At 44.3% G+C, this 144,179-nt stretch overlaps 3 long non-coding RNA genes and 7 gene segments (V, D, J or C); 1 reads left to right on the forward strand and 9 right to left on the reverse strand.

Moving 5' to 3' along the window:
- Positions 1-7,701: 7,701 nt before the first annotated feature.
- LOC309516124 lies at positions 7,702-22,435 on the forward strand. Its single transcript, XR_014212782.1, has 3 exons — positions 7,702-8,241; positions 16,320-16,408; positions 21,969-22,435. It is a non-coding gene; the product is annotated as an uncharacterized lncRNA (long non-coding RNA).
- LOC309516121 (immunoglobulin heavy constant gamma 4-like) lies at positions 15,225-18,729 on the reverse strand. The segment is given in 3 exons: positions 17,640-18,729; positions 16,782-16,918; positions 15,225-15,642 (listed from the first exon to the last, which is right to left on the reverse strand).
- LOC309516114 (Ig gamma chain C region-like) lies at positions 19,889-33,174 on the reverse strand. The segment is given in 5 exons: positions 33,084-33,174; positions 24,223-24,522; positions 22,442-22,774; positions 21,368-21,691; positions 19,889-20,372 (listed from the first exon to the last, which is right to left on the reverse strand).
- A 3,036-nt stretch (positions 33,175-36,210) lies between these two features.
- Positions 36,211-40,074, reverse strand: LOC309516919 (immunoglobulin heavy constant gamma 2B-like). The segment is given in 3 exons: positions 39,947-40,074; positions 38,135-38,271; positions 36,211-37,040 (listed from the first exon to the last, which is right to left on the reverse strand).
- A 3,585-nt stretch (positions 40,075-43,659) lies between these two features.
- LOC309517554 (Ig gamma-2C chain C region-like) lies at positions 43,660-55,707 on the reverse strand. The segment is given in 6 exons: positions 55,671-55,707; positions 54,990-55,052; positions 47,667-47,969; positions 45,790-46,122; positions 45,140-45,463; positions 43,660-44,115 (listed from the first exon to the last, which is right to left on the reverse strand).
- An 8,619-nt stretch (positions 55,708-64,326) lies between these two features.
- On the reverse strand, positions 64,327-71,427 carry LOC309517555 (Ig gamma chain C region-like). The segment is given in 5 exons: positions 71,393-71,427; positions 70,073-70,413; positions 68,402-68,728; positions 66,743-67,066; positions 64,327-64,806 (listed from the first exon to the last, which is right to left on the reverse strand).
- Positions 71,428-84,998: 13,571 nt separating this feature from the next.
- Positions 84,999-89,175, reverse strand: LOC309516961. Its single transcript, XR_014213095.1, has 2 exons — positions 88,401-89,175; positions 84,999-86,491 (listed from the first exon to the last, which is right to left on the reverse strand). It is a non-coding gene; the product is annotated as an uncharacterized lncRNA (long non-coding RNA).
- A 2,429-nt stretch (positions 89,176-91,604) lies between these two features.
- On the reverse strand, positions 91,605-95,109 carry LOC309517556 (immunoglobulin heavy constant epsilon-like). The segment is given in 4 exons: positions 95,064-95,109; positions 94,240-94,572; positions 93,067-93,330; positions 91,605-91,945 (listed from the first exon to the last, which is right to left on the reverse strand).
- Positions 95,110-107,263: 12,154 nt separating this feature from the next.
- Positions 107,264-109,879, reverse strand: LOC309516933. Its single transcript, XR_014213076.1, has 2 exons — positions 109,653-109,879; positions 107,264-108,918 (listed from the first exon to the last, which is right to left on the reverse strand). It is a non-coding gene; the product is annotated as an uncharacterized lncRNA (long non-coding RNA).
- A 2,387-nt stretch (positions 109,880-112,266) lies between these two features.
- LOC309516856 (Ig mu chain C region-like) overlaps positions 112,267-144,179 on the reverse strand; it is an 80,629-nt gene continuing 48,716 nt past the window's right edge. The window contains exons 2-7 of the C gene segment in view: positions 137,847-138,152; positions 135,991-136,314; positions 134,888-135,223; positions 115,950-116,282; positions 113,997-114,332; positions 112,267-112,877 (exon numbers count right to left, since the gene is read on the reverse strand).

Below are 144,179 nucleotides of genomic sequence, written 5' to 3' on the forward strand. Positions count from 1 at the left end.
GACGTATACTAAGCAGAAACACCAAAACAACTCTCATAAGTTACATAATTTATAACGCCATGATGAAAATGGCCACATTACTGTATTAAATAATAAGAAGTTGAAAAGGTGGACAATAGGATCCATTGGAGGGGAAAGTGAGTAGTCCAGAGATTTGGGGGGATGTCTAAATGTGAATATGTAACTTGTACTGTTATAATCAATGCTTTTTTTGGGGGGGGGGAATGCAGGGGTATGCCTACCCCTAAACGTTTTGTGAATCTTTGTACTTTTGTCCATTTACCGTACAGTATTTATTTCCCCCGATTTGAACTATCAAATGGTGCCTTTCTTGAGTCAAAATGAGAGTACCTCTAAACATTTTTTTAAAAAGAAAAAAACACTGGTTATAATTCTGCCTTGGTTTACGTACTTAATCCGTTCTTAAACCAAAACCCTTCTTAAACCGAGGCGTGCTTTCCCTAATGATGCCTCCCGCCACCGGTGCCCTTCCACTGTTCTTAGTCCGTTCTTGGACCGAGGTAAATTTGCAAACCAGGACACTACTTCCGGTTTTGCAGAGTTCGTAAACCGAATCGTTTGTAAACAGGGCTGCTCTTAAACCGAGGTCCCACTGTATTTGTAAAACCAAATAAAAATTATTTCAAAAAAGAGCATGATAAAAATGGCCACATGATGGCAGCAGAGAACTATGAAAGGTGCTGTGGTTTTCAGATCTGCAAGGAGGGACAGGCAATTTATGAGAAATTAATGTGAAGAGAACTTCTTCTTTTTTCTATGGATGTAAACACCCAGTTAGTATGCAGTAAAGTGGGAAGTAGATTGAGCATCCTTGATCAGTGGCTTATAGGAATTTCAGGTGATTTAATCTCAGCGGTCCAGCAAGGAACTGGGGGTGAATACATCTCACAACTTTCCCGCCTGACTTTTGAAATATATTCTTGAACTATACAGACACTACCTGCAGGCAGGCCACAATTTTGCATTTAATTTTTTTATGTTTGCAATTTACCCCAAACGCTCTTGGATGAAGCTGGTTATGTGGGCACATTTCAATCTGTGCCCTTCACACCTGGTTTGGGGCTTGATCACCTTGCTTGATGACCTTTGCTGGGAGAGGTGCAGATCTCTCAGTGACATGCAGTGCCACCAGCCATACAAATCTTTTGAACTTAGGCCAGGAGGTCTGGCATTGTGATGGCTCTGGCCTCACCTGTGGGATAAGTTCAGAAAGTCTTAGTGCTCAGGATTCATCCCTGCCTCTCGTTCTCTTAAACAACCACAGAGGGTAGCGGCGATGCAGTATGCAGAAAAGCAAGAAAACAGGTTGCAGAAGTTGCTAGCAATGTGGAAATAACTAAAGAATTGAGGTCTCCAACCACTGGGGTTATGCATTGCACATTAATTTGGTTACAGGTAGGTAGCCGTGTTGGTCTGCCATAGTCGAAACAAAATTAAAAAATTCCTTCCAGTAGCACATGAGAGACCAAACAAACTTAGTTGGTCTCTCATGTACTACTGGAAGGAATTTTTAAATTTTGTTTTGACATTAATTTGGGTTACCTTGAAGTAAAATTCTTGAGTTCTGAATATGTCCACATGAGGGCAGCAGAGGATTGGGTATTTGCAGAAAGTTAATAAGGTGCCAGGCAAAACTATTCCTCTTCTACCTGGCCTTTGGTTAATTAAACAATCTATGGCCTTTTAAACTGTGTGTGTGTGTGTGTGTGTGTATGTGTAGCATTATTTTTGTTTGTTAATATGCCATACATTTCTGTGTTTTTATATTGTAAAGTGCCCCTTAATCTTCGGAGGAAGGGCAGTATAGAAATTTAATTAATAATAATGAAGTGAATATAAAATGCTCCTGTTTGTTATCCTAGGTGCAAGAAAGGGGGAAGTGAAAGGAATCAATGGCATTGGATTCTAAATGATAGAACTTTGCCTCTGTGTGCTGCCAACTAATTAGTATTGACTTTAAGAGGGTGCAGTACTCAATATGCCCACATGGCTGCAGCAGTGGATTAGAAAAATTCAAGCTTAGCGGGGAGGGAATTTCTTGAAGGGAAATTAATAGAAAAGGACAAATTGTTTTAAGCTTCAGTAAGCTAGTTAATGGAATTTTAGTTACAGATAGGTAGCCGTGTTGGTCTGCCATAGTCAAAAAAAAAATAAATAATAAAAAAATAAAAAAATTAAAAAAATTAAAAATAAAAACAATTCTGAAGAAGTGTGCATGCACACGAAAGCTCATACCAAGAACTAACTTAGTTGGTCTTTAAGGTGCTACTGGAAGGAATTTTTTTATTTTGACAAATGGAATTTTGTTACTGTATTTTAAAGTATATTATGCTGTAAGTCAATCTGACTAGAATGTTCAAGAGTGAGATATACATTATAAAATATTATCATTTCCACTCCCACTAGTGATTATAGATGTGATTCCCCCCCCACCTCCTTATGCAGAAAGGCAAGTAACGGAAGGAAATAGAGGTTTTCCGCTGTGCTGTGTTCTTGACTTCAAGAGGTTGCAGTACTCAATATGTCCACATGAGTGCAGCAGAGGGTTTGGGAAAAAACCCTGTTGTTGTTTAGTCGTTTAGTCGTTTCATAGAATCATAGAAGAAGAAGAGTTTGGATTTGATATCCCGCCTTTCACTCCCTTTAAGGAGTCTCAAGGCGGCTAACATTCTCCTTTCCCTTCCTCCCCCACAACAAACACTCTGTGAGGTGAGTGGGGCTGAGAGACTTCAGAGAAGTGTGACTAGCCCAAGGTCACCCAGCAGCTGCATGTGGAGGAGCGGGGAAGCGAACCCGGTTCCCCAGATTACATGACTACCGCTCTTAACCACTACACCACACTGGCTCTAGAATTTAGTTTCATAGAATCATAGAATTTAGTCGTGTCCGACTCTTCGTGACCCCATGGACCAGAGCACACCAGGCACTTCTGTCTTCCACTGCCTCCCGCAGTTTGATCAAACACATGCTGGTAGCTTCAAGATGCATGGGGTGTGGAAATTGCTGCTTTAAACTTAAATTATTCTATTGACAGTAGTTTATGACTGCATTTTATGTGTTTTATTTACATTATGCTGTAAGTCACTCTGAGTATGAATGTAGAAGAGATATAAGTAATAAGTATAATAAATTCTACTTGTGAACATAACTGGGCCCCCAGCACCTCCCTATGCAGAAAGGCCTCTTGCAACGGATCCACTTAAAAACGACAACAACTGGACTTTTTGCCATTTAGAAAGTAATGGGCAAATGCATTGAAAAGTGTGGGATGAACTAATGAACAAGTGATTAATGGAAAGGGGTGCATTAGCACTGCGCCGGCAAATCTCATTGTCATACAACTGCCACAGAAACAAATCTTATGCATATTATGCTGTAAGCCACTCTTGAGTAGAAATTTAGTAGAGTGAGATGTAAATGATAAATTATTATCATTTACGCTTCTAGTTCTGTGACCCCTGCCCTACACCCTTATGCAGTGCTAGCACACTTGCAAAGCTAAGCAGGGTCCAGTATTGTTTCAAATTGAGTGAGTGATCATGTGCTGATTCCTGAATTGCAGGGTGATCCCTTCCAATTCAACGATTCTATGAAATCGAAGTTTGTGTGTTGCACATTAAATTTTGACTTTAAGAGGGTGCAGTACTGAATATGTCCACATGGGTGCAGCAGAGGATTAGGAGAAAACCCCTAGCAAGTTCCACGTTTAGTGGGGAGAGGCAGGAACTGTGAAGACAAACACATGGGGGGGGGATGGAAATCACTGTTTTAAGCCTAAATTATTCTGTTAACAGTGTCTTATTGCATTTTTAGTGTATTATTGATATACATCCATATATACATCCATTTGTCATGGATGCTTTGTAGAGGGTTGTACTAGACCCTTTTGGATCTCTTACAACTTTACAATTGTATGATTCTATGATTATGCTGTCAGCCACTCTGAGTATGAATGTGGAAGAAGGAGATAAAAGAAATAAAGGATTCTGATTTTGACTTCTGTTTGTGAGTGCAGGTGTGACTCTCTACTGCAGCAAACCCCACATATATAATTAAACCACCTGGACCTTTCACAGTTTTTTAAGCAAATGCGTTGAAAAGTGATTAATGGGAAGACGTCCCAAGCACCCCACAAGCAAATAAGGATGGATGCTGAATAAACGGGTCATCTGTTTGCATTCCATCTGATATATTAACGAATAATTGATTTTAAGGTACTGTCACTCAACATGTCCAGGAGAGGGAAGCAGAGTATTAGGAAAGAGTCTAGCTAGAAGGTTCTGGTTTTGTGGGGAGGGGCAGAGAACTTGCAGAGAAATGAAGGGAATAAAACTTTTGACATAGAATTGCAGAGTGGGAAGTGCCCGCAAGGATCATCTACAACAACGCCCTGAAATGCAGGAATCTTACACCCAATGTGGGGTTCAAACTCATGATGCTGAGATTAAGAGCTATCCCTCAGATATCCTACTGCTATTTCATTTATTAAATGTATTCTCCTTAAATGTATTCTCCCCTCCTTCCTCCCAACACACTGGTGATAAAGCAATGCGAGAAAGAAGAATGTATTTAGAAACAATTAAAGATGCTTAGAAACAATTTAGCAGGTAAAAACAATTGGAACAATAACACCTAAAACATGTTTTGTGAATGCCTTGTAATACACAGGAATGGTGGAAGTGAACCGAGCATTTAGGAACTGGGAACGTATGTTTAAACCATTTCTGCTGCATTCCTGGTAGTGACCTGCAGGTGGCATAAGGGAGGTGGAAGTTTTGGGGTGTATCTTCGTATTCACACATCAAGCCTTTTGAGTTCACAGATCCATGGCTGTGTCCCCTTGGACTGGGGTTGCAAACTGGGCACAGTTGTGCCTCCCTTGCCACATGTCACTTTCCTTGGTGGTTGCTCCCCTAAACCTTTTTAAGGAACAGGGTTCCAAGCTCTATTCCAACCGGCAAATATTTCATCCATTGCTGCTGCTCTCAATCTGTTGACCAGCAGGTGGCGTTACAAGGGCCAGGACCATCTCATGCCCATAGGGCCTTCCAGACACGCTCTAAAAGCCCTTGGTCTGATACATATAATATAAATTATTATATTAGAAGTGACCAGATTTATGGAGTAAACATACAACTGCAAAATAAAAATCAGCCCAAATTCCCCTGTGAAAGAACAGACGTTTGCGTCGGCTAACCCCTTGCCAATGTCCCCTCAGGAATGGTGGCAAAGGCTTTCACTGGAATCATATGGAGATGCTCATTAATCAAAATACTGTATTAAAACCGAATTTTCTAAAATGGATTCTGAGGTTGTGCCTGTGTCAGTATAGCAGGACAGGGGTGCCCATGTGCTGCTTCAGGATGCCAGTGTGCCCACCACTATGTCCCATGGTCCCTTAAAAAGTCCTCAGTAAATGTCCCCTCAAAACTCCAGGACGCATGTGGTCAGAGGGCCTACCCCCACCATTTTTTGTTCTTGTGTTATGCCACACCCCTGCAGCTGCCATTTTGTGTCATCCAGATACCTATGGCAGCCATTTTGTCTTGTGCCACATACAAAACAGCAGCCATTTTATATTGTGCCACATGTCGGAATCTCGATAAGGCCTCATCTTCCTCCGAGCTTAGCCTTTGAAATCGCCTCCGACGTGTTTAATGACCTGAGCCTTTGATAAGGCTTCAAGCACATTCTATCCAGCAGGGTTCCCAGCACAGGGAAGAGATGAGAGGTTTGGCTACATTGTAAAGAGTTTTATTTCTAAACTACACAGAACAGAAAAGACATCCTCCCTCTATGAAAGCAGAGAGCAACTGAACAAAGGAACAAAGGAAACCACTAACGTCACATCCCATCTCCCTTTCCCGTGAGACTGCAAGGTCTCTGGAATGTAAACAGAGTCCTGTGACTCCACGCAGCTGCTCAGTGAGAAACAGAAACTAACACCACACACACAAAGAGCAGCCATTTTGTCTTGTGCCCCCTCCAAACAAACACCACGGCAACCATTTTTTCTTGAGCCACACATACACCACAGCAGCCATTTTGTATTGTGCCCCCTCACACCACGGCAGCCATTTTATATTGTGCCACACACACACACACACACACACAGCAGACATTTTATTTTGTGGCACACCCCCCCCCCCAGCAAGCATTTTGTCTTGAGCCACACATACACCACAGCAACCATTTTGTGACTGGCACCCTTGGCACTTTCTCAAAACCCCAAATGTGCCCTGTGTGGTAGAGGAATCAGACGCTAACTGACCCTACTAACTGTGACGACCAGTCAGGCCTTGGGAAGGTGATAGTGACATTTAGGCACCGGAGGTTTTAAAAAACTGTCATTTCAATAGTTGCTTTTGGATACAATAACCTTGAAAGAGATTTCTTGTTGCCCATTTCCCTCGACATGCTCTGGGGAGGAATATGCATTTGATACAGAAATAGAAACAGCTAACTCTGTAGGCTCAAAAGCATAGCTGTCAACTTTTCCCTTTTCTTGCGGGGAATCTTATTCGGAATAAGGGAATTTCCCTTAAAAAAAGGGAAACGTTAACAGCTATGCTCAGAAGGGTTTTTGGGCTGAGGCCTCATTTGAACTATACATTTAAAGTGCTATGATATCTCTTTATACACTCATGACTTCCCCCAAAGAATCCTTGGGACTGTAGTTTGCTAAGGGTGCTGAGAGTTGTTAGGAGACCCCTATTTCCCTCACAGTTAGGGGGTGGGTGTGGCAGGGGTTCATCTGGGGTGCTGAGCTGAGCTCAGTGGCTGGGCTTCCCCCCATGTACTGTCTGCAGGGAGCTAAGGCGGAAAAAGCAAATGCCTGCACTGAGCTGAGGAGGGAGACAAGTTGCATTTTTTGAGTTACAGATCGATAGCCGTGTTGGTCTGCCATAGTCAAAATAAAAAAAATTCCTTCCAGTAGCACCTTAAAGACCAACTAAGTTAGTTCTTGGTATGAGCTTTCGTGTGCATCTGAAGAAGTGTGTATCTGAAGAAGTGTGCATGCACGCGAAAGCTCATACCAAGAACTAACTTAGTTGGTCTTTAAGGTGCTACTGGAAGGAATTTTTTTATTTTGCATTTTTTGAGTTTGTTCTCAGAAGTTCCCACATAGCTCAGTCAGTAGAGCATGATATTCTTAATCTCAAGGTTGTGCATTGGGCAAAAAAGATTTGGAACACTTGTAAAAAAAAGAAAGTGGGGGGGGGGGAGAGGAAAGCAGCAAGGGTAGAAGACTGAAGAGGATGCTACAGCTTGGGAGGCTAGTATATACCGGAAGAATAAGAAATCACGATAAGAAACTTTTAATGAAATAATGGAAATGGTTCATTGAATATTTACAGATAAATCACAAACAGATTAAAAACATTGGCAGGGTTTTAGTAATAACCTGCAGTTTCATAAGAGTATATATTTAAAGTGGATAAATAAATGAGTAAATTAAATGAATTGGGATATGCAGAAGATGTTAAAAAAAAAATTAAGGAACCGCAGAAAGAGGGGGAAGGAAGTCAAACTTTGAAATGTTAAAATGATTGTAAAATTAATGAAATGTGCAAACTTGAAAAGTATAAATAAAAACTTTTTAAAAAGTATATAGTGGTCATTTTATTTGAATGCCGCTTTTCCATAGTTCCAAGCTGTGCCCAAGGCGGCTTATAACATGGAAAAAGTTACACAATTACAAACAGAATAAAAGTCATCATAACAATAAATAAAACAAAGTACACAACCGAACTGAAACAATTTCCACATAAATCACAAGATCTAAAATAAAGATGCGAAACATGAATATCTGTAACAGCAACAACCCCATAACGAAAATAAACCTAAAAAGTCCCCCAGCCTGAGAGTCTGTCCCTTTAATGCTAGTGATACACAAGACTACTTATTCCTGTGTGATATTAAAGTACAGGTTCTTGTTTAAATAAATAAAAAGATTTCTATATACTGCACATAAACGGAAGACTAGTTATAGCACTCCAAGAGAGGGCTTACTTGTTGCAAATGAGTAAGGGAGTGTTGGAGCTCAGAGAGGAGAACTTGCAGGAGGCGCCATTTTGTGTGTGTGCAGAACATAATAAAGCACATTGGCCTGTGACTCCATGAGAGTAATCCTTTGAGAGCCACCCCACAAAATGAAAGCTTCTCTGGGGATCCTGAAACTCGAGGAATGCACTGAAAGCAGAACAGTGCAAAGAAGAGGTAGCTCAGTTTGTGGAGACCTTCTCATAGACCAGGCATCCCCAAACTCGGCCCTCCAGCTGTTTTGGGACTACAACTCCCATCATCCGTGACCACTGGTCCTGTTAGCTAAGGATGATGGGAGTTGTAGTCCCAAAACAGCTGGAGGGCCGAGTTTGGGGATGCCTGTCATAGACGCTGCGGGGGGGGGGGAGCCTGGGAGAAGCAGGCTTGTTTTGCAATCCTGCACAAGCTACACAACTTGGTGACACTGCAAAGCTGCAGACCTGATTGGAGGGGGCAATTTGGGGGCCTGTACAAACCAAGGGGTTCCTTGGTTCCTGCACATACCATTGGCCACCAATGGTGAGTCAGCACCTAAGATTTCCAGGCAAGTTGCCACTGGAGAGTAATTTTTCTGTGGCCACAGAAAAAGGCGCATTATTGGTGTGAGGCCAGGCCTTCCTTCTTGAGAAGACCACAGCCGGCAAGACCTATGAGGCTTAGCCCTATTGTGGCAGAAAGAAGCTCTGCCACAATAGGGTTGGGATTTGGAGGAGGTACTCAGGGCGAGGAGCAGCCACAGAATTTGAAAATTTGTCGTCCGTGAATGCAGTAATTATTGCACGTGGGCCCAAGCTTTTGTGCACGCATGCATGGGCCCTTGTAGGGGTGGCAGCAGAAGGCCCCCAAATACCACACCTGCTCCAGGCGCCATAAACCCTTTGGAAAGCTGACCACAGTAGGAGTCACCCCTTGCCCAGGGTGCTGTTTCTCCAGGCCTAGCTTTGTTTACAAGTCCCCAAGTGGTTTGACAATCGATCTCCAGGGAAATCTGGGAATTGTAGTTCTGTGAGGAGCATAGGGGTCTCCTAACAAGTCTCAGTGCCCTGAGCAGACTGCAGTTTGAATGAATCATTCGGGGGAGCTATGACTGTTCAGTGTTGTACCACAATGCTTTAATGGTAATTTTGGCCTACAGTCTCAGTCATTTTGGACTCATTGGCCAGAGGACCTGGGTTTGTGTTCACTGTATTAAGGGAATGGTTAACAGGGTGGTTTTGTGATGAAGTAGTTGCAACAAACAGCAGTGCTCTGCTGGAGTCCTCTCAGCCATGCAAACTCTACCCACTTCCACCATTGTTCAGGGATCATCTGCAAACTCCCACCCTAATCCCTCTTGTAAAGCGATGTCTGCAAATCATTACAATCACTCCAGGCAGAATGTTGTTTGCAGATTTCCCTCCTTATATATCTAAAAGAAAAAGGACTAGAGGTTGATCCTGTGTACACACCATACACTTCAAGACACCCCCCCTGCAATAATCATGGGAACTGTAGTTCACCCTTTCATAGATTCCCAACACCCTTAAACTATAACATATTCTGAAAGAAGCAGGCTGCTGAGTATCAGTAATGATTAGTATAAACCCAAAGTGTTCTTTTGCAGGGGTGCTTTTCTGGCAAACACAAGCAGGGAAGTGAAACTGAGGACAGGAGTCATTTCGAGAGTTTACAGTGCTTGTAAGGAGTTTGCACATGGGGAGCTAAAGTTTGTTGTTGCACGCTTGAAGCTGATTCCTGTGCAGGATTACTTGGAAATAAACCCCTCTGCATTTGGAGCGGAGTAGGGCTCACTCCCTGTTCCATGTAAGTGTGCGTGGTGCTAAGAAGCCATAGACTGCAAGCTCTCATGTAAATAACAGCAGCCCACTAAACTTTAGGGGTAGCTAACATATTGTCCAGTATGGCCCTTACTTCCAAGCAAGCATGCGTAAGATTGATCTATTCGGGTAATGATTCCTGAACTGTGGACTGTAGACCGCCAGTGGTCTGCGAGCTTCATTCAGATGGTCCATGGCGTGTCTTCAAAAATACAGTTTCAAATCACACAGCATCTAGCCCAGTGTATTTCAACTGATACAACAGGCAGAAAAACCATTAAGAAGTCCACCAAGACTGTCTGCAATTTTCAAGTGGTTCATTGAGTGTGTGTATGCCTAGAGGGGCGGGGGGAGTTTGGGAACCATTGTGCTAGAGTTCATCCGCACCAACTGTGTAGATCGCCCTCGTACTACTCTGACTGTCATGGCTTTCCCCATAGAATCCTGGGAACTGTAGTTTGTTAAGGCGACTGGGGATTCTCCTAACAGCACCCTTAAAAACTACAGTTCCCAGGGTTCTTTGGGGGATGGGGGTAAGCCATGACTGTCAGTGGTGGAAGAGTGCTTTAAAAGGTATGGCTGTGAGCTTTGTCTCCTAGAAAGTAAGGTTTGGAGCAGCAAATCTTACACCCATTCTGAGGTGACTGTGGGTGGCTGTGGAAAACCTGCTCTTTTGGGGGCTTTCCCCATGTTCATTTCTCTTCACATGATCTGCGAATGCCGTTATATATTTGTGCCTTGCTTTTCTTCCCAGGATCTCAAGTCTGCGTCCATCGCCATCTCCTTCCACCCTTTTATCTTCACTTGACAGATTAAACTGAGTTAGTACATGTACCCAGGCATAGATTGTCTTTCCCACAGATGGCCTGTTGGGATGGTGGGGAGAAAGCACACACCCCCCCCCCCAGTACACATACAGTGCAACTGGCCGGAGAAATCCTCTTAGCAGGATTGTGCGGTGCAAAGTGTGGTGTGCGTGGTACAAAGACCTGCAATTCACACCACTCTTTCGAAACACATTTTCCCCTCTCAAGGAATTCTGGGCACTGTACTGCGTTAAATTGGACGATGTGGGAGAGAGGGAGTTAGGGCAGTGCCTCTCCTGTACAGCCAGGCATCCCCGAGTTTAGCTTGTTGTTTACTTGGTTTATAACAAAGTAAGCAGGCACTATTTTCTAATTGCATGCTAGATGTGCTGTCTGCCCTTTATTCGCTTACTGTAGATTGGGTGGGGGTGCAAGGTCAGAGCTCAGGAGCAGAGCATCTACTTTGCCTGCAGAAAGTCCCTGGTTCAATCCAGGTCTCTGGCAGACCACCAGGCCTCCTCTCCTTCAACTGGAGGCAGCCATTCCACCAGACTGCCTCAGTAGGGGAGATACGGGAAGCAGAGCTTGTTCCACCAGTTTTGCCGAAAACACCAGCTCCATCAGGCACTTTTTACCCCTGAACTGTGCCAGCTGGTTGCAGAGCAGGTCCCTGAGTTTGACTTCCCCCCTCTTCTCTTCCTGTCCCTTTCTCCTTGTGTGCCTTTTGTTTCAGACTGTAGGCCTGCAGGCAGGGACTGTCTTGTTTCTGCAGGGCAAACAGAAAATACAGTGGTACCTCTGGTTAAGTACTTAATTCGTTCCGGAGGTCCATTCTTAACCTGAAACTGTTCTTTTTTTTTTTTTAAAAAAAAATATTTATTAATAATTTCAAAATTACAGAAAAGAAAGAAAAAAATTAAAAACAACACTACAATACATAGGAAAAAAAGAGAAAAAAATCAAGACATAAAAACCAATGCAACAATACAGCAAAAAGATAAAAAAGAAGGAAAAAAAGACACAAATCCCATATTGCATATCTTTAACTTCCATTTGCTTGTTTCATTGACCTCCTCACACCTCCCTTTTTGTATGCTAGTTTGATTGATTATTTCAGCAAATTCTTTCCATCTTTCTCAATTTTTACTAAATAATTTATCTTGACAATTTAACCTATTAATTAACTCAACAAATCCTTTCCATCCTTTCCCCATATTCTGTTTTCAAATTACCTTAAGTTATTTAACCTTATCTTACCAAAAAATACTTTAGAGCTTAACACTTAATACTCGATTATACATAACTCCTGATATCTTTTCTACTAGAGTCATATAGTTTCATTCCAACATTTTCCCTAATGTTCATTAATTTTAGGCTAATTCCCTAAAATGAAACTGTTCTTAACCTGAAGCACCACTTTAGCTAATGGGGCCTCCTGCTGCCACCACGCTGCCGGAGCACAATTTCTGTTCTCATCCTGAAGCAAAGTTCTTAACCTGAAGCGCTATTTCTGGGTTAGTGGAGTCTGTAACCTGAAGCGTATGTAACCGGAAGCGTATGTAACCTGAGGTACCAGTGTACACACCACAATTGCCTCATTGCGTAAATCATGTTCAGAATACCACAACACACACGTAACTGGCTGTAAAGTAACATAACATTAACATTATATATAAAGTTTTATATATAATAGAACTGTAATCTAATAATCATATCAAAAATTATATGATGATTAGATTATAGTTTTATTATATATAATGTTATGTTACTTTACAGCCAGTTACGTGTGTGTTGGGGCAAACCGAAAATGGCTTGGACCCTTTGCCTAAAGAGCATGAAACAAGTGGAAAACCTCTTGGACTCATGTTTTGTAGACACAGGACAAGCGAATTGTGGATGAGCCCATGGTATAAGCCAGCTTCCTCTGTTCACACCACCTATGCTGACACAGTCCTTGGGATGAAGAGCTCTTCTTCAATTACCATTCATTCAGTTTAAAACATATGCAGAAGACCCTGTGACTGGAAGCTAGGACAGTGTTGAATGTGATGATATTAGCTGCTTTGAAACCCATCCTGACCAGCCTGAGACTTCCATTTCTCCTCTGCGTTCACTCCTCTGGGCCCTCTGATACATAGAATCATAGAATCATAGAGTTGGAAGAGACCACAAGGGCCATCGAGTCCAACCCCCTGCCAAGCAGGAAACACCATCAGAGCACTCCTGACATATGGTTGTCAAGCCTCTGCTTAAAGACCTCCAAAGAAGGAGACTCCACCACACTCCTTGGCAGCAAATTCCACTGTTGAACAGCTCTTACTGTCAGGAAGTTCTTCCTAATGTTTAGGTGGAATCTCCTAGCTTGGGTTGGTTATGGGGGAGCATGCAAACCTCTCAGTTGCTGTGATATAAGGGATAAAAGACTACACACATTTTTTATGAATCAGTATTGGGCAAAACAAAACTTTTTCTCCCATCCAGTATCTGTGACAGGCATTTTTTTTTTTGGGGGGGGTGCCTCATGGATTGTCACATTTGTTGAAATAGTTCTTTTTCAGTCATGCCACTGTGAGCTTTTTAGCTGAGAGCAGTACTCAGAATCCTTTGCTGGTGCTGCCACTTGCTCCTCACTGCATGGCCGCTTCTGTGATGCAAATGTCGTTCTCTCATGTGCTTAGATGTTTACCGTACACCCGGCCCAGCTGGATCCCACCCAGCCCCCAAGGCCCTGCTCCTCCCCTCACGGTTTCACACTGCGGGGTAATTATAGCCTCGTGCTGGTGAGTTTTGAAACTGAGAGGCGCTAAGAATAGCAACAGAAAAACGTCCTGCAAGATGGCGTTTCCTGAAGCTGCAGTTTCTTGTATCTCACCTCTAACCCTCTCCTTTTTCCATTGTAAAGGTCTGTTCTTTCCAGCCTCCTCTGCTTGGTCAGAGTCATTCCATTCACATGAGCTTCCTATTATGGGCCTGGTCCGTACACATGGGTGTAGTCAAGGGGGGGCAGGGAGGGGACCTGCCCCCCCAGTCAATGAAAATGCATAGGAAACTGAGGTTCTGCCCCTCACACAAGGGCTGCCCCCCATGTCTGCACATGTAGTATTATGGGGTGGGAGGATACTGAAAGTGGTTGCATGGACTTCCCTGGGGTACCCAATATGGTGCCCTCCATATCTTGTGGGCTGCAGCTCCTGGTCATAGATCAGGGATGCTGGGAGTTCACAGCATCTAGAGAGACCACATTAGCTACTTTTGGACTACCCATCAGATTATAGGTGGTGGATGCCATTTTTAAACACTTTGCTTTGTCCAACCAACCAACCAACCAACCAACCAACCAACCAACCTGTAAGTCAAAAGCTAGCACAACAGGTTGGACCTCGAACCTTTCTTTCCAATTGTGCTAGCAGAGAGTCCCCTCCTTCCATCTCTTGTAAGAGAACAATGAAAATGTTATCTTCCACCTCATTCCGACCTCATTCTGCTACAGGTGTAGGCCCAGACTTCCTCCTTGGAAGCATCATATTGCGACTTTCCCTCCAGGTCTCTGATGGTTCTATTTCATTGGAATAAGGTCCCAGGAGGCTTGTGCCAGTTTTGTGATGTATGGTTTATTTACATGCATATACAGGGATTGGAAGGTTCACATCATTAGCACTTCAGCAGTTCTTGCGTATAGTTTCTGGGATGCTTGTGCACTAAAAACAGTAATGATCACAAAACCTGCATCAACTGGAAAGGCCCTCAAAGGATATCCAGCCCAACCCCCTAATGGTGCAGAAATCTATTGCTATACAATCCCAGATAGGTAGCTATTCTCTGCTTAACAACCTCCAATAAATGAGTATGCAATAGATTAAGGGGTTGGTAGTCACTGGTAGTTTGAAGACCATAGACTGTATCCTGTGCTAGTCTTACTCAGAGTAGACCAGTTGAAGTTATTGGCATGCCTATCTTAGTTTAAGTTGGTCTGCTCTGAGTAGGACTTGGCTGACTACAATCCCGTGGCAGTAAGGAAATGGTGTGTAAGAGATGGGTAAAAGAGCTGGTTTATTTAAGCATATTGCATGCACATAGATAGATAAGGACATTTATTTCATATGGTTAAAGAGGCCTGGCAAAGATACTGGAAAGTGGAGTTTCACATCTCTGGGTGAGATTAGAAGCCAGATAGTGTCAGGCACGTTGGGGCTAGAGACACCAGACATTCATTTGTTTAAAAAAGTAAAAGCTGCCAGGATGGTATGCATCTCAAACATGAAGACTAGATTCAAAATAATGAAATATTTAAAAGCACACAATTAGATACACACACACACACACAAAATCTAAAATAGTATTTTTTTTAAAAAACCCCACAAACTAAGAGCAGTAAAAGCAACAATAAGAGTAAAACCACCACTGCTTAAAAGCCTGAGAGTAGAATGTATTATTCACCTGTTAGTATTTATTCACCTGTGCCAGCAGAACATCTCTAGGGAGACCATTCCACAACAGAGGCACCACCATTGAAAAGGCATATTTTTGTGGGGGGGGGGGTGACTGTCCTTTGGTACTTTACTGGGTGGGAGAAGCAGATGTTTCTGGCTCTTGGTGGAAGCCAGTTAAGATATCGGGCCCCATAAAAGTGTTTCCTCTTGAAGGCACTGTCCCAACACATGCCATTCATGAAAATTGCCTCCCCCTAAGACAATCACTGTGCTGAAAGGGCCTCATCACTTGCCAGGAGAGAAGTAGGAGCTGAATGAGATAGGAAATGAGAGAAGGCCCGGGATGTTGACACTGGAGATGAAGCTGCGGCTCCAGGCAGTGGCTTCCTCTTTGCCCCTTTGAAGATGGAGGATGAGATTCCCAGGAAAATGCTCCTAGAATGTCTGTGGGATGACATTCTTGTATTCAGGGCCTACAGGCTGCTTCTTCAGGTCTGCCACAGTGGAGAACATCCATTTTACCTGTTGGGATGGAGGGTGAAGAGTGGGGGAGAGAGGAGAGGGGTGAGTGTTGAACAGGGCTGGGGAACCTTTTTTGGCTGGTGGACCAGATCCTTACCTGCCCACCCCAGAGGGCATAATTTAACAGGTGGATGGGGTCTCCCACGTGTCAGTCACCTGATGTCTTAGGTACATCAGGTGATGCTGCATTTTGAAACACTGACTGTTGGGACTTCAAATAAACAGATAGATACATACATAGAAAAGAATAGTACAGGGCTTTTTGAAAGCCCTTTTGCAAACAGGTATCTAAAGAAGTGAGCCTGCACACGAAAGCTTATACCCAGAACATACTTAGTTGGTCTCTAAGGTACTACTGGACATTTTATTTATTTATTTCGACTGCGTTGGACCAACATGGCTACCTACTTGAATCTAGTCCTGTGCTGTTCTTTGAACCTTCAAAAATGTCGTATCTTGCCTACATTAGCAAGAGGTTATTTAGAAGCAAAACTCTTTCTGGCTGAAGGAATGTTCAAACGCAGTCAGTGTAAAAAGGACTTTTACCGAATTTATCTTGAATGTACTGTTACTACACTTTTGCCATTTTAAGATATTTCTTTTCTTCCACTTTGAAATGCCACATAAAGAACATTTTCCTCAAACAAATGCAGTGTTTTTGGTTTTTTTAATTACAGCCCTGTGCCTTGAGCCTTTCAGACTCCACTTATGACCCAGAGTGGTAGCAGATCCTTGGAAGTTTCCACACGTTCTGGACCCTATAGAGGTTTGTTAAAGAGGAAGGAGAGCAGGTTAGGAGCTTAAAGAAATAGGCTGCTTACACACCATACATTTAAAGCACATGGCTTCCCCCAAAGAATCATGGGAACTGTGGTTTGCTAAGGCTGCTGGGAGATAAATAAATGTGAGGAATAAATGACAGTTCCCAGGATTCTCTGGGGGAAGCCAAGGGCTTTAAATGTCTGGTGTGTGTGCAACCTATATTCTACGCCCCTCTCTCCTCCCCAGCAAGCAGCGAATGAAACATATATTCTAAACACTTATCTCTTGGGTTTTAGTTGTTGCTTTCTTCCTCCTTTGGGCTCTCTCACTGCCAAATGCAAATGCTGATATGTGTTTTCCCCTTCCTTTCCCCTCACCTTGAAGAGTGTCATTGTGGTGCTGTAACATACACTGATGAGGAAGAGAATGAAGAAAACCAAGATGGTGGTCCATAATTTTTCCAGTTCCTCTTCGACCTCGTCGCTGAGATCAACTTCTGTCGATATTATTATCACTGTGGGGAAGAAAGAGACGCCATTCTCAGTGTTCATAAATATAAAATTCCCCAATATGAATAGTCCATCTATCTATTGACCCACAAGTATATCCATCTACTTCTGAATCCCATCATTCTGCATAAATATGGAGCCTGCCTTCCCCTAGAATATGATTGTACAGTGGTACCTTGGTTTAAGAACTTAATCCGTTCCAGAAGTCCATTCTTAAACCAAGGTGTGCTTTCCCATAGCAGCGGGGGACTCAATTTACGAATGGAACACACTCAACAAGAAGCGGAACATGTTCTGCTTCCAAGGCAAAGTTCACAAACCAAAACACTATTTCCGGGTTTGCAGTGTTATTAATCCAAGTTGTTCATAAACTAAGCTGTTCTTAAACCAAGGTACCACTGTACTTAACTCTTATGGAGGGTTATGCAAATGTCTGTTCCCATCTAGTCTTATCTTTAATGTTATACAGGTGTCAGATAATCCTTTTCATCCACACTTCATTCACAGTCATGCTGCATCATTGATATAGTATTATTATTTTAGTCTGATGGCAACTATGAAGCCTGTGATGCACTGTGAGTATGAATGAAATGCACAAGTATTGGTTTGTCTCCAAATTCTACATAACACAAACTGTGATCATCTAAATTTTGTACTGGTGGTTTGGGGAACACATCTGTTCACGCCATGTGACATTTAGGCCAAGGCATACAAATACAGGTTCACCCATTTCTTCTGGGTTTATTTCTCATGTCTCTAGGGCACTACTTGTGATGCCCTTTTGGCCATGTTACTGAGCATCTGAGTATTACAAATCTGCAGAGGCGATGAAAACAGTTGCTAGACATGTTTGCCACATGAGAAAGCGGATCCTATCCTTGATGGCGACGACGAGGCATTGGGAATGACAGGATGAAATAATCCTGTGGAAAATTTGTGATATTTGGAGACAGCGGGGATATCTTAATTCGGCCTTAGTAAGCTTATTTTATGAGAGAGGGAGTTGTTTTAGAAAGGCCACACAGTGAGCTTCATGGTTGAGCAGGGATTTGAATCTGGAGGCCTAGCTACCAAACCCAACACCAACAAGGACACTAAACATGGCAGTGGTTAACCTTGGTGTAGAAGTATCCAAGCATTTGGTGGGGACAGTGTAGAAAAAAGAAGTTTGTGAGTTTCTGTATGTTAAGTCTGTTGGAAATGCATTCAGTGCATGACTTGAAGGCGTTGGTTCTGCTATTAGTCTTGGTGACAGCAGACTCTGGAGATTCCTGTCATTTGGGACTTAGCTGTCCATGAGAAAGGCAGCTGAGATTTGACAGCTGGAGGAGAGGTAGAGATGTGTGGTTCTGAAGGATTCCCCCCATTAGCTGCATAGATCTGACCTAAAAGAGACAAATCCCCCTGTTTTATTTCATAAACTGGTTTTGCCCTGTTTACCTCAGTACAGTATTGTCTGTCTCCTCTCTCTCTGAATTCTCTCTGCTTTATTCCAATCACTTTGCTAAGAAAGTCAAGAGGCCACATATAAGGCACAGATATCCTATGACTGGCTTAACATCTGTCATGCAAGAAACACACCTCTTACAACTGCGGCTTCTAAAGAGCTGACTCAAATAAGGGCTGGCCACTTTCTTTCCACATGAGGAGGGCATAATGAATTTTGTGTGCACATGTTCATTTATCCATGCTCTTCTCTGTGGGCATGTGGATATTTTAGGCTGGTTTTGTGCCCCCCATCTCTTTGTTTGCTCTGTTGGCCCTAAATAGTTTTCTCTTATGCATTCAAATGCAAAAAAAATTTGCCAAAATCCCTAGGTACCAGTGTCAAGCTGTTATGTCTCTTACAATGTTTCTAGCCTTGTAAGCACCTCTTGTGCTTGAGGTCTTGTGTCTATTCCTGAGTCATTTTTTTAAGGCAGAGTTCACAAGCCCCTTAAGTCATAGGAAATGTTACTTTCAATTCTTTCACTCCGCAGTGTGTGAGCACTCCATTAATCTGGCCTGAATGCTTTGTGAATTTGGATTTACTTGCTTCCTACAAGAGGCGCCTCCAGATTGACACTGTCTTGCTAGGGGCGGGGTGGGGGGGGTCAGGGGATGAAGATGCCCCACTTTCCCTGTAAGACCCCTTACACACACATACACCCATTTCCAAATTCTACTACTTCTAACCTTTACCGCCACCAATGTTTCACAAAGGAAACGTTATCCAATTATTTTTTGGCCAACCTCTGATGCCATCATATGCTTTGTATCTGTTTGATGGGGGAAGTGGGATGGGGAGGAGAGATTATATCAGAAAACATAATTTTCTGTTGCCCTCCCTCTCTCTTTAAATAGATGCAAAGAAAGTGAATATACTGACCAAAGCTTGCCTTTAATTTTTTTTTAGAATATGAAAGGAAATTGTAAAACATATCTGTTTCTCTGCCATTTCCCCCCTTATTTTTTAGTGTTTCTTTTATATAAAAAAATCCTGTGGTGTGCATGTGTGTCTGTGTGTTCCTTTTAAGACCACACCATGTATCTTTATATGTCCTTGCAGTATGACCAACTGAAACACTTTTTGCTCTCCCAAATGGAAAATGAGAGTGTGCCCTTCTGAGCATGTGCAGAGGGTAGGCAGTGTGGAGCAGTGAGCAGAGTGTTGGGACTCGGTGCGGGGAGATGTGTGTGAGGCTTGGAGAGTCAAGTCACCACTTGGTAATGAAGATTCACTGGGTGGCCTGGGAGAAAGCATGCTTCCTCAAGGCTGTTGTGAGGCTAGCTTGGCATTACCTGATATTTGAAGGCCTGGGCTCCTTGTTGGAAATAGGATACAACTGTGACAGTGACAAACACATTTTTCCTCTGCTGCCAACCTTAAACATTTGGCATTTGTTTTCGAGAGATTAATCCCATTTCCCCATTAATCCCCCCACAAGTCACCTTCTCTCCTGGAAGAGCCACAATAATAGATATCTATGACAGTCTTTGGATGAGTTCTTTTTTTATTCAGCCCTTGGGTACATTTTTGCATGGGGATATTTTAACACAGGGTTGGTCTAACAATCTCGAGAGAGAGAAAACCCCTGGGGCCATAGGGCGAGGGGATCGCAATGCTGGCTGGGGGCCGTTTTCATTTTTTACCCCGGGATTTCTCAATGGTCTTCTGAATGAACTTGAGGGTCAGACCTTCATGGACAACCATGCAGGTACAGGCATCACCTCTGTTCCAGTCTGCTTTGGGGACTTTCAGCTTGCTGAACAAGAAATATAAACCATCGCCATCACTGTAGACTGGGGTGCTGAGATAGTCAGCTTCAGGCAGAGGGTTCCCATTCTTGAGCCATTTCAGGGAGATGTCGCTGGGCTTGAACCCTCTCACCAGGGCAGTGATGGAGACATAACGGCCATTAGACCTGAGCTCATCATCGTGGGGGCGGAAGAGATACACACCTGGAGCTTCTTTGGTTTCTGGTTATGCATAGGGAAACAGAAAGAGAAAAAGAAAATGACTATTCAGTTTAGGTCCAATTAGTGGAAACCATGTGGGGAGCTGGGGAACGGAGGAGATACAAAGGGTTCTGTGCCAGGTATGGGCAACCTGTAGCCTCCCAGATACTGCTGAACTACAACTCCCATAATCCCTGGCCATTTGTTGATGGGAGCAGGGGTCCAACTACATCTGGAGAACCACAAGTTTCCCATCCTTGGCTTAGGGAAGCATGGTTTGGGCTACATGTCTTGAATGGTTCAGAAAACCCCCTGACATGTTTGCTGGGCTTCTCTGTGGTGAATGAACAAAACACACCACTAATGTGCCATTTAGAGAACATTCACATCACCCCTTTTCTCAGGTGTATACAGAAATTTCGTGGTGCACAAGGACCCCCCCAAACCGCCCTGAGACAGAATCAGGAGGTTGGTTCTCTGACGCTGCCTCTCCAGAGCTGCCTGTGGGGCAGATTAAAGGTGTGAAATGAGCCTTGGTTACAATGATGTTCATAACTGCTTTGTACATAATAGCAACAATAGTCCATCTACGTCAGGACACGTTGCACAACTATTATTATTAGTCAGATGGAAAGTTATCACACGGAATAGAGACTTCATTTTTATGAGGGTGGAAGACAGTATGCTAGAGGCATCATTTCCTATGTGGTACAACTTCCCTTGGCACAAGTGTCAAAACATGCTGTACAGGTTTTTTTAAGCACTGCATGTGGGTTGTGATGGTGGGACGGTTGTGGGGACCACAAGCAACTATGCCCCCCTCAAACTACATGCAACATGTTGAATTTTTTTTTGTGTGTGTTGCCAGATCTCACTGTCTACGTTCGTATATTGTGTTTGTTCTAAATGGTGCTACATTGATATGCCTTTTCAGTAATCTCTTTCCTGCTCAGGAGGTTGCTGGGAAATTAGGGACACCGTTTGCAGGGTGGAGAGCAGGCCTGCTTCCCGCTTACCTTCCTTCTTGCTAATCTCTCTTGTTTTCGGTTGAGGCAGGGATGGGTGTTGCACTGTGCAGATAAAAGTCTCCCCTGACAACCAGTCGCTTGCGGAAATGATCACAGAGCTGGACGCGGTGAAGGTGTTATTAACCTCCTCTCTCCATGCAAGTGGCTCAGGGCTTAGACTTCCTGCTGTCTGCCGTGACCAGGTCACTTCCAGTTCTTCCTCTTCGCTTTCTAAGTTGACCACCACGCAGTTGAGTTTTGGTTGCTTATCCATGTAAAGGTCGTTGGGGCTTGGGGGTAGGATGAAAACTTTGAGGGGAGTTCCTGAGGAGTCTGGGAATGCAAAAACCCATGTCAAGTCCCAAGTCTCCTCCCACCATTTCCCTCCCAGCCTGCTCACAGAATCTTATCCTGCTCTGCTTGCTTCTCTTTCAGAGTAGCTCTACAGCTAAGTCAGTCCAGGCTCCCCATTTGGCTCACCTGAGAGTTCCTCAGTCCCTTCCCTTCCCTTGAACAACTCCAGCACCTTCTACCATTGCTGAATAATCCCAGTTCTCTGTTGTTTTTGGAACTTGCACCCCTTTAACTAGTGCGTTTGCCCATTCCCCAGATTCCCCGATGGATCACTTTCAACACCAGTGTGCCACAGAGAGATTTACAGCTGGCGGCACAAGTAATCAAGCCAAACTGCCCTCTGCAGAAGAAGAGAAATGTGTTTCCTCAACTCCCTGACAAACATTTAATCTAAACTGGAGAAATCTGAGTGTGCGAAAAAGCTACCTATCAAGATTTTTCAAAGGAAAACTGGCTTGTTGCCCTCCTCTATGACACAGAGTCCTGCCTCCAGTTGGTTCAGTCTCTCAAGTTCCAGATAAATGGAGTAAAACCTCAGATATGCCAGTAGGGCAAAAGGTTGGAGAAAGCCATTCCAAATCCCAAAGGACCATGATGGATGTATTTCTGGGTCATTGGGAAACCCACCATAAAATGGAAGTAGGCCCTTGCTCTTGGCCTTTCTGTTTTTCAGTCCATGCCCACTTCATCCGAACCTAACCAAGTCAGAACTGAGTCAAGAGTTCTTACCTTCACAGATCTTGGCTTTGCTTCTCACAGAAGTTTGGGTTGCTGTGTGGGACACCTGGCAGACGTAGACATTCCCATCTTCCCAGTCTGCTTGGCTAATGTTGACTGTGCTGATAGTACTGAAGGTGTACCCACGGGTGTCTTTCCAGGGCTGCTCAGTGAAAGAGGGTTGCGACATAGGTTTCTCACTCACCAGCCAATTTACCGTCACATTGTTGGGGTAGAAGTTGGAGATAACGCACATCAACTCAATGGTGGCCTCTCTGGAGCTGGCCTTGCAGGAGGAATGGAGCAAGCGGACCTTTGGGGCTACGGGATCTTTCTTTTCACAGGCTGGAAGAATAGGAAGTATAGGGAGTCTCATGAATACCTGTATTTTAATTATGTACGGTGCACCTAACCACCTGTCTCATTTCCCCAAACTTAAATTCAGTTCTCCGCATGTCTACATTATTTAGTTGAGAATTAGCCAGGATTTTAGTACAAACTGTGCTTAATATTCATGTCTTGTATGCAGTTTTGCTGAATAAATACACAATCTGGAAACAATTTTCCTGAACATAATACATTTGTGTGCACTGTTTTTTGGTGAATATATGTATTTTTTGTATATTTTTGCACACTTTTTGGGCAGGGGAACTGCATCACAAAATTCAGAGAACCACGAATTTAGGAGAATGGGCTTTCTGTTTGTGCATTATTCCAGGTAGTGTGAATTAGTTTGTATTGAAATGCAAACTGAACTGAATCCCCCCCAATTCCCTAAATGTGAGTGGCTTCTAATTCACCTGCCATTAGTTCCTTTGGATCCTGTATTCATTTCCCTCTCTCCTTATGCTAGCCTTTCCCAGAGAAGGTAGAACAGCCTCACTCTCTGTGAATCAAGCTTATTCCTCTTTCTCCTCTGAATCTCTGCACTAAACCCACTTCTTTTCTTAAACATCAAATTTCACTTTGCTGCGCCCAGTGCCAAGGAGGACAGTGGAGGGCAGTTCCCTCTTCTGTTTCATTGTCGGTTCTAAGTAGGCCTAAGGACCACTAAGAGGGCTGGTAAACTATGTATAAACAGTTGAAATGAGATCACATATGTTAATTGCACCGTTCCCTTTGTTGTTGTTTTTTAAAAGACTAATTTAAGAAAGTCTCTCTGTGTGTGTATGTGTGTGTGCAGAGCATCCTGTGTTGCTAATATTCTCATAAGAAAAATGAAGAGGGTGTTTTTGCTGAATTTTGACACCTGTTGCTACAATCTGTCATGGTGCAACCTGACTTTCCCTAAATTTGAATCACTATTAACTGGATAATTCTAAATCCTTTCTTCCCACTGCTGTCTTGTCTATCACAGGCACATGTGGGGAACCTTTGGCTCTCCAGATGTTGCTGAAATAGAACTCTCATAAGTAAGAATGGTCAATTGGGAGTCTTAGTTCAGCAAATCTGGAGGGCCAAGGATTCCCTACATCTGATCTCGCTGGGTTGTATCCATTGATAGTCATACCCACTGAAATTAATGGGCATGGCCGATTTAGGTTCCTTAATTTCAATGTGTGGGTCTACTCTTGATTAGAATTTGGTTGGTTACAACCCACAATATTTGTGAGTGTTCTCTGTAGTGCTCAATGTGCTTCTGAGGGTACAAAAGTCAGATGGTAGGACCAAAAATATTGCAATCATTATCCATCCCTTCACCCACACAATCCATATTTCATTTCTTTCTGCTCCACCCAACAAACACTGAAGGAGGAAGAAAGCAGATAGCACAAAGGCTCAACCAGACTCACGTCCAATCTCTTTGTTGATTGTGGAGCTGGTAGCTGTATGTGCAATATGGCATTGAAGCTTCTCTGATTCCCAAGTGCTGGTTGGGATGGTGAGCTGGCTGCTGAGGGTGTAGTGGCCACTGGATGAATCCAATAGAGCAGGGAAGGTCCGGATGTCAGACGAGGATCCTGAATTCCACTGTACTTTGACAGGTTCGGGAAAGTAGCCAGAGACCAGACAGCCCATGCTAACCTGGGAGGCAGTGGCGAGGTCTTGGCAACAGGGGGACAATGGGAAGACGACTGGGGCTGTGGGAGATGCTGCAAATGAAGAAAAAGATGTGATGACAATCTGTTCCTTGGGCAAGCATTTGTGTCTCCTTGCCAAGAGCGGGAAACAAGATACAGTGGTGCCTCGGGTTATATACGCTTCAGGTTACATACGCTTCAGGTTACAGACTCCGCAACCTAGACATAGTACCTCAGGTTAAGAACTTTGCTTCAGGATGAGAACAGAAATCGCGTGGCAGCAGTGCGGCAGCAGTGGCAGGCCTCATTAGCTAAAGAGGTGCTTCAGGTTAAGAACGGACTTCCGGAACAAATCAAGTACGTAACCAGAGGTACCACTATATTGTTGACTTCCATGACAAGTGAATCTGGTGTTCAGCCCTGGTCAAAAGCTGTGAAGGCTACCTGGAATTATTGCATAATTTGACTTGCGGTTTCTTGTTATCCTAGGGACAAGGAAACTGCTGAGAAGCATATTCAGCACCCTTATGCCATCTTCCAAGATTTGTTCCCAGGCACTGCCCAACCACCTTCAAGCTTATTTTCACAGTTGTGAGGTTTGAAAACCTTACAGTGCTGAGTTCTATGGAGAAAACACTCAGACCTGATTAACAACCTTTGACAAATTTATCTGTCTCGGAGGACAAACCTATGCTGGACTAGACGAGCCATTGGCCTCATCCAACATAACTCTCCCTATGTTCTAAACTAATCCATTAAAAAGCCACTCATATACTCTCACACATGTAGAATACATGACCCAACCTTGAACAACCACTAACTCTTAAGGCCGCACACAGTTTCCAAAGGATCCTGTACACACTTCCCAAAGGAATAATCCTCAGTGAACACAGTGGGTATTACTTCTGAGGAAACATGCATGGGATTCTACTATAATTTGATTTGACATCCATTTACAGTGCAATCCTACGAAGGCTCACTGTGAAGTATACCCCACAGAGTTAATTAGTTGACGCCAAGTGATTGTGCATAGCTTTTTGACAAGGTAATATTTCTCCCCTTAAGCTAACATATGAAATTAAATATGGGAGACATTTTATTTTGTATTTCATGGGTGCCCAAGTGGGTGGGGTCCTGTCTGTGAGAAAAGGACATGCTTCTGTGGCAATGCGGAGGGATCAGTGGAACATTAGTGGGGGACAGGGGGGACTCAGAAGGGTGGGTTACAGGAAAGGGATGTGTTTCTGTGACCACTAGATCAGAAGGTGACTTTAATTCTGAAGAAGAACCTTGCATGGCTCAATAGCTTCTAAATTATAAACAGCTAGAGCCATCACACGAACAAAAATATAAAATTTTTACTTACAGCCCCACACCTTTTTAAAAACTGATCCTGTTCCAATGCCAAATACTAGGAAATTTAGCAGACGGAATTAAAATTGTGGCAAAAACATTAGCTGCTGCTGCTGCTCTGTGTGTGTGTGTGAGAGAGACAGAGAGAGAGAGAGAGAGAGAAAGAGAGAGAGCGCACACACGTGCTAGCTTTTGAAAGTTTTACTGGGTGCATTTTGATTTTTATTGTAATTGTTGCTCCTTTTAAAAAGTTTTTAATGGAATTATATTTATTAATATTTCACAAACAATAAAAACAAAACCCAACATTTAAACGTTTAAACATTTAAACTACAAAAACAAGACAAATAAAAATACACAGTAGAAAAACAGTTGATAGAAGATAGAAAGAAAAAAAAGTAAAAAATGGAGAGTAAAAAGAAGAGAAAAAGCCACAAAACAAAGCTAAAAATGGATTAATATTTTCAAATCTTATATTTTCTTCACTAGTTTCTTGACCTCCTCACACCTCCCATTTTGTATTCCAGTTCAAATATTAAATTCAGCAAATCCTTACCCTCTAGCATTTTATCCTTACTCCATATATTAACCTATTATTATAAATATCCATTTCCAATTATCATTCCCTATTTACATTTTTATTTTTTTAAATAAAATGATATTTATTAATATTTCACAAACAATAAAAACAAAATCCAACATTTTTAAAAAATAAAAAGTTGTTAATGGAATTTTATTGTTTACTGCTAGACTCCAACACCATACATTTAGGGGACATGATTTCTCCCAAAGTATCCTGAGAATAAGTTTGTTAAGGGTGCCTGGAATTGTAGTTCTGTGAGGCCAAAGTTCCCAGAATTCTTTGGGTTAAGAGTGTGCTTTAAATGCATGGTGTGTATATACTCTCACTGAAGTCTTTTGAGGAGATAAAAGTAGTTTAATATTTTTAATTAGTGTGCAGAAGGAGAAGAGCAGACACATACTTCAGTCACCATGCTTGGTTTCAAAAGCACATTTCCTAGGATCATTTGGGCCTATAAATAAACTTCAGATGAAGATCCAGATATTTGTCCTAGGTAGCATTTTTACTACCATCAACCAGGTCTCAACACTCATGGCCTGTTTTAGCTCTGTTTTCTGTTTCACTTCCTCTTATTTCAGCACCATCTGTATCTGCCCAGATGTCCTGCATCCTGTTTACCACCCCCTTGTATTCAGTAAAAGGTAGAGCAAAGAGAAGCATTTAGAAGAAAAATGGAAAAACTGTTCAGCAGAACTTTTTAAGAAGAAAAATGGAAAAAACAACAACAAGCAACTGGTGGTAGAGAACATTTGAACTGCACCAGCTGATGGCGATACTAAATACTATTACTAATACCAATAATAAATTGTGCAATCAATTTCAATCTGTTCCATATTATGCTCAATATTTTGAAGATTCCATGCAAGTTATCAGCAACTGGAGTTTTACGGGCCCAAAATATCCCAGAAATAATGGTCTTTTGGGCAGCCCAGGGACCAGGGCTTTCCAGATGTCGCCGGGCTCCAACTCCCATCAGCCCCAGCCAGCATCGCCAAAGGGCAGGGGTGATGGGAGATGTAATCATCATTATCTGTAGGGCCACAGGTGCCCCATTCTTGGCCTAGCATTTTCCTTCTAGTGCTGTCTTAAGCCAGCCAAGTTCCCGCCAAAAGTTTTGGACAACAACTTCCATCAGCAGGGCATAAATTCAGCAGGTGAAGTTTTCCCCACAGCATGCAGATGCAGCAATGATGTAGCTGCACTAATGAAAGGAGCTTCGTATTTTCTCTTACTGTTTGCCATTTTGGTCATATCCAAGCTATACATTTAAAGCATACGACTTCCCCCAAAGAATCCCGGGAACTTGGATTCAGTTCATTGCAGGTCTGTGAACCACCTGATAACTCCCCACTTGAATTGTTAGGCTCAGGGCCCTGTAAAAAAAGTTGTGTGTTGACCATAGTGTTCCGGCTGACTCATACCTGCCACCCCATAATACTCACACATGCCTCCTTCAGTTCATTGCGACTCTCATTCCCTGTTCTGGTCCCTTTGACCTATCAGGCTCCCCACTTGACCTATCAGGGTCAGCTGAGTTTTGTACAAAAGAGTTCGATTAAGTCTGCTTAAAAAGGAAAGCTGAGGTGTGTGTGTGTGTGTGTGTGTGTGTGTGTGTGTGTGTGTGTGGAGGATAACAAGCCAGGGGCCTGTCTTCATAACAATCAGTCAATCTGCAGGCATTACTGATTTTCTGCCAATTAAGTGGCTGTTAAACAACAGCAAACCAAGCCCCCCCCCATTGGTTGGAAACCCCCTCCTTGTTAGTATTAACTTTATATTCTTATTAGCCTTATATTATCAACTCACATAATCTAAAGTTAGAAATGAACTTCTCAATAGGGTAAAGCATTGGCTTAAACTAAATATTGGGTTTTTTCCTCCCCACATTTCAATGTACAGAAACTGCAGAGCAACGACAGCAGGTCTTTTCTGCCCCCCCCCTTGCACTGATTGTGTTCCACAGTTGAAAACCACCTTTCCTTTCTCCCTGGGGTTGGCACATTTTATTTTATTTTTGTCTCTAAAGCCTGTCACACACAAAGCACAATTTAGCAGGAGGAAATTTTGATGCCAGGATACACTTTCATTGCAGAATTTCTGTGCCTCTCAGACTACTGTTACAGGTACAGAAGTAGAGTCAGAAAAGCAGGCGGCAACCCTAATCCCCACCAGTCCTTTGCCCTCCTGCCGGCCAGATCCTCACTCCCTGGTAGCATTGCCCCTGCCAGGTCTCATTGCCAACGGAAATCCCCCATGCTGAAATCCCCTTTTCTAGGCAATCATAAACAGTGCAAGAGCCCTGACTCTTTTGCACCTGACCACTTGAGGATTGATTGATTGATTGATTGCATTTCTATCCCACCTTTCCTCCAGCAAGCTCACGGTGGCGTACATAGTTCTGATCCCCATTTTATCCTCTCAACAACCCTGTGAAATAGGTTAGGCTGAGAGTGAGTGACTGGCCCAAGGTCACCCAATGAACTTCATGGCTGAGTGGAGATTTGAACCCTGGTCACCCAGGTCCTAGCAAGACACCCTAACCGCTACACAACACTGCCTCTCACTGAGGGAGTCTCATCAACCCACATCCCTCTCAACTCCATTTTCAGACTCTGGCTTCTCAGTGTGGCTTTCAGAGCTGGCCCTAGAACCCAGAAATCCTGGTTCCCAGCTCACTTGGCAATAACTCATTGGAGCAGAGGCCAGACAGTCTGGCTTGCCTGTGTCCAGCCAGCTGATCTGCTGTCCTCCACTTTATCTCTTCTCTACCAGTTTGCATTAGGACCCTGGGGTCTTGGCTTGCACATCCTCCCTCAACCCTCCAGCTCTCAGCCATCTTTTAAACTCAGGAACGCTTATGAGAACTCTCTGCTCTCACCTGCCAGCAATACCCCATACCCCTCATGCAAGCTGGGGGCTTCTTGTGTGTGGATCAGCCTAGCAGCCTCTTCCCAAGGCAAACCTACTCTGTTGGCTAACGTTCCCTGCAAATGTTGCAGACAGAAAGCAGGAACCCAAGCAAACTTTGTACTGTACTCCATTTCCCTTGAAGGTGTGTTTTTGAGGTTTGAAAGGGACTCCTCTCTAAGCTGTAGCATCCCCACTTTCTGTGCAATGGTGGGCTGAGTCCTTAGGAGCACTCTAAGCCATTAAATTCCCTCTTCCTACTAAGATGTGCTCTGAACATCTGAGCCATCTGCTTAAACAGAGCTGCCAAAAGCTTTGCTATAACCCATTAGGCAACGCTGGTGCTTTGTAACCCATTGCAACCTAGCTGGTTCAGGGAATCTCTACTTACAACCGGGAAAGAAACCATGGAGAATGACTGCCAGTCGGTTTAGATAGCCCTGGACTAGGTGGACCAATGACCTGACTCAGTATAAGGCAGCTTCCTATGTTCACATAAGAGCTTAGGCGGAGTCCCAATTCCCTGCACAAACAAAACACGCTCCTTACAAAGCTTGGGCTTCCTTTTATTCTAGACTGCCATAGCTAACTTTCCTTCTGACATACAACCCACAGCTGCTGGGTCTCAACACCCCACTGCTATGGCTTTCTAGGGCCCTTCAAACACGACATAGGAAGCATACTTCCGGACTGGGCCAATGGTCCATCTAGTGCATCATCCCATTCTCACAGCGGGCAACAAGATGCTCATGGAAATCCCACAGACAGGACCTAAGTGCAACAGTGCTCTCCCCACTTGTGATTGCCCAGCAACTGGCATTCAGAGCCACGCTGCCTCTTGACAAGCTACAGATAAGCCTTCTGGAAATGTCCTCTTCCTGCTTTATAACTCAGGAAACCTGACTTAGATAGGGATGGAACTTGAACATTTTGGGTCAAAACAAAGTCCTTCCTACCCTCGCCCAGAGCTGAGAACAGAACCCAGGAGCCCTGGCTCTCACCTGCTCCAGCTTACCTTTCCTTTCCAAAGCTGGGGCTTCAGATTTGTTGCTCCACACCCCTCCATGGGGACAGGAGCCAATCCTACCCCTTTTTAAATGCATCCCAGTCCTGCTGTTGCTCTAAACCACTTGGCAACACTACCCTCCCCCCAAGCTAAAACAAGATTGTTTCCCCTACCTGTTTTCCTGGGAGTAGGAATAAGTCAGCTATGGAGAGTTTAGGCTTTCAGAAGTGCCCTAAGTTGCTCTGTCCTACTCCTCAGTTCACTCCAGCCAGGATCCAGGGCTCCTGCCTGCCTCAGCTCTGACAATGCCTGGGAAGGGGTCTTTCTCCTCCAAAGAGCATTCCTCCCCCCGACTTTTGGAGCAGAGAGCAGGACCCAGGAGTCTCGGCTCCTCAGAGCCCTCCTTCTTCAACCTTCTGGTTCCTTGTTCGTGCTTGCTGTTTTGGAGTTAGCCCAGAGCTGCTTCCAAAGACTTGGAAAACATTGCTCCCTGGTGACTCCCCTGAAGTCAGATGCTCCTGCTGGGGGACAAGCAATTGCCCAGCTGAGCACCAGGCTAGCTAAGGTAGAGAGCCTTTTTCTCCAAACCAGATTCCCCGAAGCCTACAGCTGAGCCACGTGAATCTTTCATTTTAAAATCATTCTTCCAGATATTCCTCCCGGTTTCCCCTCCAGGAAGCAACTTTGAAGCATACTGCAAAGGTGGGGGGCCAGGATTCTCACAGCTGAGTATCAGGCTCCAGGCAAGCTTTCAGGTAGCCTCCTCACTGCCTTCCCACTTCATTGAAGCCTGGGACTCTCCTGGGAGGTCAGAAATCTTTCGGCTGAGCATCATGGTTGCAAAAGACTTTCTGGTATCCCCCTGGCTTGCTGACAGCTTTGTGAAGCCAGTTGCTCACCTGGGAGGGCAGGAATGTCTCAGCTGAGCTTGGGCACCTAACCTGCCCCAGGTCAGGTTTCTCAAAGCTGAAAATCCCAACTAAGCACCAGGCTTAGGGCAGCTTATTGTGTAGCTCAGCGAAGCCTGCTGTGCTCATATAGGAGGTCAGGCAAGCCCCTTCTACTCTGGCAGCTTCTTGGAAACCTAACACTTACCGGGGGAGCTCAGCGATCTCCTAGCTGAATGTTAGGCTTGGGGCTGACTTTCAGATATCTCCTGTGCTCCCTGTCAGCTTCCTTGAAAACTGGTACTCATCTGGGAGGATGAGGTGGCAACAGTGCACCTGAATACTCAACTCCAAGAAGACATCCAGGGTCCATTTGCTCATCAGCAGATTCTTACATGCACCCTGCTCAGCTAGGAGGGGAAGAATTTTCTTTATAATTGTCAGCCTTCCGGAGAGGTTGCTACCTTTCTCTCCGATGGCTACACGGAACATTATGCTCACACAGGAAGTGAAAAACCTCCCAAATGGGAGGATAAGTCTGGGGAAAGCTTTCAAAGTAGCCCACTTTTTCTGTCTCAGGTTCATTGAAGCTCACCTACTCCACACTATTAAAAAATTCCTTCCAGTAGCACCTTAGAAATCAACTAAGTTTGTTATTGGTATGAGCTTTCATGTGCAAGGTATCTGAAGAAGTGTGCAGGCACATGAAAACTCATACCAATAACAAACTTAGTTGGTCTCTAAGGTGCTACTGGAAGGATTATTTTTTTTTGACTTTGGCAGACCAACACGGCTACCTACCTGTAACTACTCCACACTAACTTCGTTGAAGCAAGCTGGTGTTTTGCCAGGGAATCGGAGATCTCTTGACTGGGATAGCTTGGTTGGTTAGAGCGTGGTGCTGATAACACCAAGGTTGCAGGTTTGATCCTCGTATGGGACAGCTGCATATTTCAACATGATCTTCAGGGTCCCTTCCAACTCTACTGTTCTATGATTCTATGAACCAGGCTTGGTCCAGGCTTTCAGGTGAAGCTCTTTCCACCCCACAAGAGCTTCCATAAGCTTAAATATGTAATGGAGAGGAGGGCAACACTTAGGGTAGGGCAAGATGGCAAATAACTCCATCTGAGAAGGCCTCTTGCTCTGCAGGGAGCTTCCCTCAGTACTTGAATCAGGTTCATGTGCATCTGCTCTCACTGAAGCATTCACATGCCAAATTTCTGGTAAGTAAACCAGACACTCCTTGCTTATCTCCAGGGAAGCTGATGGGGTGGATCTAGGCTACCCTTTCCGCCTGCTCCAACTGACTGACATTAAGCTGGTGCCTGATTTGGAGATGCCCAGCTGAAGGGTGGAGGCAAGCAAGCCTTACAGTTCAGTCTCAGCTGGCAGGCCTGAATATCAATACAAGACACCTAAAACACAAATATTTATTTATCACGTTTATACCTTACATTTTATCCGAGGTTGGAAATGCTAGTCCACGTTCCTAGGCTTGTTTTCAGTCACCCTGTGCCTGGAGACAGGGATTGATTTCGGAAATTCCCTTCCTCTGGCTTATCTATATTTCGATCTTTCCAGAGCCCCAGAGTATTATTTATTGAGTTATAATGCTACTTACCTGCCCTTCACCTTAAGGTCCCAATGCGGGTGAAAACAAAAAGATACACACTTCTAAAACAGATAAAACCATTACGATGATAAAACAGGTAAGGCAAAAACATCAAGCAAAATGGAACAATATGAATCCCACAAAAAGGTGAGTCATAGAACCATAGAATTGTAGAGTTGTAGAGTTGGGTCCCTCAAAACAAAATACTTTAAGTGTAAAGATGCTGGATGTATTTCTGTGCGGAGCGAGTTCCAAAATACACATAATCAAACCTTTTCTTACCCAACCAAAGTCTGGAGTTGATTGAAGCAAGTGGTCCTTTGCCACTGACCTGCCACCTGTGCCCTTTGGATGTCATTTCTGTTCTAATGGGGGCTTCAGAGATTTTTCCCCTAATCATGCTCTCAGAAAAGAAGCCAAAAAAAGAAATTACAGTTATGACGTCCTTGGAGCTGAAATAAGTTCTGAAATAATTTTTTTAGCATGGTTGAGTGAGGCCTAGGGGCTATAATTGGGATCCAAAACTGGTCATATGAAACATTCATCCGCACACAACTTCCCCTCCCCACCCCCGGTTGTTTGTGTTGACTTGTTGACTTGTTTTCAAAATCCAGGCATTTATTTCCTGAGATACATAAGGCTGCGAAATAGCAAAAATTGTTGCAGTTAACCTTGCCAAGGAAAAACTCCAGCCATTTGTTTTCACTTACTTACCTAATTCTTAATTAATTAAGGATCTATTAATTATCAGTTAATTAAACTTAATCATGTTTCTCTCTATGCTGCAATGAGCTAGGCCATGGTTTGGCTTAATCTTACGTGCGAACCACCTTGATTTATAAGATATAAAGATATTAAACAATGAAACTTTTGCCTACACACAACTTCCCTTTCTTCCCGCTCTTATTTGTTTGTGTTGACTTGTTTTCTTGTTTTCAAAATCCAGACTTTCAGTTGCTATGAAGTAGCAAAATTTGGAGTTAACCTGGCCAAGGAAAAGAATTCCAACCATTTGTTTCTACTTGCTAACATGCTTCTTAATTAAACCAATCATTTATTAGTTACCAGTTAATTAAATTTACCACCTTTCTCACAGGGCACTGATTGTGCCTCTTTCTCAGTAGCTGTCACTGAGAACCGCTGCTGCACAGGCTTGCGGCATTATAACAAAGCAAGGCCTACAACTCTGCCACAGAGGTTGTTTAACATTTCTTCATTATAAACATATATGCAGAGCTTTGTCACTGAGTCAAAAGTATCCCCCATTATTGCTTTGCAACCAATGGGAGTTGCATGTGTTTTAAATGCTTTGTGGTGTTCTGTGGTAGCAGTCTTCTGCCTTCCAGATGTTGCCGGATTGTAGCTCCTATCACTCTTCTCATGCTGTTTTGGGATGATGGAAAATGCCAGTCAGTAAGGAGAGGGCTGTGGGGTTTTATTTGGAAGTCTCTGATGGGATTAAAAAAACCCACACGTTTTAAAACCATCCAGTTGGTTTTGGCACCTGTGGAAAATATGGAAACTTCCTGGTAGTTGTGAATATAAGGAATGATATCCCTTAAATAGTAACTAATTGGCACTTGGCAGAATACAATCTTCCTTTGGGGCATTTTTGAGGGCTCAAAGGACAGTGATTCCCACCACTGCATTGGTGGGACTAGAAACTGAGAAGTGCAAAGAGTGATAGCAGAGAAATGCTCAAGCTAAGTTTGCTTCCTGAAGCTGAATACAGTGGTACCTCGGGTTAAGGACTTAATTTGTTCCGGAGGGCAGTTCTTAACCTGAAACTGTTCTTAACCTGAAGCACCACTTTAGCTAATGGGGCCTCCTCCTGCTGCCGCGCCGCCAGAGCACGATTTCTGTTCTCATCCTAAAGCAAAGTTCTTAACCCGAGGTACTATTTCTGGGTTAGCGGAGTCTGTAACTTGAAGCGTATGTAACCTGAAGCGTATGTAACCTGAGGTACCACTGTATCATAGTTTTACTCCCTTTGCATTGTCCCAAATGATCACCAAGTGTTCTGCAGGTGAGGGCCGCCTGCAGAGACAATTTTATTTGGAGATTCCTTCCATACGATATAAAAATGGGCCATTTGTGAGGTCGTATCTACCCTTTGGACTTTCTTTCCATTACATATTATGATAGGGCACCCAAGGGCTTTCTTCTTTCAATATGCCTTTTAAGTAGAAAGGTTTATCCAAGGCTTCATGTGTGTTGGAAATGTCCCATCAGGCGAAACAAATTGTGGATTTGTTTTCTTTTTGTACCACAACAGGAGCCTGTCAAGGCTTCATCCCAGTAGTAAAGGTGGCATAAATTTACAAAACAAGAGTGAAGGCTTTTAAAAACATCTTTCTCTCCTCTAGTATCTGGCTTCCTCTGAGTCATGGATGAGCCTGAAGGGCCAAAGGGGTTTAGGGAAAAGGTGAGCTTTGAGAAAGCCTTTGAAGGAACAGATAGAAGTGGCTCTGTGTAAGAGTCTAGGCAATCCAAGATGTAAGTAAAGGGGGAGGATGTCATTGAAATTCTACTCAATATGATCCAGAGCAGAACTCTGATGTATAGTTAGCAGAGCAAAACCTTAAACATGCTGCAGGATTCCCAACAAAATAGACCAGAGACGATGAATATTTCATCCAGCAGAGCTTTACTACTACTGAAGGCAAATGAGCGTAATGGTCGCAAATCCAATACATTCAGACTTGGCACTGACCATAAGAAATCCAGTAGCAGCAGACTTGACTTAAACTTACAATAACTTGTAATAAGTCTAAGCCTTAACACTAAACACATGTACAGAACCCCATACTGTCCTAGGAGGAAAAGAGATAGAAAGTGAAAGTGAAACCTAGGGTCCTTCTGGTCTATTTTTATAGTCAGCATAACCCTGACAGAAAGAGATAAGAGAACCAGTTTAAGCCAGCTATACTGAGCCCGGCTTTGGCCGGGGAGGGCGGGATATAAATAAATTATTATTGTTATTATTGTTATTATTATTATCTGAAGGTATAACCCAAACATTATGAACCTTCCACTTGCTTCTTTCACACAGAGAAGCTTCCAGAACCCTCTTGAATTAATTAGAATAGGAAAGATCTCTACACATCAGATCAATACTTTCTGCACTAAGAAATGCAAACTGGCAGAGGAAACTATGATCCTCCAGAGGTTGTTAGACTACAAAACCCATCATCCTCGACCATTTGTTATTTTGGCTGCTACTGCTAGGTCCAACGACACCTGGAGTCTTCAGGTTCCTCTGCCACTGATTTTATGGGAATGAAGGACAACAGGCAGAATTTTCAAAAGAGGATGAAATTCCTTCCTGAAAGTATGTGAAGGAGGAACAAAAACAAACAAAAACCTTCAGAAGACGATTTTCTTTATTTGTGTTTTTATTATTGTCTAGTAAATATATTTATGACCACAAAACATGCACTACAGTATATGAAAATAGCAGAAATGTCCTCAGTGCTAGTCGTGGGTCTCATGAAGAACACAGTAGTGGTAGGTGGGTCACAAAATTGGTTTGTTTAAGTATATGGAAAGAGTTATAGGATGTACATAAGTGGATCTGACTATAATAGAACAGGTCAGAGACTCTCATGGCTTCCTGAGGCTGGAAGCCTGCTAGTGAAGCAGGGACACTGGATGAACAGGCACAGAATAGGATTTCACATGGGGTGGAGAGGAGGCCTGAAGCTCTGAAATGGGGATGTTGCAATGGAAGTAAGGACTGAAGGTGCTCAGTGTAGCTCAAGACGCTAAGGCTGAAGCCCTATGCACACTGAGTTCATCCCATTGAATTCAGTAGGATTTACTTCTAAGTCGACATGCCAAAGGACCTTTCTCAAGGCCTGTGTCTGCCTCCATGCTTTACAATCGCAGGTTGGGTGGGAGAACTGGTTCCGCTCTCCTTGGCTGTGGAAATCAGATATCTAGGGAGTGCAGTGCTCTAGGCTTTAGCAAAATTGCCTCTCTCACATGACAAATCCCTGAGTGGACAGGCCTTCATATCTACTTGCCAGGGAAGAACTTGGGCTGTTAGAGAGAAACGTAAGGTGTTTATACTGGAGATGGAGTCCTGTCTCCAGCCAGTGACTTCTTCTTTGCACCTCCCAAGGTTTAGGGCAAGCTCCCAGGAAGATGCTTCTAGGCCACTCGTTGGATCACATTCTTATAATCAGGGCCTGGTGGCTGCTTCTTCAGCTGCAGCATCCTAGAGAAGAGCCATTTTACCTGTGGGAAGGAGTGGGAGTGGGGATAAAGAAAGACGTAGAACAGACATGAGCATGGAAGAATAATAATATGCAAATTCTATTTGTTATTAGTGACCAATCAGATGCCCCCGGTGGAAGCCTCAAAGCAGGACTTGAAGGTGCTATACTCACAAGTTGTTCTAGGAGGCATGCTGCCTTCAACAATGGAAGTAAAACATTGTCTTTGCGGGTATTAGTCAGTCTTAACCTTATCCATTAATTTGTCTAACCCTCTTTTAAAGCTTTCCAAGTTGAATGGCCAACATTGCCTCTTGGGGGAGCAAATTCCACTGTTTAACTATGAAGAAGTACGTCCTTTTGGCAATGTATAATAAAATCTTTCCTTGTCATCTTTTCCCCATCCTCCTATTCCTCAACTTGTCTTGCCAACCAACAAGTCAAATCTTTTTCTTCATCCATTCTTCTGATTTTAATGGGCTGTTTGACACAGTGTAAAGGTATATGCTAAGTCCTCCACAGAACCATTCACTAATTTACGATAAGCAGTACTAATATTTCAGCCTTATCCTAGGACCCTCGTACCTACGGGACCGCCTCTCCTAGTATGCCCCGGGGAGGACCTTAAGGTCCACAAATAACAACACTTTGGAGGTCCCGAGCCGCAAGGTGGTTAGATTGGTCTCAACTAGGGCCAGGGCCTTTTCAGTACTGGCCCCGACTTGGTGGAACGCTTTGTCACAAGAGACCAGGGCCCTGCGGGATTTGACATCTTTCTGCAGGGCCTACAAGATGGAGCTGTTCCACCTGGCCTTTGGTTTGGACTCAGTCTGACCCTTATGTTTCCCTCCCCTTATGGTTTTGATTTATGGGCTACTACTAAAATGAGACTGCATTTTAAATTGTATTTTAACCCGTAATTTAATTAACTTTTTTTCCCTATTACATTTTATTGTAATTTTATTGGTGTTAGCCGCCCTGAGCCTGATTCTGGCCAGGGAGGGCGGGGTATAAATAATTTTTTTATTTTTTATTATTTTGTCTCTCCCCCCCATCTCTGCAGTGTTTATGTAAGATGCAAGTGTGGATATGTAGTATTGCTTCTCCTCTACTCACTTTGAACAGTGTCACGGTGGCACTATAGCAAACACTGAGGATGAAGAGAAGGAAGAAAACAAAGATGGTCACCCACAAGTTATCCAGTTCCTCCTTTTTCTCATCACTATAATCAACATCTGCTGACACAGTCGTCTCTGTGAGGGAAGAAAGAGATGTCATTTCCAGTGTTTAATATAAAATAACTTCAGCCGTTCCTTCACCCACCACTCATATTTCTACACTTTGTCATCAACCCATGGTGCAAGAATCCAAAGGCATCTGTTCCTAAATTTGACTGTCATTGTAGTAATTGCAGATGCAGGCAGGGATGTAGGAAGCCCACATGGTAGGAATTCTGTCACGGTGCAATTCCACTATGACAATTCCTTACTTAAAGCCAGGCTATGGGTTGCCATTTAAAAATTCACATTGCCCAGTGGATTCTATCTGCTACCATTTGTCCTGCCCTTAATGATATAAATGATAGAATTATGTTGAATCATGGGTTCTGTGCTACTGTTAAAAGGTAAAGGGACCCCTGACCATTAGGTCCAGTTGTGGCCGACTCTGGGGTTGTGGCGCTCATCTCGCTTTATTAGCCGAGGGAGCTGGCAAACAGCTTCCGGGTCACGTGGCCAGCATGACTAAGCCACTTCTTGCGAACCAGAGCAGCGCACGGAAATGCTGTATACCTTCCCACTAGAGCGGTACCTATTTATCTACTTGCACTTTGATGTGCTTTCGAACTGCTAGGTTGGCAGGAGCAGGGACTGAGCAATGGGAGCTCACCCCATCATGGGGATTCGAACCCCCGACTTTCTGATCAGCAAGTCCTAGGCTCTGTGGTTTAACCCACAGTGCCACCCACGTACTTCCATTACTATTATTCCTCCTTTTTCTTCCAGTCTAACATAGACTACAAAATCCATTATACACAAACTTCACACCTGCAAGATCATCTATGGCTTCTGTAACAATTAATATTATCTAAATTTTGGATTAGTGGCTTGGTGTAGGATCTTTGGGAACCCTCTCTGTTCTCCCCATGTAATGTTTGTGCCTAGTCCTACAGAGTAACTTCACTCTGTTGGGAGAGCTCTCCTTCTCCCTTTTCCGGCACTCTGCCTAAAGGACCAGTTCATCCAATTCTTATCAGCTTGTTTCTGATAAACTTGTTGTGGAAAGTGGTTTAGAAAGGCCACACAGTGAGCTTCATGGTTGAGGAGTGATTTGAATCTGGAGTTCTAAGCACCAAACCGAATGCTAACGAGTGCACTAAGCAGACCACCTGCTAACATTGAAGCAAGGAGTAACCAGGGAGTAGGTGTGGGAAGGACGTTGTAGATGGCTGAGGCCGCACCCTGGCAGCCCATGGGGTGTCTTCTAAATATGGGGTCTCTTCTAATTCTGATGAGAGAGGTAGGACATTCTGTAATGTCTTCTGTTACTCTCTTCCTTTGTTTCACTGGACGCAAACACTTTTATCTAATACTGGGTTAACTTGCCAGTACCAGAGTTTTAGATCCACCATCTTCAAAAACTGTCAAGAAGTGCCAGTATGTCAAATATTTGTTGGCTCTGATGTTGGCTCTAGCCATTTATATGAATGTGCATATAAATTTGCATTTTTCTTTGCATGAGGGCTTGTGTTTGTCTCTACAGTGGTACCTTGGTTCTTGAATGTAATCTGTTCCGGAAGTCCATTTGACTTCCAAAATGTTCGAAAACCAAGGCGCAGCTTCCGATTGGTGCAGGTGCCCCAGAAACAATAGCTGACAGCTGCACTGGATGTTCGGCTTCCGAAGAACGTTCCAAAACTGGAACACTTACTTCTGGGTTTTCGATGTTTGGGAGCTGATTTGTTCATCAACTAAGCCGTTTGAGAACCAGTATTCCACTGTACATTCATTGCTGTCCTTTGCTTATGGCAGTGATTTCTTCCCTCTATTCTATTGAACTCCTGCCTGCTCACGTCTCCATCCTTCCAGTGTTATCAGCAGGGAAATTCTTACACAAGCCGAGAGAAAAATCGGAGTCTTGCAGCATAACTAGAGCAGGAGCAGTTGAGTGGAGACCTGGGCACTTGTAGTTTCCAAAAGCATGGATGTCTGGACTCGAGTGTGCTTGGACAGTTGAGTTTCTTCTGTCATTGATTTTCAAGATCATCATCCAAAATGTGAAACTTTGAGTCAGCTCATCATTTTTTGTGTTTGATTGGGTAGTTATGAGGGGATCTCTTTGGAGAACATATCCCCACTCTGCAACTTTGGGCACTGCCATGCACACCATGCAAACTCCTTCCCTAACGTATCTCTCTCATATCCCTATCTGACAAAAGTACAGTGGTACCTTGGTTGTCGGAGCTTTCTGCCGTCAATCGGGAGCCATGGAAGTCACGTCAGATGTTCGGCTTTCAAAAAACGTTCGCAAACCGGAACACTCACTTCCGGGTTTGCAGCGTTCGGGAGCTGATTTGTTTGGGAGCCAAGCCGTTCGACAACCAAGGTACCACTGTATGACTAATCCATTCATGTGGCCTGGATATTTTGTGAATCTTTCATGGCTCCTCATCCATCTGACCTATGAACCCATCTATCCAGTCTTGGCTCAGTTTGCTCGCCCATCTCAGTCATATTTAGAGTCAAACTAGGCTTATTATCACTATTACTGTTGTTATTATTATAGTGATTTATTTATATCATGTCTTTCCCCCAGGCCTGGACTCAAGGCAGCTTTTAAAACAACATCGATAAAACACAATGTTAGGTTAAATGTGTTATTTGAATTTGACATATTTCTGTTTTTACGTAGTAGATAGCCAACTTTGAGGGCCAAGTTTTGTTAAGGACCCTGGTGCAAAGGGAGGTAATTTTATATGCAGTCCTGATGAACATTATCATTCCTTGTGGCTGTAATTTGCCATAAGCTTCTATAGATACCATGGTAGGGGGTTGTGTAGGAGGAAACTTCTTTTTGTGCGCCACAGCCCCCCCCCCAAATGCCCCACTCAACAAGGAATCACTTTTAGCTTGGCCCTCAGAAATTATTCACTGTTTTTCAGGCGATGCAGGTATTGTGCATTCTTTGCCCTCTCACTGAAATGCACAACAATCCAGACAATGTGAATTGATGGGGGTGAGAGGGTATATGTTTCAATGGTGAGTGGGCATGTCTGTTGCACCAGACGACAGCTGGCTATTTTCTGGCCCTATGAGTACTTTGCTGCTGCTCTCCATTGAGCTAACTTCCCACAGGATGCTTTGCCTACACCTGTGCTTCCGCCTCCATCCAGATAAGCTCTGTACCTGCTGTTGGACTGAGGTTCTAGCTCTGATGTAGAGAGTGCACTTTGCATCAGTTGCACTCAATGCTAGTCCTACTCAGAGCAGAGCTGTTTTAATTAATGGCCCTAAATTAGTCATATTCATTAATCCCAATGGGTCTGCTCTGAGCATGTGAACAGGCGCAACCTTGATGAAGGATCTTGTCTAAGCATGTCCAACAGTGGCTGGTCTGGTGCCACATGAAGACCTTTGCCCTCCACTGTCAGTTTGTCTTCTGCAATTGGCATTCAGAAGCACAGTACCGCTGAAAAGGAGGATTTCAAATAGTGATCACAGCCAACAACTGCAATGAGATCTATGCCTTTGTCTCAGCTTGTCTTAACTGCTTCTATAAGAACATTTAAGGGGAGCTTGAAGAGCTTGTCAGAGTGACAAGCATTAGGCTGAGAAGGAGGGCAGATGAGGCTCAATAAAAGTCAGCTTCTCACATCTTGTAAGATATTTCCTGATTAGGGGAAGACGGAGAAGCGCAATGCAAAATAATTTCCCACTGATCTTCTAATCTAATCTCCCAGAAACTCCAGCGGGTGCAGAATGCTGCAACGAGGCTCCTCACGGGGTCTCTGCCATGGGAGCATATTCATCCAGTGCTTTTCAAGCTGCACTGGCTCCCGGTGGAGTACAGGGTCAGATTTAAGGTGCTGCTTTTGACCTTTAAAGCCCTTCACGGCCTAGGACCCTCGTACCTACGGGACCGCCTCGCCTGGTATGCCCCACGGAGAGCCTCAAGGTCCATAAATAACAACACCCTAGTGGTCCCAGGCCCTAAGGAAGTTAGATTGGCTTCAACCAGAGACAGGGCCTTTTCAGCACTGGCCCCAACTTGGTGGAACGCTCTGTCTCATGAGACCAGGGCCCTGCAGGATCTGATTTCTTTCCGCAGGGCCTGTAAGACAGAGTTGTTCCGCCTGGCCTTTGTATTGGAGCCAATTTGATTCCCCCCCCTTTTTTCTTTTCCTTCTCCTGCAATGAGGCTTCATTTTAATATTTTAATGTTCCATTATTTTAATGTTGTATTTTATTTTTGTTTTTAAGTTGTAATCACTCATCTTGTTTTTATTATTGCTTGTAAGCCGCTCTGAGCCCGGCCTTGGCTGGGGAGGGCGGGGTATAAATAAAAAAATATTATTATTATTATTATTATTAATATGGGCAGGTCTCTCCATATTATATGTATATTTTCATATCAAGAAGGCAAAATTAGCAGACGAGGCTTTTGCTTTGATTTTCGGTGAATGTTTCAGATTTAAAATTATCATTATCATTACTATCGGTATATGTTTAAAAATGCATTTAGCTCTTGTTTCTCTACAATCATGTCCGCCATTCCCCAGCCTTTTTATTTTCACTCCCTTGTTTTATATATATGGGTTCATGTTTTTCCCACGCATGCTGCAATGTATCTAAATCTGTCGCCTCTGTATGAGCTACTTGAGCCTTGTTAGCATCTTGCACCTGCTTTATTTTCTGCTCCCCTTGCTCTGTTGCTGCTTCTTCTTTGCTTGTTTATACTGTCCTTTACAGCCTCTTTTCCTGCTGTATATTATATATCAGCTTCTAATACACAGAACATTGAGTTATAATACTGTTTCTGGGCCTGCAGTGAACACGGCAGCCTCTGCCATGACTGGATGGTTTGAACAACAATTCCATTCAGGAACTGATGGGGCAGTTGAGGCCGGGGCAAAGCTACTGATGGTGATGGTGGTGATGGGGTTGAGGGGGATCTGTAACAGAATCTTTGTGGGAGAGACGGGTACATAAATATTCCTCTTTAATGTTACAACAGCCTCTTTGTTGTTTTCAGCACCAGACGTTAAAAGGAGAGCAGCTTCCTGTGTGTGGACATGTACAGAGGGAAGCCAGTGTGGAGCAAATGACAGGATGCTGGACTTGCGTCCGGTGGAAGGTGACCCAGATTCAAATCACCACTTAACTAGATGAAGCTCACTGTGTGTCTTTGGACCAAATCACTCTCACTTCTGGGACATAGCAAGGGCCTGCTGTGAGCAGTAAAACTATGCATATACTGACCTTTGCAACCTCCCTGCTCCCCATGGCATAGCTCTGATAATGGCGAATACATTTTGCTTCCAATATCATGAAGACCCCCCTTAATCCATTCTCTCCTTGCATTCCAGAACCCACCCCACCCCAGTCATCGAGTCCCCTGCAAATGACCACAACATGGGATATATCTGAGTTGGTTCTCTTTTTATTCATGGAAATTATTTCCACAGGGTTATCTAACAATGCTAGAGAAAAAAATCTGGGAGAGGCTGAAGAGGTTGCAATGCCGTAGGAGGGATGGTCATCGTTTTTTACCCTGGATTTTCTCCACGGTCCTCTGGGTGAACTTCATGGGGAGGGCTTCGTGGATAACCATGCAGGTGTGTGAAACTCCATTGTTCCAGTCAGCGAATGGGATTTTCATGTGGCTGTATAGAAAGTAGGAGTCGTTCTTGTTGTCCTTTATGACTGGCGTGTTGACATGATGGTCTTCAGGCATGGCATTGTGATTCCTCAGCCACTGGATAGAAACTTCTTTTGGGGTGAATCCTGTGACCAGGCAGGTGAGAGTCAGCATTGCTGGCTGAGCGTTGATTTCCTCGTGGTGAGGGGGGTAGAGGAACACTCCGGGAGGGGTTCTCGTGCCTTTTTGAGAGGAGGGGGCGAAATGTGTAAGAGAAACGGAGGAAGCAACAATTATTAACATTAAGCCAAATTAGTGAATGCAATGTTGAGAATGAGGGTCTTGTAGGGAAAGACTGTGATTTTGTTGTCTTGAACATAGGTACTCCAGACAGGGTCATTGCAGACTGTCCACACACACTTCATAGCAGCAGCATGTTCCCAATAATTACCCTAACTGGCCAATTGTATTATCTGAACTACATGAGATAGCAGTGATTTAAGATTTCAACAGCCCTGCTTCCCAATATATATACGGATATCATGCAGCACACAGAATCCCAGCCTTTACTGAGAAGTTATTGGTATGCTCAAGTTCCTGCAGGGCCGGGGGTCGAAAGGCAAGCATAGTTTAAAATCTTGAAATGCTCATGCAGCAACCTCTGCACAGCAGATACCCAGGTAGCTCCACAATGTGTGAACCGGGCCATCAGGGAAAGTGCATGAAGAACTGCTTTCAACAGAACCGGCTCAATCTTTCATGTAGGTTCAATCAATGCTAGGGAAACAATATCAATAGAGTGGAGATGGCAATAGTTTTATGGGAATGAAAATTGTTATGTGAGAGTCACTGACCCCTGTGGGGGACACACCCTTCCCCCCCCACCTTGGTCCAAGAGTTGCCTTCTAATAATAATAAAAAATGCATTGCAGGTTTTTCAAGTACCATAAAAACCTGTGAGCAAAGGGGAATGGTTTTCCAGACCTCCTTTGCCACTGCAAAGTGTGTTTCCAGTGTGAATTGCAGATGAGCCAAGTGGTGTTGTGTGTTTTCAAGCACTATAAAAACCTGTGAGCAGAGACAAGTGTAGAATGATTGTGCAAACCTGCACAATACCCCCACCAGACTGTGTGAAATTGTAAAGTGTGTCCACAGTGTAAATTGCCGATGAGCCAAGTGGTGCTGTGTGTTTAAGTATTCTCTTTCCTGCTGGAACACAAGGACACCAACCCCATGATGGGAGACCAACTCTGTTTCCCCCCTTACCTGTTGTCTTGGCAATGGTCTTAGTGATGGGAGCAGTCAAGCCTGGATATTCCACGTTGCAGGTGAATTTCTCACCCTGCAGCCATGTTGTGACAGGGAGGGAGCTGGTAGCAGTGAACCTTCCATTACGTTCTTCTTTCACTTCCAGTAGTTCTGGGCTCACGGGTCCAGAATCCGCTCGTGACCAAGTGACTTTCAGCCCATCTGCGTTTTCCAGATTCTCCACCACACAAGTGAGCTTGGGGTCATTGTTTACGTACAGGTCTTGTGGCGTTGGGGGTATGATGTGCACATTAATGCCGCTGGAAGGGCATTCAGCATTATCTGGAGACACAAACTTCATGTTAGTTCTCTAACCAACCCCCACTTCTCTGCTGTTTCAGCGGCTTGCCTGCACCTCTCAACAAGTACACTCCTTGTGGCAGTGTAGAAATGGAAAACAACAACACTATCAGTAAGGTCAATTAATGGGCCTTAATTGAAAGCAGCTATATATACACAAATTAGGGAGGAGGCTGTTTTGTAATTATTATCCCATGTATGAGAGGATTCTCAATCTGGAAGCAGTTGGCCTCCTCCCCCTTGCATTCCAGTCCATGCCCACCAAAACAGAGGAAAACACAAGTGCCAGCTCAGTCAACCTTTCCTACCTTCACATATCTTCGCTTTGCTTTTCACTTTGGTTTGGGTTTCTTCGTGGAATACCTGGCAGTAGTAGGTATTCCCAGCCTGCCAGTCTTCTTGGCTGACGTTGACTGTGCTTGTGGTGCTGAAGGTGTATCCGTGGGCATCTTTCCTGGGCTGCTCAGTGAATGAAGCCAGGAGCCCAGCTTGCCCACCCACCAGCCATTCCACTGTCAGCATTTTGGGGTAAAAGCTAGAGATCACACACATCAGCTCAATGGTGGCATCACTGGATCTGGGTTTGCAGGAGGAATGGAGCAGGCGGACTTCTGGGGCCACTGGAGGTAGTGCAATAGAGCCTGGAAGGATATAATTTATGAGAGGTAGGGATGGGTGAAATTGTCAGTTTCGGTTTCCTCTTAGTTTCTTATTCTCCCAGTTCTCCACATCAGTTTGCAACTATTTTAAAAAAACAAGGTCTTACTCATGTGCATTTTAATCCAAATTTCTCCTAACATACAAACCTTTGTATGCAATTTTGCATAACATAAACATTTTTGCTAAGCAGTGCTCTCAATATGATGGATTTTTATGTTATTCATATCATAGATTGGTGTGGGGGCACAATTCCCCCTAGTTGATGCAGTTTTGTACATACTACTTGGCTGGAGAACTACTTTGCAAAATCCAGAGAAGGACAGATTTGATAGGACGCTACTTGTCTACCACTCAGCGTAAGCCCTGAGACCCAAACAGAGGAATCCACTTAGTTAGAAGACTGGAGGGTGAGTGACCACTATCTCATCTGCCATTGACATCTTTTGATTCTCCTATTACTATTCTTCCCTCCTTTTGATATCATGATCCCAATGTTTTGAACACTCACTCAGAAATGCACTGTTTTCCTACTTTGTATCCCTATTCAAAGCTTGCCTCACCCCTGTAGCTATCATGCTTTGCCTTGCCTGCTTCAGCACAAAGGATAGTACAAGGTGATCAATCCTAGCCATTCCTTCCATCATTACAAGTTATTGGGCCTCGGGAATATCCACCCCCACCCCCACCCCCATTTCTTAATTCACTTCACTCTTTCTACAGCTTGACAGCTCATATAAGATATTAAAGGTGGGGGTCATGAATGCCCACGGCAGCAAACACTGTGTATACACTACTAATATTTGTAACTTTGTTCCCAGAATGAAGCAGCAGTAAACAAAATTTAAAAATAAATAGCCACGAATCATTGTAAATTCAACAACCAAACCTTGAAATGTATTCAAAAAAGTTGACTCTGAGTGTTTCTTCAACTTGTCCCTGACTACTTTTTTGTCCCTGACTACTTCAACTTGTCTCTGCCTTTTCTTGCGCTGCCTGCTTAATGTGCCTTGGTACCAGACAATAAAGTAAAGGTAAAGGGACCCCTGACCACTAGGTCCAGTCGTGACCGACTCTGGGGTTGCGGCACTCATCTTGCTTTACTGGCTGAGGGAGCCGGCGTACAGCTTCCAGGTCGTGTGGCCAGCATGACTAAGCCACTTCTAGCGAACCAGAGCAGCACACAGAAACGCCGTTTACCTTCCTGCTGGAGTGGTACCTATTTATCTACTTGCACTTTGATGTGCTTTCGAACTGCTAGGTTGGCAGGAGCTGGAACCGAGCAACGGGAGCTCACCCCATTGCGGGGATTTGAACCACTGACCTTCTGATTGGCAAGTCCTAGGCTCTGTGGTTTAACCCACAGCGCCACCCGCGTCTCTTACCAGACAATAGCGCCACCCAAAAATATTGCATCTATTCCCCAACTCTCTCCACCAAAGTATTTCGCTTTCCTTTCTTTCACCATATTGAGTGTCCATTTGAGGGTCAAAAGGGAAGCAGATAACAATGGCCCAGCCAGACTCACGCTCAATCTCCTTGGTGATTTCAGAGCTGGTAGCTGCATGGGCGACTTTGCATTCAATCTTCTCTGATTCCCAGGTGCTGGTTGGGATGGTGAGCTGGCTGGTGAGGGTGTAGAGGCCCCTGGATGAATCCAATAGTGCAGGGAAGGTCCGGATGCCGCTGGAGATGGCTCCTGAATTCCATTGCACTGTGACCGGTTCAGGAAAGTAGCCAGAGACCAGACAACCTATGGAGACCTGGGAGGCAGTAGAGGAGTCTTGGCTACAGGGAGGCAATGGGAAGACCGTCGGGGCTGTGGCACTTGCTGCAATGAAAGAGAAAGACATGTTGAGTATATGCTGTCCAGCCAATCTGGATGCTTGTGTGTTCCTGCAATACAGGGGGTTGGAATAGATGCCCCTTGGGGGTCCCTTCCAATTCTACTTTTCTATAATTCCATCAGCTGAGTGTGGGTTACAGGATCTCATCATCTCCTTTGAGGTAGAGCATTGTCCTGAAAGATTCTCGGGCGTGCTCAAGTTCATGGAGAGTTCTGTCGTTGTCAACCATTTCCAGTCCTGGCTGGATTTAAGAATGCAGGATTGATCTCTGCTATTTGTTAGAGGAAGGGACAAGGAGATATATGTTGTGCTGATGTATCACTTTCAAGCTGATTTTCCCAGCTATAAATGTTCTTTTAAAATAAGCTTAGGATTCTGAATTCTTTGCAGAATGCATGCAGCCCTGTTTTAACACCCACTGACAGACTGTTTCTCTCTGAGTTTTCCTAATACTTGACTTATGTCATTCAGCTGCAATTGCGCTGTTATTCAGTGAATAATTAATTTCATCTTTTTGGCCTTAAGTTTGTCAGTTATCTAAACATGCAGGAGACATTTGCATTTTGCATTCTACATTGATTAAAAGAGAGAGAGAGAGAGATGTGAGCGAATCTTACAGCCATGAGAAGGCAACACCCATTCATGGCCAAGGGGAAGGAATGCTGGAGTATGTGGTTTGGGTGTAGTTTTGGCCTTGCTGTCCCTGCATCTGGCTTATGCCTAAAGGAAACAGGAAGTTGGCAGGAAAAGGTGGGAAGCCATGGTAGCTTGAGAGCCACATTCTGCTGCAACCAATCTTCTTGGGCCTCATGCCATTGACCGGCAGAGCCAAAGGCAAAAGCAAAAGCAACACAGGTGAGCAGAGCAACAGATGCAGTTCATACCTTGGTACATTCTACCTGTAGAAAAGTCAGAGGATTCCAATGCACACATCCCCCCATTTCCCTATCCAAGTAAGCAAAAGCCATGATCACAATTCATATTCCAACCAGGCAAAAAAATCATTCAAGAAATGGTACAGGGTAGGTCTGAGGACGGTTGAGGTGTGGAGCCTTAGGCCAAGATGGTGCTGTTGGACTTCTGCTTGGTGAAAAAAACTTCAGCAGCTTGCAGATTTCCTGCCACAGTGGGAAAAGCATTAGCTGTGGAGCTACCCCCCTTTTTTTTTGCCTGGGTGTTACTTCTGAACCAAGGTAACAACCACTTCTCTTTGGTGGCTGATGTACCACTCACCTGAGACCAAGTCGTTAGATTTAAGCCCCTTTCACCTAACAGAAACCAGTGGGGTGAAGAAATCAAGATTTGAATTCTGGCTCAAGATCTGCAGCTGCAGTCCTGAATGCACTTGCCTATGAACACAGTCACACCCACACCATCCACTTAAAGTGATCTTACATCACCTTAAAAGTCATGGCTTTGCCCAAAGAATGCTGGGAAGTGTAGCTCTCTGAGGGGTCTCCTGACAGCTCCCAGCACCCTTAACAAACTACAGTGCCCAGGCTTCTTTAGGGAAAGCCATGAAACAGCGGGACGAAAGTGCTTTAAATGTATGGTGTGAATGTGTCATAGCTTCCTTGAACATTGATAGACTTATATCTTGAGCTAGTGCATGTTTCTCACTCTCTCGGGTGGCATTTTTGGCTGGCATTGCCCACATCTCAAAATTCCAGGCCTCCTTTTAGTTGTGCGAGTTCTCTCACTTCCTCTTTGTTCAGCATCAGCCGCAGGTTGCAGGTGTCCTTTTTGGTGCCCCCTCACATACAAATTTGACTGAAACTGGGTAAGGGGACAATCACAAAGCAGCGGTCAACAGAAGAAGAAAAAATGGAAAGGCAAGCAAACTGTGATTAGAGAATATTTGAACATCATTAGCTGGCAGTAATAATATGAAGGTGAAGCCGAATCAGTTTGTACAGCCAATTGCAACTTGTTTGGAGTTCTAAGTGTGTAAGATCAACTATTCTATGGGGTATCAGCAGCTGGTGGTTTATAGGCCCAACCTACTCCACAAATGACAAAACACTGACCTGATAATTTCCTCCTACTGGATAAAGTGGATGTTCAACTATTCAGCTTATGAGTAATAATTATAATAATAAATCTAGCCTGAAGAAACCACGAGATTTTATGCCATGGTGGTCAGCATTATTATGACCAGCAGAGATCTAAAGAATCTCTGGATTCTTTGAGCTGGACCACTGCTATGCTCTGCTGAATTTTGTAAGAAGAAGAAGCTGAGGCCCCAAGTCTGCCTGAAAAAAGACAAAAGGCCTCCTGCCTTAACCTCAGGTATGTGTGGACAGACTGACAAGTCTAAAGGTTAGGGATTTACTTTGAGTCAGCCTCTGACTGTTGCACACAGACTAATTTTGCCCTGATGGAGACCTAAAGCCGCAAGTGATTTTGTATTACTTCCTATGGTTGCTGTCACATATTTGGGGCATTTTTTATTAATCACCGCAGCCTGACACACACACATTCAGCAATGGAATGTTTCCCTTTTGCTCTTTTCCAATGCCAGGAATAGTTTCCCCTGCTAAATATGTGCACCTCAGGCACAGGAGCACGTGCAGGAAAAATGAGGTGGCAACCCTATATCCCAGCCATTCTGGTGTGGTTCCTTTCCCCTGCCAAGTCCCTTGAGCCTTTAATGTATCCCCAACAGGCAGAGGTTCAGCAGGTGCAGGAGTGGAGAGGGAGTGGTGGGGACAGCTTCACTGCTTGATTTTCTGCCTGCTAGACTACTGTTAAAAGCATGGAAGCTCTGCAAGAAAAAAGCGGCCAGTCTGCCCCACTGTGTTACCTGCAAGTGCACTCTGCTAACCCAATCTGATAAAACCTCAACTCACACCACTACCTCCTTCCCCAGTATGTCATAGTTTCCTTCCAAAATGGGGATAGAATTAGACTAGTCAATAGTTGTTTTTTCTTGCTTTCTACCAAGCCATTGGCAATAGCTTTATACAGAATGCTTATTTTCACATTCCTGACAATTTCTGCACTGAGCTGGCAAAGGTGAGGCTGTCCCTCCTGGTCCATATAGAACCCTAGACAGAATATGGTGGCTGATGGGAAGTTCTGCTTCTGCACATGAGTCTGGCAAACCGCTCTAAGCTGAAGCATTCCTTCCTCACTCACCCTAGAATGTTTAGTTCACATTGAGTTCATGAAACATCGTACCCTGACCTGTTCTTAATGCATGGTTGACCACATCTACCGAATGCGATAGTTATGCTCTTTTAAGTTTTGCAATATCAATCACTAGTAATAGTTTAATAAGGAGGTTTTCATACCTGTCCAACCATGTGTTCCCTTTCCCAACCTTTAATCTATTGATGATTAATGCCTATATGCAACGCTTGCATTGTATTTGTGTTAACCAATCAGCAACAAACACATATGTGGCAATGCTGTAATATTCAATAAAAGGGACTCCCCAAGACATGCTCGAGAGATGCCTCCCATATGACACTTGTCATTTGTCTGTCGTTTATTTCAACCCAACAGGTGGCTAGGGCTACCAACTCTCTAACCTATCCAGTCCACTCCAGCTTCCTGAAATCCATTTGCTCTCAAATCCACCACACTTCCAAAGCTAGCAACAAGTTCCCCAAAGCTTGGCTGCATCTGCTTCCCACTTAGTAACCCCAGAAGCTTCATTTGAAAAATCCTGGTGTTTGTTACACATCTATTTTCCCTTCCTAAGCCAGAGCTAAGAACGAAACCTGGGAGTCCTAGCTCTTGCTGACTCCAGCTTGCAACCACTAGACACCACTCTCCTTCTAATGCTGAGACTCCATGCTTGTTTTAAGTCGTTGTGCTCCTTTCCCATCTCCCAGGAGCATGAGGTTCCCCAGAGCTGCATTTCTCAGGTACACCAGATCCCACTTTCCTCCTTCTCTGAAGCACTCAATTACACTACCCTCCTGTGGCCGGGTACAGAGCCCAGAAAGTTGTCTTTCAGTGGGTCTCCTGAAACCCTTCCTGCAATACATTCCCCTGCTAGGAGTTTTGCCAAGCCTCCTGTCCTAACCAGCTCAACCCACTCATCAATAGCAGCCCACTGCAGAGAGAAGCCAGGGCTCCTGCCTGCTTCAGCCCTTGAAATCCAGGAAAGCTAAGAGATCTTTTTGCTCCAAAGAACACTTTCTGAGCAGGGAGCAGAATTTCGTCTCCTCAAAGCTGCTTGCTTCCTAACCCTCCTGTTCCTTTGCTGTGCTTGCTGCTTCAGGCCTCTAATATGAACCCCCAAAGCTGCGCACCATACATAGCTCCAGCATCAGGCATTCAGGTAGCCCTGTGGCTCCCCACTCCAGCTTCCTTAACTTTGCAGTCTGATGGCTTCCCTGCAGCCAGATGCTCAACTGGGAGGCAAGCAGGTTCCCAGCTGAGCATCTTCTTTGGAGCAGGTTTAGACAGCCTCCTTGATACCATACAGCTTCTTGCTGCTCCAGTAGGAATTGGGGGATCTCCAGCCTGAGCTTCAGGTCTGGGACAGATCTTTTCGCATAATATCTCTTTTTTTCTCCCAGCCCCCATGAAGCCTGCTGCTCATCTGGATAGTCTGGAATCTCCCAATTAAGCATCGGGCTTGGACCAGACTTTTACAGCATTTCTAGCTACCTAGCAGCTTCCTTAAAGCTTGCTACATCTTAGGGCTCAGGAACCTGTCATTCTAAGCTGCTAGCACTCATCCAGTTCCCCCTACCCTGGCTGCCCCCTGTGAGCTTCCTTGAGGCTCAGGAAGGTTATGAGTCTTTAACATGGGCTTTACATGGGCTTTAAGTTAATTCCTTGCTTCATAACACCTTATCTGAAATGTGCTGTGGATCTGGGATGCCAAGAGCCTCACATTGGAGCATCAGACTTGGAGCAAGCTCACAAGTAGCTCTTGGTCCCCTTGGCAGGCTGAATCCTGCTGCTCATTGCGGGAGGGAGGTGTCAGAAATCTCCCAGTGAAGTATCTGCCTGGGTGGACTTTCAGACACCTTCCTTGCCAGAGGATGCCTAACGTTCTTCTGGTAGTCAGGAAGCTCCCAGACGGCGTTAGGTTAGAGCAAGCAGCCCTGTTGTATCCTGCCATCTTCCTTGAAGTCTGCTGACTGTCTGATAGTATCTCCCAGCACAGCATCAGGTTTGGGGTTTTCTGCCATTCAGGCAGCCTCAATCCTGGCTGCCCCACGCCAGCATTTGTGAATAATAAGCTAGGCGCTCAGACATCTCCAAACTGTGCATCAGGCTTGGGGAAGCATCTGGGCAGCCCCTTGGCTGCTCCCCATAAGCTTCTGTGACTCAGCTAGCACTCAGTTAGGTGGTCAAGGATCTCCCAGCAGAACATTGGGCTTGGAGCAAGCATGTGGGCAGCCTGCCCTCCTGACTGCTCCCCACCAGCTTTTCTGGGTCCTAGCATGCAGCTAGGAGGTCAGCAATCTCTCAGCTGAGCATTAGGCTCACAGCAGAGGCAGCCTCCCTTGCTGCTCCCCAGGACCCAGAATCCTAACACTGTGGGCTGGCTTCAGCTTTGCTACTTGCTCCAGGGTTAGCTTCCTTGAATCCTGGTTCTGAACTAGGTATGGGACAATGTCCCCGCTGAACATTAGGTGAGAAAGAGCTCACATTCCCCTCCAGGGTTCACAGAGTGCACTGCTTGTCCAGGAAGCCAGGAATCTCACAGCTGAGCAAGCTTGTTTTAGCTTAGTATTCAGCTGGGTGCCAAGGATCTCCTAGCTGAGGATCAGGCATGGGGCAGGCTTTCAGATAGGCTTATGGGAAGCTGGTGGGAAGTGAGCTATCTCTCCTGCTTTGGCAGCAGCTGTCTACCAAAAGAGCCTTAGGTTTGGAGCAAGCTTTCAAGTACTGCCTTCCCCAGCTTGAATCGTGCTGACCTGTGAGGTCAAAAATTTCACAGCTGAGCATCTGGCTGGGGTAGATGTCAGTCCCCACTGCCACCTTATCAGTTTCCTTGAAGACCAACCTTCAGCTAGAAAGTCAAGGAACTGCTAGCTGGCCATCGCATCTGAGCAAGCTTTTAGGTTGTCCTCTTGTTCCCCAGCTACTTTCTTGAAGCCCAACACTCCTCTGGGAGCCCAGAAGTTGCCAGTTCAGCATCAGGCTTTAGCCAGACTGCTGGGTAGCCCCCTTGCCCTCCTCCAATTTCCTAGCATAATCCATAGCTTGGAGGCAAGAAGCAGCTTGGCAGGTAGCCCTGCTGGGACATAGCTGAGTAACAAGCTTGGGAAGAGTTAGCAAGGAGCCCTGGGGCTTTTCTCACTTACCTTCTTTAGACCTCTCCCTTGGCTGAGTGGTGGGAAGCTTTCAAGCTGAACATGATGCATGGTGAAGGTTCATGTGCCTATTTTCCTTCCTCTCAGCTGTTGCTGTTGCTCTGGCCTGGTATCAGAACATAGGAAGCCTAGTATTGCCTACACTAACTGATGGCAGCAGTGGCTCTCTAAGGTTGCAGGTGGGCTTCTCCTCCAGCCCAGAAGGTCCCCAGGAATTGATCCTGGGACCTTCCTCTTACAGAGCAGATGTTCTACCACTGAGATTCAGTCTTTCCCATTTGGCTCTGATAATAGGAGTTGAAGTGGAGCTTCTGGAAGGTTGACCAGTCGCTCTTTATCCTTGAAGTTCTCAGCTCCAAGAATCATCTGAATGCTGGACTATAGGGAAGCTGGTGGGATACAGCAAGGCTACCTTGCAGCCTTCTCCAAGCCTCACATGCAGCAGCTCCAAGCCCCATCTACTCCCCCAGCCTCCCTTACATAAAGATGCTCAGTTGGAAGATGGTAGCAAGGAAGACTTGCATCAGCTAGGAAGCCCAAGAATCAACAGGAGACCCTTGAGTACAGGAGAAAAATGCTTCTCCCCTTCTCAGGCATAGTATCCTTCACTTGCTTCCTGGAAAGTCTAGGACATCCCAAGGAGTCCCTTTTCCTTTGGGGTATCTATGTTCCTATCTTCTCAAGATCCATAACATTAAGAACAAACCCTCTTTTACTTACTGATCCCAAGGCTGGAGTTGATTGAAGCAACCAGACCTCTGCTGAACGACCCACCGTCTGTTTCTGTTTGGGACTATTTTCTGTCACAATGCGGCCTTCGGAGTTTTCCCCTAACCATGCTCTTATGAAGTGCCTTAAAAAAGAACATTGCACGTTAGTGACGTCCTGAGAGTTGGCGTGAAGGTGTGAAAAAACATCATGAGTTTTAGGTTCAAGGGATATAACTGGGGGCAGCCAGAACTTCCCCCTTTTTTCTGACCTTCTCATAACCCCAAAATTCCATTGTTGAGAAAAGTAGGGCTAGATGAAATACAGAATTGGGGTGAATCTGGCCTTCCAAAACTCAAAACATGTGCTTATACTCACCTACTTCCCTCCTAATTAATTGGTTAATTCAACTTAACAGCCCTTGTTTGTTTGCTTGTTTTGCCCAGGGTGATGTATAAAATCAAAATTATATAAAGACATTAAGCATTACAGAGTTAAATAAACCGAGGCTGCAATCCTATATGGACTTTGCAGGGGCTTCGGTCTACGGCTATTCCCTTTGCTCACCACAATCACCACTGGCTTCCCAGCCCCATTGAATTCAGTGGGGATTACTTCTGAGTAGACATATAAAGGCTTGCACTGTCAATCCCAATGAACTTTTGTGATGACATTGTTGTTGGTGAAGCTTACGACCAAGTGTAACAATGGCACTGTCAAAGAGGCTCATTCAGGCTTGAGTGCCAAGCTAGGCCTTCACCTCATATATTGCTATTAACCATTTTCATATCGCATTTCATTCCCGCAAATGGTTTTGGATTCCTACTTCATGCAGCTGTGGGATAAATTAAATTGTGAGGCCAATGTGGGCACTATCTGGTGCAGCCAACTTGCTTGTGCAATGGAAGTGCATTTGTGCAACAGGACTTGCACTTTCTCTTCTTCACCCTCCAACAACCCCCATGTGTACACATTTCCTGAAATAAATAATACATTTTTTAAAAAAAATCTAAACCAAGTTTTCTAAGACATGGTTTCATTTTATTGCAGTACATACGTTAATGACTAAGATTGGGCACTCTGACATCCCATTTTTTTCTTTTGGTTTGACTCAGTGATTTCATCCAAACCTCAATTTCAGAGTGCTAATGGCCTCTCACCCTTCTCAGGTGGGCAGCAGTTACAGATCTCACCTCAGTCCACCACCCCCAGAAGCTAGGGCCCATGTGTCTTGTCGACTGTTAGAGGACTTCTCTGTCTGGCAGAATCTAGGAGTGGCGATTCCCTGTCAAAATGCTGCCTTCAAATGGGCAGTGGACTAGTTGACTGGCTGGGCATTAACTGTGGGCCATGTTTGGTCAGCTGGCAACTCATAAAAGCTGACTGCACCCTCCCCTCCACAGTGCAGCATGTCAAACAGCTAACAATTTTTATTTTTGCCTGTAGCCATCATTGTTGATCCCCATTTTTCTCATGCGGGTGTCACTATGTTGACTTTGTACTACCTTCTTGTTTGTGTATTTGTGGGGAAAGTTCAATAAATACTTAAATTTTAAAACATTAAACATATAACAGCCAAACAACACCTGAAATGCCTTTTCACAGGTCAGACCACCGGTCCATTTAGCCCAGTACCGCCCACACTGACTGGCAGTGGCTTTCTGGGGTTTTAGACAGGGGTCTCTCAACCCTATTTCAGGATACCAGAAACTGAACTGGGGACTTTTGGCGAGCTTTTGCCATTCCTGCAAAAGTTTCTGCTCTTCATTTCCTCAGACCTACCAGCACAGAACGACTGGTGTAAGAAAGATTGCCTTCATCCTCACTTAATGTCTCAGTGTGATCAAAGACAACCCCATTTTCTTAAACATTTTTAAGGGAGTTGAAAACGATGCAACAGAGGCATCTTTGCCCATTACAATAGCACATATTATTTTGACCCATCAGGTAAAAGAGTTTTTTAACACTTGCCAAGCCTTTGTCCCAGTGGTAAAAGGGAGATAAATTTACAAAACAAGAGCAATGAAAGCTCTTTTAAACAGCTTTCAGCTCTTTGAAAAGCAGCATTCACTCTTCTAGTACAGTGGTACCTTGGGTTAAGAACTTAATTCATTCTGGAGGTCCATTCTTGACCTGAAACTGTTCTTAACCTGAAGTACCATTTTAGATAAAGGGGCCTCCCACTGCCACCACACTGCCACCGTGCAATTTCTGTTCTCATTCTGAAGCAAAGTTCTTAACCCGAGGTACTATTTCTGGATTAGCGGAGTCTGTAACCTGAAGCATCTGTAACCTGAAGCATCTGTAACCCGAGGTACCACTGTACCTCTGAGTCGGGGATGAGACTGAAGGGCCAAAATGCTTTATGGAAAAGGTGAGCTTTGAGGAAGCCTGAGCTTTGAGGAAGCCTTTGAAGAAACAGAGAGAAGTGGCTCTATGTAAGAGTCCAGGTAAACCAAGATGTCAGTAAAGAGTGAGGAAACTGTGGTCCTCCAGAGGTTGTTGGACTACAAAACCCATCACCCCTGACCATTTCTTATGCTGACTGTGGCTGCTGGGAACTGGAGTCCAATGACACCTGCAAATCTGCAGGTTCCGCCAGCACTGATTTTATGGGAATGAAGGACAACAGGTGGAATTTTCAAGAGAGGATGAAGTTCCTTTGAAAGTATGTAAAGGAGGAACAAAAACACACACCCCTTGCCAAAATAAAAACTGTAGGTAGACTATTTCATTTTGGTATGTTCTTATTGATGTCTAGTAAATATAGTTATGACCACAAAACAGGCAATATATGAAAACAGCAGTCAGTGCCAGTCATGATTCTGATGAAGAACATGGTGGTGGTGCTGGGTGGGTCATAAAACTGATATATTTAAGTATTCAGTAATAGGGAAGGAGTTTAAGGACATTTGTGTACTGTCCTTAGGTGGATTTGGCTACAATAGGATAGGTCTGAATCAGAGGTGGACTTTGGTAATACCATGCCCTGAGAGAGGGCAATATTCGGTGCCCTCCAAAACTAGTTCTTATTTTCACAATAATTCTTTTTGGTACTGTTACATTTTAGTGGGTCTTCTTAGTACTAGTATTAGTATTATTTTGTGCCCCCTTGGGGCTGTCAGAGTCTCCCACAGCTAGGGTAGACTGGATGCCTGTGAGCGAAGGGGGCATGTTGATGAACAGGCAAATAATGCACATGGGGTGGAGAGGAGGCCTGAAGCCCTAAAAAAGGGAGGATGCAGTGGACGTAAGGACTGAGGGATCTCAGGCTGCCATCCTATGCATAGCTATTTAGTAGTAAGTCCTTTTGAACCCATAGGGATGCGGGTGACCCTGTGGTCTAAACCACAGAGCCTAGGACTTGCCGATCAGAAGGTCGGCGGTTCGAATCCCTGCGACGGGGTGAGCTCCCGTTGCTCTGTCCCAGCTCCTGCCAACCTAGCAGTTCGAAAGCACATCAAAGTGCAAGCGGGAAGGTAAACGGCGTTTCTGTGCACTGCTCTGGTTCGCCAGAAGCGGCTTAGTCATGCTGGCCACATGGCCTGGCTCCCTCAGCCAATAAAGCGAGATGAGCACCTCAACTCCAGAGTCGGTCATGACTGGACCTAATGGCCAGGGGTCCCTTTACCTTTACCTTTACCCTTTGAACCCAAATAAAAAAATTCCTTCCAGTAGCACCTTAAAGACCAACTAAGTTAGTTCTTGGTATGAGCTTTCGTGTGCATGCACACTTCTTCAGATACACTAAAACAGAAGTTGCCAGATCCTTCTATATAGTGAGAAGGTGGGGAGGGGTATTACTCAGAAGGCTCATCTCAGCTATCTGCCAATCTCCCATTCCCACCACCCTTCTGAGTAATACCCCTCCCCACCTTCTCACTATATAGAAGGATCTGGCAACTTCTGTTTCAGTGTATCTGAAGAAGTGTGCATGCACACGAAAGCTCATACCAAGAACTAACTTAGTTGGTCTTTAAGGTGCTACTGGAAGGAATTTTTTTATTTTGACTATGGCAGACCAACACGGCTATCTATCTGTAACCTTTGAACTCAGTCAGAGTTGACATGCCGAAGCTCCTTTCTCAAGGCTTGTGCATCTGTCTCCAAACTTTATAAATCACAGGCTGGGTGGGAGAGCTGGTTCCTCTTTGCTGTACCCTCCCCAGCCCAAGCCCACCACTTAGGAGCAAGAGGGTACTTTAGTTTTGTTCCCCTTTTGCTTGGTAAAGGATTTCTCACCCCCACCAACTGCTGGGTTCCTATGTGCCTTACAGGGTTATGAGCTCTGGGCTTCCAATGCCTAAGGCATTCTCCCAGAAAATAGTATTCTGCTGCCACCTTATCAATACTAATATCCCTTTGTCCCAGCCTTGATAGCTTAGCCAAACATGAGATGTGGCGTGAACAAACCAAAACTTTATTATGGCAGTAAAAGCTGTATGTTGACAGGTACATATACGATGTTGCACATAACAGAGTCTGGATATTTTATATCATGTGTTCATACTTCTATTAATAGCCTATTCTGCCTATTCTGCCCATTCTACCCATTGCTCCTCAGCTCCAAACCAGCCACCCTTCACTATCCCTCTCCAAAATCCCAAGACACACACACACACACACGTCTAACTGTCACACTCCACCTTCAACAAATCAGCATAAAAACATACCAGCATTCCTTCCCTCCCTCTCCCTTTGTGCACATCTTACCTTATATAGTACAAAAAAACCCTCCCTACAGAATATTTACCAAGTAGTACGTAAAATACAAAGCTGTACAGTTCAGTTACATTGGAAAACAACACACTCTTCTTGACAGTCACTGTGGAAGACATGTTTAAAGGACCAGTAGAAGGGCTTCATCTCCACCCGCCAAGGAGGAGAAGGGGCCGAAAGAGAGAAGATTAGGGCGTTCACACTGGAGAAGAAGCCCTAAATCCAGCCAGCGACTACTTCTTTGCACCCCGTGAGGTGCAGGGAAAGAGTTCCCAGGAAAATGTTTCTAGGCCACTCTTTGGCTAACGTTCTTATAGTCAGGGCCCAACGACTGCTTCTTCAGGAGCATCACAGTGGAGAAGAGCCATTTTACCTGTGGGAAGTAGTGAGAGTGGGGATAAAGGAGGACATACAGCAGGAATGAGTACAGAAGAAAAATATGCAAGATCTACTTGTTCTTAGTTCCTTTCCCCTTCCTATCTCCTGCCAGTCACGGTTTGCAAGGTACATTTATGTGTTTATTTACACATAACAACATGTCAAAAGAACAATGAAAAGAGTCCTGCTGGATCAAGCCTTTAACAACGGAGGCAGAATATATCCATTGCAGTTAGTAGCCACTGATAACCTCATTTCCCATGAATTTGTCTTTTAAAGCGTTCCAAGTTGATGGCCGTCACTACACTACAGTGTGGTGTAGTGGTTAAGAGCGGTAGATTCGTAATCTGGGGAACCGGGTTTGCGTCTCCGCTCCTCCACATGCAGCTGCTGGGTGACCTTGGGCTAGTCACACTTCTTTGAAGTCTCTTAGCCTCACTCACCTCACAGAGTGGTTGTTGTGGGGGAGGAAGGGAAAGGAGAATGTTAGCCGCTTTGAGACTCCTTCGGGTAGTGATAAAGTGGGATATCAAATCAGAACTCTTCTTCTACCTTTCGCAGGAGCAAATTCCATATGAAGAACTATGGCCTTTGGGCAATGTACCATAAAACCATTCCTTGCCATCTTTTCCCATCCCATTACTCTTAACTTGTCTTTCCAACCAACAAGTCAAATATTTTTCTCCATCCCGTTGTTCTGATTTTAATGGGATATTGAATGGACTGTTTGACACAGTATACATGTCATGTTATAGGCTCATTCCTCTACAGAATAATTTACAACTAACAGTAATTTACAACTAACAGTACAAACATCTCAGCATTATCCCTTTGTCTTTTCTCGTCTTTCTATCCCTGATGTGTTTATTCTGCCTCCCTTCCTCCACCATTTAAATGCAAATGTCGATATATAATATCCCTTCCCCTCTACTCACTTTGAACAGTGTAATGGTGGCACTATAACAAACACTGAGGAGGAAGAGAACAAAGAAAATGAAGATGGTTCGCCACAGGCGGTCCAGTTCCTCCTCCTTCTCATCGCTGTAATCATCCATTGTTGACACAGTCACCTCTGTGAGGGGAGAGAGAGAGACGTCAATCCCTGTATTCACCATAAAACATTCCCAAGCTTCACCCACCACTAATGTCTATACCCTTTGTAATCAACACAGGCTACAGAAATCTCAAAGCTACCTGTTCTGAAATTTGACTGTAATTGCAGGTAGAAATGTATGAAACCCACAGGGTGGGAATTCTATCATAGTGCATTGGTAAGGTAATTCCTGACCTAATGCCAGGCTATGGGTTGCCATTTAAAAATCCACTTTTCCCATTAGATTCTATCTGCTCCCATTTGTTTGCCAAGTCTTCCCTGTCCATAGTAATATAGATACAAGTGGCAGGTATTAGTATGCATGCACACTTCACTTAGAGTTATACGGACTCATAGGTTCTACTCAGTAGTACTGATGTACTATTCTTATATTTCTTCTTATTCTTACAGTCTAACACGGACTACAAAACCCCAAAACCTATGACGCATGAACTGCACATCTGCAAGATCATCTATGGCCTATATAACAATAAATATCATCTAAATTTTGAAATAGAGGCTTGATGTTAGAGTTTTGGTAACCCACCCTGTTCATCCCAGGTAATGTTTATGCCTAGTTCTTCAGCCCCCCCTCTCTTCTGAGGGACATATAGAAAGGCCACACAGTGAGCATCATGGTTGATTGGGGCTTTGAATCTGGTCTTCTAACCACCAAAACCGAACACTAGCCAGTATGCAAAGCAGGCCACCTGTTAACATCAAAGTATGGAGTAACCAGCAAGTAGGTGTGGGTAGGGAGTTGTGTTCATTTCATGTGTAGGTGGCTGAGGCCACATCATTGCAGCATAATTAGGGCAAGAGTCAAAACAAAATAAAAAAATTCCTTCCAGTAGCACCTTAGAGCCCAACTAAGTTTGTTATTGGTATGAGCTTTCATGTGCAAGGTATCTGAAGAAGTGTGCATCCACACGAAAGCTCATACCAATAACAAACTTAGTTGGGCTCTAAGGTGCTACTGGAAGGATTTTTTTAAATTTTGTTTCAACTACGGCAGACCAACACGGCTACCTACCTGTAACTGGGCAAGAGTGTTTGAGTGGAGATTTGGGCTGCTGGGCCCAAGTGTACTTAGAAATCCCCCCCCCCCCGATTTTTAAGATCACTGCTCAAAATGTCAAGAGATTTTGAGGCAGCTTATCTTTTTGTTTGTATGTGTTTGAGTGGGTGGTTCTGAGGTGATCCCAGGCTATCTCTGTGAGGGGGGAAAAATACCCCCCATTGTATACCTGCATGTCATGATTGGGTCAAAGCGCCTTCTCTAACATATTATCTCTCACATCCCACCCTCAATGTAAGGCCAGTCCAAAAATATGTCCTGAATATTCAGTGAATTTGATTTTCTCTCATGGCTCCTCATCCATCTGACCTATTCGCCAATCTATCCAAAGCTTGGCTCAGTTTGCTCACCCATCCCAATCAGATTTAGGGTCTAATAATAATAATAATAATAATAATAATAATAATAATAATAATAATTGCTATCATCATTATCATAATTATTAATTTCACAGATGGGATGCTAACTGTCACTTGGTTTTTTTTATAGTCAACAGCCACTTTGAGGGATAAATTTTGTAAGGACCCAGGTATGTAGTCCTGTGGCTTCCCTGTGGCTGCTCCTTGTCCCTGTTATCTCATTTAGTCTGGCTCTTACAGACTATTCTTTGCTCTCAGGCAATGCAGGTGTGATGCATTTTCTTAGTTTCTTCTGCTGCCTCCCTGAGATGAAAAATCTGGACAATGTGAGTTGATATGAAGGAAAGCTATATATTGTCGATGGTGAGTGTGCATGACTGTTGCACCAGATGACTGCTGGCTACTTTCTGGCCCTATGACTCCCTTACTCCTGCTCTCTGTTGAACTATCTTTCCCCAGGATGCCTCGCCTGCTCCTGTACTTCCAGCTCCATACAGATATCTCTGTCCTTGTAGCAGAGAACATACCTTGCACAGATGGTAGCCAATGGTAGTCCTACTCAGAGTAGAGCTATTGAAATTAATGGACAAGTGGTAGTCTTATTCATTAATTCCACTGGGTCTGCTGTGAGTAAGGCTAACATTGGATACAGCCAATATCTGTAACTAGTACTGTCATTCATTGAAGACAGAAGAAGAGAAGGGCAACGTAAAATAATTTCCCACCTATCATCTGCAATGGGCAGAATACATATTCATATCAAGAAGGCAAAATTAGAATATGAGGCTTGGGCCTTGATTTTTTGGGACTGTGGCAAATTTAAAAAGACATTTTGCTCATTTCCCCAGCCTTTTTATTTTTACTCCCTTGGTTTGTGTTTGTGCTTGTGTTTGTGTGTGTGTGTTCCCATACATGCTCCCATTTCTAAATCTGTTGCTTCTATTTGAGCCACCCAAGCCTTGTTAGCATATTGGACCTTCTTGACTTTCTGGTCCCCTTGCTCTGCTGCTGCTTCAGTTTTGCTTGTTTACACTGTCCTCCACAGCTTATTTTCCTGCTGCAATATTATCTATCAGCTTCTAATACACAGAACACTGAGTTATAATACGGTTTCTGGGTCTGCAGTGAACTCCACAGCTCTGCCACAACTGACTAGTTTGAACCACTGAGGAACAGAGGCCTGGTGGCAGTTGACCAAAGGATGGAGCTGCTGGTGGTTGTGATGGGAGAGGTTGAGGGGGGATCTGCAACAGAATCTTTGTGGGAGAGGAGGATACATAAATATTCCTCTTCAGTGTTATAGCAGCTGTTTTCAGCACCAGACATAAAAAGGAGAGCAGCTTCCTGTGTATGGACATGTACAGAGGGAAGCCAGTGTGGAGCAGATGACAGGATATTGGACTTGAGCCTAGTGGAATTTGACCCAGATTCAAATCACCATTTATCTAGATGAAGCTCACTGGGTGTCTTTGGACCAAATCCCTCTCACTTCTGGCACATAACAGAGGCCTGTTGTGAGCAGTAAAACTTCACATATACTGACACCAGACCTTTGCAACCTCCCCACTCCCCATGGCGTAGCTCTGATAATGGCGAATACATTTTGCTTCCAATATCATGAAGACCCACTTAATAAATCCATTCTCTCCTTGCTTTCCAGAACCCACCCACCCCACGCCAGTCATCGATTCTCCTGCAAGTGACCACAACATGGGATATATCTGAGTTAGTTCTCTTTTATTCAGCCATAGGCCAAACATGCATGCATGCATGGAAGACCTTTACACAGGTTTATCTGACAATGCTAGAGGAAAATCCGGGAGAGGCTGAAGAGGTTACAGTGCCGTAGGAGGCATGGCCATCATTTTTTACCCTGGGTTTTCTCCACGGTCCTCTGGGTGAACTTCATAGGGAGGGCTTCGTGGTAAACTATGCAAGTGAAAGGGGTTCCATTGTTCCAGTCAGAGAATGGGATTGTCAGCTTGCTGTAGATGAAGTGGGAGTTGTTGCTCTTGTCTTTCATGACCGGCGTGTTGACATGGTGATCTTCAGGCATGGCATTGTTATTCTTCAGCCACTGGATAGAAACTTCTTTTGGGGTGAATCCTGTCACCAGGCAGGTGAGCGTCAGCATTGGTGGCCGAGCACGGATTTCCTCGTTGTGTGGGGAGAAGAGGAAAACCTTGGGAGCCTTTATGTTGCCTTTGGGGGTGGGGTGGGGTGGGGAAATGTATGAGAGAAAAGATGTGCCAGCAGTGATTAAGATTAGAACCATTTAGTGGATGCTGCAATACATTCCCAATAATGATCCCAAAAGGCCCGTCATATTATCTGAAACTGCATGAGGATTCCCCCAGAGTCTACCTGTGCTCTTCTTTCTGGTCAGGAAACAGTGCTCCCCCCCCACGGGGGGGGGGGTATTCAAGGGTACACAGTACCAACACCTTTCGTTTTGTCTTTAAAAAGTATGGCACTTAACTGTAATCACTTAATGGTGAGTAATGGCACTTATTTTTCTAGAAAAAAAGCATTGCTTGTCTCCATGATATACACAGGCACCCTGCTTCTGGGCACAATTCAAAGTGTTGGTGCTGACCTTGATAGCCATAAAGGGCCTCGGCCCAGTATACCTGAAGGAGTGTCTCCACCCCCATTGTTCGGCCCAGACACTGAGGTCCAGCGCCAAGGGCCTTCTGGTGGTTTTCTCTCTGCGAGAAGTGAAGTTGCAAGGGGCGGGAGCAGGCAGAGGGCCTTCTTGGTGGTGGCACCCACCCTGTGGAACGTTCTTCCATCAGATGTCATGGAAATAAACATCTGAAGGCAGCCCTGTTTAGGGAAGTTTTTAATGTTTGATGTTTTATTGTGTTTTAATATTCTGTTGGGAGCTGCCCAGAGTGGTTGGGGAAACCTGTATGTATGTATGTACAAATAAATAAATGAAAAGCTCTGCCTTCTCTTGTGGCATTCACATTCATAAACAGCACAGCAAACAAAGTTTTAGAAATTAATCTATCCATATTGCAATTCCTGTTACAATTTGAATGTCATGGCTTCTCCCCAAGAGAATCCTGGGGCTTGTGGTTTGGACAGGAGTGCTGATTATTATCTGCCAAATGGCTTGAAAAACAGTTTCAAGTACAGAAGACAGAGTAAATCCTCAACGACAACATTAACAAGCTAGAATGCATTTAGCCGAAGCTCTTGTGCACGTGGACCTGGGTAGGAAGAAGTGCAACATGGGTTGGGCTTCTTCGAGCTGGATGAATACATAAGGTACCAAACCAAGATAGCAGAGGTTTTACACAGTCTACTTTCTCTTAACAGATATACACAGGGGGCCCATAACACAGAGAATCCCAGTCTTTCCTGAGAAGGTACAGTGATGCCTCGCAAGATGAAATTAATCCGTTCCGTGAGTCTCTTCGTCTAGCATTTTTTTCGTCTTGCGAAGCAACCCTATTAGCGGCTTAGCGGATTAGCACTATTAGCGGTTTAGCGGCTATTAAAGGCTTAGCGGCTTAGTGGCTAAAAGGCTATTAGCAGCTTAGCGGCTTAGAAAAAGGGGGGGAGTGAAAAAAATCGCAAGACTTTTTCGTTTTGCGAAGCAAGCCCATAGGGAAATTCATCTTGCGAAGCACATCGAAAAACGGAAAACCCTTTCGTCTAGCGGGTTTTTCGTCTTGCGAGGCATTCGTCTTGCGGGGCACCACTGTATTGGTATGCTCAAGTTCCCACAATGTTCTTTCCAGGTACCTCCTTAAATGTATGGATTAGGCCACCAGGGCAAGGATAATGAACTGCCCTCAACAGAACTGGCTCAATCCTTCATCTACCTATCAATAGACAGATTCAGGGGTTAGAAGGATCCTTAGCTGGAGATGGAAATAGTCCCAGTGTCGCCTTCTGATAAAAAGCATGCATTGCAGGTTTCTCAAGCACCATAAAAACCTGTGAGCAGAGACAAGTGTAGAATGATTGTGCAAACCTGCACAATACCCCCACCAGACTGTGTGAGATTGCAAAGTGTGTCCGCAATGTAAATCACAGATGAGCCAAGTGGTGCTGTGTATTCTCTTTCCTGCTGGAACACAAGGACACCAGCCCCATGATGGGAGACCAACTCTGTTTCCCCCCTTACCTGTTGTCTTGGCAATGGTCTTAGTGATGGGAGCAGTCAAGCCTGGATATTCCACCTTGCAGGTGAATTCCTCACCCTGCAGCCACGTTGTGACAGGGAGGGAGCTGGTCGCGGTGTACTTTCCATTAAGCTCTTCTTTCACTTCCAATAAACCTGGGCTCACAGGTCCTGAATCTGCCCGTGACCAGGTGACTTTCAGCCCATCTGAATTTTCCAGATTTTCCACCACACAGGTGAGCGTAGGGTCTCTGTTTATGTACAAGTCTTTTGCGGTTGGGGGCATGATTCGCACGCTAATGCCAGCGGAGGGGCAATCAGTATTATCTGGGGATACAAACGTCATGTTACTTCTCCAACCGCCCCTCCCTTCCCTGCTGTTTTAGGGGCTTGCATGCATCCTGTTAAGAAGGGCATTCCTTGCTGCAGAGTAAAAGGGATCAATAACTCCACACCTGGTACATGTATTAAAGGAAAGAAGCTGGCATTTGGTGCCCTTGGGTGTCCGAGAATCAATAAAAGCTCCATATTCCATTGTCAGTAACCAAGCAAAAAATAAAATAAAAATAGTTCCCTGTCACCCTCCATATTCCATTGTGAATAATGAGCAGGAACAAACAGTTCCCTATCACCCTCTTCTACAACATCAGTTTCTGCTATCAAGACTACATTGTTTCCTGCTTGGCAGGGGGTTGGACTCGATGGCCCTTGTGGTCTATTCCAACTCTATGATTCTATGGTTTATTGTTCTATCCAGGAGAAGGTTTACACCATTGAGTCAAACTACATGTTGTAGAGGATGGAAAATGTCCTCTGACCCCAACCCCCTGAAGAGGATAGCATATTTGCCAAGACTTTTCATGGACCTTTGCGGCACTCTGATGTCCCCTGCACTATGTCTTCCCTGAGTCCTGCTTCCAGTAGAAATGGAAAATAACTACTCTACTATTAAGGTCATGTGTACACTGCAGTCAATGGGAAAAGGTTTATTTCAATGGGCCATAATAGAAAGCAGCACATATGTATGTATGTATGTATGCATGTATGTATGCATATGTACACACACACACACACACACACACACACACACACACACACACAGTGGTACCTTGGTTTAAGAGGACTCCCAGGTAAGTTCCACCCTCTATTGTGTGGGCGGGAACCTCCACGTATCCAGTGTGGGAGGGGGCAAAGCCAGGTTGTATTTTAGCAAGCCGCATAGGATGGGGGGGCTGTGCGCAACGACACAAACCCCACCCCCCATTTGATGTGGGGAGCGATTATGAATGATTCAGTTTATGAACTACGCAAAACCTGAAGTAGTGTTTTGAGAACTTTACCTCAGTCTAAGAACGGAAGCCAAACAGTGGAAGGGCACCGGTGGCGGGAGGCCTGATTAGGCAAAGTGCGCCTCGGTTTAAGAATGGTTTCGGTTTAAGAACGGACTTCCGGAACGGATTAAGTTCCCAAACTGAGTTATCACTGTGTGTGTGTCTGTCTGTCTGTGTGTGTATGAATTAGGAAGGACACTATCTTGAAATGCTTAGCACCTGAGAGGACCCTCTGTAACCCGAAGCTGTTGTCATCCTCCCCCTTGCATTCCAGTCCATGCCCACCAAAACAGAGGAAAACACAAGTGCCAGCTCAGTCAACCTTTCCTACCTTCACATATCTTCGCTTTGCTTTTCAATTTGGTTTGGGTTGCTTCGTGGAACACCTGGCAGTGGTAGGTATTCCCAGCCTGCCAGTCTTCTTTGCTAACATTGACTGTGCTTGTGGTACTGAAGGTGTATCCGTGGGCATCCTTCCTGGGTGGTGCTGTGACCGAGGATAGCAACCCAGGTTGCCCACCCACTAGCCACTCTATCGTCACCCTGCTGGGGTAGAAGCTGGAGATAATGCAGAGCAGCTCAATGGTGGCATGCCTGGGATCACAGGAGGAATGGAGCAGGCGGACTTCTGGGACCACTGCTGGTTTCGCAGGAGAGTCTGGAGGGGTATAAGTTATGGGAAGGCAGGGATGGGTTAACTTGTCTATTTTAATTTCTCTCAGTTCCCCCCCCCCATTCTCCGTATCTCTATACAAATATTTCTAAAATAAGTACTTACGAAAATTCATCTGCATTTTAATCTATTTTTTTCCTAACATGCTGTCTTTACATACAATCTTGCCTAATATAAACATTTTTGCTAAGCAGTGCTCCTGATATAATGCTTTTTATATGTTATTTATACCAATATATCCATTTTTGTGCACATCTTTCCCTAGTAGATGCATTTTTGTACACACTACTTGGCTGGAGAACTGCTTTGCAAAATTTGGATAAGTGTGAATTTGAAAGATGGCTGTGTTTTCATTCAAGTTTTGTTGTGAATTAGGTTGATTGATATTTAAATCTTAACTGAACTGATATTCTCTCCCGTCCACATGTGAGGGGAATTAATATTATTTGTTTGTGATCTATCCCCCTTCCCCATGTCTTAGTGAGCTTCACTTTGCCACCTATTTCCCTCTCCATGTAAGCTTTGAGGTCTAAGTGGCTACTAGTTCATCTGCAATTTGCCTCTTTTGGTTCTCCTGTTATCACCCTCCCCACCTTTTGACATGCTGACCCCAAAGTTATGAACAGCCTCACCTTCTCATCAAGGCACTTTCCCCCCACTCCGTATCCCTTTTCAAAGCTTGCCTCCCCCCTGTAGCTATCATGCTTTGCCTTGGTACAGGGTGATCAATCCTAACCATTCCTTCCAACATTACAAGTGAGTGGGCCGCAGGAACAGCCAACCACCCCAGAACTTAAGTCATTTCACTGGTTCTGCAGGTTGACAACTCATATAATGAATTAAAATGAGGGGTCATGAATGCCATTCACATGTGTGTGTATGTTTTGTGTTTTGGTAAAATTGCTCCAAAGAAGAATGATCTATAAATGGCCACAAATCCTTCTAAATTAATCTAACCTTGAAATGTATTCAAAAAAGTTGCTGCTGGATGATGCTCCAACTTGCCGCTGACAACTGAAATCTGAAATGGTGCAACCTGACTTTTTCTTATACCATTGTTGGTACTGAATGGAGGATTCCAAACTCGTTCTTTCCACTCCAACCCCTATATTTCATTTGTAAGCCTTGTTGGGCAAAGACATTTTTCTTTTTGTTGGTGCCTGCCATGCTTAATGTGCCTTGAAATGAGACAATAATACTACCCAAAAATATTGCATCTATTGCCCCACTCTCTCCACCCAAGTAATTTACTTTATTTTCTTCAACTGCATTGATTGCCCATTTGAGAGTTAAGAAGCAAGCAGATAACCAAGGCCCAGAAAGACTCACGCTGAATGTTTTTGTTGGCTGTGAAGCCGGTAGCTGCATGTGTGACATTGCATTCAAACTTCTCTGATTCCCAGGTGCTGGTTGGGATGGTGAGCTGGCTGGTGAGAGTGTAGTGGCCACTGGATGAATCTAATAGTGCAGAGAAGGTCTGGATGCCGCTGGAGATGGCTCCCGAATTCCACTGTACTTCGACCGGTTCTGGAAAGTAGCCAGAGACCAGACAACCTATGGAGACCAGGGAGGCAGTAGAGGAGTCTTGGCTACAGGGAGGCAATGGGAAGACCGTCGGGGCTGTGGCACTTGCTGTAATTAAAGAGAGAAAAAGACATGTTGAAGATATGCTGTCCAGCAAATGTGTGTTCCATGGGCTGAGTGTGGGTTACACGATATCATTGTCTCATTCCTGCCCTCATCACAACATAGTAAGTGGTAATAAGTGTCTCTAGCACCACATCCATGCCAACCCAAAAATGGAAAGTGTAGTGCTGGTGGTCAACAGAAGAGATTTAAAGACTCTCTCAAGTCAAATCTAAAAAAATGTAGTGTAAACAATGACAACTGGGAAACACTGGCCTGTGAGTGCTCCAACTGGAGAACAGCCTTTACCAAAGGTGTCATGGGCTTTGAAGATGCTTGAAGTCAGGATGAAAGGGAGAAATGTGCTAAGAGGAAGGCACGCTTGGCAAACCCTCACCATGATCATTTCCTGCCTGGAAATCTATGCCCCCACTGTGGAAGGATGTATGGATCCAGAACTGGCCTCTACAGTCACTTATGGGTCCACTGTTAAAACCGTCTTTATGGAAGACAATCTTACTCGGCTACAAGTGATCGCCAAAGAAGTACAAGAAGAAATGTTCGGACCTGTGCAGAGCTTGCCTGATGCCCCGGGTGCGATTCTTCTTAGAATTAAGTTATGAACTCAAACAAAAAAAGGTGGTACCTGTGAGGGTCTCCCAGGTAGCTTAACCCTCCAAGGCCTGGAGTAAGTGTTAGTTTCCATAGGCAATAGTTGTCCTGGAGTTCTCTACCATTTATGGCTAATTTTAAAGTGTTTTCCCTTATGCAAATTGACAGTGACTTCTCTGGTTGGGAAAACCATAGATTTGTACATTTCACTTCATCACTCTGCTTACCCATATGTATCTCATAGACCGCTTTCAGTCCAATAAGGAGGCCTGTCACCATTTCTATTAAGATTTTATTGATACTAGAAGCGAATCCTTTGCTCTTGGAGCCAGTGCTAAAAGTCAGAGCCTTAAGCCCCCATAAGGGGGCTAGTTGCCTCTATCACAAACATTATTGAGGCAGCACATTTACCTGAAACACACTGGGACATGCTCAAGTTCATCCATAAAGGTAAAGGTAAAGTACCCCTGGACGGTTAGGTGCAGTCAAAGGCAACTATGGGTTTGTAACGCTCACCTCGCTTTCAGGCTCTGGGAGCTGGCATTTGTCCACAGACAGCTTTCTGGGTTATGTGACCAGCATGACTAAACCGCATCTGGTGCAACAGAACGCCATAATGGAAACCAGAGTACACAGAAACGCGTTTACCTTTCTGCTGCGGTGGTACCTATTTATCTACTTGCGTTGGTGTGCTTTTGAACTGCTAGGTTGGCAGGAGATGGGACCGAGCAACGGGAGCTCACCCCGTTGCGGGGATTCAAACCATTGACCTTCTGATCGGCAAGCCCAAGAGGCTCAGTGGTTTAGACCACAGTGCCACCTGCATCCCTCAGTTCATCCATAGTTCTGCTATTGCCAACAAGTTCCAAACCTACTGGGCATGAAGAACGCTGCTTAATTGATCTGGCCATTTGTTTGAGAGAGGGGAGGTATCTATTGCACCAAAGCAATAGTTTCAAACTTATTTTCTTAACCACGAGAGCTAGAAACTTTCTTAAAAACACTGAAAGCTTAGGATGCTGAATTATTTACAGAATACAAACAGCCCCATTTAGCACCCACCAGCTGGCTGATTCTTTCCAAATTTGCCAAATACTGTCCTTGAGCTGCATCAGTGAATTCCACATCATTTTTTGGGGGCTTCAAGTTCTTAATGTATAACCAAACCAGATACAATTTCATTTTGAATTCTACATTTATTTATTTAAAAAAGTTGTGGGGGGATCTTACATCCACGAAAAGGGGGCTTTGCAGTTTATGGAAAGCGGTAAGAAGGAAGCGTGTGGCTTTTGCCTAGTTTTCACTAGTGGCAAAACTGTGTCTGCCTATGCCTAAAGGAAATGATGTCAGGGAGGAAAAATTCTAGCAGCAGGGTGGGGAACATTTGTAACCCAAGGGTCTCATTCCATCATGAGCAATGTTCTGGGGGCACATGCTAACTGGAGTCATGTTCAAAGTCAAAAGCAGCAAAGATGAGCAGAGCAAAAGATGGAACTCTTACTTTTGCACTTTCTAGCTGCAGAAAATTCAGAGGATTCTGTGCACACATAGATTCCCCCATCCAAGTTAAGCAAGAACCAGTATCACAATTCAAGGACACTTCCCAACCAGGCAAAAAACACTCAAGGAATGGGATGTGGTAAGTCTGGGGAGGGTTGTAAAAGCTGGACGGAAAGAATGGAGGGGCAAATTTGTTCCCTAAGCATGAGGTGCCCCATTTCCCCCTGGTTCACTAGTTGAACAGCAACAGTGCTTTTTACAAATAATGCAGGTTGGGGGAAAAATAAAGGCATATCAGCCATGTTTGCACATAGCCAGTTCCTTTCCCTGCACAGGTGTCACCCAGAAAGTTAGGAGGGGAAGCTTTTCCTGCCATGATGGGAAAAACTTTAACTGCTTAGATACCTTGTTTCAGGAGTAAGACCAAGGAAACAGCCGTGTCTCTCTGGTGGCTGACTCAACAGGCAGCATACATAATAAAACAGACTATGCAACAACTCAATAAAATGATAACATCAAGAAAAGATAACCCAGCAGTAGATAAAATCCAGGCATAAAATGGGACTGCCCAGCAATCTTTAAAAGCCAAGAAGGTGCAAATATTGTGAGAAATCCTGAGTCCAACAACATGTTCTCAAATGCTGAATGTGAGAGACATCAGCATGTGTGAGTGTTAAAGATGAGGTGTGTGAGAGATGTTTAGAAGCCTTGGGGATGCTGCTGAGCAAAAGCAACTCATAATTAACACAGTTTCAACAATGCCCATCCCAAAGGCAAGGCAGGGACAGTGCTTTGCCAGAGACAAGTTCCAGAAAATAGGAACCATTCCTGTTAAATAGTGACAACTGCCAAACATGTCCTTCTCTAGCTACAAGACCTGGGATGCCTTTTAGTCCCATGGAATTTCCCTTCTGACCTTGCACAGGCCCCCTCTCCAGTCACCCACATCTTCTTTACCTTCCCCTCCTCAGCCAGAGCTGATGGTCAAACCTAGGAGTCCAGCACATGCTGACTCCAGCTTGCAACCACTGGAAACCACTCTCCTAATGTGGGGAGTTCATGTTTTAAGCTGTTATGCTCCTCTCTCCTCCCCCAGAAGTAGGAGCTTCCTCAGGGCTGCCATTCTCAGGTGCACCAGATACCACATTCCTTGTTCTTTAAACCACTCAACTATCCTACTCTTCTATGGCTGGGTACTCACCTCTGTCCTAACCAGCTTGGCCCCACTCATCCGTTGCAGCCCACTCCAGAGAGAACCCAGGGCTCCTGTTTACTTCAGCCCTTGCAGCCTAGCAAAACTTAGGGGTCTTTTTGCCCCAAAGAACACTTTCTGAGCAGGGAGTAGAATTTAGGATCCTCAAAGCCACTTGCTTCCTAACCGTCTTGTTCCTTGGCTGAGCTTGAAGTTTCGGGTCTCAAGAGATGAAGCCCTAAAGCTACACATTACAGCTCGGGCATCGGACAGGCATTCAAGTAGCCCACTGGCTCCCCCCCCTTCCCCACAGCCCCGTCAGCTTCTCATATGGCTTCCCTGAAGCCAGACCCTGAGCTGAAAGCCAAGCTAAGGTAGCCTACTTGATCCAATACAGTTTCCTTAAAGCCTACTATTGGGGGATCTCCAGGCTGAGATTCATGTCTGGAGCAGATCCAGCCCCCATGAAGCCTGTTACTCATTTGAATGGTCAGGAATTTCCCAGTTGAGCATCAGGCTTTGATCAGACTTTCAGAAAGCACCTCCTGCTGTCTACCAGCTTCCTACATCTGAAGGGTCAGGAACCTCCTAGCCCTCAGCCAGCCCCTGCCCCCTGGTCGCTCCCTTTCGGCTTCTTGCAGCCTGCTGTGGCTCAGGAAGTTTATGGGTCTCTCAGTTTGACACTGGGCTTGGCACAGGCTTTAAGATACTTCCTTGCTCCTGGAGCCTGTTGTGGATCTGGGAGGCCAAAAGCACCATAGATGAGCGCCAGGCATGGGGACAGGCTTTCAGGCTGGAGCCTCCTGCTCATTTGGGTGGTGGTGGTCAGAAATCTGCCAGCTAAGCATCTGAGTGGACTTTCAGTCACCTTCCTTGCCAAATGAAGCCTAACATTCTTCTGGGAGGTTTGGGAGACTCCCAGCTAACTCCCAGGTTAGAGCAAGCTCTTCCGGCAGCCCCTTGTTCCCTGCCATCTCCCCTGAAGTTTGCTGATTGATAGTACCTCCTAGCTGAGCATCAGGCTAACGGCAGACATCCAGAGAGCTTGCCGACTGCTTCCCACTAGCTTATGTGAAGTCTTACATTGATCTGAGTTAGCAAGAATCTTCCAGCTGTGTGTTAGGCTTTGGGCAGGCTTCCAGGCAGCCTCCCACCTTGCTGCTCCCTGCTAGCTGGTTTTTGTGAAGCCTAACACACAGCTGGGTGGTCAGAAATCTCCTAGTCAGTCACTAGGCTTAGGCAGCCATCCAGGCAGTCTCCCCTCTCAGCTGCTGCCCACCAGCTTTTGTTAATTCAACTGCTTGCCTGGATAGTCAAAAGTCCCCCAGCTGAGCTTGGGACAGGCATCTAGGCTGTCCCCTCTCCTGGATGCTCCCTGCCAGCTTTTGTGAATGATAGCACTCGGGTGGGTTGTCACATACCTTCCAGTTGTGCATCAGGAAACCCCACTGGCTGTTTCCTACCAGCTTTTGTGACTCCGAGCACTCAGCTAGGTAGGCAAGAAACTCCTAGCTGAGCATCATGCTTGGGGCAGGCATTTTGTCAGCCCACCCAGTTGCTTCCCACAAGCTTTTCTGAAGTGCCACTCAAACGTGGGTGGTCAAGAATCTCCCAGCTGAGCACCAGCTGCTCCCCAGCACCTGCAGAAGCTTTACACTGTGGGCTGGCTTTGGCCTTCCTATGTGTGCCAAGATCAGCTTCCTTGAAGTAGGTATTGAAGAATCTCCCAGCTGAAGATCAGGTGGGACAGAGCTCCAGTCCCCCACCCCCGGTCCATTTATTCGTGCCTGCTGCTTCAACATGATGCACTGCAAACCAGGAACCTCCCAGCTAAGTATCAGGCTTGGGACAAGCTTTCAAGTAGCTCCCCTGCTCCCTGCGAGGCTGAAGCCTGCTGCTCATCAAGGAGTGGGGGCAGTGGCAGAAATCTCCCAGCTAAGCATCTGGCTGGAGTAGACTTTCAACCACCCTCCTCCTTGCCAGATGAAGCTTAATCAGAAAGTCAGGAAACTCCCAGCTAGGCATTAGGTTAAAGCAGGCTCTGACGCAGCCTCTTGTTCCCCACCAGCCCTATCAGTCTGCTGATAAGCCAAGTATCACACAGCTGAGCACCTGGCTTTTCCCATGCATCTACATAGCCCTCCCCAACTTCTCAGCTGCTCCCCCCCGCTGGCTTATGTGAACAGCTAGGTGGTCAAGAACCTCGTATCAGGCTTGGGGCAGCCATCTGGGCAGGCCATCCACCTGGCAGCACCTGACTAGCTTTTGTGAAGCCTAACTTTCAACTTGGTGGTCAAGAATCTTCCTGTTGAGCATGAGGCTCAGAGCAGGAATCCAGGTGCCCTCCTCCCAACTGCTCCCCACCAGCTTACATAAAGCCTGACATTCATTTGGGTGGTCAAGAATCCCTCAATTGAGCACCGGGCTTGGAGCAGGCCTCCAGGCACCCGCCCAGCAATTGCAAAACCTTACACATAGCCCTGCTTCTCAACTGCTTCCTCCACCAGCTTATGGGAAGACCAACATCTAGGTAGGTAGCAAAAAATCTCCCAACTGAGCATGCGGCTTGGGACAGCCACCCTGGCATTCCCCTCCCCACCAGCTTTTGTGAATTATACCACTTGGGTGGGTTGTCAAATACTTCTGCCTAAAGCTTGCTGGAAACTTCTGAAGCTGCTCCCTACAGATTTCGTGGCTCCTAGCACACAGCTAAGTAGTCAAGAATCTTCTAGCTGAGGCTTGGGGAGACATTTCGGCAGTCCAGCCACCTGGCTGCTACCCTCAGCTTTTGTGAGCACCTGGCTTATGTTCCCCCAACTGAGCATCAGGCTTGGGGCAGCCCTCAAGGCAGCCCAACCGGCAGCTCCCAAGCACCTATAACACCTTGAATTCAGGGGTGGCTTCAGCTTTCCTCTGCTCCAGGATTAGCTTCCTTGAATCCTAATACTGAACTAAGTATTAAATTTTACAGCTGTGCATCAGGTGGGGCATAGCTCCAGTCCCCCCCCTCCCGGGTTCATGAAGTATACTGCTCCTGTATGAAGCCAGGCGTCTTACAGCTGACATGGATTTTATAGCACTCCCTTGCACTTGTCCAGCTTGTTGCAAGCCCTAGTGCTCAGCTGGGTCCTTGCCATCTCCCAGCTGGGACAGGTTTTTGGGTAGCTCCCTTCCTCCCCACCAGCTTCCCATAAGCCTTGCACCCCTTCAAGAGAGCAGGAATCATTAGGCTTGGAGTAAGCTTTCAGATACCTTCCCTGGCCCACTAGTTTAAAGCCTGCTGCTGAACTGTGAGGTGAGGAATTTCACAGCTGATCATCTGACTTTCAGTCTCCTCCTTCCACCCAGCCAATTCCCTGGAAGCCAAATGTTCATTGGGAATTTGGGAAACTCCTAGCATTTGAGCAAGCTTTCAAGTAGCCCATCCCACCTCTTTGAAGCTCAACATTCCTCTGGGAGCTCAGGAGTTTCCCAGTAGACCATGAGGCTTCAGCCAGACTCTCAGGTAGCCCCCTTGTCCTCCTCCAGCTTCCTAGCATAAACCATAGCTTGAATGCAAGAAGTGGCTTGGCAGGTAACCCAGCTTAGATCTAGCTGAGTAACAAGCCTGGGAGAAGTTAGCAAGGAGCCCTGGGGCTTTTTTCACCTACCTTCTTAAGGCTTCTCTGTTGACTGAGTGGTGGGAAGCCTCTGAGCTGAATGTGGCACTTGGGGAAGGTTCATGTGCCCATGTTGAGCTCAGTATTGCCTACAGTATTGCCTGGCAGTCCTCCTTGCCTCATGAGCAGCAGCTCCAAGCTCTTTCTGCTCCCGTTTCCCTTACATAAAGATGCTCAGTTGCGGTAGATAGTCCCTTTCTATACAAACGTAACAGAGTCCCATAATTTCTAAATATTATTTTGTTGTTGTTTAAGATGTAATTCATAATCCATTGACATCTTTGCTACAGAAACTAAAACATTCTCCTACTGTCTAGGTAATATAGGAATCTCCAATTCTTAATTCCATTCTTTTATCAGAGTCGGCATATCAAATTGATTTATTGATACCAAATTTCTATAAAAAAATAGTAACCAGCTTTTTGGTCTCAAAGGATTTAACCAATTGTTCTAATATTTCTGGTGTCTTCTATGCTGGTCCAAACAGGGTTATTAACAAATGCTGCCATTGCAGATACTTTAGGCCACCTCTGGAAAGTGGTAAGTATCTTTTAACGCAGCATATGTATGAAAGTCATCTTAATCAATTGGTCCAGAGTCAACGTACCTGCATCCACCCGACCTTCCATACTATAACTCCCCTGCCCCCCAACGTAAAGAACAAACCCTCTTCTGAACTCACCGATCCCAAGGTTGGAGATGATTGAAGCAACCAGACCTCTGTTGGATGACCCACAGTCTGTTTCTGTTGGGGAGTCATTTCCGCCGCAATGAGGCCTTCAGAGTTCCCCCCAAGTTCTTAAGAAGTCCCTTTAAAAAGAACACTGACATCCTGAGAGCTGGCGTGAAGGTGTGAAAATAATAATAATCAGAAATGAGGTCCAGGGGATATATTTGGGAGCCAATCACTTCCTCTTTTTTATCACCTGGTTTAACACCTTTTCAAAACCCAAAAGTTCCATTGCTCAGAAAAACAAGGCTATATGAAGTACCTGAATTGGGCTGAATTTGGCCTGCAAAAACTCAAACCACTTGTTTTTCTCTTACCTATGCACACATTAATTAATTAGTTGATTAAACTTAACAGGGTTAGTTTGGTTTTTGTCCAGGGGCAATCAAGGCGATGTATAATACCAAGGGGAGGTAAAGATACACAGGATTCCAAAGTATTAAAAAAGCAGTATACCTGTAGATGGCCTAGTATACCTGAAGGAGAGTCTCCACCCTGATCATTCAGCCTGCACACTGATGTCCAGCTCTGAGGGCCTTCTGGCACTTCCCTCCCTGTGAGAAGTGAGGTTACAGGGAACCAGGCAGAGGGCCTTCTCGGTAGTGGCACCGGCCCTGTGGAACGCCCTCCCGTCAGATATCAAAGAAATAAACAACTATCTGACTTTTAGAAGATATCTGAAGGCAGCCCTGTTTAGGGAAGTTTTTAATGTTTGCTATTTTATCGCTTTTTTATTCTGTTGGGAGCCACCCAGAGTGGCTGGGGAAACCCAGCCAGATGGGTGGGGTATAAATGAATTAATAATAAAAATACTACTACTACTACTACAATTTTGCAGGTAGCCAGACCTCCAGTAACTTGCCTTGTTCCTCTTTCTCACCAGTGGGTTGAGAGCCAGTGTGGTGTAGTGGTTAAGAGCGGTAGTCTTGTAATCTGGGGAACCGGGTTCAAGTCTCCGCTCCTCCACATGCAGCTGCTGGGTGACCTTGGGCCAGTCACACTTCCTTGAAGTCTCTCAGCCCCACTCACCTCACAGAGTGTTTGTTGTGGGGGAGGAAGGGAAAGGAAGAAGAAGAAGAAGAGTTTGGATTTGATATCCCGCCTTTCACTCCCTTTAAGGAGTCTCAAAGCGGCTAACATTCTCCTTTCCCTTCCTCCCCCACAACAAACACTCTGTGGGGTGAGTGGGGCTGAGAGACTTCACAGAAGTGTGACTGGCCCAAGGTCACCCAGCAGCTGCATGTGGAGGAGCGGAGACTTGAACCACACTGGAGAATGTTAGCCGCTTTGAGACTCCTGAAGGGGAGTGAAAGGCGGGATATCAAATCCAAACTCTTCTTCTTCTTCTTCACTGAATCAGCAAGGATTACTTCTGAGCAGACAGGTATAGGGTTGCATGGTCAATTTTGGTGAACTTAGTGAGGTGTGACGTTGTTGTAAGTGGAATTATTTCCAGCTATAAGGATGGCATTGTCCAAGCTTGAGTGTCATTCTAGGCCTCACCCTCATTTAGTAACCATTTTTGTATCACACTTCATTCCCACTGATGGTTTCCAATTCTTACTTGGGATAGATTAAATTTTGAGGGCAATACGTCTATAATCTATGGTTGATATTCAATGACATCCGCCTGCTTGTGAAATGTAAGGCTGCTTGTGCAACAGGACCTCTCTGGTTCCTCTTTTCCTGCCACCAGCCCCAACATGCCCTCTAAAATCTCCTCTGGAGAGTCCCTCAACCTTAAAGAACATATTTTGGGGCATATTGAAAGCTGCAGCGGGAAGGAGAAGACCTGTTGTGTGGCCAGGTGTCTGCTTGCATCCTGCCTTTCAATCGATAGAAAAATATACAAGGCAGTATGCCGTATTTTAAAAATCATCATCACCATTCATAAACGTAATAGCAAAATGACACATAAAACTCCCGTCAGCAGAGGGAATGTAGGATGCTGCCTTATTTAGCCCAATAATGCCCACACTGACTGGCAGTGGCGCTCCAGGGTCTGACTGGCAGGGGTCCCTCTCAGCCCTTTCTCAGGATACCAGGGATTGAAAAAAACAGACTGGCATCTGCGGTTGCATGTGCAAGCCGTAGCCAAATTAAACTAAACTCCACTGGGAGTATTTCAGGGATTCCTTAAGCCAACGAATTGAAAACTGGGAGAAAAGAGAATAAATTATACTTTGAGAAGCCTGATGAAACCAGAAAAAAGGACAAACCCACCCTGTAGTTTCAGGCAGTAGGGTAATTCCAAGCCATCCTATAGGGAAAGCCCTAAAACTCCTCATGAGGTAATCTCTCTCTCTCTCTCTCTCTCTCTCTCTCTCTCTCTCCAGTGCTTTTTTCTAGGGGTACTCAGGGGTACGCATAACCCTAAATCTTTGTACTTTTATCCATTTACTGTATTTATTTTCCCCGATTTCAACAATAAAATGGTGATTTTCTTGAGTCAAAATGAGAGTACCCCTAAACATTTTTTTTAGAACAAAGCACTCTCTCTCTCTCTCTCTCTCTCTCTCTCTCTCTCTATCGTCTATCTATCATCTATCTATCTATCTATCTATCTATCTATCTATCTATCATCTATCATCTATCATCATCTATCTATCTATCATCTATCTATCTATCATCTATCTATCTATCTATCTATCTATCTATCTATCATCTATATCTATCTATCTATCTATCTATCATCTATCTATCTATCTATCTATCTATCTATCTATCTATCTATATCTATCTATCTATCTATCTATCTATCTATCTATCTATCTATCTATCTATCATCTATCTCTATCATCTATCTATCTCTATCATCTATCTATCTATCTATCTATCATCTATCTATCTATCTATCTATCTATCTATCTATCTATCTATCTATCTATCTATCTATCATCTATCTATCTCTATCTATCTATCATCTATCTATCTATCTATCTATCTATCTATCTATCTATCTATCTATCTATCATCTATCTATCTATCTATATCTATCTATCATCATCATCTATTTATCTATCTATCATCTATCATCTATCTATCTATCTATCTATCTATCTATCTATCTATATCATCTATCATCTATCTATCCTCTATCTATCTATCATCTATCTATCTATCTATCTATCTATCTATCTATCTATCTATCATCTATCTATCTATCTATCTATCTATCTATCATCTATCTATATCATCTATCATCTATCTATCATCTATCTATCATCTATCTATCTATCTATCTATCTATCTATCTATCTATCTATCATCTATCTATCTATCTATCTATCTATCTATCTATCTATCTATCTATATCTATCTATCTATCATCTATCTATCATCTATCTATCTATCTATCTATCTATCTATCTATCTATCTATCTATCTATCATCTATCTATCTATCTATCTATCTATCTATCTATCTATCATCTATCTATCATCTATCTATTTATCTCATCTATTTATTTAAAACTGCCATGGTAAAAGCCTCCTTTGAGTTATTTTTTTCTTACAACCAAGCACATATGAATTTTATGAAATATATAAGTTACCCCTAGAAGGAAAAATATGTGGGAGTGGGGGTGGCGTTAGAGCCTTTCAAATCCTCATGGAAAAAACTGCTGAGAGAATTGGTGATGATGCACTTATTTTTCTGTGACTTTCCAGAGGCTCTTGCCTTCTTGGAAGTGCTTCCCTGTCCCTCCGAGCCTTGAGAGGGCAGAGAGAGAGAAACATTTACATCCTGCAATCCTGGCACCTCCATGGGGGTGGGGAAAGAAAAAGGCTGGAAAAAACCCCCCTCAGCTGGAAGACTGCTCCCATATCTCTGCCCCAGTTTGCTCACATCCCTGGTGTTCTGAGGAGAAGCATCTAACTTCCTTACGGAAACAATCCTGCAACTTGTTAGCGTCTTTACCAGGTGTCTCACATCTTAAGGACTTAAGGAACCTTAAGTCTCTGTGGGAGGAGGGACCTCCACATAGAGGGGACACAGTGATTGTTCAGAAAACCACAATCTGACACACCAAATGCATACCCTCCAACATTTCTCAGATGGAACACAGGGACATCCTAAGGAAAAGGAGGACATTCCAGGATCAAATCCGAAACGGGGACGGCTTCTGTAAATCCAGGACTGTCCCTGGAAAATAGGGACACCTGGAGGGTCTGAAAATGCAGAGAGTGAACTACATAGGAGAGGAAGAGGTTGCAGACTGTAGGTCAAATGAAATGCGGTTAAGAAAAGACAGAATATTTATTGTTCTTGTGCATTGCCAGGAAACTAATACAAGTACCGGTATTTATTTTCTTTCACAAACAGATATACTGTTGTCAAAATAAAAAAATTCCTTCCAGTAGCACCTTAAAGACCAACTAAGTTAGTTCTTGGTATGAGCTTTCGTGTGCATGCACACTTCTTCAGATATACTGTAGCTACACAAGTATCAGACTCCTCTTCTGTATTTGGCGTTATACAGTGAATTGCAGCACTCTGCAGCAACCAGAGACCTGAAGTGGAACTTCATCCACAGTAAGCTATTAACACACTCTGTGCTTTTGCTAGAAGGGCTAAAATAAACCCTCAGAAGAACAACCTTGGTTAAAGTTGAACCACTCTCACTTCTCCCTCAGAAAGGTCACCCTTCTCTTTGAAGGGTGCATCTTCTTCTCTTTGAAGGCTACGTTTCAGCAGCACCATCTTCCCTCTCTGCACATTTCTGAGCTGGCTCCATGATGTTAGGAGAACATCTGCTGGAGAAGGGGGCAGGAACAGGACCTCATAGGAACTTGAACATTTGTGAGATCTCTTTTCATGCCTCCTAAATGGTGCCCGTTATTTCCCTTCTGGGCTTTCTATGAAGAACTGTTCTTTCTAGTAAGAGCTGTCTGACAGTGGAACGGTCTCCCTTGTGAGGTTGTGGACTCTCCTTCCTTGGAGGTTTTCAAGCAGAGGTTGGATGGCCATCTGTCATGGATGCTTTAGCTGAGATTCCTGCATTGCGGGGTTTGGACTAGATGACCCTTGAGATCCATCTCAACTCTACAATTCTATGATTTTATGACCTCTCCCTGCTGTGTTTACTATGAAGGAGTCCTTTGTCTCTTAGTAAATGCAGTATATTCCTGAGAGGGAACCCCCCCATGATTGACATAGAAAGCAGTATTGCTCACCTCACTTGTACTACAAGCAGGTGAATGAGAAGCTCCTGCCTCAGAGCACTGGGCTTGCCAGAGGAGGAGCCATTGGAGTCTGGCTAGTCCCTTGCTGGATGACCACCTCGGGCAGAGGTGGCAGAAGCAGTGGGCAAAAATGTAACAGCTTGTGCACATCTCAGGGTTCATCCACAGTTACCTTTGCCCCACTCCTTCCAAGCATAGATAGATGCTTAAAAGCTCCATGTTTTCTATTTATTTATTTATTGGGTTTTCACATATGACATTACAATACAGATGTACCAGAGTCAACACCATTTCCTCCCCATCCCCCCATACATTTACATTTATATTTCCTCAATCCATCATATTATTCTTTTCTCCTTCCTCCCACTTCCCTCTGCCCCCACTCGATTTCCTCCACATTATACAATTTACAATAATCTTGCATTCTACAATCTTCTCAAATCATCTATATATTCTTATTATCTTTCCTTACTAATTTTTCTTCCATCTAGTACTTCACATTGTAATCTAGGCATATTAGCGTATCTTTTTTTGAGCAACATTTTGCCATATATTCATCAAAACATTTCCACTTCTTCTTTAATTTTTGATTTGACTGATTTCTTATTATAGCAGTTAATTTTGCCAAAATAAAATATTCATTTATGGTAGTTTACAAATCCATTCCTCCTTTGTAGGTATAGTTTGTGATTTCCACCTAGGAGCAATCACTATTCTAGCAGCTGTACTTGCATATAGAAAAATCCACACACATCCCACCAGTGGTATCTCTTCATCTATCAATCCAAGGAGATATGTCTCTGGTTTCTTTGTTATTGATATTTTCAACATCTTCTTTAGTTCTTCATGTACTACTATCCGAAATTTCTTAATTTCCTCATACCTCCACCACATGTGTATTGTTGTTCCTATTTCTCCACCACATCTCCAACAGAAGTTGGATTTCAATTTATATATCGTTGCCAACTTAACTGGCATTAAGTACCACCTATAGAACATCTTTACAAACTTTTCTTTAATTGTATATGAGGCAGTAAATCATATATCCTCTTGCCAGAGTCCATATTTTTTATTTTTTGTTTTGTTTTCACCCCAGAGGTTTCCCCACAAAACCCACTCTTTAGTGCTCATTTGGAAAAAAGTGTCCATTTGGGTTGCTGTGGAGTACCACTTGCTCCAAATGAGCTTTAAAGAGCGGGTTTTCACGGAGAGAGCTCTGGAGAAGTAGCTTCTGTCCAATGTCCAGGAAGGGACTGCAGCCATAGCACCGCTCCAACTGTGACCCCTTGGGAGGTACCCCTATTTGATGTAGGTCATATCCCTCCGAGGTGGTTTACCCTTAGTTGCATTCCCAGCAGACGGGCTGAAGTGAAATAAACTGGTTTCCCCAAATGCCTATACCAAACTGTTCACATGTGTAACCAATAAAAGTTGTGGCTTATTTGAAACCATAAACTATATCCTGTTGTCTTATTTGGTAATTTACTCCCTGGAGAACTGCGGGGTCATGGGGTCTTGGCATGCAAATAAAGGGTGAGGAAACTGTGGCCCTCCAGAGATTATTGGACTGCAAGACCCACCATCCCTGACTATTTGTTATGCTGGCTGCGACTTTTATGAATTGGAGTCCAACAACATCTGCAAGTCTGCAGGTTCCCAAACCACTGATTTTTATGGGACAACAGGCAGAATTTTCAAAAGAGCTCCTTCCTGAAAGTATGTGAAGGAGGAGCAAAAATGAAACAAAAACCTCCAGAAGGCAATTTTATTTATTTATTTATTTTATTATTGTCTAGTAAATATAGTTATGACCGCAAAACATGCAATACAGTGGTACCTCGGGTTACATATGCTTCAGGTTACATACGCTTCAGTTTACAGACTCTGCTAATCCAGAACTATTACCTCAGGTTAAGAACTTTGCTTCAGGATGAGAACAGAAATCGTGCAGCGGTGGCACAGTGGCAGTGGGAGTCCCCATTAGCTAAAGTGGTGCTTCAGGTTAAGAACAGTTTCAGGTTAAGTACGGACCTCCGGAACGAATTAAGTTCTTAACCCAAGGTACCACTGTATATGAAAATAGCAGAAACTAGCTAAAAATGGCTAGAAAATAGCAGCGGCGGTGAGAGGGCAGGAAGGCCCCTGGCAGCGGCAGCGGTGGGGTTGGCTTGAGCGAGGAGGGGCGAGTGCTCACCGGTTTGCTCTAGCCCGGCAAGAGGAGCAGCAGCAGTGCTGTCACCCCCACCGCGGCCACCCCAGATTCCCCTCCCCAGGCACCAGCAGGGAGAATGATGGAGCTCCAGTCTGCGCTGCTACTACAGAGACAGCTGGCATGTCAATTCATCCGTCAGTCGGGGCAAAACAAAACGTTTAGGGGTATGCGTCCCGCTGTGTCCGCCCAGAAAAAAAACACTGGTTGTGACCACAAATCATGTAATATATAAAAGAGCAGAAATGTCCTCAGTGCCAGTCATGGGGCTGAGGAAGAACAAATTGTTGGTATTGTGTGGGTCTTAAACTGATTGATTGAAATATTCATTATAGAGAAGGACAATATTCAGAATAGGACATTTATGTAGAATGCTTAGGTCAGGTCAGGACAGGTCAGTGTCTCCAATAGCTGGGTGAGGCTGGATGCCTACTAGTGATGAGGGTATGTTGAGCATATGGCAGAACATGGGGTTGAGAGCAGATCTGAAGCTCTGAAATGGGGAGAGTCCAGTGGATACCCAGCCTGCAATCATATGTATACTTAGATGTATGTCCCATTGAACTCAGGAGGACTTAATGCTGAGTAGATGTGCCAAACTCCTTTCTCAAGGCCTGTGGGACTGTCTCCACACCTTGGGTTGGGAGTACTAGTTGCTCTTCTTGACAGTCACTGTGGGAAACAGATGTACATAGGGCCAGTAGGCTTCCTGTCTTGGGAGCCCAGTCTCAGCAAATGACATAATATGACGAGTCCAGCTCCAAGTTCTAACAAAATTGCCTCTCTGTCCTTCATCTGATGGGACTTCATTGTCCCCCTACCAGGGAAGAAAAGCAGACAGCAGAGAGAAGCTTTGGTTGTTAATGCTGGAAACGGAGTCCTATCTCCAGCCAGTGACTTCTTCTTTGCACATCTCAAAGTGTAGGACAAGAGCTCTCAGGAAAATGCTTCTAGGCCAATCATTGGTGCACATTCTTATAGTCAGGGCCTGCTGGCTGCTTTTTCAGGACCACCACAGTGGAGAAGAGCCATTTTACCTGCAGGAAGGAATGAGAATTAGGAGAAAGGAAGACACAGAACAGAAGTGCGCGTGGAAGAAGAAAGATCTGCATGTTCTATTTGTCATTCATGGTTTTGTCCTCCTTGTTTCCTGCTAGTCACAGGTTGCAAGTTGTATGATGTATTATTACTTACCCTGTACTTATTCCTTATATTTACTTATTTATTTATAAACCACCAGCTCACAAGAAAGTGTAAGAACATAGAAGAACCCTGCTGGATCTGGTCAAAGAGTGTCCATGCAGTCTGGCCTCCTGCTCCCACAGTGGCCAACCAGGATTTGAATGCAACTGGTACTGAGAGGAACACTGTCTTGAGCAATGAAGGTGGAACCTAGCCATTGAGGTTGGTAGCCATTGATAGCCTTCCTCCTCCAGGAATTTGTGCGATCATTTCTAAAGCCATCAAAGTCTGGGGCCATCACTACCTCTTGTAGGAACAAATTCAATAGCTTAGCTATGCTGCGTGAAGAAGTACTTTCTTTTGGCACTGTATACTAACATCATTCCTTGCCATCCTTCTGCATCTTCCTATCCCATTTTAAAATATATTTTTTATTAATTTTTTTGTTTTACACTTTAGAATATTCATTTAAACAACCTTAAAATGCCTTTCTTCTCTTTCCATGGTTCTTTTTGCATATTATAAATCCCTGCATATTTTACATAAACTAAACCATTCAGTATTCCATTATTATATCCAACAAAATTTGTTTACACTGTTGAATTTATCTTAATGCTGCCAACTTTCTCAAGTGTACAAAATTCCCCCCATACATTCAATAAACATTTCCCAATCTTCTTTAAACATATGTTCTTCTTGTTCTCTTATTCTCAGTGGCGTAGCGTGGGGGGTGCAGGGGGGGCCGGCTGCACCGGGCACAACATCTGGGGGGGGGGCGCACTCGCACTCGCAGCTCTCTGCCCCTACCTGGCTCACTCACTCTCTCTCACTGCAGTGCTGGCTGTGCGAATCCGATCCGAGCCGCTGGGTCGCCGCCCACTGTGGAGGGGGTGGGTGCCAGGCGTGCAGTGCAGAGAGAGAGCGAGGGACTATCTGGGGGAGGGACAGTGCAGCAGCCGCCCAGCGCAGCACTGAGCGCGGGAGACAACCACACCAGACCAGACCAGGTAGCAGCAAGAAGAAGCTGTCAGTGGCGGCAGGTTAGGGGTTAGGGGGCACAAATTACTTGCCTTGCCCCGGGTTAGGGGGCGCAAATTACTTGCCTTGCCCCGGGTGCTGACAACCCACGCTACGCCGCTGCTTATTCTATATGTTAGGTCCACAAGCTGCGTTTATTCCATCAGTTTAAGTTGCCATTCTTCTTTAGTTGGGACCTCACTCGTTTTCCATTTTGGGGCTAACCAAACATGGGCTGCAGTTGTTGCATACATAAACAACCTTTTCTGACACCTGGGAATTTCCATCTGAATTATCCCCAACAAAAAGGACTCTGGTTTTTTTTTTTTTGGGGGGGGAGGGAAGTACTTCTAAACATTTTTTTCAATTCATTGTGGATTATTTCCCAATACGCTTTTAACCTTTTACAGCTCCACCACATATGGAAGAACGTACCCTCAACCATTGCATCTCCAGCATCTTCCTATCCCTAAACTTCTCTTGCAGATCAGCAAGTCAAATATTTTCCTTCATCCCAGTCATCTGATTTTAATGGGGTATCTAATGGACTATTTGGCATCAAGGATATGTAAAGGTATGTGCCGAGTCCTTCACAGAACCATTCACTAATTTACAATAAAGAGTACAAATATTTCAGCCATATCCTTTGCTTCCCACCCTCCATCCCAGTGGTGTTTCTGCTGCCTCTGTCACTCCACATCGTAAGATTCAAATGTAGACATATAACAGACGTTCCTCTCTACTCACTTTGAACAGTGTAATGGTGGCACTGTAAGAAACACTGAGGAGGAAGAGAATGAAGAAAACAAAGATGGTGACCCAGAGACGATCCATTTCCTCCTCTTTTTCATCGCTGTAATCATCAATTGTTGACACAGCCACCTCTGTGAGGGGAAGAGAGAGAGACGTCATTTCCAGTGTTCAACAAAAAATATCCCATAACTTCAGCCATCCCTTCACCCACCACTAATATCTAATTGTACATATAGAATTATGCCGAATTACGTACTACTAATATTATTCCTTCTATTTCGTACAGTCTAACATAGACTACAAAATCCATGATGCACTAACCATATACCTGCAAGATCACCTGTGGCCTATATAACAATTAATATTATCTAAATTTTGCAATAGTGGCTTGGTGTTGGTTCTTTGGGAACTCTCTCTGTTCACCCCACATAATGTTTGTGCCTTGTCCTACAGAGTAACTTCACTCTGTTGCAACACTTCTCTCTCTCTCTCTCTCTCTCTCTCTCTCTCTCTCTCTCTCTCTCTCTCTCTCCCCTTCTCCCTTTTCCGACACTCTGCCTAAAGTACCAGTTCATCTAATTCTCGTCAGTTTGTTTAGGATGAACCTGTTGTGCAATGTGTTTCAACTCATCTGCAGAATGCTATTTGTCTTCCATTTTTTCAGGTAATAAATCAATGAGGAATAGCAATGTTCAGAGGTGTTCAAAACAGTTGCTTAACCGTTTCACCACATGACAAAATACATCCTAATCTTGACACTTTCAGTGAGTCACAGAAGATGGCTGGATGGAATAATCCTCAATAAATGAGGATGTGGGCATGTTTTAGCACAGTCTTAAATTAACTCGTTTTCTGAGGGATGTCCAGAGAGGCCACGCAGTGAGCTTCATGGTTGAGGAGGGATTTGAATCTGGAGTTCTAAGCACCAAAACAAACACTAACCAGTGCATTAAGTACTGACTCAAGGAGTAACCAGGGAGCAGGTGTGGATAGGGAGTTTGTGTGTGATGGCTGAGGCCGGACCCTTGCAGCATAACTAGGACAAGAGTGACTTAGTGGAGATGTTGTGTCTGGTTTCCAAAAGGAGGGGTGACTGGGGAAAAGTGTACTTGAAAGTCCTATTTTCTCCCTTCTCCGATTTTGTAAAATGTCAGAGATTTTGCTTTTTCGTATTTGATGGGATGGTTCTGAGGGGATCCCTGACTATCATTTTGGAAAACATATCCTCGCTCTGCCTTTTTGCATTGTGTACATATGTGTCTTAATTGGACCTTTTATTTCTCATAACCCATCCAATAATATATGAACAATCCATTATTATGGCCTGAATATTCTGTGAATTTGATTCTTTCTCATGGCTCCATCTGACTTGTGTACTCATCTAGCCAGGCTTGGCTCAGTTTGCTCATCCATCTCAAGTTCAGGGTCAAACTAGGTTTATTATTATCCTCCCCACTCCCCATGTCTTACTGATGTGATGCTAAAGGTGTCAAATGAAATTTCTTCTGATTCTTTTTAACAGTTAATAGCCACTTTGAAGGCCACTTTTTTTGTCAGGATCCTGGTGCAAGGGGAGGTTATTTTTTTATGTGGTTCTGGATTAAAATAACCTTTCCCTATGGTGCTTCTATTGTAACCGTGGGGAGCGGTAAGGGAGAAAACCTCTCCCTATATACACAACAACCATTTTGTGCACATTCAAGGCGCATGCGGCTGTGTAAACACTCGCTGTGTTTTGACCTGGAAGAGGGCGTAACAGGGCATAAGGGGTTTACACGCATTCTGCTGCCTTGTGCGGTGACCTGAAATGCAGCCCCAGCAAACCGTGGGTTGCCCCCCCCAAATGCCCTCCCCCCATGGCATCACATTATAGCTGGCCCTCAGAAACTATTCTTTGCTTTCAAGCAATGCAGGTGTTTTGCATTCTCTCGTTTCTTCTGCCCTGTCACTGAAATGCACAGTAATCCAGGGCAGGTGAGTTGATATGAAGGGAAGCTACATGTGTTGAAGCGGGGAATGTGCACATATGTTGCACCAGGTGAATTCTGCCTACTTTCTGTCCCTGCTGCTCATTCTGCTGTGCCCCATTGAACTAACTTTCCACAGGATGACATTGGCCTCTGTGTTGCACCTCCATACAGATAGCTCTGCCCCTCTTATTGGAACAAGGTTCCAGCTCTGCATAGCTTGCACCCATTGCTAATCATACTCAGCGTAGACCTATTGAAACGAATGAACCTAAATTGCACATATCAATTAATTTCAGTGGGCCTACTCTGAGTAGGCAAACCAATGAGCCAGCTTCTTACGTCATGTACCATATATCAATATTTGGAGCAGGCAGAGGAAGGAGAGGCAATGCAAAATATTCTGATATGGGCAGGACTCCCTTCTATATATATATGGGTGCCTAAAAAGGCAAACTTATTGGATGAACTTTGGGCTTTGATTTTTTGGGGGGGCGTGGCAGATAAAAAAATATAAAGAGCACTGAGCTGTAATTATGTTGTTGGAATGCAGTGAACACAGCAACTCTGCTATGATCAGTTGGTTTCAACCCCTGAGGATCTGAGGCCTGGTGGCAGTTGGCTGAAGGAGGCAGAGACTGGTACAGAAATATTCCTCAGTAGCGAATTAGCAGCTTGTTTGTTGTTTTCAGCACCAGACTTAAAAAGGAGAGCAGCTTCCTGTGTATGGACATGTATAGATGGAAGCCAGGGTGGAGCAGATGATGGGATATTGGACTTGAGCCTGGTGGAATGTGACCCAGATTCAAATCACCACCCAACTAGATGAAGCTCACTGGGTGTCTTTGGACCAAATCCCTCTCACTTCCGGCACTTATCAAGGGCCTGTTGTGAGCATTAAAATACATATATACTGACATCAGACGTTTGCACCCCTGCCTCCCATGGCATAGCTCTGATAATGGTGAATACATTTTGCTTCCAAATACCATGAATACCCACTTAATTAATCCACCCACCCGCCCACCCCCACTTTCCAAAACTCACTCTAGTCATCGATTTTCCTGCAAATGACCACAACATGGGATATATCTGAGTTGGTTCTCTTTTTATTCAGCCATAGGCCAAACATGCATGCATGGAAATTATTTACACCAGGGTTTATCTAACAATGCTAGAGGAAAATCTGGGAGAGGCTGAAGAGGTTGCAATGCCGTAGGAGGGATGGTCATCATTTTTTACCCTGGAATTTCTCCACAGTCCTCTGGGTGAACTTCATGGGGAGGGCTTCGTGGATAACCATGCAGGTGAATGCATTTCCATTGTTCCAGTCAGTTAATGCGACTTTCATGTGGCTGTACATGAAGTAGGAATGGTTGTTGTTGTTCTTCATGACTGGGGTGTTGACATGGTGATCGTCAGGTATAGCGTTGTGATTCTTCAGCCACTGGACAGAAATTGCCTCTGGGGTGAACCCAGTGATCAGGCAGGTGAGGGTCACCATAGGTGGCCGAGTACGGATTTCCTCAGGGTGGGGTCGGAAAAGGTACACCTCAGGAGCATGGACCGTTCCTTTTTGAGATCAGGGACAATATATGTGAGAGAAAAGGAGAGGCAACAGTAGTTAAGTTTAGACCAAATGAGTGGATGCAGTGTTGACAATGAGGGTCCCTGTGATTTTGTTCTCTTGAACATAGGTACTCCAGACAGGGTTATTGCAGAGAGCGTCTCTCACCTCTGGCCTGTTCATATGCACTTCGTAACAGCAGTATGTTCCCAGTAGTTGCTCCACCTGGCTTTTAATGTCATTTGACTCTAAATGTTATCTGTTAGATTCTTTGAAGAGCAGTTTATGTCTGTACAGTAGACACAGTGGGGTAAATACTCAATTGCCAATGAGTTGAAGTGCCTTCAGCTGAAGTCACCACCAGTGTGTAGATCTATGTGAAGATCTATAGCATGTGTTGGGCTTCTTTGAGCTGGGTGAATGAATAGGAGCACAAACTGGGACAGCAGAGATATGAGGTATATTTATACAGCCCAGTTTCTCAACAGATATACAGAAGTCACCCAGCCCACACAGAATCCCAGTCTTTCCCGAGAAGGTACTGGCATGTTCAAGTTGCAGCATGGCTTGGGGTTGAAAGGTGAAGATCTTGCAAACTTCAAGGAGCAAGCTCTGCACAGTTGCCCCCGAAGCAGTTACCCTGGTGGCTCGTTAAATTTGTGGAGTGGGCCACCAGGGCAAGGACATAAAGATCTGCCTTCATCAGAACTGGCTCAATCCTTCATCCAGCTCAACCAATGTTGGGTAAACATTATCAACAGACAGATTCAGGGGTTTGAAGGATCTGTAACTAGAGATGAAATGGTTTTCATGAGAGTGAAAAGAGTAATGGGAGATGTCTTGGCCCCTACAGTGGACACAAGCCTTTCTTTCCTTGGTTCCAGTGTTGCCTTCTGATTTTTTTTTAAATGCATTGCAGGTTTTTCTAGCACCATAAAACCTTTGAGCAGAGACAAGGGTAGTAGAATGATTGTGCAAACCTGCACAAGACCTCCACTAGACTGCTTGAAATTGTAACTTGTGTCTCTAGCATAAACTGCAGATTTGCCAAGTTGTGTTGCATTTTCCTTCTGTAACACAAAACCACCAGCCCTGGGATGGGAGACCAACCCTGTTTCCCCCTTACCTATCGTCTTGGCAATGGTCCTAATGATGGGAGCAGCTAGTCCTGGATATTCCACTTTGCAGGTGAATTCATCTCCCTGTAGCCACGTTGTGGCAGAGAGGGCCTTCGCAGCGGTGAACTTTCCATTAGGCTCTTCTTTTGTTTCCAGTAGTTCTTGGCTCACAGGTCCTGGTGTCTGCCGTGACCAGGTGATTATCAGCCCATCTGTATCTATCAAGTTTTCCACCACGCAGATGAGCTTGGGGTCGCTGTTTACATACAGGTCTTTTGGAGTTGGGAGTATGATTCTTACATCAATGCCAGTGGAAGGGCAGGAGGTAGCATCTGGAGGCACAAACTTCATGTTAATTCTCTATTTGGCTCTCACTTCTTCCCATCAGATGTCAAGGAGATAAATAACTATACAACTTTCGGAATATGTCTGAAGGCAGCCTTGTATAGGGAAGTTCTTAATGTTTGATGCTTTATTATGCTTTTCTATTTTTTGGGAGCAGCCCAGAGTGGCTGGAGTAACCCAGTCAGATGGGCGGGGTACAAATATAAATTAATAATAATAATAATAATAATAATAATAATAATAATAATAATCTGTTAACGAGGGCATTCCTTGCTCCAGAGTAAAAGGGAGCAAAAACTCCAGACTTGGTACAAATATTAAAAGAACGAAGCTGGTGTTTGTTGCCCTTGGTTGTCCTAAAATTAAAAAAAGCTCCATATTCCATTGTGAACAATGAGCAGGAACAAACAGTTCCCTGTCACCCCTTTCTACAATATCAGCTTCTGCTATCAAGACTACATTGTTCTATCCAGGAGGTGGTTTACACCATTGACTCAAACTACATGTTGTAGAGGATGGAAAACATCCTCTGACCCTGAAGAGGATAGCATATTTGCCAAGACTTTTCATGGACATCTGGGGCACTCTGATGTCCACTCCCCTATGTCTTCCCTGAGTCCTGCTTCCAGCAGAAATGGAAAACAACTACTCTACTAGTAAGGTCATGTGTTCAAGGCTTAATTCAATGGGACATAATTGAAAGCAGCTATATCTATATATGTATAAATGAAGTGGGAGGAAGCTGCAATCTGGAAGCAGCCCTCCCCCTCACGTTCCAGTCCATGCCCACCAAAACAGAGGGAAACTCAAGTGCCAACTTAGTCAGCTGCTCTTACCTTCACATATCTTGGCTTTGCTCTTCACCTTCGTTTGTGTTGCTTCGTGGAGCACCTGGCAGTAGTAGACATTCCCAGCCTGCCAGTCAGCTTGGCTGACATTGGCTGTGCTTGTGGTACTGAAAGTGTATCCGTGGGCATCCTTCTTGGGCTGCTCAGTGAATGAAGGCAGGAGCCCGGCTTGCCCACCCACCAGCCATTCCACCCTCAACGTTTTGGGGTAGAAGCTGGAGATAATGCAGAACAGCTCAATGGTGGCACCACTGGATTTGGAATCGCAGGAGGAATGGAGCAGGCGGACTTCCGGGGCCACTGGTGATTTTGCAGAGGTTCCTACATTATAGAAAGGCAGAGATGGGTGAATCTGTCAGTTACGGTTCCTCTCAGTTGCTTATTTTTCAAGTTTTTTTCCACACCAATCAGCAAACCAGTCCTCATGAAAAGTCATCTGCATTTTAATTCAAACTTCTCTTAATATACACACCTCTGAGTGATATTTTGCCTAATATAAACATTCCTGTAAAACAGTGCTCCTAATGTAACACGTTCTTATATATTATTCACTCACACACGATATGTATTCTTTGTGCACATTACTTGGCTGATGAACAGCTTTGCACAATTTAAAGAAGTGCAAGTTGGAAATGATGGACATGTTTTGGTTCAAGTACTGCGAATTATGTATATTCGTCTTTAAATATGAACCAAATTGATCTTCTCAACCCATCCATATGTGAGGGGCATTAATACCACTTCTCTGTGATCTTTAGTGATCTCTAGTCTGGGACCTGTCTCCTACTCAATGTAAGCCTTGAGGGACCCACTTCGATAGAAGACTGGAGAGTGAGCGGCCACTAATTCATCTGCCATTCGCCACCTTTCTCTCTCCTACTAATCCCAAAGTTTTGAACAGCCTCACCAAGATACTTCCCTACTATTAGTTGCACAAGTGAATACAAGCAGTTTAAAGGAGTAGGTCATGAATACTATTATCAGCACACACTGTGTGTGGTACACATGCTGGTAACATTGCTCTGAGAACAAAGCAGCAATAAATAAACTTTAAAAATAAATCACCACAAATTTAACAATTTAAAACTAAAGTGTATTTTTTAAAAAAATGCTGCTGGATGTTGCTGTACCTAGCCCCCGAAGACTGAAATCTTAAATGGCACAACCCTAACATCACTTTTAGTGCTGAACAGACAACTCCGAAGTTGTCTCCCACATTTCGTTTGTGAGCCAACGTTGAGCTGCTGCTGCGCTTAACATGCCTTGGTACTAGACAATAACACTACCCAAATATATTGTATTCATTTCCCGTCTCTCCCAACCCTTGTATTTTACTTTTCTTTCTTTTGCCAGATCGACCATCCATTTGTAGGTTAAAGAGGAAGCAGATAACAAAGGCCCAGCCAGACTCACGCTCAATGTCTTTGTTGATTGTGGAGCTGGAAGCTGCATGGGCGACATTGCATTGGAACTTCTCCGATTCCCAGGTGCTGGTTGGGATGGTGAGCTGGCTGGTGAGGGTGTAGAGGCCCCTGGATGAATCCAATTTTGCAGGGAAAGTCCGGATGCCGCTGGAGATGGCTCCTGAATTCCACCGTACTGTGACCGGTTCAGGAAAGTAGCCAGAGACCAGACAACCTATGGAGACCTGGGAGGCAGTAGAGGAGTCTTGGCTACAGGGAGGCAATGGGAAGACCGTCGGGGCTGTGGTGCTCGCTGCAATAAAAAAAAGACAGAAATGCATGTTGAGGGTGGATGTTTTTGTGTTCCTGCAATGCAGAAGTTTGAATAGATGCTGCTTGGGGGTCCCTTCCAATTCTGCTATTCTATGATTCCATGAGCTGAGCGGGAGTTGCAGGATCTCATCGCCTCATTTATGCCTTCATCACAACACAGTGAGTGGTAATAAGTGCCTCTATCATCACATTCACACCAACCTGTTGGTGCTATGTTATCTTCCATAGGTGACAGTGGTACTGTAGGTTAATCTTTATATGTTTTTCCTTATACAGGGAGACATTGACTTTTCTGGTCTAGAGCACCATAGATATATACGCTTCATCCCTCTGTGCACTCATATCTGCCTCCTCTCAGCCATGCAAGGACACCTGCTCAAATTTCGATTAAGATCTTATTAATCCTCAAGACAAATCCTTTCCTCTTAGAGCCAGCATTAACAATATGAACCTCAAACCCTGTAAGGGGTTTGGTAAACATTATTTGAGGTAGCGCATTAACCTGAAGACACTTGGGCGCGTCTGAGGTCATTCTTATTTTTGCCATTGTCGACAAGTGCTAAGCTCACCTGGAATGAAGAAGGTTCCATGATTGATCTCACTGCTATTTGTTAGGGGGTGGGGAGGAAATATCTGTTCACTTTCAGGCTTATTTTCTCAGCTATGAGATTTAGAAACCTGCTTTAAAAACAGTGAAAGCTTAGGGTGCTGAATTATTTGCAGAATAGACACAGCCCTGTTCAACACCCACTGGCAGGTTGGTTTTCTCTAAAAATTGCCGAAAGCCTGATGTCTGTCCTTAGGCTGCATTTGCACTGTTATTCAGTGAATTCCACCTCAGCTTTTGGGCTGCAAGTTCATCACGTACAGTATGACAATACTGGAGAATTTCTTATTTTACATGGTACGTTGACAAAACAGAGAGAAAGATATGGCAGCAGAGAATCTTGCAGCCATTAGATGGGGGATCCTTTCATGCAAAAGGGAAAGGAGTGTGAGAGAGTGTGGGGCGTGGGGGAAAGCAGTAAGGAGAAAGGCTGTCATTTTGGTCTAGTTGTCACTGTGGTGGCAAATCCGCATCTGCCTATGCCCAAAGGAAAGGGAAGAAATATTTATAGCAAAGGGCCACATCCCTTGTAACCAGGCTTCTAGGGGCCACATTTCATTCGCGGGCAGGACCAAAGGCATAAAGGCAACAAGGGTGAACAGAAAAACACATGCAATTCTTAACTTTGTACATCCTAGTTGTAGGAAAGTCAGAATTCTGCACACACATGCCTCTCTATTTCCCCCACCCAGATAAGCAAGAGCCATTATCCCAATTCATTGGCATATTCCAACGAGGGAAAAACACTAAAGGAAAGGTCTGGGGAGGGTTTTAAAAGTTGGACAGAGGGCCACATTTGGCACCTTGGCAAGAAGTTCCTAACCTCCCCAGTGTTCTCACAAGTGGAAAATGAACAGTGCTTTTAAAAAAACAATGTGGGGATTTGTTTTGTTTTTATGAATGAGTATTAGCTGCGTGTTACCTCTGAGACCTAGGTTTACTACCTCTAAGAGAACAAGGTATTTGTGTCCGTTAGGAGGTGTGGAGCCTTAGGCCAAGAGGGTGCTTTTGGACTCCTGCCCCATGACAAAAGCTTCCAGTTGCTCAACAGATTGCAAATCACAAGTGTCTAGACCAGATACATTTACGCTTGAGCTTGGCAGCTCCTTCCCTGCTTTTGGGCTGCGCTTGGGTGTCCCCCAGAAAGTTAAGTGGGGAAGCTTTTCCTGCCACAGTGAGAAAGCCTTTAGCTACTGAGTTATCTTGGTTCGGAGTAAGATGAAGGAGAAAAGGTCATAGCCACTTTGATGGCTGACTCGCCACTCATCTGAGACCAAGCCATTAGATTTGAGCCCCTTTCATCTAACCGAAACCAGTGGGATGAAGCAATCAAGATTTGAATTCTGGCTCAAGATCTGTAGCTCAGCGGCGTAGCGTGGGTTGTCAGCACCCGGGGCAAGGCAAGTAATTTGCGTCCCCTAACCCGGGGCAAGGCAAGTAATTTGCGCCCCCTAACCCCTAACCTGCTGCCGCTGCCAGCTTCTTCTTGCTGCTGCCTGGTCTGGTCTGGTGTGGTTCTCTCCTGCGCTCAGCACTGCGCTGGGCGGCCGCTGCACTGTCCCTCCCCCAGATAGTCCCTCGCTCTCTCTCCGCACCGCATGCCTGGCACCCACCCCCTCCAACAGTGGGCGGCGACCCAGCGGCTTGGATCGGATTCACACAGCCAGCACTGCAGTGAGAGAGAGAGTAAGTGAGCCAGGTAGGGGCAGAGAGCTGCAAGTGCAAGCGCCCCCAGATGTTGCGCCTGGTGCGGACGGCCCCCCTGCACCCCCCACACTACGCCACTGCTGTAGCTGCAGTCCTGAATGTGCTTGCCTCAGAAAACAGTCACACCCACACCATCCACTTAAAGTGCTCTTACATCACCTTAAAAGTCATGGCTTCCCCCAAAGAATGCTGGGAAGTGTAGCTCTGTGCGGTGTGTGTGTGTGTGTGTGTGTGTGTGTGTCTCCTAACAGTTCCCAGCACCCTTAACAAACTACAGTGCCCAGGCTTCTTTAGGGGAAGCTATGAAACAGTGGAATGAAAGTGCTTTAAATGTATGGTGTGAATGTGTCATAGCTTCCTTGAACACTGATAGACTTATGTCTTGAGTCAGCGCATGTTTCTCACTCTCTCGGGTGGCATTTTTGGCTGGCATTGCCCACATCTCAAAATTCCAGGCCTCCTTTTAGTTGTGCGAGTTCTCTCACTTCCTCTTTGTTCAGCACCAGCTGCAGGTTGCAGATGTCCTGCATCCTGCTTAGTGCCGTCTCACATACAAATTTGACTGAAACTGGGTAAGAGGACAATAAAATAGTGCTGGTCAACAGAAGAAACAAAAATGGAGAGGCAAGCAAACTGAGATTTTGAACTTCATTAACTGGCAGTAATAATATGAAGGTGAAGCCGAATCAGTTTGTACAGCCAATTGCAACTTGTTTGGAGTTATAAATGTGTAAGATTATCTAGTCTACGGGGTATCAGCAGCTGGTGGTTTATGGGCCCAACCTACTCCACAAATGACAAAACATTGACCTGATACTTTCCCCCCTACTGATAAAAGTGGATGTTCAACTATTCAGCTTATGAGTAACTTTAAAAAATAATAATTCTCCCAGTAGCATATGTTATAAAATATACAAAATTAAAACCAACCCTGCAACAACTCAATAAAATGATTAAATCAAAAAGACACAAATCCACAACAGATAAAATCCAGCCATAATATGAAGCCAAGTCAGTTCGTATAGTCAGTTGCAACGGTTTTTGAGCTCTAAATGTGAAAGATGGTGGTTTGTGGGCCTAACCTATTCCATAAATGACGATGCACTGGCCTGCTACTTTCTTCTATCCGATAAAGCAGAGGTTCAACTATTTAGCTTCTAAGTTGTTTATAATAAAAAGAGCATATTCCAGGCAGTGTACGTAAATCAAATAGACAAAATTAAAATCAACCATGCAACAAATCAGTAAAATGATGAAATCAAAAAAGGCAGCCCTACAATACATAAAATCCAGCCAACTACAGCATAGGAGAACTTTCCTCCTGCCATGTTCCCTGTGCCTTTAGTATCTCCGAAGCAGGTAGAAGTTCAGCAGGCATAGCTTTTCAAGCTGCTTTTGAAGGCACAGCGAGGTTGTCCCACCCCACCCCTGCCAGCTAGCAACCCTAGACAGACGCTAGGAGCTATGGCTCCTAGCTCCCTAACCTATCCTGTCAGTTCCAGCTTTCTGAAATGCCTTTGTCCTAAAACAGGCATAGGCAAACTCGGCCTTCCAGATGTTTTGGGACTACAACGTCCATCATCCCTAACCACTGGCCCTGTTAGCTAGGGATGATGGGAGTGGAAGTCCTAAAACATCTGGAGGGCCAAGTTTGCCTATGCCTGTCCTAAAACCCACTACCCTTCCAAAGCTAGGGACAAGGCCCTCTTGGTCTAGTCCTGGTTATGTCTGCTTCTCACACAGTAACCCTGGAAGTCTTACCTCCCTAGGAGAGAATTCAAAAGTTCTAGTGTTCAATACGCATCTTTCCTATCCTGAGGATCAAACCTAGCTTGCTCTCACTTCAGCTTGCAACCACTAAGAATCATGCTAGGTTTAAACTGTTATGGTCCTTTTCCATCTCCCAGGAGTGTGCAGTTCCTTGGGGCTGCCTTTCTCAGGTATACCAAATTGCATTTTCCTGCTTAGCTAAACCTCTCGATTACTCTACCATCCCGGGGCTGGGTACAGAACCCAGAAAGTGGTCTTTCAGTGGGTCTCCTGAAACTTTCCCTGCAACTAGGAGTTTTGACAAGCCTCCTGCCCTAACCAGCTCAGCCCACTCATCGATAGCAACTCACTTGATAGAGATTCCAGGGCTTCAGTGCTTGTGGTGCAGCAAAGCTTGGAGATCTTTCTGCTCCAAAGAATACTTTCTGAACATGGAGTAGAACTTGGGCACCTCAAAGACACTTCTGGTAGGAATTGGGGGGTCTCCAGGCAGAGCTTCAGGCCTGGGTCAGATTTCCCCCCATAACTCCTTGTTCACCCAGCCCCCATGAAGCCTGCTGCTCATCTGGATAGTCAAGAATCTCCCAGTTGAGCACCAGGCTAGAACCAGAGTTTCAGATAGCACCTCCTGCTGCCTACATGGCAAGGAACCCATCATTGGAACCTCCCAGCTCTCAGCCAGTTACCCCATACCCTGGCTACTCCCGGCTGGCTTCTCCGCAACCTGCTGTTGCTCAGGAAGGTTGCGACTCTGTTTAACACAGGCTTTATTTTGCACAGGCTTTGAGATACCTCCTCACTTCATTGCTGCCTTTCTGAAGCCACCTGTGGATCTGGGAAGCTCAAGCCCCACAGATGAGCATGGGGCAGGCTTTCAGAGATTCCTGCATCTCCCCAGCAGCTTATTTGAAGCCGGATGATAATCTGAGAGGTTTTGGGGTTCCCCAACTGAGCATTAGGCTTGGGGCAAGGTTCTCTGCCAGGCTAGACCCTGCTGCTCACCTGGGGGTAGTGGTTTCAGGAATCTCCCAGCTAAGCATTTGGCTGGGGAAGATTTTCAGCCACCCTCCTCCCTGCAGATGGAACTCCTAGCTGGGCATAAGGTGAGAGCAAGCTCTCAGGCAGTCCCTTTGTTCCCAGCCAGTCCTGGAACCTTCTGATTGCATCTCTTGGCTGAGCATCAGTCTTGGGGCAGCCATCTTCTGGCTGCTTCCCACTAGCTTATATGAAGCCTGACACACAGTTGCATGGCCAAAATTCCCCCCAGCTGAGCACGAGGCTTGTAGCAGCCACCCAGGCAGCCTCCGTCCAGCTTTTGTAAATCCTAATGTTCAGCTGGGTAGTCAAGAATCTCCCAGGCTCAAAGAAGGCATCCAGGTAGCCTCTCATCTGCTCCCTACCAACTTATCCCCCAGGTGAGCATCAAGCCTGAGCAAAAATCCAAGTAGCCCCACTTTTCTGCTGCTTCCCACACGCTTATGGCCAACAATAAGCTGGGTAGACAGGAGTCTCCCAGTGGAGCATGAGGCCCTTGGCCAGCCATCCAGGCTGGTGCCCCACCAGCTGCTCCCCACTAGCTTTTGTGAAGCATTTCACTTAAGTGGGTTGTCACGTATCTCCCAGCGATGCATCAGCTTGTGGCAAGCATGTGGGTAGGCATCCAGGCAGCCTACCCCCCCAGCTGCTCCCCTCCCCCAGCTTATGTGAATCCCAACACTTAGGTAGGTGATCAAGAATCTCCTTGCTGAGCATCAGGCTCTGGGAGGGATCTGGATCCTCCCCCCGGCTGCTCTCTACCAGCTTTTGTGACCCCTAGCACCTGGCTGGGGCTCAAGAATCTCCTAGCTGAGACCCGGGCTCAGATCAGGAATAGAAGGTAGCCCCCTTCTTGATGCTCCCCACCAGCTTACCCGAAGGCCAGCCTTCAGCTGGGGGAGTCAATAATCCCCCAGTTGAGCACTGGGCTCACGGCAGGGCTCCAGGCAGCCCTCCCACCACTCCAGATGCTCCCCAGCACCTGTAAAACCTTACACTCAGGGCTGGCTTCAGATTTCCCATTTGCTCCAGGGTCAGCATCCCTGAATCCTGATGCTAAGCTAGTTATTGAATGATCTCCCAGCTGAGCATCAGGTGGGGCAGAGCTCCAGTTTTCCTCCTTGTTCCCTTCCAGATTTCATGAAGCCTGCTGCTATTACATAAAGCTAGGGAGTCTCACAGCAGATGGATTTTCTAGAAACTACTTGTACCCAGCTTGTTTTAAGCCTAGTGCTTAGCTGGGTTTGGGGGATTTCCCTCCTGAGGATCAGGCTTGGGGCAAGCTTTCAGGTAGCTCCCTTCCTTTCCACCAGCTTCTCAAAAGCCTTACGCTCCTCCTAGAGAGAGCAGGAGTCTCCCAAATGATCATTAGGCTTGGAGCAAGTTTTCAGGTACTCCCTACCCCCCAGTAGCTTAAAGCCTGCTGCTGAACTGGAGGGGTCAGAAATTTCTAAGCTGAGCATCTGGCTGGGGTAGACTTTCAGTCACCTCAGCCAATTCTCTGGAAGCCGAAGGTTCATTGGGAAGGGAGCTATCCAAAAGTCTGTCCTAGCTGACCATTACATTTGAGCAAGCTTTTACAGTAGGCAACCTTCTGCCCAACCTACTTCTTAAAAGCTCAACACTCCTCAGGGAGCTCAGGAGTTTCCCAGTAGAGCATGAGGCTCCAGCCAGACTTTCAGCTAGATCCCATGCTTTCCTCCGGCTTTCGGTTAGCTCCCTTCCTCACCACCAGCTTCCCATAAGCCTTACACCCCTTTGAGTGTAAGGGGATCTTACAGCTGACATGGATTTTATAGCACTCCCTTGCACTTGTCCAGCTTGTTGCAAGCCTAGTGCTCAGCTGGGTCCTTGCCATCTCCCAGCTGGGACAGGCTTTTGGGTAGCTCCCTTCCTCCCCACCAGCTTCCCATAAGCCTTGCACCCCTTCAAGAGAGCAGGAGTCCTTAGGCTTGGAGTAAGCTTTCAGGTACCTTCCCTGGCCCACTAGTTTAAAGCCTGCTGCCGAACGGTGAGGTGAGAAATTTCACAGCTGAGCACCTGACTTTCATTTACCTCCTTCCACGCAGCCAATTCATAGAAAACAAAAGCCTAGTATTTGAGCAAGCTTTCCGATAGCCTTCTTCTCCCCTACATACTTCTTTGAAGCCCAATATTCATCTGAGGGCTCTGGAATCTCTCAATAAAGCATGAGGCTTCAGCCAGACTCTCAGGTAGCCCCCTTGCCCTCCTCCAGCTTCCTAGCATAATCCGTAGCTTGGAGGCAAGAAGCAGCTTGGCAGGTAGCCCAGCAGCTGGGACATAGCTGAGTAACAAGCTTGGGAGAAGTTAGCAAGGAACCCTGGGGCTTTTCTCACCTACCTTCTTTAGACCTCTCTGTTGGGAAGTCTTCAAGCTGAATATGGTGCCTGGTGCAAGGTTCATGTGCCTATGTTGTTCCCTGCCAGCTGTTGCTCTGTCCTGGTATCGGAACATAAGGAAGCTGCCTTATATTGAGCCCAGTATTGCCTACACAAACTGGCAGCAGTGGCTCTCCAAGGTTGCAGGTGAGCTTCTCCCCCAGCCCTCCCGGGAGATGCCAGGAATTGATCCTGGGACCTTCCTCTTGCAGAGCAGATGTTCTACCACTGAGCTTCAGCCTTTCCCATTTGGCTCTGATAACAGGAGCTGAAGTGGAGCTTCTGGAAGGTTGACCAGTTGTTCTTTATTCTTGAAGTTCTCAGCTCCAAGAATCAACTGAATGCTGGTCTATAGGGAAGCTGGTGGGATACAGCAAGGCTACCTTGCAGCCTTCTCCAAGCCTCACATGCAGCAGCTCCAAGCCCCATCTACTCCCCCAGCCTCCCTTACATAAAGATGCTCAGTTGGAAAATGGTAGCAAGGAAGACTTGCAATTCAGCATCAGCTAGGAAGCCCAAGAATCAACAGGAGACCCTTGAGGACAGGATAAAAATGCTTCTCCTCTTTCTCAGGCATTGTATCGTTCGCTTCCTTCCCGGAAAGGTTAGGACATTCCAAAGAGTCCCTTCTCCTGTGGGGTATCTCTGTTCCTATCTTCTCAAGACCCATGATGTAAAAATAAAGCTCTCTTTTATTTTATTTATTTATTTATTGTAAAAAAACCCTCAAAGCAGTTTTCAAACAGTAAAATCGTAATAAATCTACAACTCTTCTTTAAAACATACAGAAGTTTAAATGCTAAACAGATTAAAATTACCTCACCGATCCCAAGGTTGGAGTTGATCGAAGCAACCCGACCTCTGCCGAGTGACCCACAGTTTCTGTTCGGGATTCATTTCTGTTGCAATGAGGCCTTCAGAGTTTCCCCTTAACCATTCTCTTATGAAGTGCTTTAAAAAAAGAAAATTTCCAGTTAGTGACGTCCTAACTGGCCTGAAGGTGTGAAGGAAAGGTGTGAAAATAAACAAACAATTGAGGTCCAGGGAGCTAATAACTTCCTCTTTTCTCTCTCACATGTTTGACACCTTTTCAAAACCCAAAGATTTCATTGCTGAGAAAAACAAGGCTGTGTGAACTACACGGTTCGGGTGAATCTCACTTGCAAAAACTCAAACCGTTTTGTTTTTATTTAGCCATGTTCACACTAATTAGTCATTGTGTTTCGCCACATAACCGCCGCACCCTGTTTTCTTCTGTCCAAAACTTGGAAAAAATACATTTCATCACGTAATTGGCTCATGGTATAATTCTGTTCATCCCGCCAGTTAAACAGAGCAATGTATTCACCAGTGGCATATGGATATGCATTTATATCTTTCAGCATCCATCCCTTGGGCTCCATTCACCACTGTGCACCAACTAGGCCTCAGGCCCTTTCCTTTCCTCCTCCAGCTGCCGGCACCCCTGCTCTCCTCAAAACCACGTTGAAGAGCCAGAAGATGCTCTTCATGGTAATCCTGGCCTCCTTGGCTGCTTCCCTGGGCTTGACCGGTAGTTAGTTAAGCTTAACAGGTGTTTGTTTTTCTGGTCTTGGGGGCACTCAAGGTGATGCAAAGATATCAAGGATTCCAGAGGAACAAACAAACTCAGACTGCAATCCTATGTGGACTTGGCAGGGAGTCAGGCCTGTTGTCATTCATCTTGTTCACCTCAACCACCAATGAGTTCAAAGTCCCATTGAAACCCCAGTGGGGTTTTCTTCTGCGCATGCATGTATAGGTTTGCACCATCCAACCTGGCGAATTTAGTGAAGTATGATTTTGTTGTGAATGGAACTTACACCCAAGTTACAGTGGTACCTCTGGTTAAGAACTTAATTCGTTCCGGAGGTTCGTTCTTAACCTGAAACTGTTCTTAACCTGAAGCACCACTTTAGCTAATGGGGCCTCCTGCTGCCACTGCGTGATTTCTGTTCACATCCTGAAGTAAAGTTATTAACCCGAGGTACTACTTCTGGGTTAGCGGAGTCTGTAACCTGAAGTGTTTGTAACCCAAGGTACCACTGTATAAGGACAATGCTGTCAAAGAAGCCAACTCAAGCTCAAGGGCCATGCTAGGCCTTACTTAGTGCTAGGCCTCACCCCCCATTTATTGATATTAACCATTTTTTGGTAGCAGATTTTGCTCCCTCCAATAGTTGTAAATTCCTACTTCCAATTCAGTACTTTATATTGATTGAATTGTGAAGACAATATATCTATTCTACAATAGGACTTCTTCTGGTTTCTCTTGTTCCCATAGGAGCCAACTCCTAGGGGCCGAGGGAGCTTTGGCTCCCCCAATAAAATATTTGAGGACCCGTCCCCCCAAGTTGATGGGCATTGCTGTTCAAATGGTGTGCATGCACCACATCATGTGATTGATTATGCATGGTGGGGCTTACCTAGGTCCCCCCAAAATTTTATTAAAGTTTACACCATTGCTTCTTCTGCCCTCAGCGCCCCCTCCATGCCCCCTCATATCTGCTGTAGAGGGTCCCTCAACCTTATGGAACAGATTTTGGGCCATGCAGAAAACAGAGGAGACCCATTGTGTGAGCAGGTGTCTGCTTGCTTCGTTTTCTCAGTTTATGGAAAAATGTACTCAGCAGCTTGAAATTTCATTTATCTATTTATTATTTAGAAACGAAATAGCCAAACAACACATAAAATGGCAACCAGCAGAATGTCTCCCCTGTCCCACACTCCAACATATTGCAAGACGTGTTTTTGGAACCAATTCTTCCCTTCTGCAAAAAATCACCCCTCTGAGAGGACTTGGGCAGCAGTGGTATCGACCCCCTTCACAGCCTTTTCAGATATTCATGCTTTTCTCCCACTGGCCGAGGCTCCTCATAAGCTCTTTCCCCCCTTCTGTACCTTGAAATTAATTTACACTGCAATAGCTTGTCCTGCCCTGGTTCCTGCAGCAAGGTGGGTTAGTCAACAGACTGCAGCAGTTTCCCTTTAAAATACAGTGGTACCTCGGGTTAAGTACTTAATTCATTCCGGAGGTCCGTACTTAACCTGAAACTGTTTTTAACCTGAAGCACCACTTTAGCTAATGGGGCCTCCTGCTGCTGCCGCGCTGCCGGAGCACGATTTCTGTTCTCATCCTGAAGCAAAGTTCTTAACCTGAAGCACTATATCTGGGTTAGCGGAGGCTGTAACCTGAAGCATATGTAACCTGAAGCGTATGTAACCTGAGGTACCACTGTAGTGTTTTCAACTGAAAATGCTATGGGTACCTTTGGGGTGTGTTTATAGGGCATGAATTGGCAACTATGTATCTTTCCCAAAATCTTGTGTTCCAAATTGTTGAGTATTGCCCTTAGAAGCTTAGGAGTCCGGTCAGAAGGAAAGTTTTGCATACCCGCCAAGTGTCCCGGGAAAAACAGGACATCCCAGTTTTTCAGTGAGATTGTGGAGGCCGTTTTGGGTGCCGTGATCTCGTGTGCTGTCATGCCACACTCTCACCCCACAAAAATCACTTGGGGGGAATGAGATTGCAGCACGGGTCACATGACTTGCCCAGGAGCACATCCTGGAAGACGGTTGTCCCATTTTTTAATCTGAAAAAGTTGAACGGTATGGTTTTGGGTCTTCAGATGGCTCCATAAAAGTCTAAAAATTCTGCGAAGTGAGAAGTGCCTATTAACTATTTTGGACAGCAAGGTTCTGATTCTGATTCTTAAAAAGGACTCTCCACAGCAGTGGACAACCATGTTCAACAGAGCTTTAATTTATTACTTATTTCTTTTCAAGCAAGGAATAAAGAGGTTAATTTCATCAAGGCTAAAATCCATAGCACACATTTCATCTTCTGATGCTTGCCACTGACAGCAACATGGCTGAAGGCTGGTATTGACATTTGAATAAGTCATCCCCAGAACAGATGTGTCCTGTTTATGCTAGCAAATGTGGCTAGGTATGCGTTTCCACTTTCAGCCCAAGGCAAGTGCTGCCAGTCAGATGGAGACAGGCAGATGTGATATGTGGGGCTTTCAATAGAAACTCATTTCCTTATGTGCAGTGAGTCAGCTAAAAATGTCATAAGATATGTGTTTGCTGTGGGAAACCAAAGTGAATGGCAAGTTGGTAATGGAAACCCTCCTTTGCAAAAAATACACTTCTTAATTTTGTGTGGCACTATATGAAATAAAGAGAGGCTGGCATATCCCCATGTCCGATATGGAAAACTGAGGCACAGCTTATGCTTGGGGTATATCATGGTTAAAGTGCATTCTCACACAGAGAAAAATAACAAATATATGAGCCCATCACTTGGTTGACACGATCGCTCCTGAGTGTCCTGTCTAGTGTTTGGGAGCCTGAGCATCTCCTTGGCACTCTGAGGAGCTCCCGACTAGTCCTAAATCAGAGTAGACCTACTGAAGTTAAAAGACATAACTGAGTTTAATTGATTTCAATAGGTCTACCCTAAGCAGTACTTAGTTGAATACAAAACCAAAAAACACACACACCAATGTTCACCTGTGGTGTAACGCATTTTGATGGCATTGCTGCCTGCTCCACTGTGGGGAAAGGGAGTTCTTTTTTCTATTTGTTCTTGGGAAGCTCTTTAAAAAAAACTTTTCAAGAGATAAAGCTTTTTTTTAGTTATAAAAAGGGTGTTTCTTGAATAAACTGAACCCTTTCTTGCCTTTGGATGCAGTGTGGGATATACTTAAAACTAGAAAAGTAGTTACAGTAACAATTCAGAAGGAATGTAAAATGTTCATGAGAAATGTAAGCTTAATGTACAGCAAGAGCAAAGGCAAACATTCTGTTTGGTATATGTGGTACAATACTCTGTCTACTGCATTCAGAGTTGAAATTGCAATATCCTCTTTTTGGGTTTTAACTAGGTAGGCAACAATAGCTAAAATGAAATTTGACCACGACTGAGTCACAGCGATGGGCGGTGTGCAATGCTAGTCCTAAATCAGAGTAGACCCATTGGAGATAAAAGGGATAATTGAGTTTAATTAATTTCATTAGGTCTACTTTAAGTAGTACTTAGTTGAATACAACACACACACACACAAACACACTGAATGGAGGCAAAATTAAAGCATACATGTTTGAAGGATAAACAACCAGTCCAATAGGTCCAGTTCAAATGGAACACTGGCAGCAAAAGGCCAATCATGTCTAGTCATATATTAGCCCTGTTTAGTTTGATAGGACTTGCTCCCAGATATATGATGAGACAAAGCAAGACAGAAATGTCATCTGTCCAGTCAACCTTCCCCCAAAAGTGAATGGAGAAATATTAAATCCTTGATTGTGCTGGTGATGAAAGAATGTACAGTCTTTTATCTTAGGCAACTTATTGTCCCTCTTCATATGACCCTTCACTTTGTTATTTCACCTGGAATTGGAAAACAACCATAATTAATGTCATGGAAGAAAATAATGTCACACAACTCTCCGCTGTTTCACAACCTCTTGTCCCGTTCACCACTGCCATTTAGTGATGTAATAAAGCTGTCTTTCAACAGCATAGGGAGGGTTTTTTTTGCTGGGTGGAAACAATGGTTTGGAGATCCTGGAAGACTGGAACTGACAGGAGGGTTATCTACATTGCTTAGAGTGCTGGATCTGTACAGGTTCTGCTTGAAATTGCTGAAATACAGTCGTACCTCAGAAGTTGAACGGAATCCATTCCAGAAGTCCACCCAACTTCCAAAACGTTCAGAAACCAAGGTGTGGCTTCTGATTGGCTGCAGGACGTTTGGGTTCCAAAAAATGTTTGCAAACCGGAACACTCACTTCAAGGCTTGTGGCATTCAGAAGCCAAAACGTTTGAGTCGCAAAGCGTTCGACTTCCAAGGTACGACTGTATATCCCTACAGTGAGGGGGAAATGCATTATCAAAGCTCTGAATATTTAATCTGCATCTTTGACAAATATTCCTTTGACTTGTATAACCTGAACGCTTTGCAAAATAATTGTCTTTTCTAGAATCTTGGCTTGGCCTACCCCATGAAGACCATAGTACCTGCATGTAGCTTTTGTGTTCTCTTATTTCTCCCTTATCCTGTCTGGTACAAGTGAGTTACTATTGATCATTTTTACTATCTCCCTCTGCCCCATATATCTTACCTTGAAGACAGTTACAATGACACTGTAGAAAAGGCTCATGAGGAAAAGGATGATGAAAGTGGAAAGGATTGATGAGATGTTTTGGAGTTCTTCATCGTCATCAGTATCCACGATCACATCTAGGTAAGCTTTAGATGATACATGCAGATCAGATTTTTCTGCAGTTTAGAAACATGGGGAGGTCTCAGTGTAGCCAAGCGACACAGGGGACAAAACTGGGTTACATAAAGAGTTTTTGACTGGGCACAATCAAACATTGATGCTGACGGGTGACAGGTGGTGTTGAGAAAAGGCAAGGGGTGCTGATTTAGCTAAGGACTGGAATGGTAGCATGCTGCAGCAAGGGGCATTAAATATTGTGAATGGTTTACTGTTTCCTCCTTTGGTTGTGCTGGCAGCATGATGCTGATTTTGCCTCATCTAATATGCAGTTAACTTAAAGAGCTGAGCTCATGTTGATGGAGCCATAAATCTTTTAGGAGTTCTGCATGGCATGACCTGCTTGCTGAAGGGAGTCTAGAAGCCCTTATTCAACATGATGCTCTCTTAACCACGAAGAGCCCTCAGGAATTTTGCAATAACTGCCCAACCAGCCTGGGTGATTTTTGAGTTGTTCTTGGCATGGCATCGTGTACAGGATTGCATATTGTATTGTATTATACAGTAAGTTGCAAGTGTAGCCTGTCTTACTGAGCCTACATCTTTAAAGTAGAATGCAACTTTAATGAATAATGAGCGTACATTAATGATGAAATATACGGGAGGAGATGTCTCAACCATGAGACACATTTATAAGAGTTTATCTTATGATTCGAAGATGGGGATCATTTGGAATTTTTCAACCAATGTTCTGCCACAGAGTAGGGATGCCCATCTTCCCAAAATAGCATCCCATTTAGCATTCTGTGTAACACTTATGAACCCACAAATGACCTTACATTTGTATCTCAGCTGTCATCAGTACTGTATGTGTGACAAAATGAGAAAGAAAGCCACTTGCCCAAAGGTTGAACACTTGTCATCTGTTCATAAATTCGGAACTCAGCCTGCTCCATCATATTGGTGTGACCCATTTTGTGTATGTGTGTACAGATACAAGCCTTTTATCCTGTAGATTCCTTTTAGTTTTTATCTCCAGTAATAAGCATGGACCTTCTAAACCTTTGTTTATTAGAAGCAAATAGGGGATTCTGGGCAGCAAAGGTGTCAGCAGAACAAAAAACTCCAGGTACCTGAGGCAAGTCTCTGTGGGAGAAGGCTGTGTTCCTGCTCCAGGAGCACTATCCAATTTAACCAGACTCCATATATGAAAGGAACCTAAGAATGAAAAGCACTGATCTTCCCAAAAGAAATTCCTTTGGGCTGCACCTCAACACCAACCAGTACTGAAGAAATCAAAGTGCTTTCCTGGGCTCCACATTCTACTGTGGCTGAGATGCTTGCTGATATTGCTTTTGGCTTTCTACAGCCTACCATTACCAAGAAGAAGTGGGGAATTGTTATGAGCAAGGAGGACAACTTTTGCAACTTTTGCTTAACATGAATGAAAGAATTGGCCTAGTTGTTGTTTTTTTCCAGAGCCTTGCCTTCCACAGTGTTGTTTGGAAGAGTGGAAAGGAGGTATGGCACATGGGAGACCTATACTTCCAAACAGGCATGTGTCCCCAGCCTTGTTTATTTTCCTAGCTCATGATATGCTAGAGGCAACTGCGCTTGCTGTCCTGAGACAGTGACTATGGAAAAGGAAATCCTGTGTAAGATCTGACATGGATTATTTTTTGGGGGGAGGGGAGCAGATGGTGGGAAGGCAGGGACAATATATTCTATTTTAAGGAAGAGTGCTGGAGTAGCAGCAGCTCTGGGTCCCTCTAATCTTTTCTATAGTCCTGTGAGTGACTACATCTTTCTGTAAGGATAGTGGAAGATTTGACCTGGCCAAGGATTCTGAAGGTCAGAGATTTGTGTGCGTGTGTCTGAATGAATTCAATAAATTAGTTCTTGTCAATATTTCTGTTTTAAATGTAGTAAGAATAATAAAAGAAGATCCCTGCAAGATCAGGCCAAAGTCCCATTTAGCATCGGATACTCCCAGTGGTCAACTGGATACATTTGGGAAGCCAATGAACAGGACCTGAATGCAACAGTGGTTCCCACCAGCAGCAACAACAACTGGTATTCTGAGACAGATTGTCTCCAACAGTGGAGGTGGAATAATAATAATAATAATAATAATACCCTGCCGATTAGGCTGGGTTTCCCCAGCCGCTCTGGGGAACATAGCCACTGTAGGTAGTAGCCATTGTCAATGATAACAAAAGCAAACATAACCTTTATTTATTTATTTTGTGCTATATGTTTATATGCCCTGCTTGTTAATGAAGCTCTAGAATCTTCCAACATGATGCACCTAATGGACAAAGTGATTCCTGGGAGCAGTAAGTCCTGCAAACACAATCATGGAAGATTGGGTGTCTAATGCTTCCAGATCATATTTGAGTGGGTAGAAGCTTAATTTCCCATCCAATTCAAAGGGGGGTAGAGACCTCATCTCACGGTTGTGTGACTGGGGATTAACATTAACCCCCTTATCACCATTTCTAACCACAAGACAGAATTATCTTCTTATGTTTCGATAAACTTTCTTTATTTCAAACTATAGTTTTACTTCAAAGAGATGAGGCCAGTTAATTCTACAACATTCAGGGTACATCACCTCTCGTTTCCTCCACAAAAGGCCAATAATTAAACAAATGGAGACACAATAAGGGAAAGCAGATGCTGGCAGAATTAGGAAGCTGAGAAAGATGTGCAGGAGGCTTGACAAGAATGGTTATTGGCAACTGCTGGCGATGTCAGAGAGCACGAGGGAGACGTTGACAACGGTTGGTTTACCCGTATTCTTGTCTACAGTCTTCTGAGACGTCTGGAGGGGCAACATCTCATGCCCCACCACGCAAGTGTAAGTAGTTCCAGAATTCCACTCTTCTGCGTTGACGTCAAGCATGCTATAGGCATAATACCGCTTGAGTGCCTTGGACTCCTGGATGGCTGTGCTGGTGAAGTATTTGGAAGCATCCACGGGCTCATCATTCCGCAGCCATTTGACAAAGAACTCAGGAGGGGAGAAATCTTTCATCAAACAAGTGACGGTGGCTGTTTCCTGCAGAGCAAGCTGATCCGAAGGAGGAGGAAGGATATAGGTATGTGGAGCAGAGGGGTTGCCATCTGGAAGGTTTAAGGGGGGACGACGATGAAGAGATTATCAAATGCATGGTTTTAAAAGTACATTGCTAACCATCTTGTTTCCTTCCTTCCTTCACCATGACCTCATTTGTATGGTTTGAGAGAGTTAGATGAAGACTTAAGATGAATGGTAGAAGTCTTCTAGCAGGTGACCTGGACATTGACCAAAGATGACCAGATGCAATGGCTTTCTAAATCTGGATTTTTATTAAAGACTGTTATGACATGGTCCACTGCTCTGTGTGTGCATGTACTTAAAAAGAGTGGAAGCGCATAAGAGAGACAGAGAGACTATGGTTCACGTTCCCACTAAGCACATGTAGACACATCATCTCTTCATTGCTGAGGTGGGCTTAGAATGGGGGCTTCATCTACTCTAAGAGCAGTCTTGTATCATTTATGACCCAATAAGACACATGGACAACACCAAGGATTTTTGATAGCCCACTAGGGGCTAAATTGTTGTTCTGTTTTGGTTGCCTATCTGAAAAAGGCACATGAAATGCCACACAATGCGTGGCTGGTGGATTGTCTTTGCCTTCATGGGCACTGCTTGTCCCTAAACAGAAGTCCACAAATACAGTTTCTATGCTACAGATTAGTGTGACCTGAAATTTGCAAACAGAAACCCACATTTGAATTTCTTAAAGTTCACACTGGTTGGCCTCTGTCAGACCATTGTAACTCAGTTTGGTCTACCTCATTAGACATCCAGTGCATTAAAAGGAACTATTAAATTAATAAGTATGAGCAAAAGAAGTACTAACTGAAATTAAAGCAATTGAAATGGAGCCATCTTTAGTTGTGCCAAAGGCTTAGACTCGGGTATCAAATCAGCCATTCCCAAAATACTACTCTCCTGATATCTTGGACTGTGAAACATATCTTTCCTAGTTAGCATTACCAATAGTCAAAGCTGATAGAAATTTTAGTCCAGAATCGCTGGAGGCCACCAGGTTGGGAAAAATCTATACTTAATGATTGTTAGGGCAGAAGAAAACTATTCTGAGCCTTCTGAAGTCTGGTAAAGCCAAACTCCTAATAAAGTGACATTGAGCGTTGTTAGCCATTTTTCTAAGATGATGTAAAATAGACACCAACCTTGAGGCTTGCGTAGGGATCTGATTTCCATTGAGGGAAATAAAGCTGGGTGAATAATTTTGCATTTGAAAGTTTCCCCTTTGTTCCACTCATCTGCACACACCGTAGCTACTGCATCCTTGAATAGCAGCCCACTGCTTTCTTGTTCTTGGGAAGGTTTAAGGATAGTCTCTAGGGGTGTGTCATCATCTGCTCGTGTCCAGGTGACTTTCAGCTCATTAAGATCTTGCTCCTCAGGTATGTTCGAAATTCTGCAGGTCAGATTGGCCATCTTGGTTTGGAAAATATCAACAAAGGAAGGCTGGATGGTCTCAACCTTGACAGGGACAAGGAGATCTAAAAAAGAAAGAAGAGCATTCAGCTCCACAGCAGACCAACTTCTATTGACACCTCAAAACCTGTTTTTTCTTAATCCCCAACATATATCTGATTCAATCAATCAATCAGTTTATTACAGTCATAGACCAGCAGTCAGAGAATAGAATATTAAGTGGGTAAGAAACAAAACTGATAATTAAAACAGATAAAAACTAAAAACAAATAAAAACATTCAGTTAAAACAACTGTAAGAGGGTCAGAACTAAAAGACTCGCATTAAAACAGACAATTAAAACAGTTCTATTTTTATGGCCAACTAAAATTGAGAATTTCTCCATCCTTTGTGTGCACCATATAGATTGGAAAAGGTCTTGTAGATGGGAGTCCTTGCCAGCTGCTGCACAAGTGTGTTTCCTTAGTGATCCACTGATCTGCCAGATCTAGAGTTTCTACACTGTGCTTTGTAAAACCCCAAATACATAAAGTCTTCATTAGGGGAAATATTTAAAAAAAAAATATAAGAATATTTTGTTTGTTTTTGTCTATAAAAATAATGTCAGCATTGGCTCAGTAGAAAAGAATGGGGGCAATGTCTACCATAATATCTCATGTAACACTAAAACCAAGGTTGGACCTACCCCAGCAGTATCCTAGAATATGCTGAAGGATACTGTTTCTGCAGTATGTGTCTTCACTTCAGAGCTTGCCCTAGAATCTGTTTAGGTAAGATAACTCAGTATTCTAGAGCAAGTCCACCTCTGGTTCAGCCTGTAGGCATGTATAGATTCTGATGAAATCCTAGATGAGTTTTAGTGAATAAACTAGAATCTCTGCCGTGTTACTCAACAAATATCCCCAGAATGCAATCAAATATATTGAGTGTTTCTTCCTGAGGACAAGATTGAATCTGTCCCTGTTGCGTTGGAACGGCAAACAAATTTCCTGATGGAATTTTCAACTTACTGCCACAAATAAGGGGTTCACAAATGGGGAACATAGCCATTGTAGGTAGTAGCCATTGTCAATGATAACAAGAGCAACCATAACATTGATTGATTGATTGCTATATGTGTATACGCCCTGTTTGTTAATGAAGCTCTAGATTCTTCCATCATGATGCACCTAATGGACCAAGTGATTTCTGGAAACAGTAAGTCCTGCAAGCACAATCATGGAAGATTGGGTGTCTATTACTTCTATCACCCTCTGAAAATTCCAGATCATATTTGAGAAGATGCTGTGGGTGGAAGCTTAATTTCCCATCCAATTCAAAGGGGGGTAGAGACCTCATCTCACGTTTGTGTGACTGGGGGTTAACATTAACCCCCTTATCACCATTTCTAACCACAAGACAGAATTATCTTCTTATGTTTTGATAAACTTTCTTCATTTCAAACTATTGTTTTACTTCAAAGAGATGAGGCCAGTTAATTCTACAACGTTCAGGGTACAACACCCCTCTTTTCCTCCACAAAAGGCCAATAATTAAACAAATGGAGACACAAGAAGGGAAAGTAGGTGCTGGCAGAATTAGGAAGCTGAGAAAGATGTGCAGGAGGCTTGACAAGAATGGCTATTGGCAACTGCTGGCGATGTCGGAGAGCACGAGGGAGACGTTGACAATGGTTGGTTTACCCATATTCTTGTCTATGGTCTTCTGAGATGTCTGGAGGGGCAACATCTCATGCCCCACCACGCAAGTGTAAGTAGTTCCAGAATTCCACTCTTCTGCGTTGACGTTCAGCATGCTATAGGCGTAATACCGCTTGGGTGCCTTGGACTCCTGGGTGGCTGCGCTGGTGAAGTATTTGGAAGCATCCATGGGCTCATCATTCCGCAGCCATTTGACAAAGAACTCAGGAGGGGAGAAATCTTTCATCAAACAAGTGATAGTGGCTGTTTCCTGCAGAGCCAGCTGATCCAAAGGAGGAGGAAGGATGTAGATATGTGGAGCAGAGGGGTTGCCATCTGGAAGGTTAAAGGCGGGGGGGGGGGGATGAAGAGAATATCAAATGCATGGTTTTAAAAGTATCTTGTTGCCTTCCTTTCTTAAGCATGACCTCATTTGTATGGTTTGAGAGAGTCAGATGAAGACATAAGATGAATGGTAGAAGTCTTATATCAGGTGACCTGGACATTGAGCAAAGATGACCAGATGCAATGGCTTTCTAAATCTGGATTTTTATTAAAGACTGGGATGACATGGCCCACTGCTCAGTGTGTGCATGTACGTAAAAAGAGTGGAAGCGCATAAGAGAGACAGAAAGACTATGGTTCACGTTCCCACTAAGCACATGCAGACACATCATCTCTTCATTGCTGAGGTGGGCTTAGAATGGGAGCTTCATCTACTCTAAGAGCAGTCTTGTATCATTTATGACCCATTAAGCCACATGGACAATACCAAGGATTTTTGATAGCCTACTAGGAGCTAAATTGTTGTTCTGTTTTGGTTGCCTGTCTGAAAAAGGCACATGAAATGCCACACAATACATGGCTGGTGGGTTGTCTTTGTCTTCGTGGGCACAGCTTGTCCCTAAACTAAAGGCCATGAATACAGTTTCTACGCTGCAGATTAGTGTGACCTGAAATTTGCAAACAGAAACTGTGGTGAAATATTTTTGCTTTGGAAGTTGGAAACCCACATTTGAATTTCTTAAAGTTCACACTGGTTGGCCTCAGTCACACCATTGTAACTCAGTTTGGTCTATCTCATTAGGCACCCAGAGAAATAAGAGGAACTATTAAAATAATAAGTGTGATAAAAAAGTACTAACTGGAATTTAATCAATTGAAATGGAGACATCTTTAGGTCTGCCAAAGGCTTAGACTCAGGTATCAAATCAGCCATTACCAACTGCTAGTCTCCTGATATTTTGGACTATGAAAGATAGCTGCCATAGTTTGCACGACCAATAGTCCAAGGTGATAGAAATTTTATTTTTATTTTTAAACAATTTTTCAGTTTATTCATATGCTGACAAACATATATGCCATGCAAACAAATACCAAATAAAGATAACAAAAGAGAAAAAGAGAAAAGGAAAGAAAAGATTGCTAAAAATAAATATATATCTAAAAGACTGGTGATATATGTAACCAAATACTCATTTCCATTAGAGATTTTAGTCCAGAATAGCTGGAGGCCACCAGGTTGGGAAAAATCTATACTTAATGATTGTTAGGGCAGAGCAAAACTATTATGAGCCTCCTGGAGTCTGGTAAAGCCAAAGTCCTTTAAAAAAGTGACATTGAGGGTTGTTAGCCATTTTTGTAGGATGATGTAAAATAGACACCTACCTTGAGGCTTGTGCAGGGATCTGACTTCCATTGAGGGAAATAAAGCTGGGTGAATAATATTGCATTTGAAAGTTTCCCCTTCGTTCCACTCATCTGCATTCACTGTAGCTACTGCATCCTTGAATAGCAGCCCATTGCTTTCTTGTTCTTGGGATGGTTTAAGGATAGTCTCTAGGGGTGTGCCATCAACTGCTCGTGTCCAGGTGACTTTCAGCTCCTTAAGATCTTGGTCCTCAGGTATGTTCGAAATTCTGCAGGTCAGAATGGCTGTTTGGGTTTGGAAAATATCAGCAAAGGAAGGCTGGATGGTCTCAACCTTGACAGGGATAGGAGGATCTTAAAAAAAGTAAGAAGAAGATTCAATTCCACAGCAGACCAACTTCTATTGGCACCTCAAAACCCTTAATCCCCAACATATATCTGATTCAAAATCCAAAGTACACAAGAGTTCTATTTTTTTGGCCAACTAAAATTGAGAATTTCCCCATCCTTTGTGTGCACCATATAGATTGGAGAAGGTCTTGTAGATGGGAGTCCTTACCAGCTGCTGCACAAGTGTGTTTCCTTAGTGATCCACTGATCTGCCAGATCTAGAGTTTCTACACTGTGCTTTGTAAAACCCCAAATACACAAAGCCTTCATCAGGGGAAATATTAAAAACAAAATACAAGGAGACTTTGTTTGTTTTTTGTCTATAAAAATAATGTCAGTATTTTCTCAGTAGAAAAAAATGGCGGCAACGACTACCATAATATCTCATGTAACACTAAAACCAAGGTTGGATCTACTCCAGCAGTATCCTAGAATAGGCTGAAGGATACTGTTTCTGCAGTACGTGTCATCAGATCTTGCCCTAGAATCTGTTTAGGTAAGATAATTCAGTATTCTAGAGCAAGCCCACCTCTGGTTTAGCCTGTAGGCATGTATAGATTCTGATGAAATCCTAGATGAGTTTTAGTGAATAAACCTCAATCTCTGCTGTATTAATCAACAAATATTTCCAGAATGTGACCAAATATATCGAGTGCTTCTTCCTGAGGACAAGATTAGATCTGCCCCTGTTGCGTTGGAATGGCTAACCAGTTTCTGGATGGAATTTTCAACTTACTGCCACAAATAAGGGGTTTGCTGATGTTCCTTATCCCATTGAATTTCTCATTGGACACTTTGCAGGAAAACTTCTTGCCGTTGTCCCAGTCTCTCTTGGTGACTGTTAGTTCACTCCTCAGGCTGTGACTGCATTTTGAGGTTGAAATGGTAGTGGGGCCACCAGATTGAAGAACTGCTTCATCCCTCAGCCACTGGAGTGTGGTTTTCTCAGTGTGCAAATTAATAGCATTGCAGGTGATGATGGCATTTAAAGGGGACCCCACAAAATCCATTAGGCGTGGTGCGCTGATGATAATGTTAGGTGGAGTGGCCGGGTTCAGTGCTTGAGAAGGAAGGAAAACAGTGCAAAGTAACTGTTTCATCGCAGATGAATCCAGCAACCCAAGGGTAAGATATACATCTGGAGGTATTCCTATGTGGCGAGATCTGCAGACCAAATTCATGAGATTGTCTTCTAGCAGATTGTGTGCCTGGCCTACTCTAGAGAAACATGTTCATATTAAATCAACTGGAGCAGGGCTTCATTTGAGGCAAACCAAATGTGAGTTGGGTTCAGCCTGCAGAGGCAGGGCGCAGCCTCAGAACAAATTTAAGAGTAAAAACAGAGAAGGTAAAGAGTTCATTTCCCATGCTACAGGGTAATCATATGCAAGGGCTCATACAAACTTCTGCTTCCCCCCAGGAAAACCCAGTCTTTGTTGCTGAATAGGAGGAAACATCAGTCAGGTTTCGTTGGTTTGACATTTGCTCCAATTCAGCAGTGAAGAGCGGTTTTTGTCTGGGAAAAGGAAAATTGCTCGGACCCATGCTTTCTAGACATGGGACAAGGGGAAGGGGAAAGAAACACTATTTCTCATCTTAAATCAAGGGCAAGATCCTCTCCTCTCCTTTCTCTCCTTGAAATAAATAAATAAACATCCAATGCAGGAATGTCTTAGTTCTGACCTGGACTTACATAATTGTTCATTGTGTCAAGAAGATAAAATGATGTGCTGTAAAGCACTTTAGGAACTAGATAGTTAATTGGATGCAAGATACATACTTGATGCTAATCTCCTGGTTTGTGTTGCTGTTGGCTGCTAGGTAATGTTGTTTTTTGAAAGAAAAAAAGAAAGAAAAGAAATAAATTCACTTACGCTGACGAACCACTCGTACTGTCCTGGTTGTTGCAGAGTGAGCAGCCGTGCAATAGAAGGGATTGAAATTGCTCCAAGCATCAGAAGAAATAACCGCCTGGGAGCTTACGGTGAAAGCCCCATTGGAGGACCTGATTGAAGGAAATTTATTAATCTCGAAGGTCCCGCCAGTGGCATTGCTCCAGGAGAAAATGACTGGGTCAGTGAAACCCTTGGCCAAACACCCGACGGTGATTCTTGCATCATTTGTAATGCACTTAGAAGACGGAATAAGTGGGAAAACGGTGAGAGCACCTGGAGAAACTGTGGGAGAGAAGAAAAACAAAAGGATAGAGTGTTTTTGGAAGATGTAAAATCTTCAGCTGAGATTGGTTATCTGAAAGGTAATGAACTATTGTTTTGTAGAGAAAGAAACATTAACGTATGTGTGCTATTGCTGAGATGAGTTATTCTGATGCTTTTTTTTGACTACAAGAGGCATGTTTCAGGGTCCTGAGGTATCACCTTACAGTGGTACCTCGGGTTAAGTACTTAATTCGTTCTGGAGGTCCGTTCTTAACCTGAAACTGTTCTTAACCTGAGGTAGCACTTTAGCTAATGGGGCCTCCTGCTGCTGCCGTGCCACCGGAGCATGATTTCTGTTCTCATCCTGAAGCAAAGTTCTTAACTTGAGGTAGTATTTCTGGGTTAGCAGAGTCTGTAACCTGAAGCGTATGTAACCTGAAGTGTGTGTAACCCGAGGTACCACTGTATTTCTGTTTTTAGTTCTTAACTGCTCAACTGTTTCTTGGTTTTCATTGTTAATATGGAATATGGGGCGGGGAGTAGGGGAAGCTTGGTCGGCCTCACAAGATTGTCAAAGCTTTTCTCATGACTTTGGGCATGTAGGACAAGGCAAAGAATGTGGTACCTGTCAGATATTGCCAGATTATGAATCCCATCACTGGGCATGTTGGCTGGGAATGATGAGAACTGGGGCCTAACAACATCTGAAGGGTACCACACTGGCTACTCTTAATGTGTATTAAGAGTATATAATCTTTCTATTTTCTTTCTAGCAGACCATTCAGGAGGGCAGTGAGATTGAAGTGTCCACAGACCATGCTGACACTCCCAGCTACAGTGGTGCCTCGCAAGACAAAAATAATCCATTCCGCGAGTCTCTTTGTCTAGCGGTTTTTTCGTCTTGCGAAGCAACCCTATTAGCGGCTTAGCGGATTAGCGCTATTAGCGGTTTAGTGGCTATTAAAGGCTTAGCGGCTAAAAGGCTATTAGCGGCTTAGCGGCTTAGAAAAAGGGGGGAAGCGAAAAAAACCGCAAGACTTGCAAAACGTTTTTGTCTTGCGAAGCAAGCCCATAGGGAAATTCGTCTTGTGAAGCGTATCAAAAAACGGAAAACCCTTTTGTCTAGCGGGTTTTTCATCTTGCGAGGCATTCGTCTTGTGGGGCACCACTGTATAAAGAGAAATCTCACTCAGGTGATAAACAAACAAAAAACGAAAAAGGACTGAAATAGCAACCACCCCCACTCCAAAGAGGACTAAGAACGTTCACAGAATGTTTTTTATTTAGAGAATTATGACCCCTTCATGCTCAAAGAAAAAATGATAAGGTTTGTAGACAAAGTGCTCCTCTGATTCCAACCCATCACTCTCCTGAATACCCTTCCAGCTACACACAGTTAAAGTCTCTAGTGGGCTAAAACACCCTGGATTGTGCATGTGCAATGGGAAAGCCAGTTTCCTCAGCCTCACCATGCTTAAGTATTTGTGCTTCTTCAATTTTCCAATGCCACCTATTCACTCGGAATGTTTGAGAACTTCCTAGTAGCTGGTAGTGGGGATTTAGGCATGGGATGGGAACCCTCACTCTTTACAGGATGAGCTTTTAGCCAAGGTTGTTGGCTTATGAAAGGAGATGTTGTGTACATCAGGGAAGCTTACACGGGGGTCTTAAAGGTGCTTGATGTTGGAATGTTGGAGTTCATAAATTTATGCCTGCAGATGAAAAGCCAAGTCATGGCTGATTAAGTGTAAATGCTTGCATCTACAGCTCAGCTCGAGGTCATGAGCTCAAGGAACCTGTGCCACAAATGACACAGCACATGAGAGAGTATAACTAGCCTTGTGTTTGTAACAAGTAGTGTGACTTGCTGGAAGGTAGCATTCCTGTGTTGGATCTCTGGCAGAAAGTGTTTTTCCTGGAAAGACTTTAGTTGCTCTATTCCGAGAGGCAGACAGAGGTAGGATCACTTTATACTTGTATATAGTTGTGTTTTTAGCTGTCAGTAAAATACACTGTTGCTGACCTTACTAAACTGTCTGGCATATTTTTTTCTGCAACCAATGTCCTGGGTTCAATTGCACATTTCGCTTGGTGTGCTAACTGCCCTCTGCCCATGCCTCAAGAGAATAAAGACTCAAGCGATTCTGTTGCTGACATCCCCTAAACCTCCACCCTAGCCATCTATGTCCACAATCCTTGGGTTTATTTACTCACAAGATTGCCTTACGCCACATGTGCCCACCTGACCTACAGAATCAGCACTATTACACTCATTCTGCAGTTGTAAAAACACACACATTTTAAATTGGCACTGGACTCCCTTCCTAATCATAGCAGGCAGATGCAGTTGCTTTGTAATCTTCATCTAGTAAGGGCTTGGCATAGTGCAGCCTCTGAAAGAAACTCAGCCCCTGGCTCCCTTCTGCTGATCTCCACCAGGTAAGTATTAATATTCAGGCCTCAGCTTTCCTCGGGTCTTTTCCTCACATCTCTCTTTTCAACTCATTTCCCTCTAGCTCAACTGCGGAAATTAACTCCTCACTTTATAACCTGTAGCCAATCCGAGTCTGCTATCACCCAGACCAATCAGAATGAACTTACCTAATGCACCTCCCAATCAGTGCTATTTTTCTAGAAAAAAAGAGGTGCCAGAACTTGTTTTCTTAGAATGGCAATGGCACCCACCTGAGGGGTGCCAGAACTGAGTTCCAGCTGAAAAAATGTAAGCCCTACTCCTAACACATTCTCCCTTTTCTCAGAGTCTGCCCCCATGTATTTACTGCTAAACAGGCTTGCAGCATAGCAGTAAAGCAAAGCACAAGTCCTTGAGCTTTGACAGTCACGGGAATCTCAGAATATATTTTCCTTCAAAACATATACACTTAGACAATATTTCTTTACATTGTGTGGATAAAAGAAAGGTCTGGAGATGTGTCCCAGGAGGACACTTTCTTCATCCCCAAACTCTCCCATGCAATGTACGAAGGGATTTTAAAACACTTTTTATGCTGTACTGCTGCAATTTATTTCGGTGAGCAGTATCTTGCTCACTTAGCAGCCACATGCTTGGAAGAACTGTGCACAGTTCCCTCTGCTGTCTTTGGCCCCAGAGGACCAGCAGAAACCTCCCCAAAGAAGGGACTTGGTTGTGATGCTTGCTCACCTCCTAGCTAAGCATTAAATCTCTGGGGTTACTGAGTGAGTTACAGAGCTCAGATGTCCCACAACTGTTTCAGGGATGGTGCTGAAGGCTTGTGTGTCTTGGTTGAGTGTGCCAAGCTTTGGGGAGGCTGAGACATGACCAGTTGCTCCTCTTGGCCTTCCTGATGCCATTTACCTCCCTTCTCAGATAAGCATCCCAGACTCAATTGAGAGAATCCCCAGATAGGACTGAATACACTTCTGGGCTGAAAGCCATTGCCAGTCAGTGTAGGCAATACTGAGCTAGATGGACTAAGTGGTCTGACTCAGTATAAGGCTGCTTCCTGTATCCCTAGGACACCCTGAATTGCTCTCTGTGCAAAGCAATAGGTTTCTGAGCTAGGGGAATCTCAGGTGGAGTTCACCTTGAGGCATTGGAGGGAATTTGGGGCTTTTTGTAAAAGAGCCCCTTTAATGAGACCCTGGGGTTCTGTTAAAACCCCTTGGCTCACAAAAGCTCCCTTTTGTCCATAAGAGACACAAACAGCCGAATTTGCTGCTTCGTTGCTGGAGACACCAAAAGATAGGATAAGGGCAGCATTTGGGAGTGAACCAGCTATGCTAGCTAAATAAAGGCTACAACTCCGTCTTAGTAGGCATGTAGGCTTCAGAACTTTGTCTATGCAAGCATTTTTTAGTAAGCAACAAAGGGCCTACCAAGGGCTGGCACATCAAGGTGCAGGCAGGGAAAGTGATATTCAATGGTTTTTTGCCAGCTGTTTGGGGGCTCTGTATGTATTCTTTGCATGTAAATCCTATAAAAAGTCTTACTGGACAACGCCCAGTGTTCAGATTTTGGGAAATATCCTGCTGAATCAGTTAGTTTGCACAAACTAATAAATGCTGGGCTCTCACTCCTGAGTTTCATTGGCAAGATCCAGGGAGAACAGGTTTTTTTTTACCTGCAGCAACCTGACTTGCATGCGACTATCCCAGCTGTATGGTGGGACTGGAGGTGTGGAAAACCTCTCTGCACTTTCCCAGCTTTTGCAAAGTTAGCTTAAGGCCTATCCAAAAGCAGTGCTTTGGGGAGAGGTGTAAGGAGCACCTAGTGCTCTTCACTGGGCTGAATGGAAAGGGCGGCACATATTCCAGCTGAAGGCTGAGCTTCCATTAACTGTGGTGAAGGAAAGAAGCTGTTTGCTACCTTAGAGATTTACTGAAAGTTACTACTGAGCTCAGATCTTGCGTACCTGCCAGTAGTGTTGCAGGCTGTACTTCAAGTGCCCTATCTGCAATCTCTGCCTTTACTGAATCCAGGAGACACACAGCTCTCCTAGCTGAGCATTTGATTTCAAGGAGGCTGGATACCCCAGCTCTCCTACAATCTTCCTACCAGCCCATGAGTTGGATGGTGCCCTTCTTTGAAGCCCAATGCTTAGCTTGAAAGCTTTTTCATCCCAGCTTAGCACAGAGCTTTTGAGAAGAGAAGGGTATGACCCCAGTAGTAGTTCTTAGCCTCTGCAAATTTGCAGCTGAGTGTGGGCCCAACACTTCCCACCAGTTAGCATGTTATAGCTCGGGTATAGCCGCTGTAGATCCAAATGGCTTGCATGACCCTCCGCTGAACACTGGGATCCTAGCAGATCCTAGGAGCTTACCCCATGATTGTCCCCAAAGGCACGGCTGAGCTGAAGCCTTCCCGAGCTCAGCAATGAGCTTCAGAAAGACACTGGCTTAACCTCTGCACTATCTGCAATAGTCTAAATAGCTTGCATTTATCCCAGCTCAGAAACCAGTTACAGAGAAGCTATGGGGATGCCAGGAGAATTTCCCATCCTGCTCAGCAAAAAACCACCCAGCCCTGCTGCTACTTAGGCAAAAGATTTGGTGCATCGCAAGGTTGTATGCTTCAGAGAAGCTAGGTGGATTTTAGGATGTTCTCCATTATTTCCAAAGCCACAGCCAAGGGCACTGCCCACCTTATTCCTAAGTGAGCACTGGGCTTTAGAGAGCCTCTGATTGCTCTCCTACAAATGCTGCTGCTGTTTGAAAGGTTTGGTGCTGTTTCCGCCAAGCAGTGAGTATCAGAGCAGCTAGAAGGTTGCTAGGTGCTTCCCTTAACATTTCCAAAGCTGCAAAGGATCAGGGAGCCACCTAGACCTTGCATACTCCACCCCCAGCTGAGCACTGGATGCTAGAGAAGTTCCAGCTGCTTTTCTTGCAGCAGTGCCAAGCTGAGAAGGCTGTTTCTCCAGTTACTCTCCAGTCTCTCTTATGCTCAGCAGGCAGGTGGCAATAAGCAAGCCTTAAAACAGGAAGCAATAATCAATGCGAGAAACCAGAACTCAAATGGAAATACTAGTATTTATGCTCAAGCCTACAGTGATACCTCAGGTTACATAAGCTTCAGGTTACATACACTTCAGGTTACAGACTCCGCTAACCCAGAAATATTACCTTGGGTTAAGAAATTTGCTTCAGGATGAGAACAGAAATCATGCAGTGGTGGCGCAGCGGCAGCAGGAGGCCCCATTAGCTAAAGTGGTGCTTCAGGTTAAGAACAGTTTCAGGTTAAGAACAGACCTCCAGAACAAATTAAGTTCTTAACCCGGGATACCACTGTATTACAAAAAAGTTCCCTTTGACTTACCCCATCAAAGGCTGCCATTAAATGGTTGAGGCAGCCAGGTTCAAGCCACCACGGTCTGTTTCTTTCGTAAAGTCATCTCTGCTGTATGAAGCCTTCAGAGTTTTCCCTAATGTTCACAGAAACTGCCCTCCAAAAGAAAATTGTAGCTAGTGATGTCCTTGGGACTAACATGATGGTTTTAAAACAGATGCAGTACATTGTTGTGGTTGAGTGATGTCTGGGGTACGGGCTATAATTGGAATCCCAAGATGCCCACATGAAGGTTGGCTCAGAGAGAACTTCCTCTTTCCCTATTATAGTTTGTCTTGCCTTGTTTACTTGTTTTCAAACTTCAGAAATTTGGTTGGTGGGAAAATCTGGTAAAACAGCCTCCCTCCACATTCACACACCCCACCCTCTAACATTATTTATTTAAGAAATGAATAAAATCCTGAATTATCACTTGCTGCAAAGAGTTGTCTAGGCAAAGTATATGTGATAAAGAAACCAACTATTCCAGAGCATTAAAAACACTGAAAGCAAATACCTCAGGCGGGACTAGGCCTTACCCCCAGAGGCCTTGAATTTATTTTTGTTATCTAATTCCATATCACTTTTCAGGGCTGCCAAACACTTTCCAATTTTCATTTCATGGAACTGGGAGGGTTCATTTTCCACCAGGTTGCTTTGGCATCAAGATGCTCACACGAAGAAATCACTTCCAATTGAGCAAACTCTTTGATGCACATCACCTCCTGCACCATTCTGAGGAGTTTTTAAAAAGTTACTCCTCATGTGGAGGGAGTTGATTTTGGGTGCCATCAAAGACTTCCTGTTTCCAGCGGTGGAAAATCTGAGGTCCATATTCCACATTGAAATTAATGGTTGTCCCAAGGTTTTTATTTTTGTTTCTCCATTTATCTCCATTTATCTATCCCCAGACTTGTTCAAAAAGTGGCAAAAGCTGTTCATCCAATTTGTATATATAGGGAGACATTTGAGGCTGAGATCCTCAGTCGTACACCATTGTACACAAAAATGTTCTGAAGTCCATCTTCAACCCATTTGTTGCAGCCAACTCCTGTGTATGGCATAAAAGGTATTTGCATCTAGCACCTCCAATCTCCTCTCCGAGGAGGGAGGTTTAATATATAATGTTTGGAAACATGCAGGGTTGTACAGGCTGGAAGGTGTTTTTTTTTAATGATGGGGGCATGCACCTGATAGGCGAATAAGTTATACATGAATTAGGGAACAGAAAGATGTGATGGCTGTCAGGAGCTTGTTCTACATTTGAGTAGGACACTGGCAGAGACACATGCCCAGCTGGCATGTTCTCTCCCTTCTGGTCGATCGTTCGGGAGCTTCATTAGCTTTCTTCAGCCCGAACATCACAGCGACCAATGCCAGATACAGATACCGACACACTTAGGGATCCGCAGAGTCTTCGCAGCTTGCGTAACAGACCTCAGCAACTCAGCATTTTGACTAATCTACTTTATTTGCATATAAACACACACAGAGCACTGCAACATGGCCCCCCCTCTCTCTAGCATCAGACAGCAAAGAAAAAACAAAGGACAATAGTCCCACTTCACAGAACACAGAACACAGTAACACAAACATCCTGTCTCCGTCACTTCCCACTTTGTGGAGTCAAAACATACACCATCATGTGAAAGACAACAATCCCATGACTGCAATCATGGACCAGGAATTCTAACAATGGCTGCACTTGTACCAGGCACTTCACTTCATCTTGAACCCAACAATTAGTCCGCAAGCAACCATGTCTTTAGCAACATTGAGAAATTTGATTCTCAACACGAATCTGACTCCAGAAAAGATGTTATCTACAAAATACTCGGTGATCTCTAATTAGGTCTGATTGATTCAACGAAACAAGTTTGGGAGTTGGATTTGTGAATAGAGCTGGAGAAAGCAGACGGGTGTAATACGTGGGCCAAAAACGCCGCTAAGGTCTGTCTCCAGTAATATCAGAGAAAACACACTGAAAATTCTGCCTTGGTGGTATTTAACTCCACAAAAGGGCAGTCACATGGACCCATCCTCCTCTCCCCTGTGATGGAGTCGGTACCCTCCATCAGTCCCTGACTGTATATGGTAAGTGGTTGACATGTAGCAAACACCAACCATTCTGGATGAATATTTTCAATGAAATAAATCTCATAACACAACAGACTGTGCATTGCACACTACAGTTGGCTTTAATGAGCACCTTCATCGAGCATTGATAAAGACCTACAACACAAAGAACTAATTACATTCCTCCTTGTGGTGGCTTGGCAGCATATTGTGCAGAAATGGAAAAATCTGGGTCATCTTCAACTCTCTCCGTGGAGACAGAACATGTGGATGGTAGCACTGATGGAGAAACTAGCTAAGTATGTTAAAGTATTAAACGTTCCTCAAGACTCAGATGACTTTATAGATGCATGGCAACAACAAAGGTATCTAGCATCCGCCAGCTACCCATGTTCACCTGTGGTGTAATGCATTTTAGTTATAAAAAGGGTGTTTCTTGAATAAACTGAACCCTTTCTTGCCTCTGGATGCAGTGTGGGATACACTTAAAACTAGAAAATTAGTTAGAGTAACAATTCAGAAGGAATGTAAAATGTTCATGTGAAATGTAAGCTTAATGTACAACAGGATAAAGGCAAACATTCTATTTGATATATGTGGTACAATACTCTGTCTACTGCATTCAGAGTTGAAATTGCATTATCCTCTTTTTGGGTTTAGACTAGGTAGGCAACAATAGCTAAAACGAAATAGGACAATGACAGAGTCACAGCAATGAGTGGTATGCAATGCTAGTCCTAAATCAGAGTAGACCCATTGGAGTTAAAAGGGATAATTGAGTTTAATTAATTTCAGTAGGTCTGCTTTAAGTACACACACACACACACACACACACACACACACACTGAAGGAAGGCAAAATTAAAGCATACATGTTTGAAGGATAAACAACCAGTCCAATAGGTCCAGTTCAAATGGAACACTGGCAGCAAAAGGCCAATCATGTCTAATCATATATTAGTCCCGTTTAGTTTGATAGGACTTGCTCCCAGATACATGATGAGACAAAGTGAGACAGAAATGTCATCTGTCCAGTCGACCTTCCCCCAAAAGTGAAGGGAGAAATATTAAGTCCTTGATTATGCTGCTGATGAAAGAAACTGAAAGAATATCCAGTCCTTTATGTTAGGCAACTTATTGTCCCTCTTCAGATGACCCTTCACTTTGTTATTTCACCTGGAATTGGAAAACAACCATAATTAATGTTTGCCTGGACAAAAATAAAGCCGTACAGCCCTCCACTCTTTCACAACTTGCTGTCCCATTCATCACTGCGATTTAGTGATGCAATAAAACTCTATTCCAATAGCATGGGGTGATATTTTTATTGGGCAATCAGAACTGGCAGGGCTCATCTACCTCACTCACAGTTAGATGGTTAGATCTGCAGAGGGTCTATATGAAATTGCTGAAATAAAATATCCACACAGTGAGGGGGAGAGTTTAATCTACATTTCTGAAAAATAGTCCTATGTTTACATGATATACACACATTACTTGTCTAAGAATAATAGTCCTTTGACTTATATAACCCTAACACTTTGCAAAATACAGTGGTACCTTAGTTTATGAACTTAATCCTTTCCTGAAGTCCGTTCTTAAACCAAATCTGTTCTTAAACTGAGGTGCGCTTTCCCTAATGAGGCCTCCCACCACCAGTGCCCTTCCACTGTTCGGTTTCTGTTTGTAGACCGAGGTAAAGTTCGCAAACCGGAACACTACTTCCTGTTTTGCGGAGTTCGTAAACAGGATTGTTCTTAAACTGAGGTACCACTAAATCGCATTTTCTTGAACCTTAGCTTGGTCTCACCCCCTTGAAAACCATTGTAGTTTCTTACCCTACCAGCTATAAGTGAGTTACTATTGGTCCTCAGTTGCAAAGCACGATCAAAGGCCTCTTGCTTCAGTACCCCCTGTTGCATTTTACCTTGAAGACAGTCACGGTGACACTGTAGAAAAGGCTCACGAGGAAGAAAATGATGAAAGTGGAAAGGATCGATGACAGGCTTTCAAGCTCTTCATCGTCGTCAGCATCTATGAACCCATCTAGGTAAGCTTTGGACAATACATGTAGGTCAGATTCTTCTGGAGTTTAGAAAGATGGGGAGGTCTCAGTGTAGCGAAGTGACACAGGAGGGAAAAGTAGGTTACTTTTGTGGGGAACTGGGAAAGGAATGTGGAAGAGGCACACTGAGAAACAAGGCAATTCCATCTTTAGACTGGGCAAAATCCAATCTTGACAATGCCAAGTGGCGTGTGGAGTCGGCGATAGGCAGGAGAAAGAGGAGTTGATTTAGCAAAGGGATGGAACGGTGACATGCTGCACCAAAGGGCAAAATCACAGATGTTGCAAACGCTTTAGTGTCTCTGCCTTTGGTTGTGCTGGCAACATGCTGCGGATTTGGCCTATATCCAACATGAGCTGAGCTCATGTTGAGGGAACTATAGCACTTTTAGGAGTTCTGCATGGCACAGCTTACTTGCTGAAAGGAGTCAAGGAGCCCTTTCTCCAAATGATGCTCTCTAAACCACATAGAGCCCTCAGGAGTTTTGCAATAACTGACCACCTGGCCCGAATGATTTTTGTGTCGTTCTTGACAGCATTGGATATTGTACTGTATTATAAGTTGCAAGCAGAGCCTATCATACTGATTTTTGTAAAAAAAATTTTTTTTTGCAGTGTTTAGGATCCGTGAGTGGACAGTAATATTGAAATGCACTCTTCAGAGTGAACAGATGTCTCAGCCTTGAGGTGCATTTTTGAGAGTTTATCTTATGAATCACACATGGGTTTCATTTGGAATTTTCCAACCAATGGTCTGCCGCAGAATATGGCTCTCCACCTTCCAAAATGATTGAATGTTTTAGCATTTTGTGCAACACTTAGGAACCTACAAATTGCCTTCCAATGAGTATCTCAACTGTTGCTAGTAGTGCACATGAGATAGAATGAGGGATAAAATAGCTTGCCTAAAGCCACAGTATTCGTTGTAACTGAGGCGAAGGTTGAACTTACATTTATAAATTCAGAACTCAGCTCATTCCATTATACTGGTGTGCTGTATCTTGTGAACATGAGTGCAGTTACTAGCCTCGCCTATCCCCTGTTTCAGATTTTATCCTCAGCAATACAAGTGCACAATCTAAACCTTTGTTTAACAGAGGCAGATGGTGGGCTTAGAGCAGTAAGGTTTCAGGAGAACAAATTACTCAAGTCACATGCTACAGGAGAAGGCAGTTCCCACTCCAGGAGCACTAACTATCCAATTTAACCTGTCTCCAAATATGAAAGGAAGCTGAGCATCAATAGAACCCATCTGCTGGCTGTTCCCAAAAGAAATTGCAATTGGGCTGCAACTCATTACCAAGAAACAATGACTGAAGTTATCAAGGTGTTCTCCATAGCTTCCACAATCTGCTGTGGACTGAGATGCTGCTCAGTTGCTCCTCTGCTGTCTACATCCACCATTTCCAAGAAGGAGTGGGAAATGGTTCTGAGTGGGAAGGACGATGACTGCACTTTTGTCAAACTGAAATGAAACAACTGGCTTAGTTTTGTCCTATGTGTCTCTCTTGCTGTGCCTTGGGAGAGAATTAAAGAGTATTGGTGTGCAACTGGTATTCAGAGACATATTGCCTTCAATAGCAGAGGTGGAGCCCAGCCATTGTGGGTAGTAGCCATTGTCAGTCATAACAAATGCAACCATCACATTTTTCTTTACTTTGTATTAGCAGAGGTTTAGATTACTTCCTATGTTAATGAAGCTCTAGATCTTTTCATCACAATGGACAAAGTGATTTTTGGAAATTGCAGTGCTACTTTTTTCAAGTTTTAGAAGATCACGGACAAAGTGATGATCCTTTTTTAAAGGTATATACTCTAGCATTTGCAAAGAAACCTCAAATATGCAATTCACTGACACATGGGAAACTTCTCTGATGGCATCAATGCCACCATTATCATATTGTGCATTTGGAACTTGTTAAATGTGTGCTGTGGTGAACATAAATGGAAGCATCCAGTGTCCTAGGTCCACCTAAATTGTGATTGTTTATGCACACATGTTTTAATATTTTCTTTAGTCTTTGCTTTGAGATGCAATATAAAAATAAAGATAAGATGGATCAGGGTTGCAGAATGATAAACCCGTGTGTGCTTGCAAAAACTGAAAACGACTGCTTTCTATGCATGATATTTATAAATATTTATTTGTGCATCAGTGTGTTGATAGTAGAAGAACTCTGCTATCATGTTATATTAATTTTTTGTGTGCTTATGTAAATGTTTTTGCAATGTCATTGCTGTGTGAGAAAGACAGGAGCACTTCCAGCTGTTCTAGTGGGAAGGCTGTTCCTTGTCTGTGGAATTTGTTGGCTTCTTCCACATGATGTCATTAGCATTGAAATGCTACCCTAATCCCTCCTTTAAAATGGATTTACCTTTAACTTTTTTTTTTTTGGGGGGGAAATCCCCACTAAGTTAAAAAGGTGTTGCCAAAGTTGGTGTTTTTGTGTTGGTGTTAAGCCCCTTTTTCAAAGCACCTGCAAAGTGTGGACATAGGGTTCCCTCTGAAGAGCCATCAAAGATGTCAATTTGCTTTTACAACCACACTTTTAAAAGCAACATGCAAGACATGTCATGAAGCACTCTCTGCATGGTCCTGAGCCACTTCTTTTGGTTCTTTAGGGGAATTTTACACTGAAACATCCTTGGATTGCTCTAAATTAAGCAACAACGTCAGCACCATTATATCCTTAGGAGTGAAATAATAAATGTGCGGTCCTAGACACCTAAAACAGATATTCTCTGTCCCACATGGAGGAATTAATCATTTTGAAGAAAGACTACAGTGACGTTTGTGTTTGTGGAGAAGAGAAAGTAATGGGAGACAAAGCTATAAAAGTAAAGGCCGAAGAGCTAGCAAGGGAAAGGTATGGTGAGGTTGACAAATCTGATACTTGCAATGCTATACACAAGGGAGGGCTGGGTGTCTAACTGGGTGTCTAATGTCTAATGCTTTTATCATCCCTTGAAAATTCCAGATCATAGCTGAGAAAATGCTGAGAGTGGAAGCTTTATATCCTATCAAATTATTTTTTTTTATCCTTTTATCAGAATTTCCAACAACAATCCAGATTTGTCTCCTTTCTTTATTTCAAACTATTGTTTTATTTCAGAAAGATGTGGCCAGTTAATTCTACATCATTTAGGGCACATCACCCCTCTTTTCCCCCACAAAAAGGCCAATAATTAAACAAATGGAGACACAAAAAAGGAAAATAGATGCTGGTAGAATTAGGGAGATGTGAAAGATATGCAGTAGGCTTGACAAGAATGGTTACTGGCAAGTGCTGGCGGTGTCGGAGAGCACAAGGGAGACGTTGACAACGGTTGGTTTACCCGTATTCTTGTCTATGGTCTTCTGAGACGTCTGGAGGGGCAACATCTCATGCCCCACCATGCAAGTGTAAGTAGTTCCAGAATTCCACTCTTCTGCATTGACGTTCAGCATGCTATAGGCGTAATACCGCTTGGGTGCCTTGGACTCCTGGGTGGCTGTGCTGGTGAAGTATTTGGAAGCATCCACGGGCTCATCATTCCGCAGCCATTTGATAAAGAACTCAGGAGGGGAGAAATCTTTCATCAAACAAGTGATAGTGGCTGTTTCCTGCAGAGCCAGCTGATCCGAAGGAGGAGGAAGGATATAGATATGTGGAGCAGAGGGGTTGCCATCTGGAAGGTTAAAGGAGGGTGTGTGTGAAGAGAATATCAAATGCATGGTTTTGTTTTTTAAGTACATTGCTAACCATCTTTCCCCCCTTTCCTTTTCTTAACTATGACCTCATTTGTATGGTTTGAGAGAGTCAGAAAAACCTGTGAGAAGATTGGTAGAAGCCTTCTAGGAGGTGAAATCGACAATGACCAATGATGACCAGATCAGAGATTTGATGCAATGGGTTTCTAAATCTGGATTTTTATTAAAGACTGTGGTGGCATGGTCCACTGCTTTGTGTGTGTAAAAAGAGTGGAAGAGCATAAGCGAGACAGAGAGACTATGGCTTACAGAGATGGTCCCATGAAGTAAGTGGGGACAAACTCATCTCTTCATTGCTAAGGTGGGCTGAGAATAGGGCAGGAGTCAGCAACCTGCAGCCCATGCGCCACAAGGGGCCCACAGGGGTTATTTAAATGGCCCATGAGCTGCCCCCAAACCAAGCTTCCCGCTTGGCGAGCCCCCGCGTGCTGCGCTAAACTGGTGCAGCATGGAGCAGGGACTCATTTCCGCCGCACTGAAAAACACGTCTGTGCATGTGCAGATGCCGAAAATCGCGTCTGCGCAGATGCGATCTGGCCCACGTAGCGATCTCCGTGGGAGTGAACCAGCCTAGGAGAGGTAAACCTTGCTGACCCCTGGAGTAGGGGCTTCATCTACTCTAAGAGCAGCCTCATATAACTTATAACCCATTAAGTCATATGGATTTTTTGACAGCATGCTGGGGGCTAAGTCAATGTTTCTTTTTGTTGCCCTTAGGTACACAGAAGCCCATACTGTACATGTCCACTGGGCAGGCATTGGAAGGATAGCTTATTAATTCCAACAACGATTGCTTAGATTCAGATGCGTGTTAAATCCCTCTTCCGCAAACTGGTGTCCTCCACATGTTTTGGACCACAAAGCTCATCAGCCCCAGCCACTAAGCCCCATATTTGCTGATTTTGGAAGTTATAGTCCAGAACATCTGGGGAGACCACCATGCTAGGATAGCTTGTGTTAAATGATTGTGAAGACAGAACGAAACTGCTAAAATCTTTTTCGCTTAATCTTTTTCTTTTTTTTTAGCTGATGTAAAATAGGCACCTACCTTGAGGCTTGTGCAGGGACCTGACTTCCATTGAAGGAAATAAATCTGGGTGAATAATTTTGCAGTTGAAAGTTTCTCCTTTTTCCCACTCGTCGACACACACAGTAGCTACTGCATCTGCGTATATCAGATCACTGTTTTCTTCATCGTGGTACGTTTCCAGTGCAGTGTCCAGGGGTTTGTCATCGGATGCTCTTGTCCAGGTGATGTTCAGCTCCTTAAGGTCTTGCTCATCGGGTATGTTGGAAATTCTGCAGGTCAGCTTGGCTGACTTGGTCTGGTAAATATCAGCATAGGAAGGTTGGATGGTCTCAACCGTGACAGGGATGGAAAGACCTAAGAAGAAGAGCATTGAGATCCATAGTAGGACAACACTTATGACAACCTCAACGTATATTTGATTCAAACATCCAATGTCTTCAAAGAGTTCCATTGCTTATGTCCAAGTCAGAATAATTTCCCTTTCCCACAATAGTGCCATCTTCAAGGGGTTTGTGTGTGAGGGCTTCTGGGTGGGAGACCTTGCTAGTTGCTGCACAAGTTCCTTTCCTTGGTGATCCACTGGTTTGCCAGAGTCAATGATTCTACACTGTGCTCTTGGTAGAATCCCAAATGCACAAGGCATTCATTTGTAAGAATATCAAGAATCACAAGGAAATTTGATTCCTCCCCCACTAAAAATAATGTCAGAATTGGATCAGCAGAAAGTATGGGGACCATGAGTACCATAACATAGACTGAGGTCTCACATAACACTGAAGCCAAGGTTGGATCTACATATCTCAGCGGTATACCAGCATACGCTGAAGGATAACATTGCTGGACTATAGTGCTTAAGTGCCTTTAGACCTTGCCGTAAAATCTGCTTACCTATTATAATTCTGCTTTCTAGAGGATTTTCACCTCTTGTTGAGCGTTTTGGCATATGTAGATTTTCATGAAATCTTACCTCAGTTTTAGCCCAAAGCTAATATTTCTCCCATGTTCAGAATGCAACCATATATACTGAGCGCTCCTTCCTTATGGCAGAAATGAAAGATGCCCCTGTTGTCTTGAATGTTTCAATCGGCTTTCCGGTGCTCTGATGGAATATAATAACTTACCGCCACAAATAAGGGGTCTGCTGATGTTCTTTATCCCACTGAATCTCTCATTGGACACTTTGCAGGAGAACTTCTTGCCATTGTCCCAGTCGTTCTTGGTGATTGTTAGCTCACTCCTCACGCTGTACCTGCGCTTTGAGATCCGTATGGTGGTGGGCTCATCAGATTCAATAACTTTTCCATCCCTCAGCCACTGGACTGTGGTCTTCTGAGTGTGCAGATTTATAGCAGTGCAGGTGATGGTGGCATTCAAGGGGGACCCTGCAAAATCCTTTAGGAGTGGTGCACTGATGATAATGTTAGGCGGAGAGTCTGGGCACACTACTGCAGAAGGAAGGAAAGTGGCAGAAGGTAAACAAATTTATTGCAGATGAATCCAGCAACTCAAGGGGAACTGCAGATCCAGGTCTATCGAGGAACCCTCATTCACAAGACTTCTAGAAGGTTGTGCGTCTTGACAAGCATTTCCCTATCCATTTCAGTGGGTTCATCCCACAGAGTGAAGGCTCACTCTCAGAATGAATGACAGTGTAAGAGCATTGTTGAGCACACGACTAGTTCATTTCCCGTGCTACAAGGCAATCATATCCTATTCACCTATATCTCGGATTAGGGGCCAGGTTTCAAATGGATTTGAAATGCTTTCCCTCTTTTACATAAATTAATCTTCACCCTATGCAGAAAAGCATTAGTTCTGAACTTAGGTAATTATTCAGTGTGTTAAGAATACAGACAGGTATGTGGTCCTTTGGGAACTAGCTAGTTATAGGGTTGCCATATTTGGAAGGGCAAAAAAGAACACACACATGCACGCGCACGCGCGCGCGCGCACACACACACACTGCTGATGCAACAGGGAAATCCAGACATATGGCAACCCTAGCTAGTTATTGGATGCAGTGGCGTAGCGTGGGTTGTCAGCACCCGGGGCAAGGCAAGTAATTTGCGCCCCCTAACCAGTGGATTTGCGCCCCTAACCCTAACCCCCAGATGTTGCGGCCAGTGCGGCCGGGCCCCCCTGCACCCCCACGCTACGCCACTCTGCAGCAGTAGCTTCAAAACCCACCTTGCCAGTTCCCAAAGGGCACCATGCACAGCAAAATCCAACGCCTTTCGTTTTTCTCATTTATTTTTATTATTACTATGTATCTTTAAAAGATAAACATTCAGCGTAACAAAGAACTTAAACCGGAAGCCTTTCTTTAGCACACACACACACCCTTAGGGGGATGATCCACCACTCATTTACTCGTGAGCAAGCCCGCCAAACTTGCTGACGAAACCGAAAGCCTCTTAACCCGCTGGCGAGAGGCTTAGCCGGGCCTCGCCCGCCCACCGGCTTCCTCTCGGAGGTTTTTGGGGAGCGCAGGGCGCGGCGAGGCCTGGTGGCGCGTCGGGGTGCGGAGGCTGCCCGTGCCGGCCAGGCGTCGGTGGCGGCGTCGGTGCTGCTGCAGCGGCTGCTCCTCCTGCGAGCAGTGAGTGGAGCACAGCCGCAGCGGCGGCGGGGGGCGCGCGCGCGCTAGGGCGCAAGGCTGGCGGTGGCTGCGGGGAGCCCGGTAGAGGAAGGAACTTGTCCCTTCCCTCTGGACTCGCGCCCCCCCAGATGTTGCGCCCGGTGCGGCCGGCACCCTTGGCACCCCCCACGCTACGCCACTGATTGGATGGAAGATATATAGCTGGTCCTTATCACAAGAGGCCACTTCCCATAAAAGACCATGCAGAAATCAAGCATTTGGTCTTTTAAGAGTTCCCTAGCACTTTCTGACTCCTTTATGCTAATCTCCTGGTTTGAGCTGCTGTTGGCTGCTGGGAAATCTTGGTTTTTTGTAGACAACAAGTCAAATAAATTCACTTACTCGGACGGACAATTTCTTCTGTTCTATTTCCAAGAGAGTGAGCAGCCTTGCAGTAGAATGGATTAAAATGCTTCCAAGCTGCAGCAGGGACAACTGCCTTGGAGCTTGCAGTGAAAGTCCCACGGGAGTTGAAGAAAGGAGGAAATTCTGTAAACTCGATTGCCTTGTCTTCATCATTATCCCAGGAGAAAGTGAGTGAGCCAGGCAGGAAATCCTGGGCCAAGCAGCCAATAGTGATGTTTTCATTGTTGGAGATACTCCCAGAAGATGGAATGAGAGGAAAGACATGCGGGGCAGATTGGCAAGCTGAGGAAACAAATAATAATAATAATAATAATAATAATAATAATAATAATAATAATAATAATAGGTTTTTGGGGGAAGATGCTTCATTTTTAGCTGGGATTGCTTATCTGAGCTGAGCTATTTTAATTATCTCTCAATGTTTAAAATTGTTTTAACTGCTTTTATTTATAACTTTAATATTTATTGTAAGCTGCTTTGAGGTTTTCCTACAATCAAGCAGTATATAATTTTTGTTAAATAAAGTAAAATACATAAATCTAGGCCAGGTCCTTGGGCGCAGTCTACCTCTGACCGCCCAAGATTCTGTGGTTGCATTTCTGACAGGTTGGACAGTTTAGCCAACTTCTTCAACCTTATTTTGATAAGACCTTTACACAGGATGGCTTCTTCATCGACACTTCCACTTGTCCCGTCACTATCTCCAGGGGAAAAAAACCACAGTTGTTTATCACTGAATTAGAACAAACATCAATCGGTTTTTCTGTGGATTGTTCTGATTCAGTGGCGAACAAGTTTTCTTGGGAGATGTGGCAGGGATAAATTATAGGACCCATGCTCAGAAAGTAGAACTTATGATTTCTAGACACAGGACAAGCCCCATCTCAACCATTGGATCCATTCCACTGATCTTCACCAGACAAGCGTTAATAAAACAGTGGGTAAGAATATTCAGGCCTCAGCTGTACTTTCGTCTCTTCCTCACATGTCTCTCTTCAACTCCCTTTTCCCCATCTCAGCTGTCACATCCCAACAACTTTCCCAGGCATAGGTAATCTTGGCCCTCCAGAAGTTTTGGGACTACAATTCCCACCATCCTTGAACACTGGTCCTGTTAGCTAGGGATGATGGGAGTTGTAGGCCAAAAAATATCTAGAGGGCCAAGTTTGCCTATGCCTCATGTTTCCTAACTGACAATTAACTCACCACTCTATAACCTCTGGCCAGTCAGCATCTTCTATCATCCAGCCCAATCAGAATAAATTTAACCCTAACAAATTCTCAAAGAAATTCTCTCTCTCACCCCACACCCCACAACCAATCACTAAGCATCTATTGCTATTTGAAATATGTACCATATTCTTACACCATGCCAGTCATGGCTTCTCCTAAAGAATCCTGGGAGGTATAGTTTGTCAATGGTGCGGAGAGATGTAAGGAGACTGCTAGCCCCATCCCAGAAGTATAATTTCTGGAGTGGTTTAACAACCAGCCCCTCTCAAAAGGGAACTTTGTCAGCAATAACACTTTGAGGTGAATGGGGTCCTCCTTTTGACTCTCAGCACCCTTAACAACAAACTACAGCCCCCAGAATTCTTTGGGGGAAGCCACGACTGTTTAGAGTGGTATTGGAATGCTTCAACAGTATAGTGTGAATGCGGCCATACGAATAACAATACAAGGCCTTGAACTCTGGCAGTCACAGAAGTCGCAGAATATCTTCCCCTTCAAAACATATATACACAGAGAGAGATATACAGCACTTCTGCAGGAGCCTTCACAAAGAAGGGACTTGAGACTGGTTCACCTCCTAGCTAAGTGCTGATTCCACAAGGGTACTGAGTGAGGAGAGCTTAGACGCCTCACAGCTTTTCCAGAATTGGTGCTGAAGGCTTATGTGTCTCTTGCCAAGCTTAAGGGAGGCTGGGAAAAGACCAGTTGCTCCCACTGGCCTTCCTGAAGCTATTAATCTCCCTCACAGATGGGTGTCAGGTACCAGAAAATGCCCTGCTCCCTATTAGATTTCTCTGTGGTGGGTTGTCAGTTGGCGAACTGTTTAGTGAGTACAGTGGTACCTCGGGTTACATACGCTTCAGGTTACATACGCTTCAGGTTACAGACTCCGCTAACCCAGAAATAGTACCTCGGGTTAAGAACTTTGCTTCAGAATTAAGTACGTAACCAGAGGTACCACTGTATTCATTTACTTATATGTTAAATTTCTGCCTCATCCTTTTCATCCCAATGGAACAACAGTAGCAAAAAGATATAAATTAATTAAACACTAAAAACATATAAAAACATTTAAACATGAGTCACAGCAACACCATATATTTAAAGCACAGGGCTTCCTTCAAATAACATTGGAAACCTTTGTTTACCACATGCAGAACTACAATTCCAGCTGAGAGCTGTAGTCCTGTGAGTGGTAAACTACATTTTCAGGGTCTTGCAGGCGGAGGGAGGGAAAGCCATATGCTTTAAATGTATAGTGTACAATAGATATGCACAATCCTCAGAGCTAATAATTTCAGGGTTGTCAAGGACAATGTCTTTCAACCATCAAATGTCTGGATGAACAACAGTATTTTTAAATCCCTCCTGAATGAGGGAGACAGGTGCACTTCACCAGGGAGGGCATTCTACAAATAGGGAACCACCATCGAGAAGGCCCTGCCAGTGCCAACTAGGCAGCACCCACAGCAGTGCCATTAACAGGCCTTCCCTGCTGATCATAGATCTCAAATGGTCATTACTGTGTGAGGCACCCATAAAGTTGCATTACTAGCATGCAAAGTCCTAAATAGCTTGGGACACAGTATTTAAGAGTCCCAAGCTGTGTTGTTGTTGTTGTTGTTGTTGTTGTTGTTATTATTATTATTATTATTATTATTATTATTATTATTATTATTATGTCTTTGCATGCTAGTAGTGCAGTTTTATGGGTGCCTCACAACCTGCAAGCTGTCCCCCACCATCAAGCTCTCAGTGTGTTGAGCATCTGCTTTCAGAAACACTAGAGCAGTGATGGCCAAACTTGGCCCTCCAGCTGTTTTGGGACTACAATTCCCATCATCCTTGACCACTGGTCCTGTTAGCTAGGGATGATGGGAGTTGTAGTCCAAAAACAGCTGGAGGGCCAAGTTTGGCCATCACTGCACTAGAGAGATCTCCACAGCTTTCTGAGAACTGCATCACTTTAAATAATGATTGTAAGGTAATCTCAAAAATGTACAAAATGTTATTGGAATGGTATACGATGGTGAGGAAGTTAAGTCGGTAATGATTCACTGGGCCAGAGATTTTGGTTATAATATATATTTTGAAGATTGGGTTAAAGTATGGAATGATAACTTGAAGTTTACAGTTACAGATAGGTAGCCGTGTTGGTCTGCCATAGTCAAAATAAAAAAAATTCCTTCCAGTAGCACCTTAAAGACCAACCAAGTTAGTTCTTGGTATGAGCTTTCGTGTGCATGCACACTTCTTCAGATACACATCTGAAGAAGTGTGCATGCACACGAAAGCTCATACCAAGAACTAACTTAGTTGGTCTTTAAGGTGCTACTGGAAAGAATTTTTTTATTTTGAAGTTTACAGCATGCACCACCTTAAAGGAAAACGTTTTGAAAATGGTATATAGATGGTACATTACACCAGTTAAATTAGCAAAAATGTTTAAAACTTGTAACAAGTGTTGGAAATGTAAAGAGAAAGAAGGATTATTTTTTCACACGTGGTGGGAATGTAAGAAAGTGAAGGGGTTCTGGGAGATGATATATAATGAGTTAAAGAAGATGTTGAAATATAATTTTGTAAAGAAACCAGAAGCCTTTCTTTTAGGAATAACAAGAAATGAAATAAATAGAAAGGACCATAAACTCTTTCAGTATGCAACAACTGCAGCGAGAATATTAATGGCCCAAAAATGGAAGCATGAAGAACTACCGACTCTTGAGGAATGGAGAATGAAGTTAACGGACTATGCAGAACTGGACAAACTAACTGGAAAAATAAGATACCAACGAGATCACAAGTTCATTGAGGACTGGGGAAAATTTTCTGAGTATTTGAAGGGTGTATGTGATGAGCAAACAACGCTAGTGGGTCATAAAGAAGCTTTGTGAAAGAATAAGGAATATTGCAAAAATGCAAATATGTTGGTAAAGGTATATTAAAAGGCGATATTAATTTTGGAGAATGCGTAGATAATAAATTTAAATACGGATGATTGTCAGAGAAGCTGAGGGAAGTCCTAAAGATGAAAATATGTTAATTAGGAAATTGTTAATTGGAGATATTTGTGTAAAACTTAATAAAATTTTATTTTTTTTAAAAAAGAGAACTGCATCACTTACACCTGAGTCTACAACACCAGAAAGGAGTCAGCTGAGACCAGCGGCTCCCACCAGTCTTCCAAAAGATAACACTCACATGAGAGGCTCTGGTGCTGTTGTGCAAACCCAACCACCTAGAGGTTTGCAGAAAGCAAGGGTAGATATTATCTTAAAACCCTTTAAGTGAGTGTTGGTTGCTCATCAGCATTCTCATACTTCTCAGCTAAATGGAGAATTCTGGAGTGTTTGGGGAGGCTAGCTGAGATCTCTTGGAAACTGGACATAAGGCAAGCTTATAAATGACTCAATGACCTTTCCAACTCTACAATTCTATGACATACCTACCTGCTCTATGTTAGCCTTCCACAAGGGTAAAGAAAGGCAGTGGCTTGCCCCTAGGTTTTCCTAAAGCTGCTCCTTAGCTGGCAGAGTTAATTTGAAGCCCCTACCACTCCTGAACCTGATCTGTAGTTGGGTGACTATCATACCAGTCTTCCATCCTTGTGCCTGTATCATTCCAATTTTAGTATATGTGCTGCCGAAGCGAGCACTATCACACCATTCTTCAAGGGGAGCACTGGCTTTCAGAGACCCACATTGTTCTCCCAGCCCTTTCAAGAAGGCCCATAGTTCAGTGGTGAAGCATCTTCCAATGGTCCCTCCCAGGACTCCCAATTAGTCAGGGGGCTTGCAAGTTGCTCAGCAGAAAAGAACTTAAGAAACTCAGCAACAGTTGTACATTGGGGTACAGGGGTAGCTCAGTGGTAGAGCAGGAATAGCACAGGTCAGTGATGGAACATTTGCTCTGCACGCAGGAAATCTCATGTTTAACTCACAGAACCTCAAGGTAAGGTTGGAATATATTCCTGGGCTGAAACCCCAGAGAGTCGCTGTCTGGGGTCTAGGGGTGAAGCACACTGCTTCAGAGAAACAAGAGAGCCTAGTGCTCTTCACTGGGCTGAATGGAAAGGACAGCACGTATTCCTGCTTACACAAATGGCGGGGAGGAGCAGAAGCTGGTTGCTACCTTAGAAGTTTACTGAAAGCTACCACTGAGCTCAGATCTTGCACACCTGCCAGTAAAGTTGCAGGCGTTAGGTGATCTCTCTGCAATCTCTGTCTTTACTGAAGCCCAGAGCCACACAGCTCTCCAAGCAGAGTGCTTGATTTTAAGGAAGCTTGAGATCCCTAGCATTCCTCCAGTCTTCCTAGTGGTGTGTTGGATGGAGCGCAACACTTGAAAGCTTCCTTATCCCAACTTTGGAGAAAAAGAGGGAGGAGAGTGGAAGGCTCCCAGCAGTTACTCCTAACCTTTATAAATCTGTAGCCCAACAAGATGCCAAACTTTTCCCCAGCTGACCACTGGTCATTGGAAAGAGTTGCTCCCCTGCTTCAGGTATAGCTGCTGTAGATCTGAATGGCTTGTGTGCTTCTCAGCTGAGCACTGAGCTTCTGAGATCCTAGAAGCTTACCCTATGATTGCTCCCAAAGGCATAGCTGAGCAGAAGCCATCCCACTTTTCCTGAGCTCAGCACTGAGCTTCAGAAAGACACCAGCTGCTCCCTCTACCTCTGCACTAGTCTAAGTAGCTTGCATTTATCCCAGCTCTGAGGTTAGCTACAGAAAAGCTATGAGGATGCTGGGAACTTCTTCCATCAGCTCAGAGAAGAGTCACCCAGCCCTGTTGCTTCCTTGGCCTAGCTATAGCTGCTATGGATCTGAAAGAGCTAGTATCTCACGGGTAGGTGGTGTGCTTCAGAGAAGCTAGGAGTTCCCCCTCCCATTATTTCCAAAGCTGTAGCTGAAGGAGCCAAAATCCCCTTTTCCCTAGCTGAGCACTCCTGATTATTGCTGCTATCTGAAAGGCTTGATGCTGTTCTAACTGACTGGTGAGTTTCGGAGAAGGTAGTGGGTTGCTGGGTGCTTTCCCTAACATTTCCAAAGCTGCAAAGGATCAGGGTGCCACCCAGCT

Source organism: Podarcis vaucheri, assembly GCF_965113315.1.
Source record: "Podarcis vaucheri genome assembly, chromosome: 13".
Classification (NCBI taxonomy): Eukaryota; Metazoa; Chordata; class Lepidosauria; order Squamata; family Lacertidae; genus Podarcis; species Podarcis vaucheri.